This window comes from Orcinus orca, chromosome 13, assembly GCF_937001465.1.
Source record: "Orcinus orca chromosome 13, mOrcOrc1.1, whole genome shotgun sequence".
In the NCBI taxonomy this organism is placed as follows: domain Eukaryota; kingdom Metazoa; phylum Chordata; class Mammalia; order Artiodactyla; family Delphinidae; genus Orcinus; species Orcinus orca.
The window spans coordinates 4,132,996-4,277,174 of NC_064571.1; the positions used below are offsets into that span (position 1 = coordinate 4,132,996).

General features: G+C 40.9%; 1 long non-coding RNA gene across 1 annotated transcript; it reads right to left on the reverse strand.

Annotated features, from left to right (window-relative positions):
• Window positions 1-17,683: 17,683 nt before the first annotated feature.
• On the reverse strand, window positions 17,684-91,325 carry LOC117195807 (uncharacterized). Its single transcript, XR_007470902.1, has 3 exons — window positions 91,243-91,325; window positions 49,534-49,658; window positions 17,684-17,897 (listed from the first exon to the last, which is right to left on the reverse strand). It is a non-coding gene; the product is annotated as an uncharacterized LOC117195807 (long non-coding RNA).
• Between the last annotated feature and the right edge of the window lie 52,854 nt (window positions 91,326-144,179).

Genomic DNA, 144,179 nt, shown 5'->3' on the forward strand with positions numbered 1-144,179 from the left:
AGAGTTCTTCACCCCACTGGGGTCATCCAGTTTCATGTTGGAGGCATGTGACTCCTTGGTGGTGTCTTTGCTGTAGGATCACAATCCTCTCCCATTAACTTCCTCTCTGAATAATGTCAGCACAGAAGGAGCCCCAGGAGCTCACCTACGCTCCATCCCCAGGACTTGCTACCCCACGGCAGAGCAGCAGCCCCAGTTCCTCATTGATTGTCCAGGTCTCCATAGCTCCCGTCTGCACCATGATGGACAAGTGGGCAGACACTGCTGTGGAAGGAGGCTGTCTGACACCCACGGTTGGGCTAACACGTCCTCTGATACCGAGGAGAGTTTTTTTGCAGCGGGAGCCTTTTGATTAGCATTCACATCAGGCACAGATATTCTCACATCTGGAGTCTGTTCCTAGCCTTCTATCCGCATACCTGTTCATTGTCAATTCACAACTGTTGCTCATTTCGAATCCCCGACCATCCAGCCAAACAATTTGCCCCATTTTATAAATTATCATCAATCCATATTTCAGCTCTCTCCTTGCCGTGTAAGACAAACTATTGGAAGTTCTGCCCGTGGGGAGGATTTTCATTCTGCATTGTTTTTCTCACGTATAAACGGGGTTTTAACACCCTTAAACCCTCTTCCCAGTGTAGATAGCCACCTGTAACTCAGATTCTACTTTCTTCCTTCTCACTGTAGGGGACTCCTGATGAGTGTAGAGGTGCACATCGGAGGAGGGTGGCAAGGAGGTAAGAGCGGGCACGATCAGAGCTTGACCGATGGCTCATGCCTTCTTCATGTGCCTGGCTGTCTCCAGCCTGTCCCCTCATAGCACACCTCCTCCGCTTGATGATTCAGTGCTCCTGGACATGCCAGAGCTTATGTCAACAGGAATCAAGCTAACACCCAGTTCTTCAATGGGAAGCACGGTTGGCATGGCTACCTGGAGCCCCAGGGTCATCTTCCACCCGGGCAGAGTAACAAACCAAGAACTATTTCTAAGAAGGAGGCTGCTAACTCAACACCTTGGGATGTTCACTGTGAATCTACTTGGCAAAATCTCCACACAGCATGCAGAGAAGCAACATAAGCTTTATAATCTGATGAATTTGCAGACAGAAGAAATTATGCCTCATGCGTTCAACTTGAATAGACTTAGAGAGTTCAGACCTTATTCTTACGTGGCAACTTAAGGTAGGGGAGATTTCATTCAATTTGCTACTACAAAACCTTCCCAGCTGAGGTGTTGCTGCTGTTAGAACAAAATATTTAAACTGACATGATGCTAAAGGTCACTTCCTTATCAGAGACCACTCCCCAGTCTTCAAATACAGCTTCCCACTAAATTATAGCTTCCTCCTCAGTGAAAGTTACATGTGAGCAGAACAAAAATTAATTTTGGTTCATTTGCCTACTGTGGGCTAATTTCAGATTCTTTCAGAAAAGGCCAATAAATTGCTCAGGGAAGACAAGAGTAAAGATTATTTTAATATACTGAATGTGAAGGGAATCAATTTCCAGACATATAATCCTGTACAACAAAGTGTGTTGATTTCAGTTTGGGGATGAGTGTTTAATAAGATTGTTCAGGAACCCCATGCCCCTAAAATGTTAAGAATCATTGATCTGAAGAATATCTGTTAGTAGATTTTTCACACATTTTAAGCAACAGCATCTGCCACAGCTTCTCACCTCACAGTTTTTATTATTTTTAATTATATTTTCTGAATGTTTATATGTTGTTCTTATCTCACTTATAAATACAGTTAACTTGTCTTAAAAAAAAGGGAAAACTTCGAAAGTCAAATAGAACATTTTACTACATAAAATAAGGATTAAAGAGACAAATGATAACTTGATAAAGTGATAATTGCAAGTTCAGTTTTGATCAAAAGAACATATTTTGTTTGTCTTTTAGTTGGCATAAATTTAGCAATTTTTCATATGCCAGTTACATTGATATTTTTCTAGGAAATAGTCATTGTTAAGTGTGATCACAACAAAATACTTTAGAGCATTTAGTAACACTGATTTCATGATGTTAACTGTAACTCTTACTAATGCAGATGAAAATGGACTTTGTTTCACATCAATTCACTACATTCAAGCTAAAGTGGGTTTGGGTTTGGCCTCCAGTTAAAGTCCCAGCCAGCAGAGATGCTGATGTTTAATGCTTTGGGATGACTTCAAGGGGATGCATCTCCATTGACTGCTGCAGGGTCCAGGCAACACTGTTGCTGGTGAGGCTAGAAAAGTTCCTGGGCTTGAAAAGACAAAATAGGTTTTTTTATGCTGAGTGAAAGTTAGTTTGAGCGGGGCGGGGCGGGGTGGGGGTTTGCTTGTTTGTTTTTGTAATGGACTTTCTGCTGAAATTATACGTAATCCCTAAGCAGTATCCTCACTCAGAGACCTTATGAGGGTTAACTATTCCTGAGTGATTCATTAAAGAAACACAGAAAAGCAGACCTCTCCCACCCCACCACCACCTAGGCTGGGACACCCTTGAAATCTACAACCTCTGAATGCCTCTTTATTCTTGACCCATATCTTTCCATCATTACAGATACTGGATGGTAGTGACCAGATGCAAAGTGGTACTTTCTAACAAGAATTTGGGTAAAATCATATCTTTACTGTACCACAGTGATGTTCTGTATGCACTATAACAGGAGGACCCTTTCACAACTTCAAAAGTTCCTTTCTCTTAAACACACACACACACACACTTACACATCTTAATATATGATATGCAGCCTCGGCTGCAGTAGAATATTAAACCATGTTTTCTGTCAATGTGATATAAAGAAACAAGAGGCCTCATGTAATTTGGATTTTTCCAGGTATCTAATTTCAATCTAATGTACTGTTGTGAAACTAAGCCAGTAAATCTATATGGCTGGTCCATTTGGGGACTTGGTCTGCTATCTTCGGTCTGTGACAATTTCTGGTTTCCATTCCTTGTCCAGGGATGATAACAGTGTGATTTACAGGTATAACTAACAAATGAGATCAATTAAAATGTCTACAAGTGGCACCTGTCTGAGTATAGGGTTGCACTAAATGATTCCCACAGCTTCGTTTCCTGTCGCCCTACCATCTGCAAGCCCTCTCCACATGCAAAGTAACAATGAAGGGTTGTTTCCTAATGGGCATAGACTGAGAAAGCAGACCTTATTCTATGGTCTGGCTATATGATTATTATCACTAGCGGGAAACAACAGGTGTATTTTTCAACTCCATTTACACAAACGATCCCTGTGTTTCATAGCATTCATTAATATAGCTTCTTGAATTGCCCAATTTGTTACAAATTTGTACTGTCAGCTGCCTTTGTGATTGAATTGAATTTGTAATGAAATTGAAGCTACCTTTCATTTGTGTACATTATTGAATACTTTGATCATTACAAGACAAATTTGATACTTTTCAAAGTACTTAGGTCATGGAGAAGGGGAAAATGGTTACTTCTGGATAAAAGTAACAATTGGATAGGACATGCCGGAGCATTTTTACATTTATTCTACCAAAGCTTTGTAAAAAAATAAATAAGTAATGGACACTTGGGCAAAAGTTATGATCACAAAGCATTATTTTAAGTAGTATGTAGAAATTATGGTACAGGTATTTTTTGTTTTTAGGTTTGAATACAGTTAAAATGTTGAGTTGAACTTTGTAAACATGCCTTTCATTTTTGTTCTTATTTTGGGACAACATGAGCTAGGTTGTATAATCAAAGGTGAATATTTCAGTTCCATGATATATTTAAGTCACAAATTGTATTTATGAAATAAATTGATATTATTAGTATACTTGAAACTACAACTTAATGGAATTCTCAAAAGTTAGCCAGAGTCTCCATTTCTAAGTGACATAAATCTCAACATTAGAATATACCAGAGAGTGTGAGTAGAGAGATTTTTGCCTAGTGAATCATCTGCAATTCTCTACCTCAAATATCTAAGATGGCCACACGTACCAGTTTGCCTGGGAAGGTCCATGGTTAATGCCTACTCCCCATGTATATTTTAAAATAGGCCCCTTTTATCCTCACAAGTGGGTTTGAACAAGCAATCATCCAGACATCCAACTTGTAAGTCTAACAAAATAACACTATTCAAGTTAGTTACGTCTTATTTAAGAAAAATAAGATCGCAGTTATAAAAATCTAATTAAAGGCACTCATTCAAATAAGCCACAGTTAGATACAAGTGATTTCCTTTTTCTGTAAGACAGCCAGAGCCCCCTCAGTTGTGTAGACGGTGGCTTCAGAGATGCTAAGTGTGATATGATTCTTACGTGTTAATGTTCAACTGGTTTAGTCCTTTAAAAATAGTCACACAGAATTGCCATTTAATTATCATCAGTCCCCACATACAGTACTACACCATATCTTATTCAGCAACAAAGACTAAAATACACTGGGAGGAAATCTAATTATACCTTATCTCTCATACCATTTCTCTGCTGTAGGTTGCAGACAGTAGGATTCAAACTACAGAATCAAAGCTACTCTAATCATTTCTAGCATGAAGAGTGGAATCAACAAAGTTTATATCACAAAGAAAGAAAATGCTCACACATTTAAATTTTTAAAAACATAGGCCACTGAGAAGATGGTCATAAAACCTGTAGGAAATGGTGCTCATCTGGGGGCAGTACCATGCATTTAAAATTTATTGTATTTATATCTAGATAGATAGATAGATACAGAGATAGATATAGAGATATGTATCTACATATAAGAGAGAGATATATTTTAATTATTCTCATAAAAATAATATTGCTGAAATTGCTCGAAGCTTCCAGAAACTTCTTAGCTAATAGTGTGTTGGAATAGATAGAATTTGAAAAATAATATAGCTCAATCTCTTCCAGTAAGTCTTCCTGACACTTAGATTCAGGAAGACAGACTAATTTACTCAAGGCCATAGAGGAAGATAGTTTGAGAGTTAGGGTTCTAGCTGTCTCTCCCCTCCCTCCCTCCCTCCCTTCCTTCCTTCTTTATTTTTTAGTATCTTTCTTAGGCAGCCTGGCACCACAGCCCTCCCTGCTGCCCTCGGAGAATTCAAGGGGCACAGCTGTGCCTCATGTTCATGGACAGAGATGCTATTTGCTCATGTGACCTGATCTAGTTCACACCAAAGTTCTTCACTCCGTGTCTGGTGAATTTAGAAGTTTCGAGATACCTTCATAGCTGATAAGTGTCTGCTACAGCTGGAGGTCTTGACATCACACAGTGATTCATTCACATTTCTAACATCCACATTTCATAAGCCCTCAGGAAGCGTTCACAGGGTACTGCGAAGATCACTGTTCGGTAGAGTGAGCAGTGACCTAGTTAAGTAATTGCAATGAAATACCAGATACTAGGCTGGGATGACTCCATGTGCTATCATTGTTCTGAATACAAATTTTTGCCACTACACTTGTTGCAATGGGCTAAGATTTGTGTTTATTCTCCACCCTCTCCCCTCCAGCTAGACCTTGAGCACGTTGAGTATTGCGTCAATGTTTTGTGTTTTTTTTTTATGTCAATTCTCATCTGCAGTACCAAGCGTTCACCCTTTAATAAGTGATTATCTAATGGATGAAAAGATGGATGGATGGAAGGAAGGATGGATGGATGGTTGGATGGATGGATGGACAGGCATTCAATGGGCCTAAGACAGGCAATTTGATAAACAGTATTTTAGGAAGAATAAATTTAAGAAAGGTGGAAAAACTTAGAGATTAATTGAAAACTAGTATAAACTGGGGTGAGCTTTTGTAGGGCAAATGATGCTGAGAAGGACATATCACTGAGGACTTTGGATGGTCAACTAAGGAAATATTTCTTTTAACGTTTTGGCCATGCCACACAGCATGTGGGATCTTAGTTCCCTGACCAGGGATGGAACCCATGCTCCCTGCAGGGAAGCATGGAGTCTTAACCACTGGACCACCAGGGAATTCCCCTAAGGAAATATTTCTAATGAAAGAGTTTAAAGCTCTTAATAAGGGGAGGGAAGAGACTTGATTTGCATATTTTTGAGGTAGTTGATCCAGCAAGTGGGTACAGAATAATTATCTCTGTCTCCAGGTTTATTTAAATATGGGAAAAGTAAAGTATAAATGATATTCTCTGGAGGTGTTAATACTATAGAAGCAATCCTGTGAAAAATGAATCCAAGCCAACCAACCAGAAGATTCTTGTCTTGTGTCCATCAGTCATCTGCATGCCCATCAAGCCTAAACACCAGCTGTGGTAAGCGCGGGCCTGGATTCAGAGTTTAGAAAAATTCACAGTCTAGGCCTACTCATTCAGCTCAACAAGCACGGCAGCCCAGGATTCGGAAACCTTTCAGGCACCTTTTCATCCCCTGCGACCTATGATCTCAGGCCTCAGTCCTTATCACCTTCTACCAAGGAAAAGGAGAAGTCAAAGTCAGAGATAATAGTAAGAATAAGAATAGCTCATCATAGTCATGAACAAAACAAAATTCATCATTATTTTTTTTTGCAATAGACTAGCAATTAGGATTGGCCATATGATGATTATTAAGGAATAAGAAATAGTGTTCTAACAAGGGATCCCAGTGCGGGCCATCTGCAGGGGTTAGTTAGAGCTACAGCACATAGGGAAACCACTCTTTCCTCTTGTGTTTTTGAATCCAAGTGATTAATGCTGTGTGTTCTTCTATTCGGGCACTGTGTTTAAAAGCATTGGTTACCATCACCTTGTAATCAGAGTGCCTCAGCAACCTCCTATTACCCTTGAAAATAGTATGGCTGCAATTTAGACCTGAAAGAAATAGGTCTTGGAGGGGTCCTTTGAAGCTTAAAGCTACTCTGAAGTCCTGCTCTGAAGTCCTGCTATCTCCATTTGTAATTTGTTTTCAAGAACAGTGATTTACATTTCAGTTGGATTACACCTTTTAATGCATCACAGAGGTAAAGTGGCCACAGCGCAAACAGTTAGCTCTGCCACATTTCAAACGATGCATTTGAGCCACTGTAGAGAGGGTTACAGTTACAATTAAAACACCAAGTGGGACAGTTCTTTGCAGGATGTGGCACTAACCATTTGTGGGTGATAGAAAGAGACATTACTGCTGTCCACACTGCTATTTTAAAGTGGCATGAAAAAAACAACTCTGTGCCAGGAAGTTTCCATATCCCCAGCCACCACTGGACAAGTGAAAATGAGGGCTCCTGGGAATATTATCTCACAAAAATTAAGTGAAAATAAGGTTCTTGTGGGGCTGCTTCACATTTTCTATGAGTGTACAACTTCTGTTGGTAAATAGATTCTACTAAAAGACCAAATTAAGCCAAAATGAGATTGCAGAGCAAAAGTAATATCAATATTATGATGAATTATTATTTTCAACAAGTGCTTATTTATAAAGATATTTATTAAATGCATTCATATTCACTTCATTCTATAATTGAGATTATTTTTTAGTTTTCAGCTGTATTGAGGCATCAGCTACATGTAATAAATCCATCCACATTTGGTGAATTTGGGCAGTTGCTTGCAGTCACATAACCACCACTACAATGAAGACAAAAAGTTGTTCCATGGCCACTGAAGAGTTTCCTCGTGGCCTTTTTAATCCATTCTTTCCCCTGACCACACAGCCCAGGCCACCATTGATCTGCTTTATGTCACTATAATTTTGCCTTTCCTAGAATTTCACATAAATGGAATTATATAGTGTTGTTAGGACCCAACCAATCCTAACCCCCAGTGATGATAGTATTAGGAGTTGGGGCCTTTCAGATGTGCATGCATCATGAGGGTGGAGCCTTCACGAATGGGATTAGTGACCTTATATAAGAGATCCCACAGGGCTTCCTAGCCCCTTCTACCATATTAGGACCCAGCCAAAGGTGGGAAGTCTGCATCCCAGAAGAGGGCCTTCACTGTAACCCAACCAGGCTGGCACCTGATCTTGGACTTCCAGCCCCAAAACGGTAAGAAATACATTTCTGTTGTTTATAAGCCACCCAGTTGGTTGTATTTTGTTATAGCAGCTTAAACAGGCGAAGACAAGTATGTAGTCTTAGTTTTACATTTTTCACTTCGCACATTATTTTTGAGATCCAGCCTTGTTGTTGCATGTATTAATGCTTTGTTATTATTTTTATTGTTGAGTAGTAAAGCACTATTGATGAACATTTTGAGTTGTTAGTGGTTATTATGAATATTGTCATTACTGACATTGTATAGAAGTATTCAGTACTTATGTGGACGTGTGCTTTCATTTGTCTGGGGTAGATGTCTGGAAGTAGGATTGCCGGGGCACATGGTAGAACAACATTTAACTTTCTACAGTACTGCCAAACTGACTTCCAAAGCAGTAGTACCATTTTGCATTCCTCCTGACAATAGGAGAGTATTCCAGCTGCTTCACATCTTCATCAATACCTGGCCTTGTCAGTCTTTTGAACTTTGTTCATTCTTGTGGGTACATATCAGTATCAAATTCTGGTTTAATTTGCATTTCATTGATGACTAGAGATGGTGAGATGTACATTTATGTGCTTACTGGCTCCCTTTTCATCTTCTTTAGTAAACAGTTCAAATCTTTGGCTTTTATTGGGTTATTTTCCTTCTTATCATTGATGTACATGAGTTTCTTATGTAGTCTCAATATAAACCCTTTCACACATGTATGTTTTGCAGATATTTTCTTTCAAAAAATTGTCGGGTTGGTTTGGTTTGGTTTCGTACTTGGCCAGGCCAAAAAACAAACCAAAACCAAAACCAAAAAAACTTCATGGAATGTTTTTTGTTGTCTTTGTTTTAAAAATTTATCTTCTAATAGTTTAGAAAACAAAGATTTTGTATTAAATGATTCTACATGTATGTTAATGGTCTAAACTTTCTCCTGTGCCCCAGATACTCTGAAAAATATTTGTACTATAATTGAAAAATCAACTAATAAAGTGTTCTTGAATGTCCCTTGGAAATTCAGAAATAGTAGGTCCAAAACTGAACTCATCGTTTTCCCTTGTGAAATGTAAGGCTTCTTATATGCTCCTATTATTCGCCTCACAAGTCACAAATTTGGGAGCCATTGGGTACCTCATTTATTTGGCACATCTAATTGGTCACTAAGTCACAGGGATTCAGCCTCCTAAATTAAGTGTAAAATTCATGTCTCTCCTCCATCCATGCCACCCCCCTAAATAGAGCTAGAACTTAGTTTGACCTGTTTAATGATGTCCTGACTCTTCCACTGCTTCTCGCCTGTGTCCATGGTGTCCTCTTCTCTGTTCACAATGCTACCAGTTCACTTTTTTGGCAGAAAAAAATCTAGTCCAGAAAAATCTTTCCAGTGCCTTTAGGATCATATCCCAGCTCCTTAAGAGGGCATACCAGGGCTTCCCTGGTGGTGCAGTGGTTAAGAATCTGCCTGCCAAAGCAGGGGACACGGGTTCGAGCCCTGGTCTGGGAAGATCTCACAAGCCACGGAGCAACTAAGCCCATGCACCACAACTACTGAGCTCACGAGCCACAACTACTGAGCCTGCGTGCCACAACTACTGAATCCCGAGCACCTAGAGCGCATGCTTCGCAACAAGAGAAGCCACCGCAATGAGAAGCCTGTGCACCACAATGAAGAGTAGCCCCTTCTTGCCACATCTAGAGAAAGCCTGCGTGCAGCAACAAAGACCCAACGCAGCCAAAAATAAATAATAAATTAATAAATAAATTTATTTTTTAAAAAAGGAGGGCATACCAGCTCATCACACTATGGCTGCAAATGGATAACACATCCTGCTTCACAAGTCCTCCACCCATCACGAGTACTGAACTATATGTCATACTAAGTATTTCATACTGTTTTACAAATCTTTCCCATCTGTTTCCTCTTCCTGAGCCCACTGCCCACCTGTTTGTCCTACAAATGTCAGTAACTGTGGCATATGCTCCAGAAGTCTCCATGACATTTCACCCCCTGACCAAATCATGCCCTTTCCCTGAGGCTCCCATAGCACCTGGCATGCCTCTGTCACAGCACTTATCACACTTCACCACCACTGAAGGATTCTCCCATAGGTATAAATAACTTATGTGGTTTTTGCAAGATAGATACTATAGAGTTGAGAAAGTATAGAACTAGGAGTGATGGTCTGGCAAATGATGTACTAAAGAGATTCAAGAATCAGTTCATCCATGTAAGCACTATATCCATAAAATAAAGAAATTAGAAAAAGGAAATGAAATAGAAAAAGCTGAAACATACTGGAGCTTAAAAGTACAATCACTGAAATGGAAATTTTACTAGTGTTTCAACAGCAGATTGGAGCAGGCAGAAGAAGAATCAGTAAACTTAGAGATAAGACAATTGAAAGTATTGGGTCTGAGAAGCAGAAAGAACATGAATGAAGAGAAATAAAAAGAGTCTAAAGGACCTGTGAGACATCATAAAGTGTATCAACATTCACATTATAGAAGTTCCAGAAGAGGGGGAGAAAGAGAAAGGGATAGGCGGGACATTAAAAAAACAATGGCTGCATTTTGGTGAAAGACATAAATCTATACATTCAAATAGCTAAAAGAACTCCAAATAAGATAAACTCAAAATGATCCACACCGAATACATTTTATTCAAATCATTTAAAGACAAAGGCAAAGAGAGAATCTTGAAAGCAGTAAGTAAGAAGCAACTTGTCACTTAAAAGGGGTTCTCAATAAGGTCAACAGCCCAGCATCATCAGAAACTATGGGGGCCAGAAAGCAATGGGATGACATATTTGAAATGATGAAAGGAAGAAAAAACCTGTCAACCAAGAATTCAATATCCAGTAAAATGATGCTTTAAAAATGAGGGAGGGGCTTCCCTGGTGGCGCAGTGGTTGAGAGCCCGCCTGCCGATGCAGGGGACACAGGTTCGTGCCCTGGTCCGGGAAGATCCCACATGTTGCGGAGCGGCTGGGCCCATGAGCCATGGCCGCTGGGCCTGCGTGTCTGGAGCCTGTGCTCCGCAACGGGAGAGGCCACGACAGTGAGAGGCCCGCGTACCGCAAAAAAAAAACACAAAAAACAAAAAACAAAAATGAAGGAGAAACTAAGACATCCCTAGACAAATCTAGGAAGTTTGTTGGTAGCAGGCCTACTCTGCAAGAAATACAAAAAGGAGTCCTTCAGGATAAAAAGATCCTAGGTAGTAAGCCAAAGCCATACAAAGAAATAAAGAACACTAGTAAAGATAATTGCATTGGTAAAGATAAAAGCCAGAAGTATTAAAATTATTTGTTTAAATCTTTGTTTTCATATAATTTAAAACACAAATCATAAAAAAATATAAATCTATGTCAATGGCCACACAGTATATAAAGATATAATTTGTAACAACAACAGTATAAAGGGAGAGAGGGAAGAACTGTGTTGAAGAAGGGTTTATAAATACTATTGAAGCTAAGATGTTGTCAATTTAAGTTGGATTGTTATAAATTTAGAGTTTTAAATGTAATCCCCAGGTTAACCACAAAGAAGATATGTAAAAACATACAGAAAAAGAAATGAGGAGGGGAAAGCATACACACACAAACACAAACACACACACATAAAGAATCAAACACACAAAGAGGCAGGCAGTATTAGAGGAACTGAGTAATAAAAAAGATATGACATATAAAAAGCAAATAACAAAATGGCAGAAGTCCTTCCTTATCAATAATCATTTTAAATATAAATGGATTAAACACACCAATTAAATACAGCTATCTAACAATACACTGTCTACAAGAAACTCAGGTTAGATACAAATAAGTTGAAAGTGAAAGAATGGAAAAAGATATTTCATGCAAATAGTAACAAACGGCTAGAGTAGCTACATTAATATCATACAAAATATACTTTAAGTCAAATACAGTTAAAAGTGACCAATAAGAACATAACATATTGATACAAGACTCAATCTATCAAGAAGATATAACCATTATGTATATTAGATTCAACTACATATTATATTATATATAATATAGTACAATTATATATTATGTTATATATAGTACAGTTATATATTATGTTATATATATAAAACAGTTATATATTATATTATATATATACACATATATGCACCAAACTACAGGGTCACAAAATATATAAAGGAAACATTTACAGAATTGCAATAGTTCCACAATAATCGTGGGGAACTTCAATACCCTTCTTTCAATAATGAATAGAAGATCCAGACAGAAAATCACTAAGGAAATAGAAGACTGGAACAACCCAGTAAACCTACTAGATCTACAGACACTCCACACAACAGCAGCCGAATACACATTTTTCTTAAGTGCACATGGAACTTTCTCCAGGATAGGCCATAATGTTAAGCTTTAAAATAAGCCTCAATAAATTTTAAAAATTGAAATCATATGAAGTATCTTCTTTCACTACAATGGAACTAGTTAGAAATCAATAACATAAAGAAAATTGGAACATTCACAAATATGACAATTAAACAGCACACTTTTAATCGACCAACTGGTCAAAAAGGTAATCACAAAGAAAATTAGAAAATATTTTGAGATGAATGAAAATTAATAGGACGCAGCTATAGCAGCGTTCTGGGGGAAATTAATAGCTGTAAAGGCCTACATTAAAAAAGAAGAAAAATTTGAAATCAGTAACCTAACCTATTTCTATTACAAATAGAAATACAAAAGCAGACTTAACCCAAAGCTAGTGGAAGGAAGGAAATAATAAAGATTACAGTAGATATAAATGAAGTGGAGTTTAGAAATACAATATAGAGAACCAATAAAACCAAAAGTTGGTTTTTTAAAAGATTTACAAATGTTGGCAAGCCTTTAGCTACACTGACTAAGAAAAAATAGAGAAGATGCAAATAACTAAAATCAGAAGTTAAAAAGGTGATGTTGCTGCTAATCTTAGAGAAATAAAAAAAAAATTATAAGAGAAAACTAAGAACGATTGTACACCAAAAATAGATAACCTAGACAAAATGGAAAATTTTGTAGAAATTGCCAAAACTGACTCAAGAAGAAGTAGAAAATATAAACAGACTTATAAAAAGTAAAGAAATTGAATCAGTAATCATAAACCTCCAAACAAAGAAAAGTCTAGTACCAGACGGCTTTACTGGTGACATCTACCAAATATTTAAATAAGGATTATCACAAATCCTTCTCAAAATCTTCCAAAAAATATGAGGGGAGGAGGGAATATTTCCTAATTCACTTTAAAAGGCCAGCAAAGACACCATAAGAAAAGAAAAATAATCAACATTTCTTATTAACATAGATGCAAATTTCCTGAATAAAACACTAGTAAATGGAATACAACGACATGTAAGAAGGATTACAACCATGGCCAAGTGGTACTTATCCCCGTAATGCAAGGGTTGTTTAACATAAGAAAGTCAGTTGATGTCATATACCACAGTAATAAAATAAAGAAAAAACACAGATGATTATCTAAATTGATGTGGAAAAAGCACCTGACAAAATTCAACACATTTTCATGATTAAAAAAAAAAAACTCAGAAAATTAGGAGTAGAGGAAAACTTACTCTATATGATAAAGGACATTTTTTTTAAAGCCCACAGAGAACATCATACTCCACAGTAAAAGACTGAAAGTTCCCCTGTACCATCAGGGACAAGGCAAGGATGCCCACTTTCACACTGTTAATAGTCAACATTTTACTGAAAGTTCTACCCAGAGAAATTAGACAAGAAAAAGAAGTAAAAGGCACCCAAATTTGGAAAAGGAATTTTATTTCTATTTTTAGATGACATGGTTCTATATATTGAAAATCCCAAAGAATTTTTACAAAACTAACTAGAGCTAATAAATTTGGCAAAATTACAGTTTATAAAATCAAACAAAAACAAAATACTCCATTTTGTTTGTATACACTTGCAATCAACAATCCAAAAAAAGAAATTGTAAAAAAAGAAAATTCAATTTACATTAGTATCTGAAAGCATAAAATGGTCAAGGATAAATTTAACCAAGGAAGTAAAAGACTTGTATACAGATAACTAAAAAAAAAAAAAAAAATTGCTGAAAGAAATTAAGAAAGATTTAAATAAGTGGAAAGCATCCTGCATTCATGGCTTGGAAAATTTAATAGTTAAGATGATAATACTACCCAAAGAGATCTACAGATTAAATGCAATCCTTATCAAAATTTCAATGGCCATAGATTATTAGATATGACACCAAAACCATTCATGACAAAAAAAAGAAAAAAAGAATTGGAATTCATAAGAAAAACAAGGCTAGGTCTGGCAGACAAGATGGTGTTTCAGCCAGAAATACGATTCTGACAGAGTGTTGTTGTTTTTGTTGTTGAGATACCTCTAAAGAGCTACATGTGTAATGGAGGCTAAAGGAGGGTAGAGGACAGACATTCTAGTTTGAGAAAAATTTCAAAGAATCACAAGTTTGTAAGAGGGATGGGTTAGTTTTATAGACTGAGGGGGTATAGGAGTTCTCAGTGTGCATATGCATTCTGCAAACTTGAGGTTTGAAATGAATTCTTCATAGCTGTGGTAGGCAGAATAAGGCTTCCCCAATTTAAAAAGATGCCCATGCCCTAACTGTGGGAACCTGTGAATATGTTACCCTATATGGCAAAAGAGACTTTGTAGATATGATTAGGGTTAAGGACTTGGAGATGTGGAGATTATCCTGGATTATCCAAGATAATCTAATGACATGATGCCTTAGAAGAGAGAGACCAGCATAAGAAGACTTCATGCCGCCATTGCTGACTTTGAAGATGGAGGGAGGAGCCTTGCGCCGAGGAATGTAGGCGATTTCTAGAAGCTTCAGAGAGCACAGAATGGATTCTCCCCTAAACCCCCCAGAAAGACATGCAGTGCGCCCCACACCTTGGTTTTAGCCTTGCGAGACCCATGTGAACATAGCTGTAAGATCACAGATCTGTACTGTATTAAGTCGGTGGCAATTTGCTGTGGCAGCGATAAAAACGAACACAGTAGTTTTGGGTTACTAACATACATAGATACACATCTATATTGAAATTGTGTGTGCCTGTGTGTGTTTAGGTATGACTAGAACAGCTAATTGCCTGGTCATTCATACAGTAAGTAGGGAGCAAGTCATTGGTGACTAGCACAGAAAGGGAATCACCTCGCCTGCTCAATCTATCCTATGCATTATCTCATTTAATACTCCTGAAAACATGCAAGGAAGTTGCATTATTCCAATTTTAGTAATGAAGAAATAAAGAGATGTTATTTGCCCAGTGTTACAATCTAGTAAATAACAGATTTTTCTGTTTCCAAATTCTTTCTGATTCTCCTCTACCAGAACTGCCCTCTGAGGAAGGTCAGGGGGAGGTAACGGTGGCTAAACCTGATGTGATTGTGCCTTGTACTCGGCATATACTCACAGCAAGCAAGGAATCCTCATAAACTGAGGGACAGGGTTTCTCTAGTGCTTTAGAAATGCCCTCTTTTTCCACCCTCCAAACCATCAACTTCACAAATCCTCAGCACAACGCTAAGCTCTCAAAACAAGTAACTAAGGGAAAACCCAGGGATGGCCTCTTTCTTCAAGAGGCTCACACGTATCTGGAGAGACAAGAGAGAAAGAAACTTGAAGAATGTAATTAAGCACTAAGTTATGCAGAGCTAGAGGTTCCTAGAAGGCAGAACCAGTGGGATCTGGGGATATCAGTGTTGTCCACACAAACAGGGAAGGATTTGGCCAGACTCAACAGTGGAGCTGAACCTCCAGGTGCCTCAGCCCATCCTGCACCATGTCTGAGGGCCAGATGGACACCGGACGCTTGCTGGGTGCCAGGAGGCATCACTTTGCCCTCAAGCCTCTCACAACTGTGGTACGAGGTTGAGACCAATTTTGTGTTGGGATGTGATATGTGCACATCAAAGAATTTAAATAAAAATTGGGGAGGAGAGAGTAGGATCAATCCTGATGGTGTAGGGTAGGTTCATCAGACTCAATATCATGCCACGATTTGTTGTTTGTTTAATTTTATTTATTTATTTTATTTATTTTTGGCTGCGTTGGGTCTTTGTTCCTGCACGCAGGTCTCTCTAGTTGCGACGAGCAGGGGCTGCTCTTAGTTGCAGTACGTGGCCTTCTCATTGCTGTGGCTTCTCTTGTTGTGGAGCGCGGGCTCTAGGCAGGCGGGCTTCAGTAGTTGTGGCACACGGGTTTAGTTGCTCCGCGGCATGTGGGGTCTTCCCGGGTCAGGGTTTGAACCTGTGTGCCCTGCATTGGCAGGCGGATTCTTAACCACTGAGCCACCAGGGAAGCCCCTGTTGTTTGTTTTTTAATAGGTTTGTGTCTGCAGTAATTCAAACTTAGGTAGTTTCATGTGTTGTTTGAAAGACACCGTCTTGCTAATTTGTACGTAAGTTGAACCCCAGAGGCGGGCACCCCTGGAGTTCCAATGACTGGGAAGTGCCGAGTATTGGTAGAAATGAAGGGAATTGGCCAGCGTTTATGCCATTTGAGTTTCACTATAGTATATGGAGTATCATTCTTTGATGAAATGAAATACATTTTGAATGTATTCATTTATAAACTCCTTTGTACAAAAATTCAGACACACACACACTGCATGTTATTCACCTAACTTGTACTGGGTGTATTCTGCATTCTGATCTGAGAGTAGTTAATTTACAGTGAAATGCGTTTCAGAAAATACGTCTCTTCGTGCCTTGTGGCCCTTGTAGACTTTGATGACTATCTCTTGACTGATGCATACGCTGCTGTATTTTTCCCAGGGGACCTGACTTTGTTTCTCTGGCTGTTAACTCTTTATTTTTTACACAGCATCGACATCTACATCTCCGCCCTCTTTCCCTTGGAAGAGTTTCACCAAAATACAGCTCTAGCTCATCTTTGTTTCTCTTTCTTTTTTTTTTTTACCCTGCAAAACACCTGTTGCCCAGGAAGCTTTGCCTGCCTTCCTGAGCAGCCTTCCCCCCTCACTCTGAGAGCCACCAGACCCAGACTCCAGCCCTTCCATCAAGATGGAAGGTGCCCGTGCTGTGGGGTATTCCACATGGGCAGCTAGCCTATTTAAGCCCCTTATCTGGAAAGCCTAATTTGCAGAAGAATTCTCAGATCAGTCACCACTTAAACAGTTTATAGGCAGCCAGGGCCAGGAGGGGTTAAGAACAATCTTTGAAGTGGGCTTGGATACAGAAAAGGATTTAAAAAAAAAAAAAAACTGAAATATTTTGAAGGTGTTTAAGTTTGCTTATTACATGTCTTTTTCTTCAAGGTAACTGCTTGATATATGGTGGAAATTCTGAAATGATGCCAATTGAAATGTAAAAGAATCAGAACTTCCTGCCCCATTCTTATTTGAATAAACCTTATTACACACTGCTTTTACCCGTGACTGGGTTATTGCAGCATGGAGTCAGTATCATTCACATGATTTAGATTAAATTACAGCAGCACGGGTCTCTTTCCTTTCTTTTCTCTCTCCTGAATATAAACTCACTATGATTTTCCTTTGGCTGGCATTTGCTCCTTTGACTTTCCCCCATATTCATGAGATGGTGTATGCTCCAAACACATAACATTATCAACTTTAAGGGCTGCAACTGATTGAATATTTTGACACATATACCTCTCTAATTCCTGAAGCCATATGGACGTGCAGGATGCCATATGGAATAAAGTACTCTGCCTCATGAAATGATCCAAAAGCATTTTTTTTTTATTAGCGGTTATTTCCTTGAACTGAAAACTGATTAGATTTTGAATATTCCATCACTGGCAATAGTAATCTAGCCAACTATATATTCTTAGCAGCATCTTTAGTGATGGAAGTATATTGCTGAAGCAGAAGTCCTTGATGGGGGTCACCGCATTTAAAAAACTATCAGGGAACAGGCTACTTCTAGATTCTTCGTATGTCCCTTAGGACTCCCTGCAGAAAACAACAGAAAAGCCTCAATTAGCTGTCTTAACAATGTGGAAAATGGAATCTTCCTGTATAAGGAGAAGTCACTGGCATCCCAGTGAAAGGGCTGGTTAGTCAGAGGCTCAGTGACGTCACCAGGAACCAGCGTTCTTTCCGTCTCTGCACTGGATCCCCCTGGCATTTCAGCTCCACTCTCCAGCTGGCTGCCCTGATGGCTGTGAAATGGTTATATCAACCTGGACATGATATCTGCACACAACAGTGTCCGGTGGAAGCAGATAAAAAAATCTCTTCCTGACGATAACTTTTGTAAGAAGAAACCCTTTCGCAGGAATAATTCAGCAGACACTCCCTCACGACTCTTCTGAGTTGTCACATGCTGGCTTCAGAACGAAGCGTATGTAAGGAAAATGAGATTTCTGTGACTGGCCTAGTGAAGCTTGTGGCTGTAGGAAAAAGATAGAGACCCTGAATCAAACCAGTGCATTCTGAGAAGGGAAGACAGAGGCAGGGGCCACATGGAGAGCCTTGCTACACTCTTATATTTCTTTACATTAAGAAAATTAACATGGTCAGACCACCTCCACAAAAACCTGCTGGGTAAATTCTTTAACATGGAGTAAATGAATGGAATTACCCCCAAAGACCATTAGAAAAATAGTTAATTGAAATCTGAGACAGTACAGCCATGGGTATTCATTGAAATTGACTTTTCCAGGGCTACAATATCTATTTCTTAGGGAATATTTTACTGAAAATAAAGGATATGTAGAATTGGTTTTCTTCTTCTTTGCCAAATGGCTGTATGGGTGTTTTCAAATCACTAATCTCTAATCTGCAATTCCTTTTCTATTTATAGAATGTGGTGCTTTTTGAATATCTTCTATGAGGTACTAAAGATGGTAAAGTGAGATGAAGGGCATCCATCAGGCACTCAGAACTGGGGCTTCTTTTGGCAGGTCAGGCCCCAGACCTTCCACGTGGCTTGAGACAATAAATCCCTTGTCCACCTGAATACTGAGTCCACATGTGGCTCCCTGAACAGAATTCTGAACTGCGTTTTTGTTTTTTTTTTTAACATTTGCAGAAAATTTGAACTGGCCTATCTCACTGAGGAGCAATGATGGGCCTGAGGTTTGGAATCCCTAATCTATACAAGCTCATTCTCTGACTCACGGTGTGAACTACAACGGCTTACACAAAGAGGGACTCAGAGACCGTATCCCCAAGGCAGGGGTGAGTGAAAATGGTACTCGGTGATTTCTGAACTCAAATTCAGCTCTATGGTTCTGTGATTCTCATTTGGGTGAAAATAAAATGTCCCAAAATGTCAAATGAAAGCAAATCATGGTGCCCAGCCAAAGCTCAAAGCCACAGGTAATCACTGAGTAATGCTTTGACTATAGCTTCTGTGCAAATATGGGCATAGAAGTCAAAGTTTCTGTAAACTACATTTCACAATTAATAGATTCTAACCCAGAATGGATTTCTCAGACTCTATTTGCCTCAAATGTTAAAAAATTATTTTGTTTGTTTGTTATATACAAAATATGACTTTATTTTTGGCTACAAAGTATTCTCGGGTAAGAAATCTAGGTTTTAGAGGTGAATATACAAAAAAATTGGAAGATACTAAAGTTTAGCTTTCCTTGTCTAAGACTAACTTACACTTCCACCTCTAAAATCTAAGGTAACAAAGAGAAAATTTTGTGTCAATAGTATGTAGAAGAAAATAAGTTGTAATGTTTACAACTTGTTTATATGTCATCTACTCTCATTTTTTTTGTTCACGACTCATTTTCGTTCATCTTCATATTATGTATTGAAATTCTTTTATCCCATTAACACCCTTTCTTTCAGAAATCTGTAAATGAACATAATTAAGAAACATTTTTTTTAAGCACTAGCTTCTGAAATATTCATTATTAACCTGCTGGCTATACTTGTCCCTTTTTATATTTATATAATTAATTATCTCATTCTGATATATACATTTTCAAATAATTCATTAATACTATTCAGGTTTTGACTTGTCTACTTCTTTCTGCATTTAAAGGAAATGTTTTTGTTCAGCATTTCTCTCACCTTTTAATTTTCTAGTAGAGTTGAAACACTTGAAGACAGTGAAAGTTGGACCATTTTTCTATTTTGCTGAGAAAAGAACAGGACAATATATTTAAAGAACTCGAGGAAAGGAGTAGCACTAAATATAAATGCTTCATGGTGGAAACATAGAAGATGCACGGCCCAGATGTTAATTCTAGGGAATTCATGGGGTCAGGTTAGTGTCAGACCCAAACAATCTGAGACTGCTGCTTTTAAATAGCATTTGAATTCTAATTTTGGTTGATGAGTCCCATCCTGCAGTTTTTTACAGATGATTTAATATAAATACTCCTTGTACAGTTTCCAAGTTCTAATTTTCTATATTAGAAAAAAATTGGGCCCGGGCTAGTAATGAAGCCACGTCTAGCTCAGAGGATGAGCCAGCATCATTCAGTGAGCTGAGAAAATTTAGTAGCAGGATACTCAGCACCTATAAACCATCTTACATTGTCTAGAGTCACCAAGGAAGAACCCCAATTATATTATAATTGTTTTTAGTGACAAATTAGTGGCTTTCGGTACTTTCATCCAACTGAAAATAATGTTAACACAGGAAAAGAGGAAGCAGAGAACTTGGCACCACTTAAAGTGTTTCCAGACCTTGAGTCTTCCTTAAATGACTAAATTACTCTGGAAGATTCATTTCATGCTTGTTTACTCTGCGAAAGCCCTTCACTGGATGGCTAAGAAAAATTAAAATCGGGAATGGTCATGGTGCTGTTAAAAGCCACAGCTGATTTTCCTGGATAGGAATTTCCATCTATAGAAAAGTCAGTGAAGTTTTACACAGATTTGCTGATTCTAGCAAATTATGCTGCCAGATTGGGCCTGAGAGTAGTTGTCAGAGAACAATCTGAAGGTACCCATGGAAGTCAGCTAGACGCCTGTTCAAAACGTCAAAGAACTACATTGACACTGAGGAAGCAGCCTTGATACTGCGTATCTATGGTGCCTCAAAAATAATACTTTCAATTTTTTAAAATTGTATATGCCTAAAAATGCTTGGATGGAATTTACACTCTCCTCCCTTATTCCAGCCATTTATTTAACAAATAAGTCATACCCTGAATGCATACCCTGTACCAGACACTAATGTCCCAGTTGGGGAAGACAAATGAGCAAAAAATAAAGCAATGACGTCAGATATTATTTGTTTGCTTATTTGTTTTTCTCGTGTGGGTGTATCAGCCCCAATTGTGTGGCTGACCTTTGGACAAGGTGACAGAAGAGATGACATTTAAGCTGAATCTTGAATGACAAAAATGAATAAGCCAGTGGAATATCTAGACAAAGGGCTTTCCAAGAGAGGAAACGGCTGGTACAAAGTCCCAAAGACTGAAAAAAAAAAAAAAAAGTTAGTGTGTTCAAAGGCAGTAAGAAAACCGTGTGGAGTGAAGCTTGTACTTGGGTGAGGGTCAGGGAGGGAAATAGTGTAGGAGATAAAAGAAAAGAATGAGTCAGAATCCAGGTCAGTAGAACCTGTAAGCTTTGCAGAAGAGTTGGCTATAATTCTAAGTGTGATGGTGAGCTGCAGGAAGTGGCAGGTATGAGAATGGGTCATGAATTTTAAAATCCTTCTGCCTTTACAGGGAAAATGAATTACAGAGGAATCAAAAAAGGGGGTCAATTACAAGGCTATTGCCTATTACTCAGGCAAGAAATAATGGTGTCTAGGATGCAGGAGGTAGAAATAGATTGATAAGATATAGATTCAGGGTATATCCTGAAGATACTTTAGAAAGGACTGCTGAGGAGTTGAATATGGAGAAATGCGGGGAGGGGAGGGTCGTGCCTGATTGGGGGGCTTTGGCTGGAGAACTTGCTTGTGAGGTGGAGCAGGTAACTGCCCTGGGGCACACTGAGCTGTGGGAGGGTGTGGGGAGTGAGGACTCAGGATCTCTCCCTTGTATATACCAAGTCTGAGGTGTAAAATAGGCAACAGAATAGGTACTTAACAGTTGATACTCTGGAGACCTAAAGAAGTTAGGAATTGCGGAATTTTAAGTTCGGAGTTTGTCGATATTTAGAGAGAATGTACACTCATGGAACTGCTCGAAGGTACCTAGAACACCAAGTGTAAGTTCTCAACACATTGGTATCCATTGGGGAGGAAGAAAGCAGGAACAGAGGCTAATACAGACTGGCCTGGGTGGGATCCAGTGGGTAATTAGCCCTAGATCTATGCATTTAAAGCAAATGCACACTTTTCAAATTTTAGGACATATTGACTGTTACAGAACTTCCATCCAAAACAATGCCATCTAAATAGTTTTAGTGCATGTGTGTAGGGACGCGTGTGTGTGTGTGTGTCCCATAAAACAAAGTCCACACTTCAATATAATGAAATTTATTAATGAGAACAGGAACCATGTCTGTTTTACTTATTATTTTACCCTGGTATTTAGCAGAGTAAATGGCACATACTAGGTGCTCCATGTGAATGAATGAATGAATGAATGAAACCAGAAAATCTTGCTTTGTTGACAAAGTCACCTTGGAGCATTTATGTATCTTGTATGCAGTTCTGCACTTCCAAAAGCTTAGTGTCAAAGACCCTTCTCTTCCTCAACAACCCTCCGTGTGCTGAGTGTTTCTGTCATCTATGACGGTATCTCTGAAGGGCCATGCCACCTTGCAGCCTTCTCCCACAGCTGGGAGACTGATTCTGTACTGAAGACACGTCAGAGACACTCTCCGTATCCACCATAGAACCTCTTCCCTCTAGGTCACTAACAGTTTCACTTCCTCTCTTCGAAAGGAAGTTACTGGGTAAGATTTTCCAATTCGGTGCTTTATTAATATTTCCCACCAGCTTATAAACCCATCTACCACATATTTACCACAATTCTGGTCTTTAAAAGAGAAGACAAAACCTCTCCCTTGAATCCGGACTCTCTGCAGTACATAGGGTAGGTAACTGGATGAGTGGAACCAACCTGTCCAAGGCTCCACCTGGGAAAACTCCTTTCTGCCCCCTCAGCTCACCTTGGGCACCATCTGGGACTCACGCTGACTGGTACTCAGGTGGCCGGCAATAGTGCTGCCATACCAGTTTGTTAAAGTACAGAATTGGATCACTTTCATCCAGATGTAAAGAACCACTGCCCTGAGCCTCCCAAAATAGCCATCCCCCGGCCTTCATATCTCCCCAAGATACAGCAACTAAAGTGTTAAAATCTGCAGCTCTGTGGTCAATGTTCAGCCAGGTTGATCTGACTGGAAAATGTACCTTTTGGGGATACATCCCTGGACCTCTGACATTCAAACTGGGTGAGAGTGTGAGAGGTAGTTTATATTTGAAATATTACCTAAGCTCAAGTTCTTTTTTATTTGTTTAAGTAAGATAAATAGACAGGAATTAATGATCGTGTTCTCTCCCTGAAGCCCACTTTAAGAGCTCTGGACTTCACAGTATCTAAGGTTTCTTTGAGATTACAAAAAAGAAATCTTCTGTGATCTTATAATCCACAAAGGAAACTCTTCAAATTCACATTTACATTTATGTGTTTCATATATAAAATTCCATTTTACAGACAATTTTTAAAAAATATAGCTGTTCTAAGTATATCCACTGATACTCTTGTGTGCACAAATTTTGTTCATATCAACAGAAATAAGGGAACTAAAACATGATGCATAAATTCAAATCCAGTATTCATTGCTTAGTCTTGTCAACTTGATAAGAGGACACTTAAGGTCACATAATTAAGAGTAATTCTGAATATGTGAATTCTTCAGCTGTTGATCATATTTACACATGTGGACTTTCTATTTGGCTGCATACTCTGTGGGCAATTTTTCTACTTCTGTTGAATTAATTTAATAATGCCACTGCCTGAAATAGCCTAGGATGTAGAAAAATGTCAATGATTTTCAAAAATGTCACCTTTGCAATGTAGAGAATGGCATTTTGTTTTCTTTAAAAAAAAGTAACAAAAATAAAACATTTGTATTAAAATATTCTCTGTGAAGGCACCTAGGAATCTGTGTGTTACACATGGGTAGAAACTAATTGATCTTCAAGTGGGCTTGTTGGCCTTGCCCAAATGAGCAGAAATATGTTGGACCATCAAAACTCTGGGGTGGTTGTTTTTGATTTGATTACGGCAGCATGAATAAAACCCTCCCAGAAGGAACTCATTATATTTAGAACGTTCTCTTTTCAGGTATGGGACAAAAACGGGAGTTTACTGAAGGCCATCAAATCTTCCAGTTTCTAAAGGGACTGAGAAGATAAGCTGATTTTGAACTCAAAACAGAGACCATTCTGGTGCATCCCACTGAATTCTGTTGTTATGAGAGAGGATTAGTAAAGAGCATAAATGTTTCTTTCTGTGCAAACACATTTGAGATTCAGAAAAGGAAAAGCCCCAGATCAAATACAAACCCTTATCAAACTAGCCCTAAAAGCACTAAGGACATCAAAAGCAATGTCTGGCCCACACATCAAAACAAAACAAAAATCAAATAAAATCCTCCATACCTGGCGAGGTTCTGTTTTAATGAAAGAAATCATACACACCGCTGTGAATTACACAAATTCTGGGATAAATGCATTGAAAATTTGCATTTTAACTGCCATTTTGATATCCATAAGCTAATGGAGAAGAAGAAAGAATAGAGTGGTACCATGCACACACCTGCAAAAGGGAAGTTGGAGAAAAAAAGTCAAAACCCCAGAATAAAACAAAACAAAACCCACAGAGTAACAGAGAATGTATTTTCCAGGTAATTTTTTGCAGTATTACACTTGGTCCTTTCAACTATCTTAAGTGTCAGGTATTACTATGGGCCCCATTTTTTTAAGGTTTATAGAAACTAAATATATTGTCAGGGGTCAAACTGGCATGGACCAGGGACTGAAATCCAGATTCATCAATGCAGAGTTGATGCGTTGAATCAGGATTCCACAAAGAAAGAACGATGCTCCTGTGAGCACTTGTGCTGGTACTGTACATAGTGTCTCTTGTTTAATCTCCACATTAATCTTTCTCCACGTGGTTGGAAGTTAAGTATATGTTGAAAGAATAAATGTAGTCATGAAAAGTGACTGCATTTTATTCCTGGGCCAATGCTGGGGAGGAAACAGCAACAAAAGGCAGAAGCCAGAGATCAGACCCAAGGTTACTGGGATAAATGTGACATCACCACACACAGCCCTGGACGACATCATTTCTACCACATATGGGACACATGTTAGAACATTTTTAAAGGACAGGATTACCCCAGCAGGCATGAAGACTTGGGGAACATCCAGACATCTGGGTTTTAAAAAATGAGTTAAGAAAAGTTGAGGAACGTTTGACATAGGCCCTTCTGTCCCTCAAAGGTATTGTAATAATTGTGGTTCTGTTTTCTTTGACATATCAAGTATTTTCTACTAATAAGTTTAACTGGGATTAACTCAAGAAGTATTACCCTAGATTTAAGAATAACACATCTTTTAGTATAGCAGAGAAAATGTAGTCACTTTACTGGGAAAGCAATTATAATATCATTGCATAAGTTAATTTTGGACTTTGGGGCGCCATCTGGCCTCATTTATGTACATCATGATCTCCTACTAATTGTATCAGTGAGGCTGCACTGGGTTGCAAGTAACAAGAAACCCAAGTAGAATAAGCTAAACATCCAGGAGGTTATTTCTCTCCAGGAGAAGAGGTCAGTGGAAGGAAGAGAAGGCACAGGTCTCTGGGCTTCATGATGCCATTGGGACCCAAAAGCAAACGGGTGGCTGCACCTCCAGCATTCCATGCACGTCCAAGGTCAAAAGGAGGAGTGAAGAAGACAAGAGGATTTTGCCTCCAGCAACTTTGTCTTTTCATTCAGGAGAGAAAATTCCTCTCCTCCTACCTGTAAAGAAAATTCCTCTCCTCCTACCCGTCTCCTGTCTCACCCTCCACCCCCGACCCCCTAGTAGACTTTGCCTTTAGGTCTCATTGACTGCCCTGAGTATACATGGACATATGCTCCCTCTTTAACCAGTCGTTGGCCAGTGGGAGGGAGATTGGAGGAACTGATTGACATTCATCAGTGTTCGTCTCTGGGCTGGGCTGGAAGGTCTGCTCACCCTGACTTCAAGTGCTCTCAACCAGATGCCTGGCGATGAAAAGTTCCACTGTCAGGGAAGCCTGGGGGTGCGATGGGGTAGATGGCTGCTGAGTAACCACTAAGCTTCTGCATACCAACGGCAGAAATTTTATTTCACAAGGTGTAGAGGTTTGATTGAAATTAGTGCCTTTCTTTATCCAAAGAGAATCCAACAAAAATTCATTTTAAAACCTCTATATTTACCTTTACAAATAAAACATAGACTGGGACCACACATACTGAAGGTAATTGAGAGAAAAATGTGATTTAGGACTTGTGGTTCTATTTCCTTTAAAATTAAATGATGCATATTTCAGGCCAATACATTTTAATCTGCAATTTGGAAATGCGCAAAGTGGCCCTTATACTAAGCAAATGGAATGACTAACATAACTACTATACACGCTGCTTTCTATTTCTAGTGAAACATCAGTTTTCTTCAATGTTATCACTGCTGCACCATTATTTCAAAAGGCCATGAACTGTAACAACATATTTTTGAAAACAAAACCCTAGATGGCAATCCCAATGTGTAAATGTACTCATTATATATAATGAAATGTTAAATTCCTAAAAGGCAACTGTAATTAAATGGAGGAGGGAGAAACCACACTGTTAGATTGCATTTATTTGTTATATACTCAGTAAGAAACCATTATTTATTTACTGTTTTAAAGATCTGATGAATGTTTTCTTATCCTTATTATAAACAACAAAAATGGTAACATCAGAGGATAGATGTTAAGACAGGGGGAGAATATTTCAAATAGGCTGAGTTAAAAAAAAAAAAAAACCTGCAATTTACAACTTAATCATTTCAATTCTGTGACATTAATAATTTATCAGACCCTGCAGCCTGGGGGGCAGTTCAATATGTGTAATTTATCTTGTGGAATCACTGCTGATGGTCAGTTAACCTAATATGTGCTGAGTGACTCAGCTTGTTAGAAGATAATTTAGTAACCGTCCAGCAGTTGGCTCCCTTAGAAATTCCATCATCTGCCATCCTCCGCTTAAAGTGCCAAGACAGTCATGGGCAAAGAGGGGAGGGCTTAGATTAAGTACGAGACGGTACGCAGGTAGCTCTCACAGAAATACTCAGTGGCGGTGCCAGATGTTTCCCGATAGCAGCACACCAAGAAGGCACAGTTACAGAGCTCTGTTAGGGTAATATGTTTTTATTCTTAAACTATGCAAAAACATCTCATTCTCTGAAGACCAAAGCTGACTTGTTTTTATAATTTGAGAGCCCTCAGTTTCATAGAATTTCATGTGGTATTTATTGTGGGCATCAATCAGAAAGTGTCCCTTTTGATTTAGAATTTGCCTGTATATCAGGACCAGAATTTTCTCATAATATCAAATTAAAAGGCAGGGGAGGGGTGGTCTCCAAGTTTCACCAGTAGCCTTTGAGGCATGACAGCTATCAGGGAGAGACTTAAGAAGGAGGAAAAAACCAAATTCAAAACCAAAATCAACAATTTAGAGTTTGAGATCCTTTAAAAAGAAAAGAAAACAAACAAACACACAAAACGCCCCTTTGTAAAATAATGAGTTTTCGACCTTGGTGATGAGTTAGTCATTAAGCAATTTTACTACACAGGAAGCTGGTTACTTTCATTCCATAGCACGAGAAATTCGAGGAAGCCCTTAACTGAAAGGACATCTTTCCTAGACCAAGATAAGGATCCTGGTCTGCCTTAATCTGCCACCAGAAATCACAGCTCGTGATTATTGCTCACCCTTAACTGAATGTCAGCTGCAAATAACAGATGATGACACCATGCAGCAGGTTATCTGGTCTGGGTTTTACCTAATAGTCTGAAGAAAGCACTAATCTTTCCCTTCAGTCCTGAACGCCATGGCTGGGCAGGGTCCCTTCTCTCTGGCACGTCTGCAGGATAAGAGGCAATGCACCCTTTCACTCCAGTCTTTCCCACACGGCTGTAGCAAAGGGGATTGTGCACCCTGATGGCTTGATTGGTTGGAAGCGTTAACTAACTGGGGAAATCCTGAATGGATTTTTTCCCCCTTAATCCTTGAGCCAGCTCATTCAATGCACGTGTTTTTAATTTCAGAAAACTGCTACGCTTTGTTCTTAGAAGCGAGGGTGTCACAGAAGCCATGAATAGTTACTAAGTCATGAAACTTGTCATTCTCTCAAGTGCATCCATCGTTTCTCTTCCCACCACAGACCTGTCCTGCTTTTAAAGTAGAGACGCGGATCTGCAGATCTGTCGAGGCTTAAGAAAAAACGTGGACTCACATTATGTCTCTCTTGATTCAATTGCTCATGATTTGGAATCTAGGCATATAGCAACATTTTTATCGTCATGGAAAAAAAAAGTTTTAAATGCACTGCAGTACTTCTAACTGATAGTTTGTTGATGATTTGGAAAATCTCTTTGGAATCATTCCATACGTTTCAAAGAAAACCTCATGCCAGAGGAGGAGAAGAACGAGAATCTAGGCATGAAGGAGTTATTGAGGAGAAAGGATATGGTGGAACAGGGGAGAAATGTGTGAAATACAAACAAAAAAGACCAGAATTGATTCAGTGAAGAATGAATTGAATTAAAGCCTCAGCAAGAGCCCACAGCCGGGCAGCCCTCCACGTGTAAGAATCTTGCCAGTGAACTTTGCAAGTCTCTAAAGTAAGAACGGAGATATAAATGCCCACCAGGAACCAGACACAAGGAAAACACTTTTTTTTTTTTAATCCAGAAAAAGAAAGAAATGATATATTTAACACACACCGACCGTCTAGATGGTACCAGCTGCGTTCAAAAGCTCATCTCTCAAATCAAAACCATGCTTTGCTTGGACTCTGCAGATCAAACAAAGCTGTTGGAAGATAATTATGCTCTAATCCATCTGCGGTCTCCTTGTAGGTGTTTGGGAAAGCGAACTCAATATTCAACGGAGCATCTTCTCTAACACTTTGGGTCACTAGGATTGCCGGCTCGAGACCCCGATTTAAAAGCATTGGGCAATGAGTGAAGGTGCCTTTGCTAGCCTCTGGATTTTTAGGACCTTTGAATCTTTGCTTCATTTCTACCTTTTCCTCAAAGCTGAGATCACAAAGTGACTTTGTGTCTTAGTTGTAATTATACATCGGTTATGGACAATTTGCACTGAGTCTTATTTACAATCAACGAGGTTATGTTTTTTCTCTCTCTTTTCCTCTTTTCTTTTAGCCATATTTGGCGAGAGACGATTGGCAGGACGTTCTCCTTTTCAGTATACTTCCCTAGTCAAGGACTTGATTAGCACGTTTTTGCCAGTAAAACACGCCGTAATTAGTTTTTAATAATCAGTATATTTTTGCTCTATCAGCATGCAGTCTCCAAGCCTGCAATATTTAAAAACAGCACTCATGGCACAGGATGCCACATATTAACTTTGGGGCAAATATAGCTTTTAGAATAATGTTTTGAAAGCAGCCCCCTGTAAATATAAGGTGGTACGGCACCATATGGAGACTGGGTTTCTGACATATGGCTTGAATTAACAAGTTTAAAACTGTTAGGATCAGTTTTTCTTTCACTGAAGGCAAAACCACAAGATTCAGAAGTGAAATGTGCTCCAGTCACTGATACAAAGGCTCACCAAACGCTGGGCCTCTTGGGCTAGAATTTTTTGTTGGCAGCAAGTACAAATTATCAATAGTAAGACAAGTTGTAACATGACGAGGAATCACAAGGCTGCCGAGGCTTAGAATTTCACTTCAAATGGTGCTTGCGTGGGCCGACACCACGCTCGCTAGCAAAGGACATTGCCTCTTTGAAAGTGGCTTTTGAATTATGATTATTACATCCTCAAAATAAATTGTTTTCCTGGGTTGATATAAAAGATATTTGAAAAGACAAACTTGAGTGACAGATGGAAACGGCCCAGGGTGCCGTGTCTTCTGATCTCTCCTAATTGAACCTTTGTAGGATGAATTGAACAGGAACAGTTCAAAGATCCGGGGTCCGTATTACACAAATATTGTTTCATTTAATCAAAACTGTCTTTGAAGTATATGGCCCTTGTGGGTCACCTGTAGCTTTGAAATTTAAGGTCATATAAAAGCTTTAGTAATGCTGGAGAGGACAGTACACAGCTACAATAAGCGGCTGGACAAAAAAAAAAAAAAGATCAAGATGGGAATGAAGGTGGTTTTCATATTCATGTTTCCTTTTATTGCCCTTTTATTTTTTTCAGGGAGCAGAGCTCTCCAAATTTGTGAGGAAAAGCATTACTACGTTCAAACATCCACAGGGCTCATTGTCATCATTGGAAATGTGTTTGTTTGCAGTGCAGCATCTAAACCATAATTATTCCAAGCTTTGAAATATCTGTTCAGTGTTAAGTTGAGCCCAGCTCATCTGAGTTCACTCCCTCCGTCTGCAACTCCCTGTAGGAAGAACATTACAGATTGTCTCTCTTACTTTGTAGAGAGAGTAAGGTTTCCTTTTAGAACTTGATTGGAGTGGCATCAAATATATTTATTTGTAGCCAGAATGGAAAACCCCTACAAAGAAAGAATGTTCTCCTCGTTGGGGGAAATGCCATTGTAATGATACTTAATAACAATAACACAGTTTGCAAAGCACTAGTATGTACACTACCACCACTGAATCCATAGAGCAGTCTAGGAGACAGTGGGCCTTCTTGCCATTTTATAGACCAAAAAAAAGTTCAAGACTCCAAAAACTTAAGTGATTTGCCTAGTAGATCACAGCTAGTCCGCACCAGAAGGTGGACTTGAACTTGGCACTTAAAGTTCAGGCTCTGAGCTCTCTCCATCGTATCCCATGCACAGGCTGGTCTCTCCAGGGTGGGAGCAACTGCCTGCCCTTGCTGTGGAGCTCTCACCTGGAACAGGAGGGAGATGCATTTCAGGTCCCGTGCAAGCTGGTCCTGGGGATGGAGGACACGTTTCATCGTCTCAGTTGTCCCCTCCTCTGGCTGCCGGGCTGCCGTGGGAAGGCAGGTAGGGCAGCAGGGGCAGTGGGGCAGTTCAGCCACGTGGAAACTTTGGAGCATCCCGGGGTGTCACCTTATTCAGCAGCAGGGCACTAATCACGTTCAAAAAATGTTTTCAAGTGGATTCTTTTCTGGCTATAAACACACATAGAGGCCTCTCCTCCGTAAAAGCCTTTTAAGTCATACTTCCACAAGGTCTGTGCCCCTTTTTTCCCTACAATCTTCTGGGTCAGATCGCAACTGCACATGATTCCTCTTGATCCCAAGATCTTTCATAAATACCTTTAAATGTATGGAGGCCTATAGTGAATCTGGTAATGATTATTATATTTTTCCAAACATTTGTTTCTGCCCTTATACAAATTTTTGGCCTAGCTAGAGAAATTCCACTTAATCCTTTAGCTTACAAAAATCAGGAGAGAATCAGAGAGCAGAGAGCCATCTAGGGACCATCTGGTCCAACCCAGTTATGTCATAAATGAGAAAACTGAGGCTCAGAAAGGCTAAGTGACTTGCAAAAAAGAAAAACAAAAACCAATCACAGAACTGCAGGGGCGAGCACCAGGCCCCGACTCCCTGATTCCAGGACCTTCTGAGTCAAATGATACTGCCTGAGTGTTCTCTACTAAAACAGAAAACAGACAGAAAGTACAAGATTTCAGGCCTTTCAATCCATCGCTCGCCTGCCATGTTGTATTTATTCTTCTTAGCCTAACCAGCCCCTGACCTAGCACACATTAATTGTCCATTATTTGTCTCTCCTCCAGGAGAATATAATCAGTGGTGTGCTGTGTAGATGATTAACAAGCAGCTCTCTGAACAGAAGGAAACCAATGTGACTCATAGCATTCGCTGATCTCTGAGGTGTAAACCCGCCCACCGTGGCTGATTCCAGGCTCCCGGCAGAATGGACACAGACTTGGAAAGAGATGCGTGCAGCTGGCCCAGGTGACCCAGAGCGCTCCTGAGACCAGGAGTTACAAACCCTCTGGCTTCTCCCCCGTGTCTGCAACAGAGACTGACACATATTGGCAGCTCAGTCTGTACCCATGGGACTGCCTTACAGGGGTCACAGAGACTAGTTTTCTGGAAATTGTTGGAATTCTGCTGCCTCTCTGCTCCTCCTATACCATGCAAGGCAGCTGCACCTCTTTTCTGGGGAGAATGTTCACTTTCCCAACTTCTCTGTTTCTGGTTGATGGACATTGGCCACATTCTGTTTTAACTTAACCTTTAAATGGATGGAAGCATAAACGGTTGTTTCAGGTGAAATTGTAAATGCAGATGCGGAAAAGCTGCATTATCATAATGAGACTCTGGTGTTTGGGAACATTGCAATAATAATATGATTCTTCGGCTGTTTTTTGTTTTTTTTTAAACGCTTGGAATGACTTCATTCATTCCCTCCTTTGGGGATGCAGGTCAAGCCCCTGGCAGGCATTTTCACAGCATCTCCCTCTCTGCAGTCTTTTTCCAGGAGCTACGTGCAGAGGCTTGAAGCCATTGTGAGTCGGGGCCTTTGTAGCGGGATAATGTAGCCCATTATGATTGGAGTTGTATGCTTTAATAATGAGAAAAGGAAATCCCAATTCTGCTCCGGTAATTAGTGTAACTGGAACTTAAGTCAAAACCAAATACGGGGAGGTCTTTGCTCAACCATATATTTTTGACATTTTTATCTGCAAAATGCTTTGTAGGAAACATGGCCATAATGAAGTACATGTTCAAGAATTTTGATGAACCTAAAGTCAAAACATTCATGATGTGTGGGAGTAGAGAGAGGCATCTTCAAATACGGAGTTTTTTTCTCAAAGGGTAGTATGTTTTTAAACATAAATTATGGTATGTTCCATAGAGAATTCCAACAAATGACCAACGGGATGCAACAGAAACATCAATCTATATTATCTCACACACAAATATATACATGTTTCATGCATGTTTTATAGGATTGATCAGAGTCTCGGCCTTTTCTCACTATGGCATGTAATGTAATTCCTATTCAATTTCACACGGATAGTGAAAATCAATGAGACATTTAGCTCAAGGAGTTTCTGGACTGGAAGAGTCAAATAGTCCACTGGACATTTATACCTTTAGGAATTTCAGGGAACTGAGCTCTTTTGGAAATTCATACATTCTAGAATGTCATTCCAGGTCATACATTTAATTTCAAGGGAGTGATTTAAGAGGAAACAACTTTAACCATGGAAAAGTCTTAAAAAAATAGAAAATCCAGCAAGGAGTGGCTCAGTGTCAGGGCGCCTTGAATACCTAAACTCTCATTGACACACTCCTTGGGGCAATGCTCAGACCCTTCCATTTTCTGTCTGCCTCTGCCTCTGCCTCCGCCCACCCCCTCCCTACCGCCCCGCTGCATACAGTGAGCACTCAATGTGTGCACACTGGCTCGGATGAGAGGGAATGATTTCAATGGACTCAAACAGCTAGTCGAAAGCTAACCCCTGTGATTCATAAAGGGTATTGATGACAGTAGACTTCATTTTGGATTGATTCTTTAGGGAAAACGTCCATCTTTCTCTACAAGCTCTCTGACTTCATCTGTGTTAGCAATGTTGACTTAGAACGGAACATTTTAGACAGTTTGGTTCTTCAAAGCCAGCCCAATCCGGTTGCCTATCTTGGTTCCAATGGAAAATGTAATATTCATATTTTCCTTATCCCTCGAATGAATATCTTGGGCAAAGTCTAGACCGTTAAATGAGGGAAGTGATGGAAATACTGCCATAGAAGAGCATTTTCTTTTCTATTTACATGAAACTGGCTAATAGCCAGACAGTCTGGTGTTTCACTTAAAACACAGTCATTTACTGCACAGAGCATAAGCCAGTTGCCTTACCTGAGAGAACCCGTCCCCTTCCAGAGCTGCGCTTTGAAGGAAGTTTATTTCAAGCTTATTCATAACCACCCTGGCAGGGTCATTAGGAGAGTTATGTAAGGCAAGGAGCAGCCCAGTGTTTAATTATCAATCCGTCAAAACACTATTAGTAATCCCCACCTAAAAAGAGCAATGGCTTGTTTAATGTGCTGAATGAAAAATGTTAAAGCAGTAAAAAATAGTTTACAGGCGAGTTTTAAAGCATAGATTATCACGTAACCAGAGTTTAATTCTACAGTTCAGATACTGATGCAAAACAAAACCAAAAAATAAAAGGATTAAAAAAGAAACACTCGAGGTTTTCTTATGAAAAACGAGAAGACTAAGTATCACATCAAGAACTGCACTCTCTTCTTTTCAAATGTATGGGTCTAGGGAGCTCCAAGAAATTTTATTTAAAAAGGATGACGCCATGAATGAGGGAAATAGTTGACATTTTAGGAATTTCTGCAGCCTCGGAAGCTCTTTTGTGAGGAACAAGTGTTGTCAGTAAACAAGGCAGCCCGGGGCCACCGTTTCCTACCTTGACTACTTCTGCTTGCCGGGCTGGTATATTTTTTTAATTTTTGGAAGCTGTAATTTGAGAACTTTCAAAGCAAACAAAGTAAAGGTTGGTCCTAAAGGGGACGTATTTAGCCTAAAAATAAATGAGCTTTCATAACTCAGGTGAAGTTTCTCTCTCACTCTCCCCCCACCCCCCTTCTGTCTGTCTCAGGCAAACAGCTATATTAATAGTCATCTCATAACCACAGCATTTTGCTAACAGTCACAGAGCTATATTTAAATTCAGGGCACTGCTGCCATGAATTCGACAGTATCTTTATAATCTTGTTTTTAAAATACTTGCTTTTGCCCAGCATCTTTGATCCCTTAGTGACCGCAGAGATCTTGCTGCCATCGCCTCCTCCTTTCCCCACCCTGCTGGAGCAGCTGCAGGTGGACGTGGCCAGAGCTGACCCCTGCCCCTGAGCGTACAGGAAGCATACCCAAGGGTCTGGGGCCCAAGCTTATCTGTTTTGCTCCCAGGTGACCTGCTTTGGAGGAGTTCTGCTTTTTTTTTAACCCAACACTTAAAATGCACAGGAGTTTTCAGGAAGGGGTGCGAGGTGTTGACCCAGGGCAGTTCAAGTCCTTCCTGGCTTTCAGTGTCCATGGCGACCTCCAACCTGCCACCAACCACACATCCATTCACTGCAAGATAATTATGCAAATATATACTAACTAGGTTTAGTTCCCTACTTAGACTTCCTTCCCACTCCTAGCTCCCTAGCATGGGTGCTGACAGTGTTTTGGAAGAGTTACTAAATAGCTGGAAGGCTTTCTGAATATATCTATCCCGGCCTGTCAAAGCTAGAACAGCGACGGTCCATCTGGGCCTGGAAGACAATTTCCATGGTGTAAAATACTCTTTCAATTCTTTCCTACCAGAGACGACCAGCTGGTGCTGCAATGAGACAGCCAAATCCACTGTGTGTAGACCTCCGCTCCAAGCTAAAGAGTGGCCTGGGATGACCCTGAAGTTGCATCTTTGGAGCAGTGAGCAAAAGCCATCGCAAGGGGAGAAAGCAGTTCCTGGGTTGGTGTCACCATCTCGGGCTGAGGCCACAGAAGGCGACTCCAGCAGGATAGCCAAAGCTCTTGAGCAATTGATAAAAATGTGTTTTTCTTTCAACTTTCTGGATATTAAGCATAGGAAGGGATTTGGGGGAGAAGAGCCTGAAGTTTTTCGAACAAATGCCTCACTTTTTGAGTGTCTATCTTAGCCAGAAGCCCTTTCTGGCACTTTCGTGTTGTGTGATTGTATATACCATTTTAAAATCATAAACAGCATTTGAATTTGGATATGTGGGAAGAGTGGAGGAAGTTGGTTCTTTCCCCGGAAGTCCTGAGATTCTGCTTACCCTCCAGTTCTTCCAAAAACATAGTTTGTGAGTGTGTTTCAGTGCCAATCTGGATCTATACAGAGTATTAAAAAACCTTGAGGACCTGACAGTGACAGCTCCTCAGTAAGGATCTCTGCCTTTGTCAACATTTTACCTTCTGGGGACGGTGAGAGGTGTGCTCCTTTCCTGAACCAACAGGGCAGGGCTCAATATTTGGTACATTGTCACAAAGAACAAACCAAATTACCCAGCAGTGGGAGTCACTGAGGCTCAACACCCCTCAGCTCCCACCTGGAATCAGAGGTGAGGGGCGGGGAAAGCAGGTGTGGCCATGTGGAAGCTGGGGATGTTGTCAGTCGGTCAAGTCAGTCAGAAAGGGCAAAAACTGACAGAAAAATAAGTCAGTCCGCTTAGGTGATGCAAGTAAGATTCAAACAGGAGGGAAATCTTCCATGCCACAGTCCAAGGGAAAGTCATCACAGCATCCCAGGGGCAAAGAATTCTCAGAGACCTTGAAGGGGCAGCTCTGAAGTCCACGGTCGGCACAACTTCTCTCTAAACTTAAAGTCTCTATTTTGATCAGGGCTAGTGCAGGAGATGGCATGCTGCAGGAAATGAGCTGATGAATGCCTGGCTGGGCCCTGTCTCCACAATTCTTGATGTCTGGGTACCTCTGGGTGGTGTTCCAGGGAGGAGCGGCCTTTAGAGACAGCAGCACTCCAACCTCCATGGCTTCTGGTTAGGCAGCCCCATCAGGATGTCACTAGTCGGGAGAAGAGTATCCAAACAATATATCCTGGTTTAATCATGTGCTTGGCCAGTTTGGATAGCACTTTGATCTCTCCCAGTGTGGCCAGTGACTTTCTTACCACTCTTGGGGAGGTAGAACAGGGTCCAGCGTGTGCACATGAGAACCTTGCTGTTGGGATGCCACAGGGGAAGAGTACCTTGGCTGGATTTGCTTCCGTGCTCTTGCCAAGATTATAGAGAGACACAGGAGAGATTGACAATGTCCAAAACGTTACAAAGTCCCTGATGATCGTGGTGGTGAGACCAGGATGGAGGACAGGGATTGGGCAGCTCAAGTTAGTGATGCTTCTGGACATGGGGACATCACCTGTTGCTGAGAGCCCACCTGCTTGTTCATATACAGTCAAGAGTCATCCTTGCTTCTAAAAGTGAGTTTAAGGGAAGTATGTTCCATCGTGCACAGTAACAGCACTGACATCCCCAAAGCAATGTATATTGGAGATCCGGCTGCCTAATAAAAGACTGGCCAGGTAACCACACCCCAGGTCTGCATGGATTCTCATAGAATCCTGGGACACACGGTTAAAATGGTGCCAGGATAAATTGAAACAATGAGATGTCACTACATAACAACCAGCACTGCTAAAACTAAAGGATGACAATACCAAGTGCTAGTGAGAATGATGAGCAAATGAAATCCTCATACACCCACATGGGAGTGGTGGTATGGAGACTTTCGAAAGCTGTTCGGTGTTAATCTACTGAGGTTGAAGGTACCCATATCCTGAGACCCAGCAACTCCACTCTTGTGTACATAACCCATAGAAATGCCTGAACCACCCCATTAAGAGAGAGGTACACAAATACCCACAGCTGTGTTATTCACAATAGCCAAAAATATGGTAAAACAAATGATCTCCATGATTACCAAAATGGATAACTAAATTATAAAATATTCAAAGAGCGACCAACTATCCCAGTTTGCCCAAGACTGAAGACTGTCTAGGAACATAGCACTTTCAGTACTAAAACAGGATGGTTCAGGTTTTGGGGTACAGCACGTAAGAAGCTTAGAAGTTGCCACTCCATCCTAACAAGTAAAAAGCAGAACAAACTGAAAAATCAACAACTCTTTTAAGAACAGTCATATAAGTGAGGTTACAGGGCACACCACTGTCCTAAAATTGGAAAGACATACAGGCAAATACAAAGAATTATAACTTACTAGAGCAGGAACCAATGAGTTGAAACCTTCACAGGAACCAGAGAACTGTACTTGACAAACTGCTGGAGGCCCAGTGTGGACAGATCTGAGAGTTAAAAACTCTAGGCGGACCCAGTCATACCAGGGCCCCATGTTTTTTGTGAGTTTTATCTCTAGGAACTCTATAAGATCCTCAAAGTGAATACTGGAGAAAAAAATCCCCTTATGCTTCCTACAGGGGGAGGGGAAAAGGAACCATTCTGAAATAAAACAGAGTATCTCTTCTTCCTAGCAAGGTCTGCCCTCAGGAGAAACTTTACCTGATGGGGTTTTCTCAGAGCCTAAATGACGTGGGGGAAGGGAAATACCCAACTCCAGCCTTCTTAAGCCATCGTGTTACACTTAACAGAGGTGGGGGCTTGGGGGGGGATGAAAAACTCTTGTGAAGATTAGGGTCCAGTGGTACAGACTCATTAAAAGACTGCGACCTAACCACAGGACTGTAAAACACTTCCCCACACCCCAAACCTTACCACTACATTAATAAGGTCTATTTATTACAGTTCCCTTTATGCAGTAGATCATAACCACCTTGCAATAAAAAATCATAAGGCATATCAAAAGGCAAAAAATACAGTTTGAAGAGACTGAATATGTATCAAAACTAAAGTCAGATATGGCAGGAATGTTGGAACTATCAGATGGGGGATTTTTAAAAACTATGATTAATATGCTAAGGGCAGAAAACATGCAAGAACAGATGGATAATGTAAGCAGAGAGATGGAAATTCTAAGAAAGAGTCAAAAAGAAATGGTAGTGATAAAAAAACACTGTAATAAAGACCATCTTTGACAGGCTCATAAGTAGATTGGACACAGCTGAGAAAAGAATCTCTGGGCTTGAGAATATGACAATAGATGATTCCAAAGCTCAAGAGAAACAGAAAAAATGACTGAAATTAAGAAAAAAACAGACTATCAAGGAATTCTGGGACAACTACAAAGAAATAACAGGGGCATCATGGGGACACCAAAAAAAAAAAAAAGAAAGAGAGATAGGAATAGAAGCAATATTTGAAGAAATAATGACTGAGAATTTTCCCCAAATTAATGTCAGACACCAAACCACAGATGCAGGAAGCTCTGAGAACACCAAGCAGGGTATATGCCAAAAAATCACATCTAGGCATATCAATTCACATTTCAGAGAATTAAAAATAAAGAAAAATTTGGGCAGAGACCAGAAGGTAAAAACAAACAAACAAAAATCAACTTTACCTATATAGGAGCAAAGATAAGAATTACACCTAATTTCTCCTCAGAAACCATTCAAATTAAAGGAGAGTGGAGTGAAATATTTAAAATGTTGTGGGAAGAAAACCACCAACCTAGAATTCTATACCCTGAGAAATTATTCTTCGAAGGGAATGAGAAATAAAGACTTTCACAGACAAAAATTGAGGGAATTTGTTGCCAGTAGACCTGTCTTGCAAAAAAATTAAATGATTAAGAAAAGGAACTTGTATTTACATGAAGAAAGAAAGAGCATCAGATAATGAATAAATGAAGATAAAGTATAAACTTTTATTTTTCTTATTCTTAATTGACATGAAGATAACAGTTTATTCCAAATAAAAATAGCAATAATGTTGTCAATTATCTTTACATATATGAATATATATGTGCATATATACACGTACATATATATGTACTTATATAAAAGTATACATATATGATTATCTATGATTATATATAAGTGAAATAAATGACAACAATGATACAAGGGAAAGGATAAAAGAAGTAGCAGTATTGTTTCTTTAAGGTACTTGCACTATCATGAGGCAGTATACTATTTTTTTTGAAAATGAACTTGGATTAGTCATAAATGTATATTGCAAACTCTAGGGCATTTAAAAAAGTTTTTAAAAAGTATAATTGATATGATAAGAAAGAAGAGAATATGGAATCATATACCATGCTCAATTAAAACTACCAAGGGCAAGAAAAGTGTGGAAGAGAAAAATAGAAATGATGAATGAGGGCAACAAAGAGAAAACAGTAACAAATACAGTAGATATTAATCCAATTTTATCAGTAATCACTTTAAGAAAATGTACCAACTGAAAGACAGAGATTGTCTAAGTGCATCAAAAAATAAGATCCAACTATATGTCTTCAAGAAACCTACTTTAAATATAAAGAAGCATGTAGATTAAAAGTAAAGAAAAAAGAAAGATATAACATGTTAACACTAATCAACAGAAAGCAGGAGTAGCTATATTAATTTCAGACATAGCAGATTTCAGAGCAAGGAAAGTTATCAGGGATAAATAGGACCGTATCATAACGATAAATGGTCAATATTCCAAGAAGATATAACAATCCTTAATGTGTATTCAACTAACAACAGAACATTGAAATGCATGAGGCAAAAACTGAAAAGTTGAGAGAACTTCAAAGAGAAATAGGTAAATCATATAGTATATGTGGAGACTTTAACATCCCCCTGTCAGAAATTGACAGACCCAGCAGGCAGAAAAATCAGTAAGGATGTATTGAACTCAACAGCACCATCAAACAACTGGATATAATTGACACCTAGATACATCATATGTCATCCAACAACAGTAGAATATACATTCTTCCTAAGTTTACATGGAACACTCACCAAGATAAACCACATTCTGGGCCATAAAACACATCTTAAAAGATTAGAAATCATACAATGTCAAATTTCACACCACAGTGGAATTAAACTAGACATCAATAGCAGAAAGATGCCTAGAAAATTCCTGAATACTTGGAGATTAAATAATACACTTCTAAATAACTCATGAGTCAAAGAAGAAATCTCCAGAGAAATTTAAAATTATTTTGGACTAGATGAAAACAAAAATACAACTTACCAAAATGTGTGGGATGCAACAAATGCAGTGTTTAGAGGAAAATTTATAGCATTGAATGCATATATTAGAAAAGAAGAAAGATCTAAAATCAATAATTGAAATTTCCACCTTAGAAAACTAGAAAAAAATACAAATTAAATTCAAATTAGCAGAAGAAAAGAAATAATAAAAATTAGGGCAGAAATCAATGAAATTAAAAACAGGAAATCAATAGAGAAAGTCAACAAAACCAAAAGCTGGTTTTTCAAAAAGATCAATAAAATCAACATCTCTAGCCAAGTTAATTAGGAAAAAAGAAAGAAGACAAGTTACTAATACTAGAAATGAAAGAGCGGACTACATTTCCTATGGACTTAGAGAAGATAATCAAGAAATATTATGAACAACTCTATGCCCACAAATGGATAATCTAATGAATGGACCAATTTCTTGAAAGGCACAATATGTCAGAACTCACACAAGAAGAAATTGACAAACTGAATAGGCCTATATCTATTAAATAAATTGAATCAACAATAACTTTCCAAAAGAGAAAGCACCAGGCCCAGACATGTTCACTGGTGAATTCTATCAAACATTAACAAAGAAATTATACCAATTCTCTACAATCTCTTGCAGAAGATAGAAGCAGAGAGAATACTTCCTAACACACTCTATGAGACCAGCATTGCCCTAATATCAAAACCTAATATCAAAATAGAAAAATAATACAAGAAAACTAAAGCTCAATTTCTCTCATGAGCATAGATATAAAAAGTTCTCAAATCAAATTCAACAATGAATAAAAAGAATTATACAGCATGACCAAATGGGATTTTTCCCTGTTATGCTGCTTCAACATCCAAAAATCAATTCATGTAGTCCAACACATCAATATGCTAAAGAAGAAAAATCACATGATCATATCCAAAGATGCAGAAAAAGCATTTGACAAAATTCAACACCCATTCATGATAAAAACTGTCAGCAGGAAACTAGAAGTTTTTCTGCTAAGATCAGGAACAACTGAAAGATGTCCTTTCTTACCACTGATTTTCAACATTGTACTTGAAGACCTAGCTAATACAATAAAACATGAAAATGAAATATAAGGTCTATATATTGGGGAGGAAGAAATAGAACTGTCTTTGATCAGAGACAACATGATCATCTATGTAGAAAATCTGAAGGAATCAAGAAAAAATTCTGGAAATAATAAGTAATTATAGCAATGTTGTAGGGTACAAGGTTAATGTAAAAATCCAACTGCTTTCCTATATACTAGCAATGAACAAATGCAAATGCAAATACACATAAGGCATACACTGGGGATATTGAGGGGTCAGTTCCAGACTACCACAATAAAGCAAATACTGCAGTAAAGCAAGTCACAAAATTTGTTGGCTTCCCAGTGCATATAAAAGTTATGTTTACACTATACTGTAGTCTACTAAGTGTGCAAGAGCATTATGTCTAAAAAGACAATGTATTCAGTACAAAACATACCTTAATTAAAAAAATATTTTATTGCTAAAAAATGCTAACCATCATCTGAACCTTCACCAAGTCACAGCAGCAACATCAAAGATCACTGATCATAGGTCACCATAACAAATATAATAATAATAAAAAAATTAAAATACTGTGAGAATTACCAAAATGTGACACAGAGACATGAAGTGAGAAAATGCTGTTGGAAAAATGGTGCCTATAGACTTGCTTGATGGAGGGTTGCCACAAACCTTCAATTTGTAAAAAATGCAGTATCTATGAAGCACAATAAAGCAAAGTGCAATAAAATGAGGTATGCCTCATTACATTAGCACCCCGAAAATGAAACATTTAGGTATAAATCTAACAAAATATGTGTAAGATCCACATGAAGGAAACTACAAAACTGATGAAAGACATCAAAGAAAAACTAAAGTGGAATGATATTCCACGTTCCCAGATAGGAAGACTCAATATTTATTGTCAAGATCTTGGTTCTTCCTAACTTGACCTATAGATTCAATGCAAACCCAATCAAAATCCCAGCAGTTTATATTGTGGATCTTGTCAAACTGATTCAAAAGTTTATATGGAAAGGCAGAAGACCCAGAATAGCCAAAATGATACTGAAGAACAAAGTTGGAGGACTAAGGCTAACTGACATCAAGACTTACTATAAAGCTACAGTAATCAAGAGTGTAGTATTAGAGAAATAATGGACAGTAGATAAAGAGAACAGAACGTAGAGTGCCGAAACTGACCCATATAAACACAATGAATTAATCTTACACAAAGTAGCAAAGGCAATACAATGGCACAAACATGGCATTTTCAAAAAAAAATACTGGAACCACTGGAAATCCACATGTAAAAAATGAATCTAGACACTGACTTTGTATCTTTCACAAAAACTAACTAAAAATGGATCATAAGCCTTCGTGTAAAATGAGAAACTATAAAATTCCTAGAAGATAACATAGGACAAATCTTGGATATGATGATGATTTTAAATACAACATCAAAGTACAATCCATGAAAGAAAAAAATAAACTGGACTTCATTAAAATTAAAAGCTTCTGCAAATGTCAATGTCAAAAGAATATGAAGACAAACCACAGACTGGGAGAAAATATTTGCAAAGGACACATTGGATAAAGGACTCATCCAAAATATTCTTAGAACTCTTAAAACTCAACAGTAAGAAAATGAACAACTCAATTTAAAATGGGCAAAATACCCGAATGGACACTTCATCACAGAAAACTTACAGACAGCAAGTAAGCAAATGAGAAGACATTCAACATCTTATGCCACTACCAAATTGCAACTTAAGACGACGAGATACTGCTACACACCTATTAGGATGGCCAAAATCCAAAACTCTGACAATACTAAATGTTGATGAGGATCTGGAGCAACAGGAACGCTCATGGGTGAATCTCATAACCATATTGTTGACTGAAAGAAGTGAGACACAGAACAGTACACTCTGTATGATCCATTAATATAATCTTTTTAAAGCAGGGAGAATTAAATTACTGTGATTTGAGGAACTTCCCTGCCGGTCCAGTGGTTAGAACTCAGTGCTTTCACTGCTGTGGCCCTGGGTTCAATCCCCATCAGGGAACTAAGATCCGCAAGCCGCGTGATGCAGCCAAAAAATAATAATGATAATGTGGTTTGAGATACACACAAACTACAAAGAAGAGCAGGGAAGATTATCTAGAAGAGAGTGGTCACCCTTTCCTTGGGTGGCCCTGGGGTTTCTGAAGTTTGGAACTGAGATGGTTGTTTCACAGTCTTAGCTATATAATAATGCATTAAGATGTATTAGTGATTATTTCACTATTCTGTTTTTGTGTTATACAGTTGACCCTGAACAACACGGGGGTTAGGAGTGCTGACCCTCCCTTTAGTCTAAAATCCAACTATAATTTATAGTTGACCCTCCACATCCATGGTTCCACACTCATGGATTCAACAAATTGAGGATTGTGTAGTATTTACTATTAAAAAAAAAATCCATGCATAAATGGACGTGCTCAGTTCGAACTCATGTTGTTCAAGAGTCAACTGTATTTCCCACTTTTAAAAGGTCAAAACAAAGGAGTAGGAGGAAGAAAGTAGCATCACATCTCAGCAACAAAGCTCTTTTCCTTATTTATTCTACAAAGCAAGGATTGGAGCAGAAACTGCAGGGATTTATGAGTCAGAATACCTGGTTCAAACTCTGTTTTTGCCATTTTTTTACTCTGTGGTCTTGGAAAAGTTCTTAAATAGATCTCAGGCCTGTTTCTTCCTATTTGGGGACAAATAATAATAGAGGCTCCATCTTATGGAGGACATAACTACTCTATGTGTTTGGCACTTCACTTAAATCCTGGGTGTCATCTAACATGGGGACAATAATATCTACTTCACAAAGCTGTTATGAGGGTAGAAAGAGACAATGAAAGCAAAGTGCCCAGCAGAGTGACCACACATGTGAGAGGAGAAGCATCAAGTCCCTTCTCTGCTTCCCACCCTGATGGCTTTAGGACTGTTCTCTGAGAACGTAGTCCTCTCACACTGGCGGGAAAATGTACAGCCCACATTCGATCTCAGAACAATGTGTCCTGCGGGCATCAGAACACACGTGGATGCTTTGGGGCTGTAGAAAGGGAGGGTCCGACTCCTTCAGCAATGTCTGGTCTCACTTCAAGTTCCTACCCACCTGCCCGCATCCACTTTTACTTCTGAAGAAGGGCAGCAAATCTCAACTTCATCTTCATCAAGAGGGGACGACCCGAAATAGTTAAATAGAATGGGCCAGATATGAAGTAACAGAAAAGAATGAATGAAAACACCAAGTCCCTGCTATGAATCCCCCTGTTCGGAGCAGGACTGCCCCATCACACAGCTTCAAGAAGACCACGACAGCCCTGGATTAGGACATAGTGGTAAGGGAAGCACGGTCCCTGCCTCGAAGGAGCTGGAGGTGTGGTGGGCTCACGCATGAGGAGAGGCAGGTAAACGTAAGCAGGTAGGTAAACATGAGCAGGTCTGACCCCCTCCCAAGAAGGCGTGCTGGTGGGTCGGCCTTGCACCTGATCACATGGCATCAATTCAGCCACTATTATGAAAACCCTGGAGGGGGTAGAATTGGTGTAAGTACCAAGGGACGTTGACTCTACAGCAGATGCTTTGCTGGGCTGTAGCTGAATTAATTCACTTGGTCCTCATGTTGCCCTTATTTAAGAAGTGGAGAAATAGAGGCTCAGAAAGATTAAGTCCGTGCTATTAATGGAATGAAGGACTAGAACCAGTTTATAGAGTTAGGGTGAAGCACATTTTCTTTTTTTCCACCATAACCGGAGAGCTCTTTATTAAGCTATTTGTTTATTTATTAAGCCTTCTCCGTAGGATGTCATAGGTCAACATTTCCTAAGCGGTGTCCACAACATACCAGGTCCCACAAAATGTTAAGATGAAGGGTCTCATTTGGTATTAAAAAAGAAAAAACAAACAAAAAACGAAATAATTCTTCCTCATATAAGACTTCACACCACTTTAAACATTACTCATATCAATTGTGACCTTCCAGAGAATATGTGCTTCCAATTTATTTTACCACTTAAATCTCTTTCTCTCTCTCTCAAGTGAGTGTTCCATGGAGCAGAGTTTGGGAAACACTGCCTAGATCTCCACCTACATGATTCTCTGCATATTCCCCTGACACAGAAAATAACAAGAATGGCAATACCTCCCCACAGAGCCTGTAGAAGGAAGCGTCATAAACCCAGCTAGTATCTTCATTGTTGGAGCATAAGCCCAAGTGTGTGCTTCATGACCAGGCCCGGGGAAAACTACTGCCCTTCAGCAAACACCACCAGACTTGTTTTGCTTTGTCTGTTTGTTTCTTAGAGGAACTCAGAACCTTACCTAAGATTATACTCCAAGGACAATAGGCTGAGAAACAAACTGATGCTTAAATCTATAAATAGAAATGACATCTCAGTGGCCTCGTTAGTAAAAAGGTTCTTAGATCTGGATGCCCACCAGAATTACCCGCAGAACCTTTAAAACACACAACCCCCTCCTCTGGTGGTTCCAGTGCAGCTGGTCTGTTTTGTTTTGTTTTGATGTTCCATGGGTCTAGGTCACCGAGCTGTGACCCTCCAATACAGGAATTCTATTTCACTAACAGCAGAGACAGAAACGGAAATGTTTCCCAGTATTGCCTGGATGTTCTTCATTTAAAGCATAATTTCATAAAGAAGTTGGATATACCCGAATGCATAAGAATAGAGAATTTATTGAATAAAATGTGGTACATCCTCACCTTCCCAGTTCCCGGAAGAGCTCCCCTCCCCACTTCCTGTTCTAAGTCACCCCTCTCCTTCACTTATGGGAAAACTCAGAGATGAAATCCACCACTTCTCCATCTTTGTGTGGATTTCATCATTTAGAAACCCCTTCCTCTCCCCACAAAACTTGACTCTTGAAGTCACGGCTTTCCTGAGAAAGTTGAGTGTGAGCTCTGAAACTTTGAAGGAGCTGCGGTCTTTTCCTCTCAGCCCTTCCCCTGTGTCCTGAGCTTCAGGACTCAGCCTTGGCTTTAGAAGCTATAGGGAAACAGGATGTGAAGAGGGCAATGAAAGGACAATCTATTTGCAAAATATTGGATCAGTTACAATTTAAAAAAAAAAAAACAACTTGCTTTTTTCAAACTGTAACTTTACCATCTGCCCACCTGGCCATTTCCTCACATTGCTAGAAACCTCCAACTCTTCTTTTTCCCGTGTTGCGCCAGAACAAGGGGCCCAGGTGGGGTCCGTGGTTGAGGGGATTGGCTTGCCCAGCAGGGCTGAGCAGTTGGTCTCACTCTGCAATTCAGGCCACGAGGAGGGGAGCAGCAAAATCTGGGACAGAGACGTGCAGTCCCGTGACCACCCTGTGCACGGGGGACAGTGGGTCACCGGGCTCCTGAGGGCAGAAGCAGAGCTCTGGGCACGCAGAGCTCTGGGCACACAGAACAGACACCTGCAGGCGCCTTGAAACCTACCCTCAGTACAGGCATCTGAGTTCAAATGATCTACTTGTTTTGCCCCCAGACACTCATTTTCCTTTTCCTGACTGGGCTGTTTTCATTGTCTCCCTCTTCTTCCAGCTCCAAGATTATACATAGCTTTGTTATCAGAGGGTATGCTTGGAATGTCAGACACTCCAACCAATCAAATCATCCCGCGTTGTAGCTGGGATGTACCTCAAGGGCATAGCAAGACTAATGCCTTCTTTTTCCCGGTGACAGCCAGAGAGGTTATCTGACTCTTCCGGGGTTACACAGCAAGGGAGCAGCAGTCCAGAAACTAGAAATCAGGTCTCCTATTGTGCTCCTCCAGTCGCCCTAACGTGTATTCATAGAAGACAAATACACGATAACATCAAGCAACGCGCAGAATGCCAAATCTGCACACACACCCACACGTTGCTCTCTAGAACCACACATACATGCTTTTGATTATCTGCCTTAAAAAAATGTTCATTTCCTTGCTTATCCTCCACAACTGCATGAGCTCAGATAACTAAAAGTTGACTCCGTATCTACATTTTTAAAGCTCTCTTTCTTAGAAGCGTTGCCCATTTTGCAACAAGCCTAAACATATGTGAAAAATGTCATGCTTTATATCATGTGGTGCCTCTGGGAATTTTGTCAAATTATTTCCATTTTTCTACTCGGAGTCCTAATGATCCTCGACACTCACTATGCGAGGGAGAGAAATGTGTGCCCTGCCTCCCGCCCCTTGAAATATTCACACTGGCATGTAGGAAAGGGCTTTTGGGCTGCGTATGCTCTACTCAGACGCATCGCGATCGTCCACGTCTTCTCTTCATACCTGCGACTCTGTTCTTGCTATTATTGCATCTACATCAGTGCCCCTATCATCGGCAGCCTGTCTTTTCTCCTTTGGAACAATCTCTGTTCTCTATACCGAAGCTGCCAACTCTGTGCTTTCATTGTGCTGTTCCCACTGCTACTTTGCTGTCTGTGTATTTGTATCCATGAGTGGGAGCAACTAGCAGGAACTAGAGTACATCCGTTCAGCATCTCCCCCATGGAAACAACAGCAGGCCCCTCCGGTCTCATGTAAGACCTCCATTTACAAAGTGCTCCACTGCGTCCCAAAGGGAAATGAACGCCTACCAGGACCAATCCGGTGAGGAGAGTGAGAGGCACGTCCTTCCTGTAATGCTAGCATTCTCTTGCTAATGTGGGCATATTCCACAGATCTCTGAGCAGGGACAGAAATCAATTCAAACCCTTCCCGGGCTGCAGCAGGTCCCAGGAGGACTGGGGAGCCTGCAGACCTGGTTTACAAACCTTAATTCCCCAGGCATAGGCTCGGTGCTTCTGCTAATTGCCATGCCTGGGTCTGGGGCTGGCTCTGAGACCTGCTTTCAGTTAAATGTCCTGGCTGCCCCCTCACACTGAGGGGCTTTCTTTAGAATTGATTAGAGTGTTCACAAAATAGTTCCCTTAATGCAAAATGTTTCTGTTTTCTCAGGAGAATGAAAGCATCAAAAATCAGATGGAATATTTTAGCAATGGAACAGTCCAAAAACCTCTTATATTTCCCAAATCACAGAAAAGAACTTACTAGGAAAATCATAAATTACATCACTGTGCTGAAATTGGCGAATATTTTATCATTGGTAAAACAGGATAATGCAAAATTCCCGGGAAGAAATAAGGGGGAACTTGCTAACCTTGAGGTCTTAACACTCTAAGATGCTTGCTTATGCCTCCTCTTAGATTCTGCACAGGGATATGAAACAGCTGCCCACAAGGTAAGATTTCAGGGTCTTGGAAGGCCTTGCAGCTGGTAAAGGGGAAATGCAGGAATTCTCTTCCAGCCACTGATGGGAGCCTGAAACTTTACTCTTAGATAGAGATTCAATCTTTTTTTAATTTAAAGATCCACGCTCTGATCAGATGCAAATGAGTCCAAGAGACTGTAATATTCTCAGCTAGTATTGCTTATTTATACCTTAGAATGAAGGATTTGTCAAAACCTTTCTTTCGAGCAAACTTTGACCGGGGCAGGGGAGGTATTGAGAGAGGGTTTTCAGACCACGTTGGTTGAAGAAGGTGGGCAAAGGTGCTTACAGTCCTGGAGGCAAGAGGCAGAATGGGAAGATACACCAGCACATTGATTTTGAGTCAGCTCAGCCCTGTTTGCAATATCCAGAGTTGCGGAGCTCCCCGTCAGTGGAAGTGTTCTAGAACACGCTGGCAAGAACGCCACAGACAGGATTTAAATACCACGCGCAGGGCTGGACTCTATCCAGGCCATCATTACTTTAGCAAACATGGACTGCGTACCTTCTACCAGACGCTGCGACAGGATACATCCCACATCCTCGTGTCTTCGAACAGCTCATTGTCTATGTCGATAGGTAAATCCCACCAGCTCTGTTCACCAGCATAATTCCTCCTCTTCACGAAGTCTGCGGAGTGTAAGAACATTCTTACCTGAGCAGCGATGTTAACTAAAGGCTTTGACCAAAGTGTTTAAAAGAAGCCAGTTAGTGGCACAGGGTGCTTCTAACCCTGCCACAGCTGCCAAGAGAGCAGCTCATCGTCTCTTCCGAGAGCTGCCTGCGCAGAGAGCCTGCAGGACTCCATGGAAAGGGATCTGATTTGGGATGTGCAGCCACTGACTAATAAAGGAATTGTGTACCTTAGATGTTCAAAGCATCCTCCTAAACAGAATCCCAAACAGCTGTTTCTTAAGAACTATTTAAATAAATAATTTGCAGAACCGGAAAGACAAATAAATATTCACCAGAAGTAATTGGCTTTTAAGAAGTAAGTGATTCAAGGGAAAAATCAAAGTCAAATCCAGCCTCTTTCCTTATATTTACAGCACCATCGAGGGGCTTGTATATCACCAGTGTTGTCCTGTGCTTCCCACAGCCCACCCATGGGGAGGAGGGGGTGAGGCTGAGCTCAGGCACTGAAGAGGTGGAGGTCTGATCTGAGTAGAACCAATGGATTGTACTCGTCGTTTTTTTTTTTCTTAAGAATTTTTCCTTTTCCCATCCTAGTGCTTGAGGTCAGACATTTCCATGTTATCTTCTCTTCCTATGTGAGATCTGAATCTGGCCATATAAGTGAGACAGCCATGATCATCTTCTGAACGGACAGACCACCAGTGATCAACAGCATTGAGTCAGGTATATTCTTGACTCAGGTACACAAATGTCGGAAGCAAAGCCATTTGATCAAAACTAAATATTACCTGGTCATGATATAATGATATTGGTAATAGAATCATAATAAAGGTAAACCAGAAATTCATCTTGACACTATTTCTTATAAAATATAGGAGTCCCAGCAATAATAACATTGTGCTTTTCAAAGCATTTTCACATACATTATTGACTTTAATCTTCAAGAAAAAATACTAGGTAGATATATTATCTCTATTTAAAATATGAGCAAACAGAGTCAGAAGGTTTATATTTCTATAACAGGTGAGCAGGTAGAAGACCTAAGATCTGAACCAAGTCTTAGGACTCTGATGTCAGCATTCCTTCAGCTAATATATATATGTACAAATGTATATATATTAATGTGTGTGTGTATATATATATATATATATATATATATATATACAGTCTCTAAAATACTGACTTTTTGACAATATCCAAGACTTATTTATGGAACTATAGAAAGTTCTTTCTTTATTCTGTAATTTCATCAGTCTCTCCATTAACAGATATCGTACATAGGGCTGACAAGTGGAAGATTCAAAGAAAGCTCGGAGATGTCTTCTACCTTCAAATGAAACAAGTAACACACAAAGGAAAACATAATCTATAATAGAGTGAAATACTGAGAAGCAAAAGATCAATGAGTATGGCAACCGTTAGGGAAGGCTTAAGAAACAGATTGGATTTGATAAGGAATTTGCCGAAAATCTCCAAAGACAGGATAGCGTGGATATGTAGGGAAGGCAGTAGATAATACCTGAGGTCAATCAGACACTTAGAATTTTACATAGTTCTAGGACTCCAGTCCATAGTATGGTAGGAATTGTGTCCTAGATGGAGACTGGCAGGTAATTTAACCCCAGATAAACACAATCTGGGGTTTGAGACAAGACTATAATAACAGCAAGCTTCTCGAGGGCTAAAACAGGAAAAGCCAAGGTGGTGACCCACTGGGGTTAAAGGAAGACAGCGGTCTGTAGACACTTAGAATAATCTAAGCACAGACGCCCAACCTACTGCAGCCACGCTTGGTCCGTACCGCGCCAGTGGGCGCTGGCTCTGCACCTACTGAAATAGTGTACTTGCCCGAGCTTAGCTGAAAACAACAGGTTAGATGGGGTGCCACTGAGTGCCAACCGCTGAGCAGGGTGGGGAAAGCTGACCTTGGCTGACTGATGGATGACTGAGAAAATCAGAGACAATGACAAAAGTCAGTGATTGTGGAAAATACTGCATTTACATGTAACTCAGCTGAGAGGGACCTGGGGACCCTCAATATAGCACCACTAATTCAAAAAAGAGAATTTGTGGCCAAATTCTACATTGTCAGAAGATCTCTGTCTTGTAACATGGTTGAAGAAGCCATGAACAATCAGAACCAATGATTATCTTCATTATTTTTTTATTATTGCAATATCAATAGTATTATTCAAAATGCACAATAGATTGTATTTATGGAGTGCTGACTCTGTGCAAGCCCAGGGCTGAGCACAGCACACACGGCCTCTCAGTTAAATACAGTACAACTGAATGCACAGCATCTGTCTCCATCCTAGGCATCCAAAGACTCTTCACTAAGGAGGGTTAGAACCGGCGTTCTTACCCCACTGTGTCTGATACCGAGACCAGGGTCTTAACCATTATATAATAAAGGCATTTTTTCCTTAAAGATGAACTTCTCCTCAATCCTCCAAGGGACTGAGGAGAAGAATTCCACTCTGCATTTAGGAAAGAAGTGAACCACCATTTGCGGTCCGGGTTGGCAAACCCCAGAGAGTAAATGGGACTTTGGGAATTTGTTTAATGAGCTGTTGCTGGTGCTTGAGTTTCTCTAGGTGAAGGAGGAAGAACCCCTCCTTGAAACTCTGCCCTGATGTCACAAGTCTGCTCAGCCACCTCCTGGGATGTCGTGGACCTCACAGAGCAAGTTCTCATCTCCCTTGAGCTGCATAAGCTGAGCTGGAGGACACTGCCTACCCTCCGCTGGGGGAGAAGTGGACCCCCCGGCCCCAGACCTTAACTGCAACTACAAGTCCACGGGATTTTCATTAAGGACACGAAAGCCTAAACTCTTACGCAGAATTTTTTTTTTTTAATTTTTGTCTCAACCTGGCATTTGTGGTACAGAAATGAAACAATTCATTTTGACAAGTTGCACTAAACTGAGGCCTGAACCATACTGTGAGAGCCTCTCTGTGGAGCCCATAAAATACTCAGGAAATATGCACTTGACATCTGGTTTGCTGGACTCCTGCTGAGAAATGGAGGCTTTGGTGTGAGGCTGTCGATCTGGACTGGCAGATTGGCTGTGCGTACAAACGTGCGTGAATCTACACAAAGGGGTCATGTTCAGGCATTAATTGGGCATGTTCCAACAGAATCTTAAGGAGGCACATGAGCAGAGCCTGAACAGTTGGACTCTTGTACAGAAAGGTGGTGGAAACTTAGGGATGTGAATGTCAGGCACACACACCTCTCAGAAATACAGAATATGAGGTGCGTGTTGCAGAAAACGATTTAAATGCCAAGATACTTTTAAGTACATATACTTAGGAAAAGAAAGGGGAAAAATGATCAGGACTTGGGAATTACTAACAAAATTGCACAGTTGTATTTCTCAGTGCTTTCCTGGGTAGGACGAGCAGCTAGCTAGATCACCGTAAAATATTTTAAAATTTTAATGTGGGCCCCAATGGGTATCCATTCAATAGAAATGAAATATATGAAGACTAGCTTACCATAGATACACGTAAAAGGCCCAATAGCAAAGAGACTGTTAAATAACAAACCTAGCTGAGTGTTCACAGTTTCTTCTAATATATGTCAGTGTCTTATACGTCAGTGATAGAGACCACAGGCTTTAGAGTTAGACTCCAAGTTTCAAAGTTGATATCTACCACTTCCTAATAGTAGCCTTAGGCAAGTTACTCAAACTACCTGCTCTTCATTCTTCTCACCTCTAATGCGGGATGACAATATATTCTTCACAGTACTGGTGTGAGCTTTAAAGGAGGTAAAGAAGGGGTCTTGGAGCTTCTCTACACAGACCTCTCCATGGGCCATCTGGACTCCCCAACATCATGGTGGTAAGGTTCCAAAAGTCACTCTTCCCAGGGACAGGAAGAGGAAGCTGCCATTCTCTGTAGGCCTTAGACTGGGACCACTTTACTTAGGCGCTATTCAGTTCATCAAAGCAGTTACAGCGTCTGCTCAGATTCAAGGAAAAGGGACATCAACCCACTTCTCAATGGGAGGTCTGTCAAAGAATCTGTGGCCATCTCTAATTCACCACCATATGGAGTCATAGACTCCTTGGCAAATTTAGTGAAATTTATGAGCCCCCTTTCCAGAAATGGGCATGTACAAAGGTACCAGGCAGTATATTGACTAAATGTTTTATTAAATACTAAAAATAACAGTGACATAAACTAGATAGAAGGTTTAAATTTCTCTTACAGAAAAGTCTGGGATGACAGGGGTACAGCTTCAGACACATACATCATTCAGGGCCCCAGGTTCCTTCTGATTTAATGATCTGTCAACTCTGGGATAAAGCCCTTCTTGGCCAGAACTCATTCAACATCAATATATCTATGTTCCATCCTAAGGAAAGAGTAGAGAACAGCCACGGGGCGACAAAGAAGCTGCCCCTATCACTTTTGCTCACACTCTCTTAGTCCTTTGGTCACACAGAACCCAGTCACTTTGTCACAGCCAGTTGCAAGAAAGACTGGGAAGTGTACTCATCTAAGTGGTCATGTGACCAAATAAAACTTTGTATATTCTATTAATATCAATAATCTCTTCTGCAGCAGGTAACAACAACAACAAAAATTTGAATCCGATTTCACTTGGTTCCTAGAAACCATAGCAGGCATCCTGGGACCTCAACCAAGGATCCAAGGTTAAGAGCCACATTGTTTAGAGTTTTAGAAGACAGCATTCTAGCTTACAGTATTTAGGGTTGGAAGGATCTTTTCAAATCATCTAATTCTATTCTCTAATTCAAAGATAGAAAACCAGAAAGCTAGAGAGGCTATTTCTTGCCCAAGTTCACACACCTAATGACTAGGGCTAGCCTAGCTCTCCTCAAGGTCAATCAGCGTCCTTTTCACTATATATACGATGACTCACTGTTTAAATCAGTGGAACACCATGGTGGCAGATAGAGATGAGGGAAGGGTTAATCTCTTTGGAAATGTTAAGCTATTCTTTCTTGTTTTCATTCAAAGAACATGTATCTGGCTCTGTACTAGGTGCTGAGAATACTGGATAAATCATAAAGAACAACAAAACACAAAAGTCTTGCCTAGAGCTCAAAGTCTAGTCTTGGAGGAAGTAAATCAGTGTTTATTATATAAGATGGTCAAAATGCTCCACTGGAAGAGGGAGAAATATCACAGAAACACAGCGGGGGATGCCAACTTGAGGAAGTCAGGACAAGAAGGTAATGCTTGAGCAGCGGTGCAACGGGGGGAAAGAGGAGGAGGGTGGCTACGGACAGATGGGCAAAGGGGAAGGAGGACATGGCAAATGCATGGCTGGCATTGGTGTGTCCAGAGGCAGGGCATTTCCTCATTCCCACTAGGGGAGAAGCCATCATTTAAATGAAGGCAACGGCAGAAGCGGTGGAGAAGATGCATTCAAGAAAACCTAGGAGAAGTTGGAATCTAGGGTGTCTCCTCTGTGTCCTGATCAGACAACTGGGTGCGTGGCAGGACCACCCAGCAAGGAAGGGATAGAAGAGGGATTCTCTGTTTGTGGGGGAAGAAAATAAATTACGTTTTGATACATCGTGTTTGAGGTAGCCTTGCTTACGCTGGTGAAGATATAGAAAATAAGCAGGCAAAGTCATGGTCTTCCTATTAGAAGAGCAATCTGGCCTGGAAAAGCAGACACGGAAGACCACGGTGTTTAGAAGTGGCCAGTAGGTAAAAAAGCCTCCCAAGCGTGTGCTGGGTGAAAAGAAGTTTAAGGGGAATATTTGTGACCCCCTGTGTTTAGCGGTGGCATGAGGAATTGTAGCCAATAAAGGAAATGAGAAGGGGTTGCAAAGGAAAAAGAGGAAAACCGTGGAAGCAAAAAGAGCAGTGACATTCAAGAAGAGAACAAATGCCAAATGCTGCTAAGATATCAGGTAAGTGTGAGGACTGAAGAGTGTCCTCTGGCTTCTGCATCAGGAATTATTATCAGTGTTAGAAAGGGCAGTCCCGGAGGAACAAAGGGACACAAGGCAGATTTCAGTGGATTAAAGCAACGAGCTGGAGGTGGCTGCTACTGTAGGCTACTCAGGAGGTCTGGCCACCACGTGGAGGGCAGGGACAAGGTAATAATGGCTATAAAAGATACAAGATGAATACTATTCTAATAAGGGGAGACTCTTGAGCATGTTTGTATATTGGTGGAAATTAGATAGCAGAAAAGAGGAAATTTAAAAACCTTCAAAAGAGAGGAGCTAATTGATGGAGAAAGGTGTGAAAAAAGACACATACACAAAAGGCTGGCTCTGGAGAAGAGATGCAATTAGACTTGCAAGAGTATAGAAAAAAAATTTTCTGTTTGGAGAAAAAAGACGTATAGAGAGAAAGGAGGGACGGTGGGGAGGAAGGAAGGAGGAGGGATACAGGAGGGAGGGAGAGGTCAAGGGGGACAGGTACAAGGTCAGTGTTGCTGAGAATGGGAGGGGAGATGGTGGGAAAACGTCTAAGAGGAAACAGAAGGCTTGCGATGGGAAAGAAAGAGGCCAGGGACACAAGGACTGCAAGTGATGTTTTTGTTCAGGGTTGTTCATCAGCCCAAGAGTGACTTGGTCTTGGGGGTTGGGGGCTGCTGCATTCTGTTGGGAGGGGGAACAGCACGGACATTAAGAGCCTAGGGAGATGCAGGTGAAGTAGGTCATGGGGACCAAGCTGGACGGAGAAGTAGAAAAGCTTAAAGGAGTAATCTCAGGTGGCCTCGGCCTGCAGCGGCTTGAAGCAGGATTTCGGTTCCTCAGCCAGATATCGAAGTCAGCCCTGGCCCGTTGGCTTTGTAGAAATGAATTCCCACAAAGAGACTGTGCAAGTAAAGTGTTTATTAGGAGGAGAATGCATACATGTGAATAGACTCACAGGGGCGGGCTCAGAGAGAGAGTCGTGCCCTCATGGTTGTCAAATCACTTACATGGGGCATTTCTTCTGGTTTCCTTTGGCCGGTCATCTTGCTTTGCCTGGTTCTGAGTCCGTATTTGGTTTATCTCAGGGTCCTCCCATGTGCACCTGCACATCACTTAGCCGAGATGGATTCTAGCAAAGAGGCCTATGGGCAGGTTGGCATCACCTACTATGAGGTGGCGCACCCTCCCTTTTGACCTCCGAGGAGCTTTTCTGCGCATGTGTAGTCGGGAAGGTCTCCTTGACCTCAAGAAGGAGAAATATGTGGTCTCTTATCTGGGCAGGGCTCAGCTTCTCCTCTTCATCTTGGAGTATCCATCCACAGGGGACAAACCCCAGCTGCTCAGCCTGGGGCCCATCTATCTCCTGCCTCAGGAGAAGTCTGGCAGACTGGGATCAATATAGAACAGACAGGACCGAAGGTCCCTCTGAGAAAATAGAGCCTGGGGGAAGAAAGTAAGGGCCTGAGAGGGAAGTAAGTACAGATAATAAAAGGTTCAGGGCGAGAATGCGGAAATAGAATAGAAGCAAACCCTACTGGAAATGGCAAAATGCAAGAGGTTGAGAGGGGAGTGGGAGATGCATGGATCACAAACAGCAGTGGCCAGGGCTGGAGAGGAGAGGACGGGGACTTCAAGTCAGCAAAAGACAGGCTCCCTACCCCTTCCACAGTGTATACACCACATGGTTTTATGTGTTATTGTCTCCTGCGAGGACCTGCGACTTTCAGGATAGTTGTTTGCAATGTGATCATGTTCTATACTTTAGGAATTAATCATGCCACATCTGTAGCCCTGCTCTTCCGGATCTCAACAGCTGGTTCTGAGACGAAAATGCAGACGGGATGGAAATTTCACATAAGTAGCAGACGAATGACCACTGGGCAAAGTGCCAGTACCAATCTCTTCTCTGAGATTAGCAGCTCGCAAAGGGTATCGTTTTAATTTTTAATTTCCCCCACAGAAATCACTCTGCAACTGCAGGAAAGTATGTGCAAGACTGTATAATGTCCCGCCCTATTTACCAAGCCCCTGAAGTCCCATGCTCTGGGGTAACAGCATCCTCTCTACCTGACTGTGAAACCAATGGTGGTGCTTTAAGTTTGCACCAACTGATCATTCTGTGTGAGGGGATTACGACAAAGGGGCTGTGTCCTGTTTCTGATTCTGGTACAACCCCCAGGACTGTACAAATCTCCCTTCAGTCCTGTGGCCACAATGAGGAAGGATGTGGGGAGAGAAGGAGGAAGGATGGAGGGACATCAGAGGGAAACAGCAAAGCAAAACGTTAACAGAATTTATGAAGTAACAGAAATCATAAAATAAATTTGAAGATACATTGCAACAAAAATGGGCTATTTTGTTCTATTTCTTTGCTATTTTTTGAGCCAGAGAACCATAGCCAAGCCCACTTGCCTAACTCGTCTACCCCATCTTTTCCAGATTCTTCCGCACATGGCAAAATATGCCTGTGGATTATGCAGGTTAAATACATCCAAATCTCCAAACCTATTCATATGAGAAGAAAAAAAAAAAAGCATTCGCCATCAGCCCCTTTCACTCACCCAAGGCATTCCTGTGAAAGTCTTCTCAATGGTTCTCAGATTTTCAAACTGTCTCCCATTCAATTCCCTTGAGCAGGTGTTTACTGAAAACTTCCGAGGTGCTCAGCATTAAAGAATACGGACTCCAGAGCCGAGATACATGGGTTAAAATGTAGACGTTGCCTCTTTGACAAGTTAACTTAAAAAACCCCTTCTTCAGTTTCCTCACAAGAAAAACATGGAGAACAGTAACACTACATCCAAGATTGTTGTAAGTATACAATGACATGATATGTGGAGAGATCTTAGCACATGGCTTGGCTGACAGTAAGTGCTCAACCAATGCTTGGTATTATCATTAATCCTATCAAGTGTTTACAAAGTGTATTATGTGAACATGCACCCCAATGTTCATAGCAACACTATTTACAATAGCCAAAACATGGAAACAATCCAAGTATCCATCAACAGACAACTGATTTAATAAGAAGTGGTACATATATACAATGGAATATCACTCAGCCATAAAAAAGAATAGGAAAAAAATTTCACAATTTGTAAGGAAACACAAAAGACCCCGAATAGCCAAAGCAATCTTGAGAAAGAAAAACGGAGGTGGAGGAATCAGGCTCCTGGACTTCAGACTACACTACAAAGCTACAGTAATCAAGACAGTATGGTACTGGCACAAAAACAGAAATATAGATCGATGGAACAGGATACAAAGCCCAGAGATAAACCCACACACATATGGTCACCTTATCTTTGATAAAGGAGGCGAGAATATACAGTGGAGAAAAGACAGCCTCTTCAATAAGTAGTGCTGGGAACACTGGACAGCTACATGTAAAAGAATGAAATTAGAACACTCCCTAACACCATATACAAAAATAAACTCAAAATAGATTAAAGACCTAAATGTAAGGCCAGACACTATCAAACTCTTAGAGGAAAACATAGGCAGAACATTCTATGACATAAATCACAGCAAGATCCTTTTGACCCACCTCCTAGAGAAATGGAAATAAAACCAAAAATAAACAAATGGGACCTAATGAAACTTCAAATTTTTTGCACAGCAAAGGAAACCATAAACAAGACCAAAAGACAACCATCAGAATGGGAGAAAATATTTGCTAATGAAGCAACTGACAAAGGATTAATCTCCAAAATTCACAAGCAGCTCATGCAGCTCAATATCAAAACAACAAACAACCCAATCCAAAAATGGGCAGAAGACCTAAATAGACATTTCCCCAAAGAAGATATACAGATTGCCAACAAACACATGAAAGAATGCTCAACATCATTAATGATTAGAAAAATGCAAATCAAAACTACAATGAGATATCACCTCACACCGGTCAGAATGGCCATCATCAAAAAATCAACAAACAATAAATGCTGGAGAGGGTGTGGAGAAAAGGGAACACTCTTGCACTGTTGGTGGGAATGTAAATTGATAGAGCACTATGGAGAACAGTATGGACGTTCCTTAAAAAACTAAAAATAGAACTGCCATACGACCCAGCAATCCCACTACTGGGCATATACCCTGAGAAAACCATAATTCAAAAAGAGTCATGTACCAAAATGTTCATTGCAGCACTATTTACAATAGCCAGGACATGGAAGTGTCCTTTGACAGATGAATGGATAAAGAAGATGTGGCACATATATACAATGGAATATTATTCAGCCATAAAAAGAAACGAAATTGAGTTATTTGTAGTGAGGTGGATGGACCTAGAGACAGTCATACAGAGTGAAGTAAGTCAGAAGGAGAAAAATAAATACCGTATGCTAACACATATATATGGAATCTAACAAAAATGGTCATGAAGAACCTAGGGGTAAGACGGGAATAAAGACACAGACCTACTAGAGAATGGACTTGAGGATACGGGGAGGGGGAAGGGTAAGCTGGGACAAAGTGAGAGAGTGGCATGGACATATATACACTACCAAACGTAAAATAGGTAGCTAGTGGGAAGCAGCCGCATAGCACAGGGAGATCAGCTTATTGCTCTGTGACCACCTAGAGGGGTGGGATAGGGAGGGTGGGAGGGAGGGAGATGCAAGAGGAAAGAGATAAGGGGACATATGTATATGTATAGCTGATTCACTTTGTTATAAAGCAGAAACTAACACACCATTGTAAAGCAATTATACTCCAATAAAGATGTTAAAAAAACAATAATTAACAAATTAAAATTAAAAAAAAAGAATGGAAATTGCCATTTGCAGCAAACATGGATGGACCTAGGGCTTTTCATATTGAATGACGTAAGTCAGACAGAGAAAGACAAATATTATATGATACCACTTATAAATGGAATTAAAAATAATACAAATGAATCTATATACAAAACAGAAAGAGACTCAGAGACACAGATAACAAACTTACAGTTACCAAAGGGGAAAGGGAGGGGGGTTAACTTAGGAGTACGGGATTAACAGACACAGACTATTATACATAAAACAATGAGCAATAAGGATTTACTGTATAGCACAGGGAACTATATTCAATATCTTGCAATAACCTATAATGGGAAATAATCTGAAAAAGTATTTATATATATATATATATACACACATATATATATAAAATTGAATCACTTTGCTGTACACCTGAAACTAACACAATATTGTAAATCAACTATACAGTAAAAAAAAAAAGTGTATTATATGATACAATTCTTGCTTGCAGTCTTGCTTGGAGTGACAAGAGAATGACACAAGATAAGTGATAAAAACAGGCATAACGTACACTGAAATGTGTAAATAATCTGAATGAGAAACAACTGGTGTTAGCAGAGGTTTCATATGTGATTTGAACTCACAAGAAGTGGAAGGGTTTAGCTAAGTAAGAAGGAAAAAAAAGAACATGGCAGAAAGAGGATTTAAAAAAAATAAAGCATAAGACAGGAATGATTGTCTAAGACAGAGGGAAAAAAGGAGAACCAGATGGGCTCCGAGCATCATGCTGGAATTCAGGGAAATTGGATGGAAGGATTGGCATTCCAAAGCAATACTGCACGAACATTGAAATGTGACAACTCTGTCTTGGTGAGCGCAAGACACACCCTCTGACACATCAGAGAGGAAGTTTGGTGCTGTGCTTCCTTCTGTGAACTTTCTCCAGCCTCCCACCATGCCGTGAACTCCTGAGAAGACCATACCTTATTCCTCCTCAAAACCACAGCTCCTCGCTGTGATTGGCATGAAGGAAACATTCAATCATTTGTACAATTCAAAGAAATGGAGGGAAGAGGGGAGATAAAAAGAAGAAATAGAGGGAAGGAAAGAAGGGAGGAGAAAGACAATTTTCATTCTGGGTGTAGGTCAAGGTAACAACCAGCTCCAGGAATGGAGGGTATAATCCGGACGGGACAGCCCACACTTTTCTATGGATATCCATGAGTTTTCCCTCTTTCAACTCACTATTTTCTCTGCTGATTGAGCTCGGGTTGCAAATTAAACTACCTGCTCTTGCTTCATTTTTGGTGACTGTCCCAAGGTATTCCGTTGAGATCAGCCCCAGTCCTAAGGAGGCAGGTCTGTGCACCAGCAGAATATTGTCTGCTACTTTTAATGTCATCAAGGAGTTATGTGCTAAAAGACAAGCTAAAATAAGAGTGCAACTGAGCAATGAGATGAAAGCTGAGTGACTTCATGATGGGAAACAAATGTAGCAGAACAGACTTCCCCCTCTTTTCCTTTTTCTGTAAATATGAAATTTACTAACACTCCGACTTGCCGCAGATAGCTGCATAAGGCTTGAAATATATAAATAGTGGCTGTGAGCTCATCAAAGCTGAAGAGACGGGGTGAAAAATCGCAGGGGTTAATCACAGTTCCATCAGTAAGGATCACCGGCCAGAGATTGTGACTGGCTTCGGTGAAGAGGAATGGGTGCTTCTTTGGAAGAGACAGATTTCACCAGGTCATTCCAAGAGCAAAGTGGAGAGTGAGGAAACAGAAAAAATCACTCCCCCGTGGAAGCCTTTCTGCCTCTTGTTTAGCAATGATGGAGTGGCCCCTTTAGGTTTGTGAAAAGGAAGGAGACAGACACATTTATTCAACTTGTGATTACCTGTGCTTTGCATCTTTCCTATTTCAGAAGAGTTTCAGTTCTTTTCAAAACTCCACACACAAACCACCAGGGCTCCAAACCACAGAGCAGAGAGATTGTCAAGAGTCCTACCAAGGCGGCGGCGGGTGGGGTGGGGGTGGGGAACCAAACCTTCACCCTCACGTGTTTCTTTTTTGCTGTTGTTTTTTAAATAAAGCTGCAGTTGGCCTGGCACGATCTGATAAGTGTCTTATTATAAACTTGAACATCAACGGATGGTAGAAAAAAAAAGATGAAACTTGCAACTAAAAAAAAAAAAAAGAACGAAAAGACATAAAGAGAAGGATCTGAATGACTGGCAGTTCCCATTTCTTTACAAGTGTTAAATTTCAGTCCCCTGACACTACCACATGTTTCCTGTTCACAGATAATTTGTACAACATATTTTATCATTCAGTTTTAGACACAGTTGAAAGGCTTTTGCCTAAGGCTTGGAACACTTTGAAAACTGTATACCATTTGCAAGGTTTTCTTCTGCTTCACTGTGCAATTAGGTGACTGTCTTTCTACAGACATCGAATTTATCATTTATGGGATTGTGGGTGCATGTGTGTGTGTGTGTGCTTAAAACCAAGGTGAATTAGAAAATGAATGGGAATAACCTCCAGAGGAGGGATGGAGAAGCAAAACGGGGATTTCAGCTCGTGGAAAGACTAGAGCTCTCAAAAAGCAAGTGGGTTTTCTCTCTTAAAGAAGTTAGGTTCTAGAAGGTTTTAGTTCGAAACGTTGTTTACATATTTACTAGGCTCTGCTGTCTCCAGGAGTAGTTAAATCCTGGTGTAACAATCCTAAAGAAATCCAGCCTCATTAATCTCTGTGAAAGCAATTGCAGGACCTTTGGTAGCATCCCGCATCTTCTTTGCCCTGTCTTGCCTGCATCTCGCAGTTTGCCTGCGAAGCACTTATGTGCTCAGAGCTTCCCCTGGTGGAAGTTGCCCGCAAAAGGTGTTCCAGCCAAGGAGGGTGAATCTGGGACTGGCTCCCAGGAGCGGGCTCCATGGAGTATTCTGTCGCCCAAGAACAGAGAGTACATAATGTGACTGGGGGTTCTGATTGAATTTCCTATGCATTTCTGCGTTTTACATAACCCGAATTTTAAAGTCAGATTTGATAAAAGATAACTTATTCCCATCATTATGCCACTTTGTATTTTTCCACTGAATAATGCAAACGAAAAGAGGGAGCGAGGGAGCCTGATCCAACCCTCCCAGGAAGAGCTTGACTTTCCTGGAGGTTGAATTCCGCACCCATCATTATGCGGCAAGGCGGTTCTTCTCCAGTGTTTAAAAACACAGCAATAAAACGGTTGTGGAAGAGTCTGAGCAGTATTGACTCTCTTGCTGGGAGAGGATCTTTAGGCCTCCATACGCACTTTTAAATGTTTTTTCTCTTCTCTTCTTCAGACAGAGGCAAAGTTTCCATGTTAATTTCACTTGTAACGTGTTTCTATAATATTTGTTAGCCTATACATCTTAGATATATGTGTATGCTTTAGGTGATAAAGATTTTCAAGGCAGGTTTTTAATTTTTTTAGAAGGGTTTACAGAATTGAAAAGAGTCCATTAATAAATGTGGCCACTGTCAATAATGATGACGACGATGACAGAATTGAAATTCATGTCAGCAGTGGGAAAGAACAACAGAGTTTGAAATCTAGTTAGAAAATCTTCACAAACTTAAAGCAAAACTTAGCAGTAAACAGCAGGGGCTGGGGGAGGGCAGAGAAACCGATTTGCTCCATCTGGTACTGTTACTGGTTTCAGGAGACACTATCGGTCAAATAACACTGACTTTTTGAAACAACTAATCATTAGATTTAAATAATTTTATAGTCCATATCACTCTGAAGGCTAAGCAGGCTAGACACGCCAGAAACGTGTTCTGATGTAAATCTACTGAAATAATTGTAACACGCTTTCTGCGATTATACGCTTATTACAGATACAAAAACAAAAAAACCCCACACAATTATATTCAAAGATCAAGTCCACCTAACCGTTCAGTGACCCTGTCGACTCAGAAGTAGAAGCTGGACCACAGAGAGCTCACAGGTCCCGCGTTCACAGGGGCTGTGTGACTCCCTTGCTTCTTTGACAAAACATTAAGGATAATGTAAAATGAAGCCACTTAGAGACGCTATTCTCTGTAACAGGAAAGGCCGATGAACCCTGCACAGACATTTGTTAGACTTATACATGTGCCCAGAGCCAAGACTGAGGGCTTTGGGTCAGTCAGAGTGTCACTGTAATCATAATTTACGGAAGGTCAGCAGCTGGCCCGAGCAGCAAAGACACCAGCGCTTGAAAGAGCCATCTGACTAACGTGTCACTTTCCTTTTGAAACCCATCCAGGATATTTTGCAATGGCATAGACTTTTGGACCCAAGAAATCAGGACAGTTTAAGTCATCATTTTATCAAAACCCTGCCGTCCCTAGAGAGGACCTGCCTGCTGCCTGCTGGGCGCTGTGATCTCCCAGCAGGACCACTCACAGCGCTTTCCAGTTTCCAGAGGACAGGACACAATTCCTGCGCACGTGCACGAACCCTATTACCTTTCTAATCAGCTCAGCTCCTGAAGAGGCCCTGATAAGTGATTCCACTGTTCTTTACTAGCCAAGTGGGGATGAGGAAACACGTGGGGGGGGGGGTGTCTCTTTTTAAACTGTCACTTCCTTAACATATGGCCCAAGTAAGAGCAAATCCTGAGAGATGGGAAAACAACATCTCTTAAAGATCTGATCATCTAATCATATGGAGTTTGGAGAAAACCTTTAACCATGGCGGTTCAAAGATACCTACACCTAATAGGCAGCCTCCCCTATGCTGAGCTCAGGGGTGTACAGGAAGTGAGGACGAGCCTTCCCAGGCACGTGAGCAGCTGAATTCACTGTAAGAATTGCCCGGGAAATTGAGCCACCGTGGGCTGCGTTTAAAGTAGGACTTTCAGGATTCTGAGTTGAACTTCCTCTTGCCACTGCCTTCTGTAGGACCTTGGGCAAATCATTGAACCTGCAAGTGCCTCAGCTACCAGAGCAGCGCGATTCTTGGTCTAAGATGCAATTTCAGAACAGGAGCTCCATGTTAATTTTTCTTCCCTTCCCCTCACTCGATCTCATCTTGGCAGTGCTCTCATGGTGCTTTTCGACTGACCTGCCTGCCCGTAGTATTAGGAGGCCTCGTTGCTCACGCTGGAGGAATGTGCAATGTGCACCTGGCTGGTTGGTGGCTCTCCTGACGCCGGGACAGGCCTGGTTCACCACCCACGTACAGGTGTGCAGGCCTGAGCTCCTCGGCGGACTAGGCCCTGCTGCCCTCCCTGGATCACCAGGCAACTGACTGAAGGTCCTGGCGTCCACGATCATCTTACCCCGCACTGTGTGTCAGCCCTCGCGCTCTCCTGGCACACACAGAAACCAGTACCACCATACCTCCCACGTGCGGGGCAGCAGTAAAGCATCCTCCTTAAAAGCTCCACTTTGGTGGGAACAGCTCCGGGTTCAGAGCTTGCTGTTGCCCTTTACCAGGTACGGGACCTTCAGGTACCCTTTGAAAACCCTCATTGTCTCTGCTAGAGTCGGGGAGAGGAACAGCCCCAACCCTGAGAGTCCTGAGAATTAAATGATGTAACATACGTAAAGTGTCTGGCACATACGTGATACTCAGTTATCTCTGGCTGTTATATTTTTACATATGTCAATCATCCCTGTTTCTACAGGACTTGTGCCCTCAGATCTCAACCCTGTAGGGTCCTTGAGCGCAGGATTCTCCATCCTCCCCTGTATAGCTATGAAAATGCAGCAGTAATGCTGGAGAGGTAGCATGAGCGCTGGTCTCACAGTCTCCATTCGGTGCTCTTTCCCCCAAACCATAGGCCGCCCCTGCCCTACTGAGGCTCAGCACATGGCGGTGAGCGCATTCTCCACTCTTCTGCCCACCCCCATGGTCACATGGCTACTTGGGAGCTCAGGGTTCCATTTTATTCTTACGTTCAATGTCTACTAGTCAAAAAGCTTTTCTGTTTGGCTTGCTGCATTTGAGTTCAGTTGAACAAACTTCTACTGGGCTCAGAAATCTTGGCACCTGTGCCTTCCTAGGGGGTAAGGGACAAGAAAACGGCACGGCGACTACAAACAGCTGACTTAGGATCTCAGAGTGAGTGGATAGCAATACGGGGATTCAGACCCAGGCCTGTCTGAATGCAGCCTGGTCACTACCTTGGAGTCAGTGGGAAGACAGGCAACATGCCTAGATGATTCTTGTAGGATATCGACTGCTAAGTACTGCAGGTGACACTGAAGCACAGAGAAGGGCCCTCAGCCCTGCCTGGTTTTACAGGGATGGCTTATGAGCTAAGACTTTGGTGGGTGCATGAGAGCGAGCTAGGTGAATAAGGAAGGGCGAGGCAGGAGAGGGGGTTCTGAGCAAGGTGAGGGAGGCACAGAACAGCATGGGGGATGGGGGGCAGTGGACAGAATTATCCACAGGCAGTATTGCTCGGTCAGAGGTTCTCAGACTTGGGCATGCATCAGAATCACTGGGAGGGCTTGTTAGAACACAGACTGCAGCCGGCTCTTGAGTTTCCTATTGAATGGGTCTTGACTGGGCCCAAGAATTTACATTTCTAACAAGAGACCACACTTTGAGAGCCCCTGGCCTGGGGCACAGAGGTGGTAAAGTCAGGCTGTAGAGGAGATAGGAGTGCCTTACGTCCTCCCAAGTGGAGAAAAGTAGAAGGTCCCTGCTTCTCTCTTCGCATCCCCTCTTCTGGCAAGAGCTGGATGCCTCAGGCTTCCTTCTCTGGCCTGAGAGTGAGGATGGAAATTCCTCACAGAACTGATGCTCTGGGTTGAAGTCTTGGCATGACCTCCCCAGGTGTGCCATGCAGATCCAGCAGGTATGTGTCAGACTCATACTCATAAATCTTGATAAAGAATCTAAGGACTAACAGCACACAGCTGCCTTATAATTGAGCAAGTGGAGAAGGTCCCTGAGCTATTCCAGGAAGTGGTGGCCTAGTGCCAGTTTGGTGCCATGGGGTGGTAACTGCACCCGCCAGAGACACAACCTAACCACCAAGTCTCAAGCACTCAGTGACGTGAACTCAAAGATGTCGAAAACATTTCAAGATCCTTCTAAGAATGCTAAGTAGAGGGACTTCCCTGGTGGTCCAATGGGTGAGACTCCATGCTCCCAATGCAGGGGGCCTGGGTTTGATCCCTGGTCGGGGAACTAGATCCCACATGCATGCTGCAGCTAAGAGTCTGAATGCCGCAACTAAAGATCCTGTGTGCCACAACTAGGACCCGGTGGAAACAAAATAAATATTTAAAAAAAAAAAGAATGCTCTGTAGAAACCGGGTCTATTAATCCTAGCATCTTCCATTTCAGGTGCTGCTTTCAACCAGTTCACAGATTTTCCCTACATATTCTGCAACTATATTGGTTTAATAGTACTCAATTTGTGTATCATTTTGGGAAAGGATTTTATACACTGAATACTTGTTTATATTAAACTGTACTATTTTTTTCCCCAAATCTGAATTTTTCCAGCTAACAGAACTTAGTGGAGCTATGAAAACTAATAGTTTTTTCAATGAAAGTCTTCATCCAGTATCACACTATTTGTCAATTCTCATTGGCTGTCTGACAAAAATAATCCAACTTTTCCTTTCTTTGGAGTATTTCTTTGATTACCATTCTTGGACTTTATAAGAAAATGATTAATATGGTGACTTTTTTCCCATGGGAAATGCAATAACTCACACTGCATTGCACAGGAAGAAAAATAGAGAAATGGAGACACAGACTACTGAATGCTTTAATAAAAGTAGAACCCATGGGCTTCCCTGGTGGCGCAGTGGTTGAGAGTCCGCCTGCCGATGCAGGGGACACGGGTTCGTGCCCCGGTCCGGGAAGATCCCACATGCCGCGGAGCGGCTGGGCCTGTGAGCCATGGCTGCTGAGCCTGCGCATCTGGAGCTTGTGCTCTGCAACAGGAGAGGCCGCAACAGTGAGAGGCCCGCGCACCGCGATGAAGAGTGGCCCGTGCTCGCCGCAACTAGAGAAAGCCCTCACGCAGAAACGAAGACCCAACACAGCCAAAATTAAATAAATAAATAAATAAATAAAAATTTTAAAAAAACAAAGAAATGCAACACATAGACTAATAGATACTGTTTTTGTTGTTGGACCAGAAAGGAAATTCTAAGTATGAATCCCCAGCTTTCTTTAGTCCCTTCCCTCCCTATTGCTAAATGGAGACCATCTCATCTTTGTGTGTCAAATGCAGCATATGTGAAAATACCTCACGATCATCTTTCACAGGAATTCTTTCCAAGTGAGAAAGCAAGTAATGGGGTCACGGGCTTTCTGGAGTAATACAACCCAGGTTTCCAGTGTGATTTTGATTAGCAAATTCTGTTCCCAGTCTTATGGTGTGTGGGTAAGCTGCAGTCTGTGATTTCATGCACATTCTAGAGGGAAAAGAAGGAAACTTAGAGATAGGTATTTTATAACTGTTCATAAGAAAGGATCCTGAAGTTCTCAAGGAGCCACTTAAGATAGCCCCCTGCTAGTCCACACTAGGGAACCAGTCGTAACGCAAATGACAAGTCGCGAATTAACAGACAGCGCGGTGCACGTTGGCGTCACTCACATCCCCCTCGTCCTTCTCTTCATTACCTATATGGTGAAAGGAGTAAAACGCAGGGGCACTGGTCTCTCCTGTTTCGGTTCTTAAAAAAATCCAATTCACACAATTTTCAGCCCAAGCCAAGCTTTCTTGTAGAAGATTTCAGTATATATTGAGAAACGCTTCTATTGTCCCCTCTCTCCTTTTCTGTGGTTTTCAAGTCCTGCACTAAAGTATTAATGAGCCTGAGAACATATACAAAGTATATATATTCCTACTATTAAATTTAGATGTTCTTGAGCCCAGATTACCTACTTTATCCCCAATGTCACCTGTTTACTAGAGGGCCTCTGTAATTCATATTGGCATTAACAAAAATAAGAAGTATGGGAATAAAAAGAAAAAAAATTTTTTTCAAGTAACTTTGATTTAATCCGAAGGCTTAAGTAAACTCCAATAACTAACAACTTCAGCTACTCCAAAATTAGATCTCATCTGTAAATCATTAGGGTAGTTTTTGGAGGAAAACCAGAAATTTTTATAATACCTTCTGATTTGGCAGACATCACTCTGCCTATAAGTTAATTTGAGTGGTATTGCCATGGAGTTATTTGTGGCTGGACTGCATATAGCAGCAGAGGGAACAATTTATATTATCTTGGTGAATAAGAAAGAAATTTTCCATAGCAATGCTAGAACAACAAATTGGCTGATAATTAAGCTGGTCTGAATTCAGAGTGTCCACAAAGGTCTGGGATTCAGCACAGCCCAGTCTTTGTCTCATTTCTCTATAACGTCTAAGAGTTTTCTCCTAGGAGACTAATTTGGGAGCAGAATTTGGTGGATCTGGTTACAAAAAAGTACATCTCTGGCATATAAAATATTTTCAAGTGCTAATTCCAAAATGAATATATGAGACACGTAAAGAGAAGCTGAATAGAGGAAATGATGCCATGAATCTGTCTACAGTAAGAGGCTCTTTGAATAAAATCTCACATCCACACACAGACATGCACACACACGTGCACACTCACATTCGCACAGGTTAAAACCATGCACTCCAACCTCTGTGGGTGATTTATGAATTGCTAACACCCCAATAACGGGCAGAAGGAATTGCTTTCTCAATGTAGCAACTATTTGGAACAGCAAAGACCTAAGCTTTTTGGCCCGATAGGCCTGGCTTAAACATTAATTAACTGTAAAAGGCCAGCCAAGTCACCCAACCTCTGATCCTCAATTTTTTCCTCTGTAAACTGGGGGTAAAACACATACGTGATACACAATACCTCATGAAGACTTCATGAGGTAATGTCCAAAGAGCACCCCTAACCTCGTGGGTGGCACATGGTGGGATTCAGAAACTGGCGCATATCATTAGCAATGCCTGCAAACTTGACACATGTAATAGTGCAGCCAATTTCCCAGGGAAGAAAGAAGTTGAGAGAAGGGATAGAAGAATTCAGTTCTAACTCATGTAGAACAACTCAATCCAGAAGACAAGCCCAGAGTCTTTACCTTATTTCAAAATAACTGCCTACTTCTGTTTACCAGAGAGTAAATTTGATATTCTACCAAACTGTGAGTTACGTGCTATAGAAATTAAAATAATTCACTTTTACTCCACAGACTTCTGCAGTAAACTGGGTGGATACGGCAACTCAGCATCTTTAAGCTAAATATGGAAGTGTCCATCTCCAGGACCCCAAGCTAACAGAGAACTCTCACCTTTGTCTCTCTCTCCTTCACCTCTGGTGCCCCAGTGTGCAGACAAAATTTCAGATCTACCAAAGCCTTGGTGGCTGGCGTTGATCAGACATCCACCATGGTGAGCCTTCAACTGCACTGCTGCACTCCTGTACCCATCTCCGCATCCTGATGACTACTGCATTTTAGCTTATAATAGAAGTTCCTCGGCCCCATCTTAGAATTTCAGCCCTTTTCAATACTTTGTGCTGTGACTTTTTCTCTTCGCACCCTTTCTGTTCTTTTTATCAGTTTTAAAAATCTTTAGAGGAGATAGCACTTCTGTATACTCTTCCTTGTGGTCCACCATAAAGAACCAGCATGCGAGTGCAGGGATATTGCACGCTCTGACCCACTTCAGGACACTGTTGAGAACTCATTATAACAGTAGGACACTGTACAATTTAATCACACTCAGGAAATTTCATTTCGTAGATGGAATGTTTGTTTCTATTTGGCTTCTCCATAATCTGTCATTTCACTGTATCTCACACAAAACAAACAAAAAAAAATTGTAGGGAGGATAAAAGAGAAAACCGGGGGGTGGGGGGAAATGGAGACAGTTTTGCTACCTAGATTCCAACTCACTGAATTTGGAGAAAGATTTGCTCCCCTAAATTAACCAAGACTAATGAGGACCACATATGTTAAAGTGCAAATTTCGTTCCTAATCCTTCCCTCTTTAAACATTTGAAATGCACTGGGTGGAAAAAGTGGCTCCGAGTTTGATGTATCATCTGCTATAGAGCAGAGTTCATGTTGCTTCGATGTTGCAGCCTGGTGTGTTTTATCTGGTCTACATCTGCCCATGGTTTTAATAATTCCGTTCGTTCTGAGTTTGGGGCATATGTGTTCATCAAGGTTCTCTTTTGTTCAAAGGGATTTTCTGTGACCCAAATCACAAGTTCTTCCTTTAACTGTGTCCTTCCAGTTCTGCAAAGGGGAAATCATATTTTTATCTATAAGGACCTCCCACCAATTTTTTTTCTTCCCGTGGGTAGAAATAGAGGTAAATTATTTTATCTTCAAAATGTTTTCCTAATGTTTTAACATTATTGTGTCTGACGTCCTTAGGAGCATTTCTTAAAAGTGCATATTTCGCTTAAAATCATCTAAAATACAATTGCAATGGGCTATTACTCCTAGTTAGTTTAAAGCCATATTTAAACATCCATTCACTTTATTTCTCATCAAGGGACTCCAGGACCCTGATTTATTTTGCAGAACCACAATCCCAGGTTACTACTCTGCTTATACTATTTAGAAGAATCTCATGAGATTCTAGAACCTCCCAACAAGAAAATATAATATATTTGGGAAATTATGCTGATTGGCTAAACCTCCATGAAGGAGAATAAGAGTGTTGATAAGCATGAAAGTAAATGCTTCCTCCTTTCTGGTAGTTTCCATGAGGGTGTGTTGCCCCTAAACACCCTGGCCTTCTGCTTCACCCACAGCCCCTCCTCCTGGAGATGAAGTGAGTTACCTGACTCAAGACCGGAGACGAGCAAGCGGGTGCAGCCAGCTCGCCCTCCTTCCTTCCTGGAGCCAGGTCCCCACAGGAAGCATTATTCATTCTGCTGGGCTCTCCCCTGCCATCTGTTTACAGGAGCAGACCCCCAGTAGGGACCCACGCTGCCTGTGACCGCTGGACCTCAGGAGTGGCAAGCACACTTTGCTGCACACCCAAGCCCTGTACCCCCAAATCAGCTTTAGCAATGAGAAAGGAAATCGAATCACAGACCCCTGAGAGCCCTCTCACTCAGAAAATGCCTCCCAAATCCAAAACATGCACACACAGTTAGTGATGCGCTGGCTCTTTCTCATCTCACTTCCTTACTGCCCAGCAGACCAGCAAACCCCAGGTTTGGACCCAAAGGATGTCACCTGAGGTTATAGATGGTCCCAGCTTTTACAGTACTTCCCAGCACCTAACCTATATCCCTCCCTTTCTTGCTCCAGTAGTGAATGAAGTTAAGGTAAATAAAAAGCACAGTGCTCTCGGCATAGAATAACATTTGGCAAATTCACAATAATGAAACAATATGATAATGGGCATTAACACTTGAGTTCCCTAGGACTGTCAATGGGTGAGCTCATCCACATGGCTAAATATTCTGGAATTCAATGGGAAACCTGACAGCAGAAAGCCAGAGTTCAGATCCTGGCTCATCCTCTTCACTTGAGGGATCAGATAAAAGTTACTCCCTTCTTTAAGACATTTAATTAGAATTAAAATGGAGGAATAGGCTACAGTCTAGCCTACTGTAGAGATCAGATGAGCTAATAAAGCTGAAAGGATTTGTTACTATCAGTAATAGTCTAAATACTCAAGAACTAACACTTCAAGTTAATCAAACTTTATTTAGTTCATTATTATTTAAATTTGAATAAAAATAATTGGGCAACTTTTCAAATTTTTCTAATTATAAAACAAGAACATACTTATGGTAAGAAATTTAGAAAACAGAGAACAGCATAAGAAAGAAAATTAAAATCACTCCTAATTCTGCAATTCAGAAATATACTCTTAACATGGCAGGATCATTTTATCGAATTGTTTTCTGAGTATGGGACATCATATCAGTTCTTATCTGGCTTTATGTTTAAGGTGGCCCCATGGTTCTCAGCTGGAAGTGATTTTTGCCCCTTTCCCTTCCAGGGGCGTTTGGCAACGTCTAAAACTATTCTCTTTGTCATGTGTGTATTAATGAATAAAAGCAAGGAATTCTGCCTAAATATCCTACAATGTGTAGGACAGCCCACAATGAAGAATTTCTAGCCCCAAATGTCCACAGTGACCTAACCTCATATCACAAAGCGTCAGGGCAGCTTTCCCTACGCAAAACAGCCACTGTTATTTGATGCTGCACACAAACACCATGGGAGAAGTAATATTTAGAACAGCATTTAGAAAACTGAATGAAGAGGATACTTGTGAGTCTCCAACCGCAATCTGCACTCCATTGTTCCACTCCAAATCCGTGACGTCAATACAACATAATACAAGCGTAATTAGGAAACAACATTCCCAAACTGTTAGCCACTTTCGATTAGCTATTGATATAAGTCATTCTCCATTATATATCCCCAAATTATCTGATTGTATTAAAGATATTTATCCTGACATTTTCCTCCTATTATATGAAATGTCTAAGAGTAGACCAGAAATGATTTTCCTTCCCGGTTTACTCAGACTAAACAATAACCACTTCCACTTCCATCTCTTGTGTCCTCCTGTCCCCCACTCCCCACCTCCAGTCCTAAGCTGCAATCCACTTGGGCACTTTGGTTTCACATTCTTTTTCCAATTAGGTTGGAAATACCTGACAAAAGGGAATCAACCTAGGAATCAGAAAACCTGAATTCAGTTCTGTTTCTTATTGGTTACCATTAAATAGGTTCATTAATCTCACTTAGTGTCTTTTGTTTGGATATAAATTGACCGAATAGCTCCAAGAACCACCCTGATGACCTCAAACAGTTGCTGGGAAGAAACTCTTCAAAGAAGAAAGTGTATCTTGAAATAGGTAACCAACAAGGACCTACTGGAGAGCACAGGCAGCTATACTCAATAGCTTGTACTAGCCTATACTGGAAGAGAATGTAAAAAAGGAATATATATTTATACATGTATAACTGAATCACTTTGCTGTACACCTGAAACTAACACAACGTTGTAAATCAACTATATTTCAATAAAAGTTTTTAAAAAAGGAAAATGGGTCTTGAAGTCTCTGAAAATGCTGAGCCACCAAAGTACACTAAAGTGCAAACAGTGTGCTTACAGCAGGCGGCGTATAACGGGGCCCTGATGATCTGCATTTCCCAGGACTAGTGTCCTTGTAGTCCCCTCCCCTTGAGTGTGGGCTGGACATATTAATTCATGTCTAAGCATTAGAATATGTCAGGAGAGATGGAACATTAACAGTTGGTTATAAAAAGACGGTGGCTTCTGTCTTGGGTGCTCTCTCGGGTCACTTGCTCTGGGGGAAACCAGTTGTCCTGAGAAGTGGCCTTGTGCAGACATCCACAGGAGCCTTCCAGCTGCCACATGAGTGAGCTCTGAAGCAGAGGCTCCACCATCTGAGCCTTGAGACCCTTGCAGTCCCAGGTAACACCTTTGATTGCAATTAAATCTTCAGAGTAATTCAGTTGAATTTTGTTTTTAACAGTAAAATGAAGACAGATCCAAGGACTCAGGAGAAGAGATACAGAGGGGAGATTTTTTTTAAGTTCTATACTGAATTTTCTGGCTTAAGTCCCTGGAGATCTGATCACTGATCAATACCAAATACTGAACAGACAAGGTAAGGCATTTGGTACCCTTGAACAGAAGGCAACTCATTTCCTACTGGCATGGAACTTCTGAAATTTTCAAAAATGATGTAGGTTTGATGAAAGAGACGGCTTTTCGGCCTTTCTGCTACTCTGCATTAACATAGCACACTTGGTACAGTGCCTGTATACTTCAGTGATAAATGGCATTCGTGCAGCTTTCCCAAACGCAGAAGGAAAGATAATTAAAACCAAACATCTCATCCCAGAGATGTGCGAAGATTAATAAAATGATCCCTGTAAAGGTCCCTGAGCTTTTGGAAAGAAGAATACACCATACAACATATTACTATGTAGTTTAATTTGTAGTGATGTGAGGCAGTTTATAAGCACTTTACATCAAATGAAAAACATAATTAGTACTCCATTAATGCTTCAAAGGTCATTTTATATACAAGGCAATAAATGTAAAATTTGAGGATTTAATCATAAATTAATTTATTGCACAGCATATGTTATGTATATTAAGAGATATTTTAGAATTAACTAATTATAAAAGTGATAAAATAAGAACAATGCAGGTAAGCTACTTGATTTTCTTCAATTTAAAACTTGATAAAAAGGCTTTGAAGAATCCTTTACTGCTCTCTTTCTGTGTGAATTCCAAATTAAGGATAGGCTTCTGCAGATAAATACAGTTAAATGTGGAAAAGAACTTTCTTCAACTATGTTTTTGAACTTTCAATCTAGATGCAGTGGATAGGCTAGATTGGAGTAGAGAGAAGGTGTAGGTGAATAGATCAGTTAGGACTGATGCAAAAGTTCACAGAACAGGTCATAGGGTCTAGACTTTGATGGTGATGGTGAAAGTGGAAAGAATGGAGGCGAAAAAGAAATATTATTTAAGAATTGTCGGGCTTCCCTGGTGGCGCAGTCGTTAAGAGTCCGCCTGTCAATGCAAGGGACACGGGTTCAAGCCCTGGCCTGGGAAGATCCCACATGCCACGGAGCAACTAAGCCCGTGTGCCACAACTGCTAAGCCTGAGCTCTAGAGCCCACAAGCCACAACTACTGAGCCCACATGCCACAACTACTGAATCCCGCGTGCCTAGAGCCCGTGCTCCATGACAAGAGAGGTCACCACAATGAGAAGCCCACACACAGCAACGAAGACCCAACACAGCCAAAAGTAATTAAATTAATTAATTAATTAATTAAAAAAAAAAAAAGAATTGTCAGGTCTTGTAACTAACAGTACAAAACAGAAAGCGGTCCTTTTGCTCTAAAGAGACTGCCAGTATGAAGACATGGAACAGTACTGAGTCCATTCCAGCTGCTGTGACAGAACTCTACAGACTGGTGTCTTATTTCTCCCAGTCTGGAGACTAAATCCAGGATTATGGCACCAGCAGACTGGGTATTTAGTGAGGGCTTCTTGGTTCATAAATGGGGCCTTCTTGCTGTGTCCTCACAAGGCGGAAGGGGCTAGATAGCTCTGTAGCACCTTTCTGTAATGGCACTAATACCACACAATAGGGCCATGGAAGAGAAAACTACAGGCCCAAAATGGCATCACTTGTGCTAAATCCCATGATACCAAACCCAGAGGTCATATTCAATTTAACTGCGGTTTTGACCTTCCTAAGAAATGTAATCTTAATCAAGCAGTCTGGAATTTTCTGGTCAGCAAGGGTCACGTAGGCCCTCTCCACACTCCTTCCTTGAAAAACCATCCATTCTGGACAACCCCTCACAACACTCTTGTATTATACTTGCTAAACGGGGTGATGCCCGATTCACGAGCTGCCTAATAAAGTCAATTAGACCTTCAAATTTACTCGGTTCAATTTTGTTTTTTAACAGACTGATGGCAGCAACAAGATCTGAAGTGAACTTCCGACGGCCTTCAGGGAAAAAACAGGAAACACAGCCGCGGCTCCCACAAACCCCATTTTGAGTTCATTGTCTTTCTCGCTGTTTCCAAGGGTCTTTGGTGACCCTTTGGTTCTGTTGGTTGAGCTCTGCTCTCTTTGCATCCAAGCTCCCGCTCTAATTGTCTTTTCAGACCACAATTCTCAGGTTTCTGAGTGGGAAACTCCAGCCCTCAGCTCTGTGCCTGGATTCCATGTTGGAAACTGCTGACAGTTTAGTCTACACCTCTCCATTTGTTTGAAATCAGTTTGCAGTCCATATTCTGTGAGGTCTGCTGGTTCAACCCTTTCTTCCAGTTCAAAGTACCATGGGAATTATTGGCGGTTACCAGCCAGGGTTGGATTTGGTTCTGATGTAAAAGCCTGACTGGGTCTGGGATCAGACTGGGTGTAATTTGAGCTGGACTGGGTCAGTGGGAGGCCTCAGGTGAATATTAAATAAAGGCTAGTTACTAATGGGAAGAAAAAAAAAAAAAGAGCCACAAACATTGGTGGGTACTGACCGAGCATTGAAAGGCTGTTAGAGCACTCACCACCTCCCAATTCTGCAGCAAGTCCCTCTTAGGTATTATTTTGGCTCCCAAAACCCCAAAGGCCTAGATAAAAGAAATGGGTTATTTATATCCAAAGAGTTGAGCGTGTCACCTACCAGCACACTTGCTTATTTTATGTTTAAGAATTATAGTCCCCGAAGCTGCAGATATTTAGCAAAATGGCAAAGATTTACTAAAAACAACCTAGAATTGCAAAGACCATTATGAGGAATGTTCCAAATAGATAAGACAATATATAAAGTATGCTTAAAAACGAGGGCTCCCATATTAAACAGAGTGAACACCTATTGCAATTAGTATGCAGAAGACTCCAAACGTTTTCAAAATTCCAAGATAACTTCATTGAAAGATTTGTTGCGAAGGCTAATGAAAAATTAAAAGCACAAAAGTATCTAAAACAACACCTGATCCTCCCACATCTAACCCTCCTAGGGGTTCATTATCAAAACAGTGGCCCAGAAATTGATGTCTCCAATCGTAATTACCTAGGACACTGGAAAAACTATTGTCCTCAAAGCCCCTATGCAAACTCGTCAACATTAACTTAAATGCCCACACATGGGCCCCTCCTGGAGCAGATGAAATTCTTAAGGATTTTCTAGTAAACTGATATATTATTCCCTTAAACAGCCAAGAGGAAACTAAAATTAAATTTTATGGGGTTATTCAATACTGCCCAAAATATTTATTGTTTGCCCTGGCTGAAACCTGACAAAATATTTGAAAGGATTTAATAACTCTATGATCAGAAAGTTGGCCAAATTGGAAACTGATATTCAGGGCCTGATAGGAATCTGTTAGGCCTTCTGAAATGTACCCAGAGGAAAAGAAACTTTCCAAAAATAGGTGGATGGGTGTGTCAGTCCTTTTTGTCAATTCCAAAACCTCCCCTATTTATCTCAAAATACTTGTAGGTATTGGGATATTAAAGATAGAATTGTCCTCCAAATATACCCCCAAATTTTCTTGTGGAGATACCTTTTCTGGCCCTCTGTGATGTAGATTTACTACCCCCTTTTGCTCTAGAACCTAAAAGCCATTCTTTCATGCAAATATTTTCATCAGGAAAATAAAGAAAGAGAGAGAGGAAGTATCTGGAAACTGGGCTAATGAGAAATCTTACAAATCTTCTACAGAAACATCTGTCTGCATCTGTCTATATGTTGTGTGTGTGTCCACATAGGTATGTCGTAATGGGAGATATTTTTCTACCAACGGATGGTATTGCCAAAGTTAATTTGTAAAAGAGCTCTATTTAGTTGGTTTGAAGACAAGCTTTTAAGGATTAGGCATTCTAAAGTAATCAATAATATAACAGAAACTAACCCAATGCTTTTCAAGTTCACGTAAATAAAAGCTAGTTGACGTTTACTAGTTTAATTAAAACAGGCTTGTCCTTAAAGTTATCAACATTGAATATAACGCAGATAAACAACTTTCATTCTACCTCAGTTTATTAGTCTAATAAGTTATGTTACCTCTGTTACAAAATTTGTCAGCCAAAATAACTTAGAATGATGGCTGATTTTGTCTAATGTTTCAAGCAGTTTTCCTGGGTAATCTAAATATAACCGTTAAGGGCAAGTAAGTAAAATCAATGAAAGTAGGATAAAAAGATTTTTCCAGTGAACTTTCCAAATAAGTTTCCTAAATCTTTTCGGCAACCTGAAACCTTAAAGTTTTGCTAAGATTAAGTTAAATGATGAAAATTTATTAAATATCCAGATCATTTCCAAATACTATAAAATAGTGAAGCATTAATTACTGAACACAGGTTGACCTACTTTTATTGCAGAGAAACTAAAGATAAAATTGGTTCTACTAGTAAACATGTTTTAGGCCACAGTGAAAACCATATTTCTAAAAATTCAGAGTCAAGTAAGTCAGAAAAAGAAAAACAAATATAGTATAATATCGCATATATAGAGACTCTAGAAAAATGGTACAGATGACCTTATTTGCAAAGCAAAAATAGAGACACAGACGTAGAGAACAAATGTATGGATGCCAAAGGGGGAACAGGGGGTTGGATTGGGAGATTGGGATTAACATGCCTACACTACTATGTATAAAATAGATAACTAATGAGAACCTACTGTAGAGCACAGGGAACTCTACTCAGTGCTCTGTGGTGACCTAAATGGGAAGGAAATCCAAAAGAAGGGGATACATGTATGCATACCGTTGATTCACTTTGCTGTACAGCAGAAACTAACACAGAACTGTGGAGCAACTACACTCCAATAAAAATTAATTTTAAAAAAGTATTTGTAAATTTGCCAAACCACAGAATGCTAATGTAAAAGACAGTACATAACTGCTTACCTCTTCATTTTCACTAGAAATTAAAGGTTTCTAAGGGATGAAAATTCTAGCATAGGTAACTGAAGTTACTAGAAATAATAAGGGAAACAAGATACGTAGGATGTGTTTTGGGGTAAGAAAAGGTATGAAGAATGAGATGCATTTTTGCTAGGGGAAATGAGAATATTTTTGTCTAAACTGGAAATTCTAGTTATTAAGGACAGATTTCCCTTGTGTAGTCAAGTTGATTAAAATTTGGATTACTAGTGTAAGTGTTTTAAAAATTAAGCTCTAGTATCAAGAGTTTACTTATGTAAAACTAGAATTTAATTTTCTTTCATCTGCTAAATAGACAAGTAGTCTATTTCGTATTGATCTGTGATCTTATTTAGTCAAGTGTCTAAACCTTTTGATACCTTTGACAAACTTCCCTGGAAATCAAATTCTAAAAGTGAAGTCTTTTGACCTCAACCAGCTTTGGAGTTTTCCAGATGGTCCCTGAAATATTTCAAAAGATTTCTTCTCTCTCCTTAGAAAAGGAGAGATATTAAGCTAATTAGTTTCATTTGGTTTTTATCCATAAATTGCATGGGAAGCATTGTCAAATAAGTGATGCTAAACCTTTTTGATTAAATTTGTCTAAATCTATGTTAATAATACAAATACTCTAGAAATTGTGTGAGATTCCAAGAAATCTGATATGTCCTGGTACAATTTTACCACTTGTAATTCTAGTTTTTATCTTAAAATATTGTATGACATGCTCTGGGACCCCAATAAGAAATGGGCAACAAGTAAACAAACTTCTTACTGTTGTTCTCTCACCTTCTGAAATTGGTGTCATCAAAACTGAGAGCTACACTAAAAGCTTTGAACCTGACTATCATGGGTACCCTGGCTGACTTTCAGGCAACAGCAGCAGCAACTGAATCTGTAAAGATTGAGGCACATGTGGATGACATCCATTCTGCTTCTGCAAACAATGGTCCCTCAATGCCAGATTTCTGCCATCCTGACGTCTTTGTAATGTGGCAACAAATCTGCTCTTGAATCAGAGAAGTTAAGATGGGTAAACAATGGCTGTAAGTTAAAGGAACAGTCAGGGTTATGGGAAACCCAAGATGGCCACTTGGTTCTTCCTGGCTTCCTGGCAGACCTGATTTTTGTTTTCTGCAATCCTTCACCCATGGCAGTGCATTTAAGAAAAACTAACTTTGTCCCTAGAGCCCTCAGACCTCGCCCCTCTGGACCCTTTGAACACCTGCAGCTTCAGATGTTCATTCCACTGCCACTTAGTATGGGTTATCAATATGCTCTTGTTAACGTGTGTATGCATGTTTTCCAGATGGGTCGAAGCCTTCCCCTGTTGCAAGACTGATGCCCTCACAGTGGCAAGGACACTGTTAGAAAATGTGTTTCTCATTGGGCGTATATCTTCCACTATCTCCAGTGATCAAGGCACCCACTTCACTGGGCCAATCATATGAGCCTTAACAAAAACCTTGCAAACTTCTTGGAGTTATATCCCTCTCACCCTCAATCATCAAACAAGGTTGAGAGAACTAATGGAAAAACTGGACTCAAGGGCTCCCCTGGTGGCGCAGTGGTTGGGAGTCCGCCTGCTGATGCAGGGGACGCGGGTTCGTGCCCCGGTCCAGGAAGATCCCACATGCCGCGGAGCTGCTGGGCCCATGAGCCATGGCCGCTGGGCCTGCGCATCCGGAGCCTGTGCTCCGCAATGGGAGGGGCCACAACAGTGAGAGGCCCGCATATCGCAAAAAAAAAAAAAACAAAAACAAAAAACAAACTGGACTCAAGCAGAATGAGAATTAATAACAAGGGACTGAATGAACTGACGAGGATGACTATAATGTTACAACTCTGTGTTTGAAATATTGCTGGTTCTTTAATATTTTTTTTCAGATTTAAAGAAATCTTTTCTCTTAAGCTATCAACAATTTGGTAAGATATACCCTTGAGAATAAAGATAAAACATTTACTTATTCTTCCTACCTGATCCTCCAGAATGCAGAAATTCTCAGTGAGTATTCTTATTTCCATGACAGTATATTTGTTGCGTAAGTTCAATGAGAATCTGTTCTCCTTGTAGCAGGACACAGTTAGAAACATCGGCTATATTACTAAGGATTTGACTGAAATGTCATGTTTGAGAGAAATATGCAGACTCAGATATGACCAGTCAAGGAAGTGCCTGGAAAAATCAACCTGGCACCTTGTTTACAAAGTTCCAGCAAAGCAGTCTTAGAAAAAGAACTTATACGGTCAGTCATTATCCAATTGTCTTTGAGGTTTTGTTATACACCTGTAAATTGAACTGGATCATACATTCTTCTATAGTTTCCTCAAATATCTGGCTAGGACTCACCAAACTAACGTTTCCAATTTTCTCCCACCCTTCCTGTTTGGAATCACTAGGAATGAAGGTAGCCCTTAAGCCCCCGTGGAAGGGACCTCACAAAGTGCCCCTGACAACTGACACTGCTGAAAAGCCAGAGGGCATTCAGACTTGGGTACATACCTCACAGCAAGGAGGACCCCACCTGGTATCTGATACTGTACAAATGCTGGAGATCTCGGAATCAAACGCATGACTTCATACTCAAACCTGAAAACCCTTCTTCTTGTCTTTCCTTTATTCTGACATGTAACACCCTCTCTTCACCCCACTTTCCAATGGTTAACTAGATCAGATAAGTCCCCACTCACTAAGAAATCTCACCAGCAACACCCATCTTTGTGAGGCATTTAGGATAACTCTTTATTTTAGGCTATGAAATTCTCGTCCCACATGTGCTAAGAACCTGACTGATCCCTGGCTTAAATGAGTAAATGCAGCAATCCCTGTGAATAAATCTATTCCCTGGCTAGGAACAGACACAAACGGGAATATGATCAGAAACCTCTCTTTAACTCTTGGAGACACTGCAGATTCCATTGCGAAAACACTAACTACCCAACAGAAATCATTAGACTTTCTGGCCAAGATTGTTCTTGTTAATAAGATAGCCCTGTATTATCTTTTAGCTGAGTTAGGAGGTATGTGTCCTACGGCCAACACCATCTGCTCTACCTGGATTGACATTTCTGAGGAAAACTGCAAGTGACATCAGATCACTGAGCAAACCACTTGGTTTAAAGGGGTGACTCCTTCAACGGGGTCTCCCTTTGATTGGTTTGGGTCTTGGGGACCATGGCTCTGAAGACCACTCCAAACATTGAGAATTTTTCTGCTAATTATAATCATAATAACCTCCCAGTGCACTGTATTCTCTCAAAAGTATGTTCACAGCCCACTAACCACCAGACAAATTGTCTCCCTAAGATGGGAACATTGGAAAAGGAACGAAGTGAATGACTTAAAATTTGTGAACCCGGAACTGTGGATAGTACGGAGACTAAACAAAAAGCTCATGCCACAGTTCACACCATGGATCAACTAAACCGTAAAGCAGTAGCTGAGAGTGACACTAATGCCTTAATTTTTTATCACATCTCTCTATTAAGCTAAGAGTCTAATCAAAAGGGGGGAATTGTTAAAGAGAAAGGGAAATCACGGGACCAAAATGGTGTCACTTGTGCTAAAGCCTATCAGTCCAAACGTAGACTTAACACCTGACTTAACTGCAGTTTCCACCTGCCCCAGAAATGTAAACTTAACCAACAAAGCTGGAATTTTCTGGTCAGCACCAGTGAGGCCCACCATGTGGGCCCTCTCCATCCCTAGAGGAAGAATAAGAAATCTGCATGATAACAACCTCTGACCTCCCCTTCCCCACAAAAAAGAAGATGTTCTGGCCTCAAAATAATTTTTTTTTTTTTGCTAGTAGCTCCCTTGTCTTCCTTCCTTCCCATAAAAACTTGCCATTTTGTACAATCCCTCGGAGCACCCTTCCACTTGCTACACGGGATGCTGCTTGATGCATGCACTGCCTACTAAAGAAAATTAGATCTTCAAACTCACGCAGTTAAATTCTGTTCTTTAACAGGGCTCTACCCTTATGACCTAATCACCTGCCAAAGGCTCCACCTCTACCTCACACGAGGCATCGGGTTTCAACATAGGAATTTTGGAGGGACAAATAGAATTGGACCATAGCATCCCACCCCTGCCCCTCCCCCCAGTTCATGTTCTTCTCATATGTCATCAACTCAAGAGTCCAAATCCAAGGTCTCATAAATATCATCTACATAAGATGTGGGTGAGACTCCAGCTATGAACCTATAAAATCAAATAAGTCACGTGCTTCCAAAATACAGTGATGGGACAGACATGGGAGAGACATCCCCATTCCAAAGGGGAGAAAGAGAAAAGAAAAATGAGTAATAGGTCTAAGGTAACTCCAAAATCTAATGGAGCGAACACTAAACCTAAGTCTTGAGAACAATCCTCCTCGACTTCCAGACCCAGTAGGGCAGGAGCTGGGCCCCCAAGGCTCAGGGCAGTCCTGCCCTCGTAATTTTGCTGGGTGCACACTACACAGCCGCAGTCCTGCAGGTGAGTGCCCGCATCACTCCCAGACTAGAATCGCATGCCACGGCCTCTACAGGCTGGGCGGGGGTTGGCCCTGCCCCCATGGCCCTGCTGGGCATTGCCCCAGTGGAGGTTCTCTGCAGTGGTCGTACCACAGCAGCCCTCTGCCTGGGGTGCATACCAGGCAGCAACCCTGCCAGCTGCGTCAACCCTGGGTGGCTCCAGGCTGCTCCATCCTTTAAAATCTAGGTGGGGGAGCCAAGCCCCCGGTGCCTTGCTGGACTCGGTGCATGCCCACGGGGGGCTGCTGGAGCCATACCTGGGGCAGCCTTCAAAGTGAAGAGATGTCCACAGCAGCAGCTTCTCCTTTGAAATTGCTCTGACTCCCAGACCCATGCACTCAGGGCCTGAGATGAGAGGCGCATGATCTCCAAACTGTCTGGGACAACTGGTCCCGGTTTTCATTTAGACGGATGACTAATCTTCCCACCATCTTGATGAAGAGCTCCTGGTTTCTGTTGAGATGGCCAAACCATGCCAGTATCCTTATCAAATTCGGCCAAACCCTTTCTATTCTCTCCCAAAGGAGCTTCTCCATTCCCTTCCATATGAATAGGTTGATAATCTTCCAAACTCAAATTCTGCTTCCTTTCTGATGAACAATTGCATCTTTTTTCTCTCTTCTCATATTTTACTATAAGGATTCACGAGAGGCCAACATTTTGCTTAAATATTTCCTCAGCCGAATAGCCAACCTCATTGCTCACAAGTTCTTCTTTCCACAAAACACTAAGACATGAGCAAAATTCAGCCTTTCTACTTTATAAAAAGGATCACCTTTCCTTCAGTTTCTAATGACATATTTCTCGTTTCTGTCTAAGACCTCGTCAAAATGGCCTTTACCACCAAATTTCTACCAACATGCTGTTCATGACCACTTAGATATTCTCTAAGAAGATGGTGGCTGTTTCTAGCTCCAAACTCTTCCAGCCTCTACCCAGTACCTGATTCCAAAGCTGCTTCTACATTTTCAGGTGTGCAGCACTTCTACTTCTTGATACCAATTTTCTGTACTAATCAGGGTTCTCCAGAGAAGCAGAACCAATAGGAGATCTATCTATCTATCTATCTATCTATCTATCTAGATATATATCTTGACTTAAAAAAAAAATGCACAACGTAAGAGCTGTGAGTTGAGTTTATTCAGTGTCTTACTGAGGACTAGAGCCCGGGAGATAGCATTTCAGATGGCTCTGAGAAAGTGATCCAAAGAGGTAAGGAGGGAGGTCAGTATATATATGATTTTTGTGACGAGGGTACAGGCAATCATACACACATCTCAGTATAAGGTTGCCGCTAGCCATGAGGAACAGATATCCTGGTTCATGGGTTTAGTGCTTTTCTAAGTATGGGAAGATGCAAGAATCCAGGTTTACAAAAAATTTCTCCTGTGGGCTTCCCTGGTGGCGGAGTGGTTGAGAGTCCTCCTGCTGATACAGGGGACACGGGTTCGTGCCCTGGTCCGGGAAGATCCCACATGCCGCGGAGCGGCTGGGCCCGTGAGTCATGGCCGCTGAGCCTGCGCGTCTGGAGCCTGTGCTCCACAGCGGGAGAGGCCACGACAGTGAGAGGCCCAGGTACTGCAAAAAAAAAAAAAAATTTCTCCTGAAAATATCTAACTATCCAGAGGCCTGTTCTGACAATCCTCCTAGAGCACAGAGTGCCTCATTCCTGATCTCTGTCCTGAATTCCTTTCAGGATGTGTTGACTGTCAGCAACTGCAGTAGCTAATGACTTAATTCTTATAGAACTGAGTTTCTGGCAATATATAAGAGGAGACTAATTACAGAAATTGGCTTAGGTGGTTCCAGAGGCAGAGAAGTCCTATGAGCTACATCTGCAAGCTAGAGAACCAGGAAAGCCGGGAATTCAGTATGAGCCCGCAGCCCTGAGCACTGAGGGGCTGGTAGTATAAGTCAGGATCTGAGTCTGAAAGCCTGAGAACTGGGAGTGCTGATGTCCAAGGGCAGGAGAAGATGGATGGTTCAACTCCAGGAGACACAGAGAGAATTAGCCCTTCTTCTGCCTTTTGGTTCTATTCAGGCCATCAGTGGACTGACCCGCCCATACTGGGGAGGACAATCTTGTTTACTCACTTCACCAATTCAAATGCTAATCTCTTCAGAAAATACCCTCAAATACACACCTAGACATAATGTTTTACCAACTATCTGGGCGTCTCTTACCCACTCAAGTTGACCCATATAATTAGGCATCACAAATGCCATCCAAAGAGCTTTCTGTGATGATGGAAGTGTCGTACACCTGCACTGTCCAATGTGGTAGCTACTAGACACAAGTGACTACTGAGCCCTTGAAATGTGGCTACTGCACCTGAGGGGGCTGAACTTTCCATTACATTTTATTTCAATTAATTGTAATTAAAATTAAAAAGTCCCTTGTGGCTAATGGCTACCATACTGGTCAGTGCAAATCAAGAAGAATTAATAGCATCAAAAGGGCCATTCGTAGGAAAAGGGAAGGCAGAGACAAGAGTTTGCTTGGGAAAAAGTAGGGGGCACCGATCATGCATTAGTGTATCCCATAAGAAAAGAGTACATCATAACATCATGTGGTGAAAAAGTAGGATAAGAACTACAAGCCATCCTTTAAAAAATGTAAAATCCCTGTTATTCTTAGTGCCCTTCAGGGTTCACTCTTTGCAGTCTCTTTTTCTCTGTAAGTACCATTCTCCTCCTACACATTCCATTCACACCACGTATTGACAGCCTAACACACTACCCAGGAGGTCATGTGAGCGAGGAAAAATTCAGCCCTTGTAAAAGCAAGCAGATACTAAAATATCAGGGGCAGAATTTCATGGAGTAAATCTATCCCACTTCCTTGAGGTCATCATACTGATGCTTATTAAAGGCACGTGATTTCATTATGTGAGCACTGAACAGTCCACGATACAGTCAGAGTTGATGTATGGAATAAAATTCAGAGAACAGTAATAAAGGCTTTTCACAATTGCAATAATAACTCATAAAGGAACAGATATCTGGTGCAAGAAATGTTTCAGGTTACAGCTGCTAACTTAACAGAATATGAGTATATCATGCTTCTCTTCCCCGTTTTCAGATTTCCAAAACTTCCCTGAGGTTATGTATAATTAAACAGCTTACTATCTACTGGAAGTTCGCATTTTTTGTTTTACTTTAGCTACTTTCCAAGGGATAAATAAAATGTGGTTCTGTATTATATTTGAAACTGAAAATACTATGCATAATAAAAATTAACGTGAATAATGGGAACTTTTCAGGTTTTTTTTTTTTAATCTCAATGGATTTTTTAAAAGGTACAAAGTATTAGATCTGTGTACTCGGTAACAATTTATTTATACTATAGGTATGTTTGTACACAAGTTGATTACTTCTGTGTTTATTGCTTTTGATCAGCAAACAGCTTTCAGAAACAGGTATACTTTAGCAGTGTGCTGTTATACGTAAGCATAATAATGAAACAGTTTACCAAGTTCACCCCAAAAGGTATGAGCTTTCATCTTATATATGATTAGGGCTTTATCATGACATGATGTTACAGTATAAGGCCCTTCCCAGCTTTAATATTCTATGAGCCTATAGTGTTCAAAATGTGAGAACGCCACACTTTGCACATTAGACTGTTTTTCAGGTCACAGTTTCAAAAACAAAAAAGTCTGTTAGATGGGTTTCTACGCTCTTCATGGTGGTGATGTAGAGGCAGGATGGGTTCAATTCATCCTGTGCTCCCATGAGGATATATCCCAGTAACACAGTTGTTTTCATACTATGTTATTATCCAGGCTGCAGGGAGATAGGGGAACACACTGCAGGTAGGTCTCCAAGCTTCTCAGCTTTTGCCTCAACCTAAACAGCTTGGTTTTTAATGTTTTAGCTATTGACATTCCTGGTAAGGTTTTGTTTTAAAAGTGGTTCTGTTATTAAAACCAAAGAACAAAAAGGAACACAATATTGCAAACACACACACTCACTATACACATACAGACGTGTATGCTCACTCAGCATGCATCTGTGATGACTTTTTCCCCATCTGTCCCTCCAGATCCACTAGTCTGCCCATCTGACGCTGCCCTGTGCTCCAGGAGGCTGACCTGTAGGGACAAGTCATGAGTTGCCCTGTGCACTGTCCCCTGGCTCCCGTGGAGGTTTAGGCAACAGGAGGCCCATTAAGGAGCCTCCGGAGCAGGAGAGGTGGAAATTAGATGTTTCTTTCTCCTCTCTCACCAAGGAGTCCAGGGGGATGGCTGTGTCCCTCGAGTAGTCTACTCCCCAGAATTGCCCTCTCCGAGGCCACTGGCCACTCACGTCAGGACTGTGCACTACCCTTTCTAATCCCCTAAACCCTGTCCAGAACTCTGTGAAGAGTATTTCATTAGACTCTCCTCAAGTGACCCAGGCCGAGAGTGCCATTTGTTTCTCGCTGGGACCCCAAGTAATACACACTTACTTCTGCACACACATCTTCATGTGCACACATGAGTGTACACACACGCATACACACGCACACACAGAGAAAACTCCCACCTCCATGCAAACTACCACAACATCAACATCACCGTAAACAAAGGAAAGAGAAGATGCTCATCTTTCCCATTTGTAATTTCTCTAAATGGGTATTTTTCCTGGAATTACATAGAAAATTCACTTTTAAAGAGATGCAGTACTTTTTAATATTAGAATAAAAGTTTATTCAATTCTTCAGTTTTTGAAAAGTCCTCTTTATTGTAATTTGAACTGGGCAAACCCTTCAAATCCACAACTACACTTCTAGTAAAATATCCTTTGAAAATGTGCGAGCGCACATCAATGTATGCTTAAGGGTGTATATAACAGGGGAAGAGCAGCATTATATAAAATTTTTTAAATTGGGAAAATCCTTAATGGCAATCCTTAGGGAACCAAATTTTGGTATGTTTACACTATGTAATACTATGGAGAGAATATAAAGAATAAGAATAGGATGTGAAATGGAAAGAGGTTGCAACAAGTTGAATTACTGACAATACATATAGTATTATTCCTATTTATAAAATGATTACACACCTCCGGGTATATTTATACATGCTAAGTCATGTGGGTGGTTCTGGAAGGTGTTTTGCGTGGTTGTCTCTGGAGAGAAAAGTTGGACAGTGGAGGCGGGGTGGCAGGTGGCAGATGGGGACTGTATTCAACTGTAAATCAGTGAGAAGAGCTGTAATTATTTGACAGAAAATACCCCCAACATATGAATCAAAACTATGTATTCCCAAACACTACTTTTTCACCTCTTAATCATTTAGTGTAAAAGTATCAATATGGAAAAGCAAGGTCACCTGTACTTAACCGTGTCTGTTTATATTGAATAGAATTGCATAAGTGGGCAGTTTTATTTGTTGGTTTTCTTTTACTTTTTTGCAGTCTCACATGTTGCTAACTCATGCTGCCAAAAGCTCCTGTTGGTGTTTTAACCATTTTCTGGAGGGGGAGGTAAATGCCCTAAGTTATTTGACTCTTTTTACATACTTTAAAATTCATATTTTATCAATTATAACTATTTTCTCCTTATCAATAATTATTAGCCAAACAAAGACTATCACTCTATTGTGTGTTTATGGAGAAAAATAAAAATTCAGAGAGGTCACAATGTAAAATCATAGTGAGAGATGTTTCTCTCTTCTTTAATTGCTCAAATCCTACAAAGAAAGTTGTAAAAAAAACAAACTTAGTATAACAGTAGTTATCAACATGCGAACTAGTGTAAAATATTTACTTTAGGCTTATTTAGTTTCAGATATTTTACTTAGAGAAAACACTTAAAATAGGGTTAAATGCCCCCCCCAAAATCTGAGCTGGCATGATTGTTTTAATATGAGCCAAAGAAATAGCTGCAAAAGCATAAAAACAAATAAATAAAAAACTGACCTGGGGCACATTCATAGAAAACATTCAAAAACGTGGATAAGAAGCTTGACAGGTAAAAACTTCAAAATGCTTAAATTTTTGGAAAACTTTCTAGCAATTCTTGGAAATGGTCCATACGTAAAATTTAAAAGTTGATTGCAAAATAGTCTTTTACATTTATTTAACAGTAATTTTCTGGTAAGTCATCTACTTTGAATCTCTGAGTGATTGTAGGGGATTCAGGAGAAGAAAGAAGAGAAAATTAGGCAGGAGTCCCATGATGATAGACCTTGTATACCATCCTAAGCCATTTGCTATGGGGAGGGTTATTGTGGAATTTTGTAAGTGAGTGATTGAGGTTATTTGATATGCATTTTTTTTTCTTTTTTTTGCAGTACGCAGGCCTCTCACTGTTGTGGCCTCTGCGTCAGCCTCTCCCTACAGAGATGGGGGTCCAGTTGTGGCTGGAGACCAAGAATTTATAGTGATGCCCATGTAGGGGAGCAAACTTTGCCACCCCAACATGTCTCTTTGGCATGTGGATTATTTTGATCTGAAAGCAATCAAAGCCCCAAAGACCCAGGAAGTCTTTCTTTTACCTCCCCCTTAGCTGCCTAAAGAATTTAGATAGAGGGCTTGTTCCTGGAACAGACTATCATCAGAGATACTTGCAAAAAAACAAGGGCTAGGTAAGGTGGGGTAAACTCTTTGAGATCAGAGTTCTCTCTGTGTCCCACTGTCTCTGCCTGGCCCAGAAAGCATTTATTTACCAAACACTTGCTGTTCCATCTCCACGTCAAGTCAATTACCTCCCTCCCCTCTGAAGTGCCAAACCACTACCCCCAACATCCTCCTTTGCCTTTAGCTAAAGACGGTATTTAAGGTGAGGGTTTCAGTCACTTTGGAGAATTACTCAGTTTTCCTGAGTCTCTCCCGTGTATACATGTTGTTAATTTTTTGTGTGATTTTCTCCTGTTAATCTGCTTCATGTCAATTTAATTCTTAGACCAGCCAGAAGAACACAGGGGGATAGAGGAAATCTCTTCCTCCCCGATAGCTGGCGACGAGGATGGGATGTAACTTTATTGTCTGGACACCACTCACCCCAAAGATGCTGCACTTAAGAGATGCTGGAACACCTGACAAAAGCCATCAGAAGGTGAGAAGTCTGACCATGTCCATCAGCCCCTGGACTTCTGCCTGTAGGGTCTGCTGGAAACAAGATGGGTATGAGTTTTTCTCTTTTCTAAAATTAGATTAGCAGGAGAAAATATTTGTAGGGCTAGGTCCTTGGAAACTTTTGTTGGATTTTCTCCTGCTAATAGATCTCATGTCAATTTCAATTCTTAGACCAGCCAGAAGAACCTAGAAGGGTAGAGGAGAATTTCTTCCTCCCCGACTCAAGTTATCAAGGTTAAGGACCCTAATATAGTCAGGCTTTGCCTCCTGGTCCTTTCTCAGGAGGACAGAGTACTGGTTTTCTTTCTCTCCCTGACCCTGACTTGTCTAGGTCCTTTCAGAGACTGTGACCCCCCAGGGAATAACTGCCAAGCAGGGAGGCATCATGTCACTGGCGGGGTAGATGTGTGGCCCACGTTTTAGGAAATATAGTTCCTGAAAGTCGAGCAAGGTGGGCAGATGCAGAAAGCACAGAATCTTTAGAAGTGGTTGATGCTGTCTTCATCTCTGACAACACAGATCTATTAGGAAATCAAGCAGCAGGTGGGAGGAGGCACCCCACATCAGGGCAGAGCTGCCGTTGGAGGAACGCCAACTGTAAAAGGGAACTGGAATGGGAGTGTCTTAATATGAACCAGGCTTCCACTGCGGGCCTGCGGAGCTCCGGTCATCCCCCAGTGGGTGGAGAGGGCAGCCAAGAAAAACCAACCTTGTGAACAAACCATATAGGTGGATTACTCCACCTTTCAGCATGGTTAAATAAGAAAACAGAAATAGTATTAGTGAGACAGAAAAATTCCCAACCTGAAGAACAAGGGAAACAGAAGAGTATCTAGAGGAAGGACATTCAGGAAAAATGCCACATGGCAGCAACTAGAAGAAAACTTCAAGCCAAATCCTCAAGAGCAGCGAGAAGACAGGCCTCTATAAACCAGGAGTTCTGAACAGTGAGGAGGGACAGGTCACGTTAATAAGCAACAACAACTGATAAAATCAAGCAAAATGAAAAGGGAAGGGGCTTTTATGAAGAGGACTAACAAGGAAGCTAAAAATGCAAACTAAAATAAAATCCAGATTCAATACAATAAAGAACAGAACGGTTAAGGTAGGGATCTAATCAGTGATAGGACAAATTTGAGAAGCTCTTCTAAAGCACAAGAAAAGCTTAAAGAAAGGAAGTGTGATTAGTACAGACATCATTTCTGTTCTTGAAGAAGAGATGAAAGCAAATAGACGAGAAACTATAATCAAAGAGATGGAAGAGTCCTAGCTAGACTGATTTACAGTTGCTCACCTTACTGAGGCAAAATTAATTAAAAATATTTCCACAGGTGGTATTCCTGAACAGAGAGAATTAAAAATATGCCATTTTGCTTTCACTCTGAAAATGAGAGCAATAAAACAGTAAGGATAATATTTATAATCTAAAGTATTACATTTATTGATATCTTATGTTGTGCTAGTAATGCTTCTAGGAACTTTATGTGTATTCATTCATTTAATTATCTATTATTATTTCTGCTTTGCAGATAAGGAAACTGAGTCAGAGAAAGGGCAAGCAACTCAACAAAATCACACAGCTAGCAAACATCAGAAGTGGAATACAAAGCCAAGTGCTCTAACTATGGCTTTATGTCTTGAAGAATATTAAAAACAAAACAAAACAGAAAACAGAACATATACCTTCAGAATAGTGAAGAAGATGAAAATAAAAGAACCAATATGTGTATTCCAAAATAAATAAACAGATATAACAAGCAAGCATATGGACACACACACAGAACAAAAAGCACAAAGATGACACAAGTAAAACTGAATGCAACATTACAATAAAAAACATCAATCAATTAACTTTCTATTATGGATAAAAAGGCTTTATTAAGCAAAACCCAAATGCCAGCAATGTACGGTGATCCCTTGGTATCCCTGGGGTATTGGTTCCAGAACCCCTACTGATACCAAAATTTGGGATGCTCAAGTCCCTTATATAAAATAGCACAGTACATGCAAATAACCTATGCACACCTCCTGTGTACTTTAAATTATCTCTATGTTACTTATTACACCTAACACCATGTAAATGCTACGTAAATAGTTGTAAATACAGTGTAAATGCTAGTAAATAACTATTTTGCCTGCATGCTTGCAAATTCAAGGTTTGCTTTTTGGAAATTTCTGAAATTTTTTTTCAAATATTTTTTATCCACAGTGGGTTGAATCTGTGGATATGGAACCAACTGATACAGAGGACTGACTGTATTTCTTGGGAAAAATACACCAAATACAGAGAGATGTAAAAAATGGAAGAAAGTGACAGGATAGGAAAAGATAGATCTGACAAGTGCAATAAAGGGAAATCAGAAATTGCAGTATCAACATCAAAGAAAACTGAATTCAAAATAAAAAATTTGAACTTCCCCAGTGGTCCAGTGGTTAAGGCTCCACACTTCCACTACAGGGGGCATGGGTTCGATCCCTGGTCAGAGAAGTTCCGCATGCCGTGCAGTGCGGCCAAAAAACAATAAAATAAGATAAAATAAAATAAAAAATTTAAAAGAGGCAAGGGATAATTTTTCTAAAAAGTACACTTCTCAAAGGAGATACAATCCCAGGGACAATTCACTTCCTAAAAGCTTACAGGCATCACATACATTTTTACTAAAACATATTAATTATAAACTACCATTTATATAACACTAAGAGAAACGAACAAATAAAGGTGACAGTAATATACTATCATTGAATGATCTAATAAATGAAAAATAATCTGGAAGAGATAATTAATAACATTAATCAACGAGAGGAGGAGTCAGTAGAGAGAGAAGTTGACAGATCACACAGTTGCAACTGAGCTCTCAGTTGAACCTATAAAGCTCTGGAGCTGGGACAGCCCTCCAGAACTGTCCCAAATTAATTCAAGGAGCCTGGGTTTGTGAATCCCTGCATTAGCCATGCATTAGCCACAGGCAATGCCCAGTTAGAGAACCAGTTGCAAGCCTCCAGTAGCTGATATTCCCAGCAGCCTGAGGAGGAGTACAACCACATCCTAGACAAAGTGTAGAGATGTTGCTGGAAGAGGGTGGCCTTTACAAAACAACCTCCAGAAAGGCCTAGGGATGACTTCTCACCCATAAAATGTGTGTGGAAGTGATGTTTGCGCTTTGGGGCCCGGTGGTTAAGAAACAAGCATGCCTTCCTACATTGCAGGTTATGGCTGTCACAGAAAACAACTCCAAGATCCCAGTGGTAAACACAATACAAGTTTATCTCTTGTTAATGCAATGTCCACTGTGCATCCAGACATTTCTCCAGGGCAGCTGTTCTCCATCTGCTGATTCAGGGATCCAGTCTGCTTCAATGGTGAGGCATCCACATTCACCGTGCAGAAGAGAGACGGGAGAAGTGAATTGTGCCTGGGATTTCATCGTCTCTGTCTGGAAGTGACGCGCATTATTCCCACTAACATTTCAGGGGCCAGAACTGATCTAATTAACACCACATAATGGTAAAGCGCAGAGAAGTATCGTCTTCCAGGAGCAAGGAATAAGAAATGGAATCTGGGGAATCTACCTCTCCACTCCTTTTTCACTGTCTGCTAGCTGGGTGAAAATGACTACTACAGAGATCCAATAATTGATCCAGGATGTACTTTTATATCCACAGCAACTAGATCACGGTCTGGCAGCTAGTGGGTGCTCCGGGTTTGTTGTTAAATATGTAGCTGACTGACTACCTGAGTAGATGGATAAACTAGCAAAAACAAGAGCAGCCAAAAGATCCATCCATGCTCGCAGCTTCAGTGAAAGCTCAGCTGGTCACTGCTGCTCTTAGGAAGACTATACTTTCAGCTTGACTTTCAAGACCTTCCACGATGTGACATAACCCTTCCCCTAGGGTCATATCTGACCACTTGTGCACATGTAGTTTGCAATATAGTCATCCAAAACTATGCATCATTCCTTCAACAATTATTGTGTCCTTTCTCACACTTCTGAGCTTGTGTCCAGGCTGCAACCTCTGCCTGGAATGCCATTTCTCTCCTTGTGCTCCTAGCAGCTCATTTTTTTTTTTCTTTGAACATCTTTATTGGAGTACAACTGCTTTACAGTGGTGTGTTAGTTTCTGCTGTACAACAAAGTGAATAAGCTATAACTATACATACATCCCCATATCTCCTCCCTCTTGCATCTCCCTCCCACCCTCCCTGTCCCACCCCTCTAGGGGGTCACAAAGCACCGAGCTGATCTACCTGTGCTATGCAGCTGCTTACCACTACCTATCTATTTTACATTTTAGTATATATATGTCCATGCCACTCTCTCACTTCATCCCAGCTTACCCTTCCCCCTCCCCATGTCCTCAAGTCCATTCTCTACATCTGCATCTTTATTTCTGTCCTGCCCCTAGGTTCTTCAGAACTAATTTTTTTTAGATTACAAATACATGTGTTAGCATAAGGTATTTGTTTTTCTCATTCTGACTTACGTCACTCTGTATGACAGACTCTAGGTCCATCCACCTCACTACAAATAACTCAATTTCTTTTCTTTTTATGGCTGAGTAATATTCCATTGTATATATGTGCCACATCTTCTTTATCCATTCATCTGTCAAAACACTTAGGTTGTTTCCATGTCCTGGTTATTGTAAATAGTTCTGCAATGAACATTGTGGTACATGACTGTTCTTGAATTAAGGATTTCTCTGGGTATATGCCCAGTAGTGGGATTGCTAGATTGTATGGTAGTTCTATTTTTAGGTTTTTAAGGAACCTCCATACTGTTCTTCATAGTGGCTGTATCAATTTACATTCCCACCAACAGTGCAAGAGGGTTCCCTTTTCTCCACACCCTCTCCAGCATTTACTGTTTGTAGATTTCTTGATGATGGCCATTCTAAGCAGTATGAGGTGATATGTCATTATAGTTTTGATTTGCATTTCTCTAATTATTAGTGATGTTGAGCATCCTTTCATGTGTTTGTTGGCAATCTGTATATCTTCTTTGGAGAAATGTCTATTTAGGCCTTCTGCCCATTTTTGGATTGGGTTGTTTGTTTTTGATACTGAGCTGCATGAGCTGCTTGTATATTTTGGAGATTAATCCTTTGTCAGTTGCTTCGTTTGCAAATATTTTCTCCCATTGTAAGGGTTGTCTTTTTCTCTTGCTTATGGTTTCCTTTGTTGCGCAAAAGCTTTTAAGTTTCTTTAGATTGCATTTGTTTATTTTTGTTTTTATTTCCATTTCTCTAGGAGGTGAGTCAAAAAGGATCTCGCTGTGATTTATTTCATAGAGTGTTCTGCCTATGTTTTCCTCTAAGAGTTTGATAGTGTCTGGACTTACATTTAGGTCTTTAATCGATTTTGAGTTTATTTTTGTGTATGGTGTTGGGGAATGTTCTAATTTCATTCTTTTACATGTAGCTGTCCAGTTTTCCCAGCACTTATTGAAGAGGCTGTCTTTTCTCCACTGCATATTCTTGCCTCCTTTATCAAAAATAAGGTGACCATATGTGTGTGGGTTTATCTTAGGGCTTTCTATCCTGTTCCATTGATCTATATTTCTGGTTTTGTGCCAGTACCATACTGTCTTGATTACTGTAGCTTTGTAGTATAGTCTGAAGTCCAGGAGCCTGATTCCTCCAGCTCTGTTCTTTCTCAAGATTGCTTTGGTATTCGGGATCTTTTGTGTTTCCATACAAATTGTGAAATTTTTTGTTCTAGTTCTGTAAAAAATGCCATTGGTAGTTTGATAGGGATTGCATTGAATCTGTAGATTGCTTTGGGTAGCATAGTCATTTTCACAATGTTGATTCTTCCAGTCCAAGAACATGGTATATCTTTCCATCTGTTTGTATCGTCTTTAATTTCTTTCATCAGTGTCTTATAGTTTCTGCATACAGGTCTTTTGTCTCCTTAGGTAGGTTTATTCCTAGGTATTTTATTCTTTTTGTTGCAATGGTAAATGGGAGTGTTTCCTTAATTTCTCTTTCACATTTTTCGTCATTAGTGTATAGGAATGCAAAAGATTTCTGTGCATTAATTTTGTATCCTGCTACTTTACCAAATTCATTGATTAGCTCTAGTAGTTTTCTGGTAGCATCTTTAGGCCTCTCTATGTGTAGTATCATGTCATCTGCAAACAGTGACAGTTATACTTCTTTTCCGATTTGGATTCCTATTATTTCTTTTTCTTCTCTGATTGCTGTGGCTAAAACTTCCAAAACTGTGTTGAATAGTGGTGGTGTAACTGGGCAACTTTGTCTTGTTCCTGATCTTAGAGGAAATGGGTTCATTTTTTCACCATTGAGAATGATGTTGCCTGTGGGTTTGTCATATATGGCCTTTATTATGCTGAGGTAGTTTCCCTCTATGCCTACTTTCTGGAGAGTTTTTATCATAAGTGGTGTTGAATTCTGTCGAAAGCTTTTTCCGCATCTGTTGAGATGATCATATGGTTTTTATCCTTCAATTTGTTAATATGGTATATCACGATTGATTTGCATATATTGAAGAATCCTTGCATTGCTAGGATATAAACCCCACTTGATCATGACGTATGATCCTTTTAATGTGCTGTTGGATTCTGTGTGCTAGTATTTTGTTGAGGATTTTTGCATCAATGTTCATCAGTGATATTGGCCTGTAGTTTTCTTTTTTTGTGACATCTTTGTCTCGTTTTTGTATCAGGGTGATGGTGGCCTCGTAGAATGAGTTTGAGAGTGTTCCTCCCTCTGCAATATTTTGGAAGAGTGTGAGAAGGATAGGTGTTAGCTCTTCTCTAAATGTTTGGTAGAATTTGCCTGTGAAGCCATCTGTTCCTGAGCTTTTGTTTGTTGGAAGATTTTTAATTACAGTTTCAATTTCAGTGCTTGTGATTGGTCTCTTTATATTTTCTATTTCTTCCTGGTTCAGTCTTGGAAGGTTGTGCTTCTCTAAGAATTTGTCCATTTCTTGCAGGTTGTCCATTTTATTGACATATAGTTGTTTGTAGTAATCTCTCATGATCCTTCGTATTTTTGCAGTGTCAGTTGTTACTTGTCATTTTTCATTTCTAATTCTGTTGATTTGAGTCTTTTCCCTTTTTTTCTTGATGAGTTGGGGTAATGGTTTATCAATTTTGTTTATCTAAAAGAACCAGCTTTTAGTTTTATTGATCTTTGCTATTGTGTCCTTCATTTCTTTTTCATTTATTTCTGATTTGATTTTTATGATTTCCTTCCTTCTGCTAACTTTGGGTTTTTTTTTTTTCTTCTTTCTCTAATTGCTTTAGTTGTAAGGTTAGTTTGTTTATTTGAGATGTTTCTTGTTTCTTGAGGTAGGATTTTATTGCTATAAACTTCCCTCTTAGAACTGCTCTTCCTGCATCCCATAGGTTTTGGGTCGTCGTGTTTTCATTGTCATTTGTTTCTATGTACTTTTTGATTTCCTCTTTGATTTCTTCTGTGATCTCTTGGTTATTTAGTAGTGTATTCTTTAGCCTCCATGTGATTGTATTTTTTACAGTTCTTTTCCTGTAATTGACATCTAGTCTCATAGCATTGTGATCAGAAAAGATACTTGATATGATTTCAATTTTCTTAAATTTACCAAGGCTTGATTTGTGACCCAAGATATGATCTATCCTGGAGAATGTTCCATGAGCACTTGAGAAGAAAGTTTATTCTGTTGTTTTTGGATGAAATGTCCTATAAATATCAATTAAGTCCATCTTGTTTAATGTGTCATTTAAAGCTTGTGTTTCCTTATTCATTTTCATTTTGGATGATCTGTCCATTGGTGCAAGTAGGGTGTGAAATCCCCTACTATGATTGTGTTACTGTCAATTTCCCGATTTATGGCTGTTAGCATTTGCCTTATGTAGTGAGGTGCTTCTATGTTGGGTGCATAAATATTTACATTGTCATATCTTCTTGGATTGAGCCCTTGATCATTATGTAGTGTCCTTCTTTGTCTGTTGTGATAGTCTTTATTTTAAAGTCTATTTTGTCTGATATGAGAATTGCTACTGCAGGTTTCTTTTGATTTCCATTTGCATGGAATATCTTTTTCCATCCCCTCACTTTCAGTCTGTATGTGTCCCTAGGTCTGAAGTAGGTCTCTTGTAGACAGCATATATATGGGTCTTGTTTTTGTATACATTCAGCCAGTCTCTGTCTTTTGGTGGGAGCATTTCATCCATTTACATTTAAGGTAATTATTGATATATATGTTCCTATTACCATTTTCTTAATTGTTATGGGTTTGTTTTTGTAGGTCTTTTCCTTTTCTTGTGTTTCCCCCCTGGAGAAGTTCCTTTAGCATTTGTTGTAAAGCTGGTTTGGTGGTGCTGAATTCTGTTAGCTTTTCCTTGTCTGTAAAGGTTTTAACTTCTCCATCGAATCTGAATGAGATCCTTGCTGGGTAGAGTAATCTTGGTTGTAGGTTTTTCCCTTTCATCACTTTATATATGTCCTGCCACACCCTTCTGGCTTGCAGAGTTTCTAATGAAAGATCAGCTGTTAACCTTATGGGGATTCCCTTGTATGCTATCTGTTGTTTTTCCCTTTTGCTTTTAATACTTTGTATTTAACTTTTGACAGTTTGATTAATATATGTCTTAGAGCATTTCTCCTTGGATTTATCCTGTATTGGACTCTCTGCACTTCCTGGACTTGATTAACTATTTCCTTTCCCATATTAGGGATGTTTTCAACTATAAACTCTGCAAATATTTTCTCAGTCTTTTTTTTTTTTTTCTCTTCTTCTTCTGGGAGCCCTATAATTCGAATGGTGGTGCATTTAATGTTGTCCCAGAGGTCTCTGAGACTGTCCTCAATTCTTTTCATTCTTTTTTCTTTATTCTGCTCTGCAGTAGTTATTTCAACTATTTTATCTTCCAGGTCTCTTATCTGTTCTTCTGCCTCAGTTATTCTGCTATTGATTCCTTCTGAAGAATTTTTCATTTCATTTATTCTGTTGTTCATCATTGTTTGTTTGCTTTTTAGTCCTTCTAGGTCCTTGTTAAATGTTTCTTGTATTTTCTCCATTCTATTTCCAAGATTTTGGATCGTCTTTACTATCATTACTCCGAATTCTTTTTTAGGTAGACTGCCTATTTCCTCTTCATTTGTTTGGTCTGGTGGGTTTTTACCTTGCTCCTTCATCTGCTGTGTATTTCTCTGTCTTCTCATTTTGCTTAACTTACTGTGTTTGGGGTTTCCCTTTCGCAGGCTGCAGCTTCATAGTTCCTGCTGTTTTGGGTGTCTGTCCCCAGTGGGTAAGGTTGGTTCAGTGGGTTGTGTAGGCTTCCTGGTGGAGGGACTGGTGCCTGTGTTCTGGTGGATGAGGCTGGATCTGGTCTTTGTGGTGGGCAGGACCACATCCGGTGGTGTGTTTTGGGGTGTCTGTGAACTTATGATTTTAGGCAGCCTCTCTGCTAATGGATGGGGTTGTGTTCCTGTCTTGCTAGTTGTTTGGCATAGGGTGTCCAGCACTGGAGCTTGCTGGTCGTTGAGTGGAGCTGGGTCTTAGGGTTGAAACGGAGATCTCTGGGAGAACCCTTGCCAATTGATATTACATGGGGCCGGGAGATCTCTGGTGCTCCAATGTCCTGAACTAGGCTCTCCCACCTCAGAGACTCAGGCCCAGCACCTGGCCAGAGCACCAAGACCCTGTCAGCCACACAGCTTGCTCAGAAGAAAATGGCGGGAGGAAGGGGCAGAGCTGGGGCTGTGCATTCCTCTGTCAAATCACTAAGCTGAATTCAGAGCACCACCCTAGCAGCTCATTTTTCAAGATGTGGAATAAATGTCTTCTCCTCTAGAATTTCCAGCAAATAACCTCACTGTGCATATCAGTGCCTCTGTTATGGTGTCACGTTACAGTGTTGACTGAATCTCTGGGTGTGGTTCTTGTGTGCACACCTGTCTTCCCCGCCAGACTAGAACCCACAGAGAGCAGCTCCCTCTTTCCTCTGGGACCACACTTCATTGTCTCATAATCAGGAGTCTTTCCCATCATCTACCCCACTGCCTGACACTGAACAGACATTTCATTCCATGTTTATTAAATAATTACCTAGGCTCAAGGGGAGAGACTTTATTCTTTGCCTTCTCAGGCTTTAACTTTTGAGGTCCTTGTGCATCTGCTTACCTGGGATTAGGACACATAATATTCGACCCCTCTGGAGGACACAGTGAATTAGAGTCTACTAAGGGCTTTACCTCAAGCTGAGGTTTGGATCCTTGTGCTGAATCCGGGAAGTCTTGCTAACTTGGTACCTGCAGGATAAGTGTTCTTGCTTTTTGCTTATGATTTGGGAGGAAAGATGCACACAGTATAACGTTTAGATTGCTGTCCAGTTAAATGTCTTAACGTTATCTGAAAATGTAATTTGAATCCTTTGTCTTGCCACCATCATGCCATTAAAAAAAAAAAAATTAAACAGAAACCATGACAAAATTTTGTTGCTATGTTCAGGGTTCTGTCATTACAACCCAGTCATCGGTGTACTTTTAAAGATACTTTACAGGCCATGGTAAATTGAAAGTTTAAATTTCTTTGTGCAATTTGTTTTTTAAAATAGGAAGGAATTTAATGGGCTCAGTAAAAGCAATTCTAACCCATCACATTTATCTCAGTGTGAAATGTCTTTCCATGAGAATATTGCCATATAATGGTAATTATGGAGAATATATTTTTCAAATATTAAGAATAAGCAAAAATTTTAATGTCAGAAAATTTAAAGTAACTTCTAATTAAGAATCTTAAATTAGACTCTTAAATTAAAATTTTAAAATTAATTTTTAATTTATATTAAAACAATTAAATTTGTATTAAAATTAAATTGTTTTATTTTATTAAATTAAAATTTTATTTTCTATTAAAATAATTAAAATTTTAAAATTAAAATTTTAAATTAAATGAATATTTTAAAATATTCATTTCTAAACCAATTGGTAGAAAGAAATACATTGAATAGATATTGCCTTTCTAACCCACTTTTTAAAAATCTAAGATATGATAGAGAACTTTATATTCAGCATATTTACTCATCTTTGGATATAAACAGGAAGAAATCTATCAATTAAAAATATTTATTATATAATTTCATCCAGTCATGGTAGGAGATTCTTATGCATGCATATGGAAAGGAAATAAATAGTCAAAAAAAAAAAACAGTTCTGTAGTTACTTCTATTCTCTGGGTTTGAATAATATTTTATGTTTACATAAAGGGCAATGCTTACATCTACTTGTAACTTATTCACTGTTATTCTTAAATTCCAAATTTTACAATTGCCTAGTAGTCAGGCAGGGAATATTAAGTTGGAATGTATTTAAAACTGCAAAATATTGTAACATAAAATTCTTAACATTGAGGTGTTATATGAATATTTGTAATATATTTAGACATCTCTTATAACAATAATCACAGTGAATCTGGCATCATTGAATTTAAAATATTTCTAGATTAGAATACATTGTATAATATTTGTCCAGAGATTCAGTAAATAACCTTTAATCCAGATATTAAATATCTGTCTTTATTTTACATTTACAAAAATTTGTGTTTGCATCTATGGGCTGAATTTCTGTTTTATCTAAGTCTATGAGCAAATTCTGACTTTTCCTTTTTTTTTTTCCCCCCCACTTTGTGAGGAGAAAAAAATGACATCAATGTCAAAATCCTCTGAAACAGAAATATCCAGAGAGCTGGCAAACTCGACAGTCATGGGACCAAGTTCAATCAATTATCTGAGGAGAATTGCTAACTATGTGTAATTATTTTAATACGTATCATTAGGCCATATTTTTGTAGTGTGCAATTCCTCTTTTACATTGTTTCCTTGTTTCCAGCCCAAGGACATATTTCAGTGTTATAATTTGTTCCTCTTAATGTGACGATTATTTGTGTTTTAGGAGTGATTTGTAGATTTTTTTGACAAGGGACAGGGGGCTCGTCATATTATAAATAAATTACAGAAAATTGGAACCAAACTACTGTTACTCATTGTTATGCTGACAGTTTAGAGATTCACAGCTCATGAGCTTTGCTAACAAATTTTCAGTACCTTCTCTCTCTTTTAAAATTTTCTGTTTCTTCATCATTGTTGACGGCGTTTTCTCTTCTAAATGGCTTGCCTTGTGTATCCATTACCACTGACCTGACCTGCCTGCACCTAAAGAATAGTAAAACTTTGAGGGGCTCCATCTTCTGGCCTAAAACCATCCTCCAAGGTCTGAGCAAACCAGAACAAAGAGGTTCTACAGCTGTTGGGCAGGCTAACTTATTTGATCCATATAGAGGTCTCTTGCTGTCAACATTTTTCAGGTGGGGAAATGGGGACTGGAACCAATAATAACCTGTCCAAGGAGTCCCAGCTAGGGACCTGCCAGGGGGCCAGCCAGGATCTGAATCCTGGTTTCTCATCCCCACATCTTTACACCTTGCCTCTACCATGTTGGGAGAGACACTGCATTAGTAGTGAGTAGAGAGATGTTAGCCTGAAGTTACGATTTTGTTTTGATCAGATGGTAAGAATGGGAAGTTCAGGATCCATGACACCCCACAGTGGCCCCAAGACGTTACACACCAAAGTGGGCCATCTTCGTGGGTTAGATGTTGGAGGTACCTCTTGGCATCTGGGGAAGACGATACTTCTTCCATGTGTGTCTAATATAATGCAGAGACCTTTCCCCCCACACTTTATGTTTTATTTCCTGTCTCTCATATGAATCATGGAACACAGTTCTGATCTTTGGGAACAGTGTCAGCTTAAGCCTGTCGCCCCAACAGAAGGCTCATCGTAAAGGATGAGTATTATGTCTCTTTCATAAGAATTAAAGATCTAATCTGTCCAGGGTTCCATCAATGCTGATCAGGGGGAGGGGTTTCTTCAAAAATGGAAGACACATGATCACCTTTTATGGTCGAGATATCCTAATTACACAGTGGGGATTCATTTCGGTTACAGGATTTTTATTGGAAACGATTTAATTTCCAGTACCTGTCATTTGAAGTGTACAAGGAAGAGGCACATATAAGAATTACTGAAGCACAAAGCCAGGGCCTCTGTCATTTGCATACAACGATATAATATAATTTTTATCTTCGTTTCACATAGGAAGGCAGTGAAATTGCAGATATCATCCACAGACTGCTACCTAGCATATTCGTCATAGCAAAACTGTTAATAAGAAGAGGAATGCGGGAAATACAATTTTAGGAACTAGCTATATTTATCCACACAAGGAGAACTTTCTCAGATGCTAACCAGAGCAAAGGAAGGAGAGACTGTGTGTTTCCCTCCTGCTCTCCCCACGTTCAAAATTAAACCGAGTGCATAATTTCCCGAAGCAACTTGGTCATTTTCATTACGAAGATTAAACAAAAAGCAGACCAGTGAGAAAGAAGAAAAGAAACCATAAGCAAAAAAGCAGGAGTTGAGATCTCTAAGTTGTGTTACTAATGCATGCTGCTGGCTGATCTTCGGTCTATTAAAGCAACTTGTGAAGCTATTATGTTTGGTCTGTGCAGCGGAGGCGTATCACCAAGCCAAACAGCGATGCTCCCACGCTAAGCACTTACTCTCGCACCCGCTCACATCCTGAGAGATGCTGTTTGTCACCATTCAAATGAGACTTCCAGAAGACACCTTGTCTTCAGAAAATATCACCTTGTCAATAAATCTGCATTTCATCTGAGGCAGAATTATTCTAGGAAGTGCCTTTCATAATGGCATACTTACGGCACTGCCTTTACAACTGTTTGATTCACAGAGCTTTGCCTTCAAGGCGTCTTCTCCATCCCTCCACACGTCCCACAGGCTCACAGTAGCCTCCCAAAGCCACCGCCAGCAGGGCCAGGAGAAGACGGGTGAGATCCCCATGATCTTACAAAAGCGAGTGATGAGGCGATTTTCCCTCCTGGAGAGGACCCAGGGTCCTGCCCACGGAGGAGGCCCTCGATAATCGCTAAATGAAGGAGTGCAGGACTGAAAGGGAGGGAGGATGGCAGGACAGCAAAACACCAGGCTGGTGATGAGAGGGCTCCGGGCTTCACAGAGTAGGAGGGAGACAGGTAAAGACAGGATAGCGAGCATGTGATGGGGCTTCTGCCTGAGCTCCTGCCGGCAGTTTTTACTGTCCTGGCCCTCAATTCAAGAAGTACCGATTAGGGGCTTCCCTGGCAGTCCAGTGGGTAAGACTCCCAGCTTCCACTGCAGGGTACATGGGTTCGATTCCTGGTCAGGGAACTAAGATCCCACATGCCGTGTGGCCAACAAATTTTAAAAGACAGACAGACAGACAGACAGACAGAAAGAAAGAAAGAAAAGAAAGGAAGGAAGACAGAAAGAAAGGAAGGAAGGAAGGAAGGAAGGAAGGAAGGAAGGAAAGAAAAAAGAAAGAAAGAAAGAAAGGGAAAGAAAGAAAGAAAGAGAAAGAAAAAGGAAGGAAAGAAGGAAGAAGGAAAGAAAAAGAAAGAAAGAAAGAAAGAAAAAGGAAGGAAGGAAAGAAGAAGGAAAGAAGGAAAGAAAGAAAGAAAGAAAGAAAAAGAAAGAAAGAAAGAAAGAAAGAAAGAAAGAAAGAAAGAAAAGAAAGAAAGAAAGAAAGAAAGAAAGAAAGAAAGAAAAAGAAAGGAAGGAAGGAAGGATGGAAGGAAGGAAGGAAGGAAGACTGATTAAACAGGTGGTCATTAGAACTAATTATTTCTTCAATGGACTCTGATACAAGCTTCAACAAATCCTATAAATGAGGGCTTTCAGGGACATATAAGGATTAGGAGCATGACCACGAGAAGGAGGCAATACATTATTGCTATAGGTCAAGGGGATCTGGTGCCTTTCTAATGAATTCATTTTTACCCACTGAAGGCCTCAAAGCTCTCCTGAAGTTACTACGTTGCCTGCGATAAGGTCACCTCTGATATAAACACGTTGAACCGGTGGCATCTAGGTATCCATAAAGCTCTATCACACAGGACCGCCCCCTATCATCACATCCTCTGTACCAGCAGGCGCAGTAATCCCCACCCAGCCTCCCCACGCCAAAGGCTTCAATGGACATCCCCTGTGAACAGGGATTTGGGGAAAGTGATCTGGGGAGTGCCCGGTGTCAAAAAATTCATATCGCCGCTTTGATCACAAGCAGCGTGGGACCGAAAGTTTTTGAACAACCAACCATTTGAGGGTGTGTAACATGGTTGTGAAAATATTCAAGGCATAATTAGATAAATAACAGATCCAGTGTCTATTTTTACTTTGCCTTGATGAGAAGCTTTGCAGGAGAGACTGCTGGTAGTTAATTCTCCTTAACAACAATCTGTGTAATCACAAACCCCAATTAGCCGTGCCTGTTCTATGCTATACAAACTATTTCCTTAGCGCTTCACATCACTACTTTGTAATTAGCTTTCATCTACCCGAGCTTTGACTAAAAAAATATAAAAGAGTGTAAGTGATTGTACTGCCACTCAGTATTCTGAGAAATAATCACCCGCGATTTCAATCAGATTAATTTTATCACCCGTATTAAGGAAAATTACCTCGCTCTTCACTCTCTACAGCTGAGGGCTATTTCATTTCCTGAGATGTTCATAAAAGCATAATATAAAGCAATCTGTAATTGTAAATATCCTTCCCTAATAACTTTGAGATATTTCCTTAATACATCTTTACATTTGGAGTTTCCGTTCCATAAAATACAGTAACAAGTGCTCTATTATGTTTTAAGTGTGTGCTGTTAAGCTGGACAACTCGGCGCTGTCCTTCCTGTTTTTACATTGGGTTATATTTAACTTGCAGATAATGGGAACAAGGTTTAGAAGTGATGGAGCGGAATAATGGCGTTACAGCAATAATATATCTTGCCTTTGTGAGGAATAGAACTTTACAGCCCTATTTCAGGTCAGCCAACACCGATGCCATTTTTCACAGCCTGACAGCTTTCACCTTCACCCAAACTCCTAATGCGTTTGCAACACCCTTTCCAGCCAGGACACAGGCCTCTTGCTACTGGTACCCTTCCTTGTAGACCCCTTCGGAAAGTAACAAAAAAAAGGATGAGAAAAGAAAAGGAAGGGAAAAAAAAGGACTGTCCTAGCTGGTGGCGGATTCTTGGGGTATCCAGAGATCCCACACATGGCAATGCAAAGGGTTGAGACCTTCCACTGAGAGTGAGTGATCACAGGGAAGGTTTCAATCCCAGATGTGTGGAGAGCTGGAACTTTCCCACTGGACTGAGTGCATTACGGTGCTTACCTTCATCAGCTGCAGGGCAGGACTGTTGTTCTGATTAGGCGGCGGGTGGCTGTCTAAGCCGCGCTGAACACTACACTGCAGCTCTCCGACTCCCTGACAAGACGATTTATTAGGTGAGTCATTCCATCAGAGTTGTACCTGGAAGATGGATTTTAGAAGTATTCAGGATTCTGAGCTCAAAAACAAGTCAAATCCCCAAAGCTGGGAACCTTGGGGGGTCTACCTGAAACCTTGCTGATCATATTAAAATATAATTTGTATCCTGAGCCACCAATCCATAGTTTCATGCATAAGAAGTCTACCAGCATCTAAGATGCGGCATACCTAGCCAACACGCACAACTGTATACATCTGTCCTGGTGGGCACAGGTCATTTAAATTTGATAAAGACCACGGGGGGCAGGCTGGTGTGGAAGGGACGTTCCATCGCTCTGTGCAGTGGACCTTGAATTGCTCTCGTATAGGCAGGCCCCATAGGGAAATGAAGTGTGCAGATCGCTTTCATCTGCTCCCCTCCAGCAAACACAGTGGCTTTTGCCAGCTCAACTCAAAGGTGTTCTTCCTTGCTTAATATTCTTCCTGCCTCTCTGTCTCCTGGCAGGTTTGCAAAGGTTTTTTTGTTGTTGTTTTGTTTTCCTGCAAAATAAGGTAATGTGGACCAAAACGTTGGGATTCGAAATGCGAAGGGGAAGAAAAGAAAGTGAAACCATTTGTTGTTTTCTTGGTTTTCTGATGCAAGTCAGGACATGGCAGAGACACGCACTTGGGTGTGGAAGCATGTCCCATGAGAAAGGTTCACAGCACCCATTTCCCATATTGACATTTTTTTGTAAACACTGTTCTGAGCCCGATGGCTGACAAAGGCAATGCTTTGACCCTGACTGCTGATGTAGGCAATGCTGTGACCTGGGGCAACCTGTGACATCTCCATACCTCTGAGGACAGGCCTTCCAGGATGTGAGCAGTGAAACAAAACTGAGACCCTATAAACTAATCAGCTTCCCTCATTTTACTTCCCTCACTGTCAAAAGAAAGGGTTTAACACATGTTCTTGCCTTGTATATTCTAATCCTTCCATCAAGACAGAAGACCTTTTAAAACATGAAGATGTCATCTGCTATTACAAAGAAGACTCAGGCTTGTGCATTTCACATGAAATCCAACCAGCGCCCTCCCAGACGCTGCTGTAGGGCTGCCCCTATGCAGCGTTCATTTGAAAACATCAATGGGTTACATCACGTTAGGGTATAGAATAAACATTTAACCCTGACACGGGAAGCTTTGCTTTATGATATCCAAAGAGGTAGCTTCTATTCTAACTTATTACCTATACCTCCCAACATTGAAAAGTTAATGGATTATTGCAGGTGGAGTAAGGGCCAACAAGTTAGGGACAAAGAAAGTGTGTGTGTACGTGGGGGAATAATACACATTGTACAAGTGGATGGTTCAAAAGAAAATGTCTGTTTTGAATACCTCTCGTCAGGCATTAGTAACGAAAGTCATCTCCTGAAGGACATTGGATCTCTTGCTATTTTCCCTGAAGTTCTATGGTATAAGGAAAAGCCAGCAGGCACACAAACAGTGGTGACTGGGACCCATGTTCACACGAGTGAGCCTGACGAGTGAGGGTCAGCGATGAACCAAGGAAACGTGCGCTGGATCCCATGCATCCACCCACATAGTCCCGTTAGGTGGACTCGCTTAGGAAAAGCTCAACTGCTCTTTGTTTTTATGGAGGTCAAATTACTCAATTAATTAAAGATTTTTCTTTCACCATGTAGGAAAACTACCTTGGGGAAAAGTTTTAATTTAAATATCGAAATATTTCTTAACCTGTGAATTTCAAAAGCTTATAAAGGACAGTATGATTTGGAATCATCCCTTTTTTTGGCGGTGGCGGGGGGGCCTCGTGCCACACAGCTTGCGGGAACTTAGCTCCCCGATCAGAGATCGAACCCGAGCCCCCTGCTGTGGAAGTGTGGCGCCTTAACCACTGGACCCCCACGGAATTCCCTAGAATCATCGCTTTCGAATTGAGCTTCAGACAGTTCATTTCAGACTGTATTCATTCCCTACACACTGATTTTTATTGAACATTTACTGTATGAACACTTACTATATATTGAATGTTATGCTAAGAACTGGCTGTCAGAGGGAGGGTCTTTTTTTTAACACAGTCAATGGAAAGAATATTCAAAAACCTTTTCTTTGGTTTTTTTGTTTGTTTGTTTCTACTTGGTCACTGTTTGCAAAAGTACCTAGCTTGAGGAAGAGAGGCCAAGACTGAAAACTATGAAATCCTTTTATAAGTGTCTCTTCATATTACCAGGAAATACTCCCTAGAGATAAGGGTGGGGAAACTCAAATAACCTAGCACACGTAAAATCTGCACTTCAGTTTACAGGCAAGAAACACCAACACAACTCGCTTCTGATTGGAGCATGTTGACAGGCAGGGAAAGCAGAACGACAGTGCGGAAACAATACGTGCTTAAGATGCAAAGGTAAAAAGTAATTAAAAGGAAGAGAAGGCAAGGAGGCCCCTGGGACCGCATCTTCTCCAGGTTCAGTGGGCTGGTGCCCAGTAGTCCCATGGCCCAGGCTGACTCTGAGAGAAGGTGACTGAAGGCCCAGCCCGGATGGAGGGGAACGCGATTCTGACCCCAGGAGCGATGGGAAAAGCACCACTCCTTCCCCAAACTTCAGTTGGCGAGGTCACACATGACAGGAGGCTCATGGCTTTAAAATGCCCTGCTTAGATTGTTCAGGGATATGTTAGTATCCTCAGGCGGCTATAACTACTATCACAGACTGGGGAGCTTAAGGGACAGAAATGGATTTCCTCACAGTTCTGGAGGCTAGAAGTTCATGATCAAGTTGCCCGCGGGGCTGACGTCTGGTGAGAGCTCTCATCTTGGGTGGCAGGCAGCTACCTTTTTGTTGTCATTCACATGGCCTTTCCTCAGTGTACACACACACACACACACACACACACACACATCTCATGTGTCTCTCATAGCGACACTCATCGCATTGGATCGGGGCCACCCTTGCCCTCTCATTTAACCCAAATTACTTCCTTACAGGTCTCGTTTCCAAAAACAGTCCCACTGGGGGTTAGCACTGCAACATATGAATTTTCTGGGGACACAGACATTCAGTCCACAATAAGGGAATTTTACTAAAATAAACGGCTCGAGTAAGATCACCACACAACGACTGTCCTAATTACCTTAGACGTCATCACACAATAGAGATGGAGGGGTGGAAAAGGGCCTTGGTGAAGAAGCTTAACTGCATCACGTGATTGAAGGGCCGTAGCTCTTCCTTGGACATCTGTGCCAAACGTCAGACAAGGAGGGGCACGCAGGGTCCACAGGCTCCCAGAGTTCCCACCCTGCTCCATCCCCTGCGGGAGTGAATGCTCAGAGGAGACCACTCCTGTCCCTCCTGCAACCAGAAGTAAATACAATGGTGCTATTTGTTCACTTTGCTTTGTTTTTTCAGAAGACTCCCTCTTTCCACAGGCTTCATTTAAACAAAACCACATGAAGTTTTGACTCTTTTTCAGGAAAGCCCTTGTGAGCTGCCCAAGCTCCGTGGGTATTCTGCCCTTTCTAGTCCTTTGCCTGCTACAGCAACGAGCAGACATGTAGTAGCACTTGTACATTTTTGTGGAATGAGTTTAAAAATAAAGATAACTTTACTCTGTGAACAAACACTTCAAATAAATCCATCTACAGATATACCCAGCAAAACGTCTCTCTGCTGAATATTTTCCTGGTAGGATAACTCTTGGTAGTGTTTTGTTTGGTTTGGTTTTGCTCGTCTGTTTGTTTTGTTTTTAGCTATCTCTCTTTGTTTTGCCCCTTAGTGATTGCTCTAGCGTCTAAAATATGCATCCTTATCTTAGAGTTTATTTACCTTAAAATAATACTATATCATGACATATAGCACAAGAATCTTACAAGGGTACACTTCTCTTTCCCACTTCCCAACTTCTGTACTATTTTTGTCACATATTTTTGTATATGTTAGAAACCCCACAATATGTTGTTATTAGTTTACTAGCTTTAGACAGTCAATTATCTTTTAAATAACTGTAAAAATGAAAAAATACTGTTGAACATTTACCCATATATTTAACATCTTTGACATTCTTCACTCTTTTGTGTAGATCCAAGTTTCCATCTGGTATTACTTATATTTGGCCCAGAGAACTTCCCTTCATGTTTCTTGTAGTGCAGGTCTGCTGATGACAAATTCTCTCAGCATTTGTTTTTCTTAAAGTGTCTTTATTTTACCTTTATTTTCAAGGGCTTTTTTTTTTCCCACAGGATGTAGAATTCTACATTGACATTTTTTGTTCTTTCAGCTTTAAAAAATGTTTCATTGACTCTGGGCTTGCACAGTTTCTTAACAGAATTGGCACTAACTCTTTTCTTCACTCTCCTTAATATAATATGCATTTTTTTTCTATCAGATTTCAAAATTTTTGACTTTGTCACTGGTTTTCATGAATTTCATTACCATGTACCTTACTGTTTATCCTACTTGAGATTTTTGAGTTTCTTGGATCAATGGGTTTATAAGTTTTATTATACTTGAAAATTTTAGGCCGTTATTCTTGAATTATTTTGTAGCACCCTTCTCTCTTTTTCCTGCTAGGATTCAAAATACACATATGATAGGCCAGTTAGTATTGTCTTTCAGGTCGGTCCACTTTTTAGCCTTTTTACGCCTGTACTTTGTTTCACTGTTTCCTATTGTCTTGCCTTCAAATTTACTGATCTTTTCTTCTGCAATGTCTAATCTGCTGTTAATCCTATACAGTGAATTTCTCATTTCAGATACTGTGTTTTTCAGTTCTATGGTTTCAATTTCTTCCTTTTTATTGTTTCCATTTCTATCTCCATTATGCTCATGATTTTCCTTTAAATTCTTGGATATATTTATAATAACATTTTATATTTCTCATCTGCTAATTGTATCATCTCTGTTATTTCTGTGTCTGTTTCTATTGACTGATTTTTCTCCAGGTATGGGCCACATTCTCCTTCTTCAAATGTCTAGTAATTTTTATTAGATGCTGCACATTGTGGTTGTTACATTGTTGAGTGCTTGATTTTGTGGCCTTTATGTAAAGTGTTGAGCTTTGTTCTGGCAGACAGTTATTAGCAGGTTATTTTTTTCCTTTGGAAGCTTGTTTTTAAGCTATATCAGGGTGGGCCTACAGTAGTCTTTATTGAGGACAGTTTAGCCATACTAACAAGACCTCACTCTGCTGAGGTCTCTACTGAAGGCCCTGCAAAGGCAACAGAATTTCTTCACTCAGACCAGCTGGAATGTGATTGCCTCCCAGCTCTGTGTGAGCTCTGGAAGTATTCAGCTTACAACTCACTAGTCATTATTTTTTTGCCCTGATCATGGAGTTTTACTCTATGCATGTACAGTTTAGTACATAGAAAGTCTTGAGGAAACTCCTGTAAGGGTTCTCCCTTCTCTCTTCTTTCCTCTCTCTCTCCTTCCCTCTCCCTCTCTCTCCCTCTTCCCTCTCTCTCTCCTCAGTGGTACTCTGCTTTGAAAATTCCAGCCACATGAAACTACCTGTACTACAATCTCTGTCTTGTCAGCTCAGTAAGGCCACTCTTCTCTGCCTAAGTTCTTCCTCCTTACACTCCAGTTTTAAAGAACTCCAAGCAGCAAACTGGGGCATCCATAGCACTCACTTTGTTTGTTTCCCTCTTCTTCAGTATCCTAGTCCTGCAGTGCCTGGTGTTCAATGTCTTTAAAAAAATCATTTCATGGATTTTGTCTAGTTTTCTAGGTATCTATGGCATGAGTGCAGGTTGGTTACTTCAGCATGGCCAGAAGCAATCCTTCTTTTGCTTTTTAATTTTAAAACTACATAACTTATCTTCGTCTTCCAATATATTGTTTTTTGACAAAAGTTCATATAGAAGTATTATTTTCATATTCCCCAAACTCAATACAACATACCAAGCAATTGCGTAACCAAGCAATACGCAGAAAAGCCTTGAATTACTGTCCATGTGCAACTCACAGAATCATGGGTAGTTATGCTAAAATTCACACCAAGTGTCATCAGAAAGAATATGTGCTTTAAATGTTGGAGCTAAGAGTGGCCATGGAGCAGCAGTAAAAGCAACTGTTGGCTAACAGCCTAGGTAATATATTAGTGCTCTGGAAGTAGAGCTTACATTGTGCATCTTAACACAGTGGCTTGTTACAGCTATGTGGGACACTTAGAGTACTTGCATTGTATTCAGGACATTAGCTAGGGATTTTGTGTTCACATGGAAGGCCATAATTTTTCCCATTTATGGTAATGGAAAATGACCATCCACTGAGTGTTTTCAGGCAGATATCTGTTTTTCTGTATAGGATCCCTGACGTTGAGCATGAAATGACTGCATTTCCTAATGGAAAGGCTTCTCCCAAAAATATTCCAAAGCTTCCAGGTGAGCACATTCTCATCCTCAGCAAGGCTCAATTCCTGTCTAAACACCTAAAGAATAGTTTTTGAGGGTTCATTTGAATAAAATCATAAGGAGATTATTTGAGACATGTCTGAATCCCGACATTTGAGTCCTGCTGAAAGATGAGTAAACCATTCAAGCAGGCTCATGCCGAGCTGACTCCAGTAAATAAAAGAAAAAAATTCAAGAGAGAACCTAAAACATTTTGACCTAAAGAACTGTTAATAGCATGAGAAGCTCTTATGATGAGTGCACGTGAAAAGTCCTTATCACAAAGGAGATGCCTAGTTATTAGACAGTTTAACGAAATTTCTGATGTACAGTATTAAAACAATAGAAAAATCCAGTACTGAGGATTGATGTCTCAAAATTCACAGAATGATTATTTTTGACCAAAACCCATTGATTTGAAAGGATTAAATAAGACTGAAATCTCTTCAAACAGAAGCACCCAATTTACTAATGATTTGTACCTATAGGCAAATCAAATTAATTGCACTATTTCTGGAAATGTTACAAGTAGAGAGGGAAATTTCGCATTCATCAAACCCATTTAAATCCATTTGGAACCCTTTTTGAGAGGCATTAAAAAGATTTAGCTGTTTAAGGAGTGAGCAAGGCTATTTAGACACAATTATTTAAAAGTATTAAAACATGCTTCTGGTTTCCCCTTAATTTAGTAGCACGATGTCCAGGACCTCTCTGATGCACTGAATCCATCGTAGGTTTGACATTGGCCTCGGTTGTTTTCTTTTAGCAAAGATTCTGGCATCATAAGAGCCCAGGCCACTTTCTCCTTCAAGAAATATATATTATTAAGTCTCTAATTAGAAAGGAATCAAGAAATAAGCTGTCAGCTGAAATTTATGATTCCTTATAAAATGCTAAGGGCCACAATGGTTCATTTTAAAACGCTGGCTGCCACACATTTCCTTTCCTTTGGCTGCAATCACTTAACAAAGAAAAAGCATTTCTGAGCCACAAATATTACATCTAAGAACTCACAGGAGTGATGTTCAAATGAAGTACTTTGTAGGACAGAATCTAATCATTCTGATGGGATTGGGTTTTAGTCTCGCTTACCTAGTCTCTGATTTATAGCCCTCCCTATACTCTTTTGGGGGAAAATGCAGCCATTTCCCCCCATTTTAGTGGCATTAATAGACATAAATGGGTAAGGCTAGGAGGGGCAAAGCGGCTGGGGAGAGAGGCCAGAGATGCCTTGTGTACAGAGCAGGTGAGTTTAGCAGCATCCCTGCCATTCCTGGTCATAGAAATCACGCGGTTATAGCCCCCGTCTCCCAGTGGACAAGTACAGTACCCCAGCTTCTCATTAGAGAACAACTGCATCCCTCCCTTTTCCACATTAAACATGGGCTACACTTTGTGAAGGAAACACCCAAGGTCTTGGACCAGTGATTTGGCTCCAGCTTCAACTCTGTTTGCCACTTGGTAGAGCAGCCCCTGCTCCGTGGTGAGGGGACATGTGCCAGCTGTGGGCAGCGAGTCTGGACATGCTTGGTCACCACTCTTTCAGAAAGTCAGGCTCAAGATTTCGGGCGGAATTAGCTTTGCCAACTGCCTTATTCCCTCTGCTCCCAGAGACCCATACACTACAGTCTTCAACAGAAAGATTTCCTGTGAAGTTAAAATAAAGGAGACCAGCAACTTTTTTTAGACATGTTTTGAAATGGACATAAATCTGAACTAGCCGTACAAACATGCCTAACGCCAGATTCAGAGCTGACCGTTTACAACTTTCTACTTTTTTAAACCTATCGTCCCATTTTCAATAATATTTTAAATTTACTTTTTTTTTTTTTTTTTTTGCGGTACGCGGGCCTCTCACTGTTGTGGCCTCTCCCGTTGTGGGCACAGGCTCCGGACGCGCAGGCTCAGCGGCCATGGCTCACAGGCCCAGCCGCTCCGCGGCATGGGGGATCTTCGCAGACCGGGGCACGAACCCGTGTCCCCTGCATCGGCAGGCGGACTCTCAACCACTGCGCCACCAGGGAAGCCCTAACTTTACTTTTTAAAACACCTTTATGCTTAGCACGACACGGCCCCATGTAGACTGCGGAATTTTTCAGGATGTTGGAATGTTAGGCAGAGTTCTCAAGCCTGACAGATCCTTTTCTCTCTCCATCATCCTAATTTTTAAAGTGCTAAAAGGTCACCGCTGATCCCCTGGACTGCATTCTGACCCAGCTTCCTCTGTGCTTGTTGTTCTGGCAACCAAGCTGTCTTCTAGTAATAACTCCAACACCTCTGCAGGGCTTCAGGCTCTTACTAAGGTTTCCTTGTACCCAAGGTGCCTCATCTCCTTGAATTTGTTGATCTTCGAAAGCAGGGGATGCTTTCCCACTCTGGATAGGGTCAACATCATCTTGCTGGCAGAGTCAGCCAAGGGTTAGCAAGCTGCCCTTGTTTCCAGCACCTTCTTAGCCATGAACAGCCCACATCATGCGCGACGAAGCATTTTCCCTCAATCCTACTTTAGGATCTTATACTTTTATTCTACTTCGAAGTTTCTTGTGCCCGGAGTCCCACTGCCTTCCCAACTCTATTCTTTCTCCACCAAAGCTTAATGGTCCAATATCACTTAGAAAGAATCCTGGACTTCCAGAGCAGGTAAATAAATGAGAAGTAATCTCACCTTGTTTCCCATTTTACAAATGAGAAAACTGAAGAGCGTGTTGACGAAGTGAGTTGTCCAAAGTCACAGCTGATCCCGGGAATTCTCACCTAGGGTGGTGCTTTCCCAGTGTCAAGGCTGGGTCTTGCCCAGTGATTGGTTCTTCATGCCTGTATGATAACCCAAGTGTTTAAGACGAAGAGCGTCAGGCTTCCATGTGCTCTAACTGAAGGAGGGATGAGTGGAGGAGTTACAGGCACCATGTCAGGCAGGGTCTCTCAGCTGCGCCCCCTTCTGGCTGCCAGCCACTTCCACTGGGACTTTTGCCGACTGCACAGAAAAGAAGAAACCCACCACCAACTCTGCTGTCACAGGGCTACCTCCTTTCGAAACAATTCTGTCCTGGATTATCTGTCTTCTACCCTCCAAAATTTTTCTTCCCCTCCCTTGACAAAGGGGACAACAATTGCAACAAGTATCTTATGAGGAGTTTGGAAGAGCTGGAAGACCAAGCCATCCAAGGATGCCTGGAAGAAAGGACTCACCAGGGGGACATGCTCGATCCCGATGTGGCCGCAGCTGCTGGAGCAGAGACTGTGGGGGCGGCGGCTGCAGCCCTGGAAGGCATCTGAGCGATGGACCAAAATGATGGCCAGGCAAAGCATTTCCAATCATCCTCAGGTGGTTACCGTGCTGCAGCCCTGACACACACAGGACTACCCTACATGCCACAGGCAAGGACCTCTCCATCACTGCGAGTGTTCAAGTGGGGATGTGAGAGAGGAAATCCTGTCTCCATACCTGCTAGGGCTCTGGGGCTTCGTTGTGCATTTTTCACAGTCGTGATTTTGACTGTTGCTGTTGACTGTGAAGCGCCCACATTAGCAGCCAGCCCTCGACCACACAGCTGTGCCCACTTCAGATGTGTGTATTTTCTCACACCAGCCAAAGGGCTGTTGTTTTCCTGACCTTCTAGTTTGGCTTCCAATTTTAGCTTTTATTCTTTTTGCTTCGGACGTCAATGGCTGTCCTCTTTCGTAATGATCAAATGAGCACTTTGTACGCAAAAACCTATCAGAATATACTATGTTATAATTTTTTTTTTTAATTTTGAGGGGAAGGGGGGTATAAAACAATGCACACATTGCAAGGAAAAATGATCCCTCTGAAAAGTAAATTTGCTTTTAAAATATAGATAATAAAATCACCAAGTTCCCATGCCAAACACCACCATCAACGAATTAAAAACCTTCCACCTTCACACCACAAATGGTAAAAGCCTTGATATCTAGGTGCAGGAAAAGCCATTGAAGACACAGACACCTCGATATGTAGGTGCGGGAAAAGCCACTGAAGACACAGACACCTGATTTGTAAATACAAATAGACATTTTCGTATCCACAGAAACTTATATGTGAGAAAGAAAATCACACGTGCAAACACATTGGCTGCTTCCGAAAACTTGGCCCCGAAAGTCGACTATATTTTGCCATTGGCAGATGTTGTTGTTGTTTTTATCATTGGAGACGTCGGTATTTTTACACACTTCAGAAAGGATCTCTGAAATCACGAATGCTTTTTAAAACAAACTTAAAGTAAGCATTTACATTCAGGGTCCAAAACAAGGTACCGGTAGGAGCCGGCCCTCTAACGAGATTTTTTTTTTTCCTCCCCCCTAAACAAATGCAGAATGATGTGTGATGCACTTTCCATGCCAGGTCACCTTTAAGAACCCAGGGATGGCCATCGCCACTGAATTACCCGCCAGCCCTCACCAGAGATGTCTGCCGTGCAAAACCTGTGACAAAGGACTGAAATGACAGCACTCTGACTCACTCTTACATTGTGTTTGTTTAGGAAGGTCCTAGAAATTGTATTTCACCAACCACATTCGCTATCAACACACAATTATCTGGCTTAATCATGTGGAACAGTGGCAAATTCACCTGGGGCTTAAGAACTAATGACATTCTCGTCTGAGCTGCTTTAGTGAAATGGCCTAGCACCTGAAGCAGGAACAGCAAGATTGCTCAAGAAAATTTGGTTTTCTGTTTTCATTTCACAGCATAGGGCCTCTGCTCAAATCAACAAACACTCCTGATTAAAGAGCCGTGGTAGCTGGCTCCTCGGCACTCCCGCGTGTGGCTCGGAATGTACATCGAGCGCCCCGGCCTTTACAGGGAAAGGACTGTCTGCGACTTGTTGGTGAGGCATTGTCTTTCTGACGGGGAAAATAAGTAAATCAATCGGCAGTGCATAATTTGGGTCTGATTATAGTTATTAGCGTGGGCAACCCTTGTGTGGCTGGAAGCACCGCCAGCCCTGCAGCCCCAAAGTCACGCAAATACACTCAGGTGTATATTTTCATTTCCTCTTGCCATCTGGGGCGAGGGCATTAAGATTCTGCTTACTCCTGAAAAATCCAGCCCCTACCCTCGGCCTTAACCCCCAGTGTGCAAGGGGCTTTGTGGAGTCACTGCTGACTCTGCTGCTAAATCCCAAGGAGGGGAGAGGCCAATTTTCAAAAGCTGGCAGGGGTGAGAAATGGAGTGTTCAGACTTCCAAATGCTTCAGGAAAAGGGGGGCAGGCTCAGCGTTTCTTCTGGAGGGCTGCAGGAGGAACGGCCTTCACGCAACAGAGAGATGGCTGATTTGCCTTAGCAGGCAAAGGCAGACCAGGAGAGCCTACCGAATTCCTGTTTTCCCTCTTGGTGTGTGCTCCACATCAAATGGCCTTTTATTTCTAATTTTCTTTTATCCCTCTCATTAGCATGGGCTGCGGGGCTATCGGTGATGAGCAGAACGCTTTAACTTCAGCTAAAGTTTTTGGTGTTACTGCTAGCTCTGGTGCTGGGCTGCCTGCAGCTGAGCCCCAAAGCCTGCTGCTTAGAGAAATTCCGGAAGTCCTTAGGTTTGCCAGCTGTAAGCATAGCTTCACGGGCTCTCCCTCTGATTCTGTGTCCTCATCCTGTCTGCATCTCATCTCACGACTTCTAACTACCACTGACACCACGACTGCCCCTACCCATCGGATATGCAGAAATGCATAAACTGGGAAAAACAGTACTCAGAGCAGAAGCAAAAATAATAATGATAAAACGCAAAGCAGTAAAGGATAAAAAAAGAGAGAGAGAGAAAGCAGTAAAGGCTAAAAATTCACACAAGTCTGAAGATTTGTTGTCATACTGACTTTCAATACTACATTTTTTAAAAAATCAGGTGGCATTTTATAGGAAAGTCTTTTGATACTTGACAAACTAAAGGTCTTTTTGATTGCGCTCCAAAAGTAAACTGCCTCATAATAAAACGGCTAATGGCACAAATACCAGCTCCCCCAGGATCCTGAGGGGGTGAATTCATCACACTCTTTTTCACCAGCCAAGTTCAGGACATGTGGTTTCTCGGTGGACACGCCTGCCAATGTGACTGCTTTGATCACTGTGAGACAAAGTGTAATCAACCTTCATTGTACAGTTCAAATAAAGTTCCTACACACTCATCACCAACAGTACACGGCTGCCGATCATTGGCCAGAAGCAGCAGTTCCCGGCATCCTCAGAAAGAGACACAATACAGCCCAAGATGACATGAGGTATGGGATATTTCTCATAAAAAGGAGGCACTTATTGATACATAGGAGGCAGTTTACATATGAGGAATCGGGGCTCAGACAGGAAATAGCACTAGTTCAAAATCAACTAGCTCTGAGAAGTATGGCTACAACCTGCATCAATTGCTTCTATGAAGCCTCGGAAATGGAAATGACTTAGAAAACTCTAAAACCACCTTCTTACAACATAGTACATACCCAGAAGTCCCTTGCCTTGGTAAAGGGCTCAATGTGTTGCTGCTTTTGCATCCACTGCAGCCTTAGTCTCCCCCAGAACCTCTCCCTCCCTCATTCTTCTACCTACCATCCACAATGCTGATGCGTCCTCCATCCACTATGTGAAAGGGACCTGAAGCTGAACAAGACACAATTATGCCATGAAGGGGTCTACAGTGTGGGTGTTATAGGGCTAGAGAAAAATAAAACTAACAAGCTTTCAGCATCCACTATAATTATAGAAACATATGCAAGAGCTTAAGGAACATAAACGGAAATGACCATTCTATTAGCAGAAGAAAGTACAGCAACTTTTCACAACAAAAAATGATATTTACACAATAGCGCTGAGTTTTGTTTTAGTATCTCAGAGAGAAAAGTTGGGGACGTGGCCTTCCAGGTGGAGGAAACAGTATCCATGCCCTGGTCCACTCTTCTGTTCCCTCGGTAATAATTAGTATTGCTCTAGGCACCGAAAACAGAGGACTGGGGAAATGATACCGTCTCTGCTCTTGTGAACTGGAGGCTACTGGGGGAGACATAAAATCACCAAATGCTCACATAGCCACAAACAGTGCCAAGTAGCATGAAGAAAATTAGGGACAGGAGCTTAGAGCAGTGCCAGGCCTCTCTGAGGAGGTGATGTGTAAGCCTAGACCTCAGGAATGAAACTGAGAGACAGTCATGTGCGCGAGGCAGGGGGGAAAGCCCTGCTAAGGAAGGAAGACCCCTGCTGAGAGCTGTCACATTTTTGTCTAGACGAGTTAAATCCTGACTATTGCCAAAGGGTCTAGACCTCCTACCCCAAATGGACGAACCGTGTACATAACCCGCTTGGTGGAATTCTGGTTTTACTTTTCTCTCACCACCACGTGCTGCCTGTGACTTTGTGTGAATCACTTCTCTTCCACGCATCCACTTCTAGACAGATGAGCACAACAAGAAAAAGCTCAAACCTGACAATAAGTTAATAACAGAAAATCAGTGATGAAGAAAGTTTATCTCCTGAAAGCAGTAGTTTTCTCTTGACATGACCGAACTATTCCGTTCCCTCCCCTGTAGTCCTGGGACAGAAACGATCTTCCTACTGTCTCAGAGTGAAACGCGTTCACCATCTCCCTCAGCAAGCTGGATTATAAATCCTATCTGACCATTCAAATCTACATGAAGTACTTGTCTAAAAAAAAAAGTTTTCGTTGTTCCATAATCCACATGTTTGCAAAATTATCTCACAATTTTTAATTAAGGGGGGATGAAGTAAAAATACCCAGACTAATTCATTACTAAAAAGAACTCTATTTGGCTTCCCTGGTGGCGCAGTGGATGAGAGGCCGCCTGCCGATGCAGGGGACACGGGTTCGTGCCCCGGTCTGGGAGGATCCCACACGCCGCGGAGCAGCTGGGCCCATGAGCCATGGCCTCTGAGCCTGCGCGTCCAGAGCCTGTGCTCCGCAACGGGAGAGGCCACAACAGTGAGAGGCCCGCATATCGGAAAAAAAAAAAAAAAAAAGAATTCTATTATTCTGTAACCTTAGAAGCATATTTTAAGTTGCAGAAGGAAAATAGCACTCAAGCTACAGGCTAAGGACAGTCAGGCAAATGGTCAGGATAATTTAGAAATGAAAACAAGGGGAATAGTCCATGTTTGCCAAGGTGGAAAAACTCAAGAGTAAGAATACATAGAAACATAGAGAACTGGACACTGCTCAGCTGCTGACCAACAGTACTATCAGGTAAAGTCCTCTTAAATTCCCTACTTTTTTGGCCTCAGATTCTCCATCAGCTGTAACTGAGATCTTTAAACAATTTTTTTTTTTTTTTTGCAGCACGTGGGCCTCTCACTGTTGTGGCCTCTCCCGTTGAGGAGCACAGGCTCCGGACGCGCAGGCTCAGCAGCCATGGCTCACGGGCCCAGCCGCTCCGCGGCATGTGGGATCTTCCCGGAACCGGGGCACGAACCCGTGTCCCCTGCATAGGCAGGCGGACTCTCAACCACTGTGCCACCAGGGAAGCCCTAAATAAATATTTTTAAAAAATAAAAAATAAAAATTGAGATCTTCTTTAAATATCACCTAACTAAATACATGTAAGCTTATTATACTTTCATTACAAATGTGCCTCCTAGGTCATTAAAGATGGTAACAAATTCTCCACCACTCTATGTGAGAACAAAGATAAAGGAAACTTTCATAAAACAATAGAGAACACCGAAAATGCACAGTACCAGGAACAATCCCACCATCAACTTAAAAACCCTTCCCCTCATGAATTACCTCTAAACAACCCAATATGTATTCCAAAACCATCCCTGACCCTTTACCAAAAACTCCCTTTGCTGCTGGTTGTAAAGTGTTAACACGGGACTATCATAATGTTTCTCCCCAGGAAATTATAAGAGCACTTTGCTCATTAGAAAGAGCCAGGACACTTCACCAGTCCTGTTCCTGGAGATTCTGATGCACTAGATCAGGAGAGGATACCAAGAATCTGGAGGTTTAACACACACCACGAGTGATTCTTGCAGTTGCCATCCGGAAGTTTTGAGCAGCACCACTGTGGCCTGAGCGGGCAACTGAGGAGCCTTAAGCAGGAGCCTGGCACCCTCCGATCTATGCTGAGACCAATCTACAAACGCCTCACCTGGGAGCTTTATACTTTGAGCTAGAGATTGGCTTCTGGAAATCGGCTAGGGCGCTGTTAAAAATCCCAGTACTCAGGCCAGAGCTCCTCAGACTAATTACAAAAGAAGCTCTTGGGGGTGGGATCCAGACATGGCATCGTTAAAGCTCTCCAGGTGATTCCAGTGCGCAGCCAGTGCTGAGCAGACAGAATTCTGAGCAGTACTGTCCTGGCTCCTTACACAAACAAGATGACCACCTCTCTCTCTGACAGGCTTTGGGATCTAGTAATGAAAAGTTAAGGCTCATTAGATTAGCTTTCAGTGTCACTTGCTTTATTTTTCTTTGTAGAACTTATCACTAACATTTTAATATACTTTAGTAGTATTTAAAACACACACACACACACACACACACACACAGAGTCTATCTCCCTTTCTAAAGTATATGTTTCATTAGATTGAAGAATTTTTCTGGAATAGTGTGCCTAGTATATGGTTGAAAACATTTCTGTGTTGTTATTGAATTGATACTACATATATACTATCAGTTGGCAGAGGATGGGGGGGATAAATATTATTATTAGCCGATGCAACCTTAACTAAGTAGATAGATATTCTGGATGAAAAGAAAGAAAAAATAACTGTGAATTAAGATGTTATTGGCAATGATAATGAAGAGAGATCTTAGATGCAGCAAGAGAAGTGGTCCAAAACATCAGTGCACTCCTAATAACATGGGCAGATTAGTAATGAATCCGCCCCCATGCCTTAAAGGGAAAAATTCTCGTAAATAGCCAACCATCATTAAATGTTTGCCTCACAAAGTCATTTAAATAATAATATTTAAGTGGCTCTAAACTCTTTATGTTCATAACCTCTTATAACTCTCTCTGTAAAGCTCAAATCAAACACAAACAAGATCACAAACCAATAGAAGTTCATTTAACAAAATTAATTTAATGTGATACATGATGCTATCTTGCAAAAACAAAAATGCTAATTCTACATTTAATAGGAAAGAATTCTATTTTTTTTTTTACTTTTAACTTGTCCATTTGTCTCCTTTTATTCTGAGCATAATGAAACATCATCTGATCAACTTTGTTGAAATGTTGTTATTTTCTTTTGAACAATAAATTTGTATTTTAAAGGTAATCCTTAACTTTAATAAGCATGTATGTTTGATGGTGCACTTCAAAATACAATACTGGCAAAATATAAAATGCCAATTTAATGAAGTTCATCAATGTGTGACAACCATGATACTGACAATAAATACAAGTTATCTGAAGAGACTAGCTCCCCCCCAGGCACACACACACTGTAAATATGGTGCTAAGAGCAGGTTTGGGTGCAATAACAGGATTTGGGTTACCAAATGATAATAGGTAACATGTTTATATGTGTGTATTTTCAGATAAATAAATATGAAGAAAAAAAGATTGAAGTATTGTAAAAGGCCAATAGCAGTTACATCAGAGTAGTGAAATTACAGATCATTTTTTAATTTTTTGTTTGTTTTTGTTTTCAAATATATATGCATTTGTTGAATAATGAGAAGCTCTCCCTTTTACTAAATACCCATTAAGTGAAGGGTTTCAAAAAGTTACACGTAGTATGAGCTGATTTTATAAGGAAAATGATAGAAATGTATCCCAAAGTATTGAAAAATGTCTGTATGTATATGTACCTAAAACTGAAAGATAACTATCTCTGGGTGATGAGATTACAGATGATTTTTAAGGATTTGTCTCCTCTGTGCTTTTGTGTATGTGTCAGGCACCTCCCAACACAGCTGCCAATAATTCCCAGCACCCACCAGTGAGGCCTTTGTGCCACCTGCTTCCTTTAGGGTGAGTGAGACTGACTGACTTGCTCCTAACAAAGAGAAACTGAGCAGATGTTCACTTCCAAGACTAGGTTTAGAAAGACTGCTGCTTCCATCCTGAGCTCTCTGTTGCTCTTTCTCTGGCTGCTGGTCCCGAGGAAGCTGGAGCCATATTGTGAGGCCGCCGTGTGATAGGTCACTAAGCGCCCCTGGGTGAGCTTAGAGACAGATCCACACCTGCACCCTTCCCACTCCTGGTGGAACCTTCAGATAAGACCACAGCCCCGGCTTGACTGCAACCTCACAGGAGACCTTGAGGCAGACACTCTCCACTCAGCCACCAATTCCTGACCCACAGAAACAGTCAGATAATAAGTGTTACTGTTTAAGCCACTAAATGTTGGGGTAATTTATTATGCAGCCAATAGATAACCAATGAAATGTAGGGTTTTTTTCCCATTAAAAAAATAAACATGTTTACTTTGTAATCAGAAGGAGAATTTTGGCCAATTGATTTTCTCCCTCGTGTTTTTCCTTTTTTTCTCCCTTTCTCTTTCCCAGAATTCTATACCTAAGTAGGATTACTCAAAACACTGGGAACCTAATCTCAGTGGCCTTTGCTAACACTATACACAAACTCCCTGTCCTGTTGTTCTGATTTTGATCGCACCCACGTTTTTCATTTCCCAGTGTACACTTATTAAAACTGCACAAAGTACACTTTTTAACTAGACAGACTATGTAATGAAGTGACCCTAACCTACCTCCTGGAAACCCTGTTCTTGGACTGGCATTGCTCTAACAATAAGCCTAATCCACCTCTTGAAGCCATCTTTGGATGAATAAGTAGAAGAATCTGGCTCTGTGCTTTTTGCATTGGGATTTCTCATCATAAAGATAAAGCAGACACTTCTCAACAAGCAACGCAATTAATGGACTAAACACCAAATAAATACATCTGTTCCCTGATCTAGTCAGAGACACAAAAATTGGAGGCTTAAAATGAAGAGGAGATGCTGGAAAGCAAGAGGGGACCCATGTGATTTGACATCTAAATGGAGGTATGCAAGCACGTCCCATCATGAACAGCACCTAGCACCGCTTCCCGCACAGAAGCTACTGATCCCAGGTTCTAGATGACATGTCTGAATCAGGAATAATTTGGTAACTTTCACAGCTACAGAGCGGAACATATTTATGTTGTAGCAGCTGAATGTGTCTTCATGTCACATTCCAAGAATCACATCACAGGATGGAAGAGAAAACATTTGAATGAGATGTGGACAAGCCCCAGACATCCTGCTTCAGAAGCCAGATCGCTTGTTGATAGAAAACACTCTCCCTGTTCCTCAGGGCTGAGAACCGATGGTGAGCTAAATTAAAATCAATGGAGAAAAAAACTGAATACTGAGGAGCACTATTTGGGGCTCATGAAATGTAAATGGGTCAAAATATGAAATATCCAAATAACCTTGGGTCCTGGGCTTTGTTGAGCGACCACCTTGCTGATCCCTGAGAGCCACGTCTCTTCTTTTCCTGCCTCTGCCATGGCTGATGGAGAGCAGCTAGAGCCTCTGGTTTTGGAGCAGAAGTCTCTGCACTGCTTCTTTTTGCCTACATTGTCCCCACCTTCCTTTCACCTTTTGTTCTGTTTCTCTGCGAGCAGTCTTGTCACTGTCTCTGTTGCTCTTTTATTGACACCTACAGAGCAGATAGAATGCCAGCAGGCTGCAGAAAAAGCTTGTGTTTTCAAGTGGCCCAGAACTAAACATTGATTCCAAATAAGAGGAAGATGCATATTTCTTCCTTTTACCTCATTTGGGCAGAAGAGTTCCATTTTCTGCACCTGTGATTAGAAGTTACAAATAGGTCAGCTGAAGGAAGGACAAGGCACTTGATTCACTGTAACTGATATCCTTTGTTTTTAAGGGATTCATTTAATAGCAAATGTGCAATTTGAAAAAATGGCCAAACTCCTCAGCCCTCCCACTAAAAATGCCCTTTGTCACGTGGCTTGGAGTTCTCATGAAGGCAGAGTGTATTCCTCCAACCCTCCTATTTGAGTTGGGCCAATAAAAGAGAGTGGGCGTGTCAGTCCCTAGTCAAGGCCTCAGGAGCCTTCTGGCTTGGGCTTTCTTACTCTGACAATGCTGCCATCAACAGGAGACACACCCAGGCTGGCCAGCTGGGGGATGAGGGATACTTGGAGCAGAGCCAAACTCTCCCGTCTGTCCACGTGGAGGCCATCTCAGCTCACACAGCAGCCAATTCCCAGACACGTGATCAGGCCCAGCCCCAATCAGCAGAGCCCCCAGCTGAGCCCACACATATAAGCAATAAATGCTCTTTGCTGTGTGCACTGAAGGTTTTGTGGTTCTGTTACACAGCATCATAATGACAATAGATAACTGATACAGGAGAGTCTCAGTACCTACTCTCACTAGAAGGCCCACTGTAGAGACTGATTTGGAAAGTAAACTGGCATGTAAGCCTTGCTAGGATGTGTGTGTGTGTGTATGAAACAGAGAGAAAGGACACAGTTGACGTTTCTCTACACGAATAACTATAAGCTGTGTTTAGTTCTTTAATCTCAAGATAACACACAGTAATGCGCCCACAGAACACTTATTCATTCATTCATTCACTAACTTAATAATTATCTATCAAATAGCTACCGCATACAAGACATCAGGGATGTAAAGGCAATAGGCTGTGGTCACTGCTCCTGAAGAGCTTTCTGTCTACCTGATGACATATTGGAAAATACAATATAATGAAATGAGTGCTTTGCCTTCTCTTTTTTGTAAATTATAAACATGAACGAATGTTGCACTTTAGCTCACAGTTATTCGCTTTCATAAATACTATCTTCTAATTTTCTATGAAAAACAAAATAGTCCAAATGAAAGAAAAGTCAATTTGTTTATTCCTCAGTTTGTAATGTCACACCTCAAGGTAAGACTCCCTTTAAAATATGAAACTCTTGACATTGGCAGTATGGAAAAATAAAGTACATGTCGCTCAGTGGGGGCCAGGGACCTATATTATGTCCTACTGTTGGTTACAGAATTTTCAATATTTCCTTATCCTTTTTCACTCATATGAACTGCAGCTTATAGCAGTGGTAATCATTTCCTGTGTTTGAAAAAGAGATGAAAGCATTCATGGATGAAAGTAAGTTGGATTTAATCTCCTTCTCTCCCATCCAGTGCACTGTACTGATCATTTTCCAAAAAAACAAGACTTAAGCTCATTTTTGTCATGACAAAACTAGTTTCATAATAATCAGATGGCAATTCCTAGTGTACACAATTCTAATATAATTACCAGGAGGAAATGTAGAGGGAGTTGCAGGTCTGAGATAAAGAAAAGCCTGTGAATTTTGTATTAATGTCTCAGACTCTCTTATTTGTGCAAGTAATCAATCTTTCGGGGAGTAGAATAGTAATTCTTTGTGAAAAAAATGACAAGAGTCAGAGGAAGAAAGAAGATAATCTGAGTTCTATTCGGTACACAGCGGGTCAGCTGTGATTGACAAAGCTCATCACAAAACTATAGCTCACGGAGTAATCCCAGTAGCAGAGTCTCATTTGCAGCCCAAGCCGTGTTAATGACATGTTTAACAGCTGCTTGTTGAAGTCTGGAATCTGCATTAACCCGCAGAGCAGTGAACAGAGAAATGAGGGAAAGTACTGAAGTCAAGCCTTCATTATTCTGACAGCCCAGGTGAAAGGGTGTCCAGAGGTTATGGAGAGGCAGGGAGGCAGGTCTGGGAGGTGGAGGGCTCAATTGCATGTGAGGACCACCTCGGACGCGACAGGGGCTGATCAATAAATGGAGAGCCTACAAAAGCACGCAGACCTGCTCCAGTCCGAGGGATTGAAGCAGGAGAGGCTGGCCATCGGAATGAAGCCCTGGCTTGGGACACCAGCTACTACGCTGGCATGACAGTCGCTGTGAACCAACTCGGCGCTAGATTCCGCTGGAGGCTGTCACACTGGGGAGACCAAGTAATGCCAAGTCTCCATGCTCCTTTATCCCCAGCAATGTTATTTATTCAGCCCAGCTCCAAAAGCAAAGGCATATATGTGCCACAGCGTGTTTCCTAGACTTCCTAGAAGAGTATTTGTTGGATTAGCTTAAATAAATGACTAAGCGTGTTTTCCTTAAATATAACTCTTTATAATGGCACATTGTTCTGTGGAAGTGTTTCTCTGGCCTCGCCCTCATAAGAGGGCGTCCGTTACTGAGGACAAAGAATGAGGACACAGAGGAAGAGTCAGGGGCTTTGGGGCAAATCCCAACTTCTCTACACTTTTTTAAAGTAGCCTTTGGCAGCTTGTTCAAAAGCCCTGAGCTTCAGTGTTCTTACGTATAAAATGGAATAATAACATCTACCTTCCAGGGTTATTGTAAGGATGAGAGTAAAACTTGGAAAGCCCCCAACACAAGTAGACACTTCATCGATAGACAACGTGAGTTTTACTGGAGATGAGCACCGTCAACAGCACAGGTGTGGCCAGTCTGCACAATGGCCCTCATTGGCATAAATGGTACACACACACACACACACACACACACACACACACACACAAAGCTGCCCTCTGAGCAGCTGTCAACTCCATGAGACCAGTGCAATTTTTCTACGTTGTTGACTGATTTATCCCAAAACGCTAAAACACTGGCAAGCACATACTAGTCCCTCAAAAAATACGTGTGGGTGACTAAGCCTGCTGTCCCAATCTGAGGTGACTTTCACTATGCTGCATATTGCTTCTATATAAGGCTTTCTTCATTAAAAAAAAAAAAACACTGGAAGTATTGAATTACAACATCTTAGAGCTCATTTCGTCAACCCTTTCATTTTGCAAATGAGGAACCAACCGAGGCCCAGAGAGAGATTGACACGTCAAGGCAAAGCAGGCTAAAGAATGAAGATTTTACAACCTCGTGGAGTTTCACATGGGATGGTGTATTCCTTTATACCATGTCTGGATGCTTTCCCTTTAACCAAAGCACCGGGCAGTGAATTTTCATGGTCATTCAGTCATCAAAGCAGGCTTGCCCGCAGGCATTCTTTCTTGGGCCTAAGTCATTTCACCTCTCAGGTCTTCTGTGTCCTCTTATATAAAATGAGGAGATTGGAGAAGAAGGCTTTGTTTTCACACTATGCACTGGGGAACATGGTTGTTTTGGGAAGTGCAGTGAAGGGGGATATAAACCCACTTCCATCCTTATATTCCTACTCAAGACACAGCACCTTTTTTTGATTTTAAAATGGACATCTTTATTTTTCTCTCAACAATTACTCTTCTTTTTTAAACATCTTTATTGAGCACCTCTTTCTTAAAATCTATTGTATATACACGCTTCTACTTAAGATTTGTTTAGGGTTAAAAGAGTTCCTCCAGCTAAGTAACACTTGACCAGATGATCTGTAAGCTACCTTCCCTCCTGTCCTTCTTGAGAATAGAAAGAACAAAGTCAATCCAGTGAGAAGACACTGGCTCCTGACTGCAACCCTCCCCAACTTCTCCTTCCAGAGGGATGAGGGTCCCAACAGAGAAGAAGAGGAAGAGGGAGATGGGAGCAAGGGGACCAGAAAGAACAAGAAAGCAAGCAATTCTATAGTATAGCCAACATTTTTCGGTCCATGTGTATCTGTATCTACCATCTTACTTAATCGTCACAAAAATCCAGTGGTCTAAGTACCAACGGTATTAAACTGAAACAGTCGAGGAGATAACGCCACCTAACTCAGGTGGCTTCCTTAACGGCAGTTTGTCTTAACATTTAGAAAACAAGAATGGTCCAATGGCTCACGTCTTTGAGGTCTCCAAACACAGTCAGCATTCCTTTCCCACAGATCACGGCTTACGTCTGGAATAGCCAAACGTCTTCAGAGAACTCTCATTACTCACAACACGATGTGCATTTTTCCGCTTTGCATCTAGGTAGGGGATGCTCTGTTGCAGATACCCTAGCTAGTCATCAGGCCAATAAACAGTTAATTAGCAGGCGGCATCAACCTCAACTCCTTTTGTGGCATGCAAATGAAGATAATTAGATATTCTGAAATCATGCCAAGTTTTAGAGCACGGAGGTTCCTATTTCTGGTTTTGTGATATTCTGGGATTCCCCCCTCCCCCAAACCACTACTCCCCACCCTCTCCTAGGACCTGAGGGCTTTCTTAAATTTTCTTAAAATGTCTTCAAATGCAAATGCTTTAAATTCACTTTTCACATATATCTACATATATGTTGGTGTAACTGTAAATAGTCATTTTCACATGTAGCTACATATGTATAGTTTAAAATGTTCCTTTGGAGGTCCTATACGAAAACCAAATTCAGTCCTTTATGAAAACCAAATTCAAGAGCCACCAGGGAAAGTTTGGGGTCTCCCTTTCTTCCTACTGCCCTAGTACAGAAGCTTCCCCATTCATCGCGGCTCATCCCAGCATCCCCGACTCTCAGCCCTAGAGAGAGATGCCCTCCCCTTTCTCCCCCAACCGGGTAGTAACAGTAATAGTACCTACAGGCTACAAAGCACCTGCTATGTGTCAGTACCGTACTGGATGTTTTATGGATACGATAATTCCCCCCAAAACAAGAGAGTTACTAGCATTATCTGCCTTTTATATGGAAAAACTGAAACTTAGAGGTTAAACAAATGTCTAAGGGCACATAAACACTAAGGGAAAGGACTGGTATTCCAACCTAGGTCTGTTTTCCCTAAAGCGCATAATATTAGCAATTAAACTGTGTCGCACTTCCTGAGGATCTTCCTGTGGATGAACGGGATCTTAATGCAATGAACACGTGTATTAAATGCCTCCTCTCTGGCAGACACCCTTCTAGGTGCGTCAGGTCTGGCCGTAGATGAAACTGACAAAAATCCCTGCATTTGTGGCGCTCACACTCTAGTGGGGAAGACCAACTACGAAGAAGACTAGTAAATCTGCCGCATTAATTCTTGTTTCCTAGATAAATAGAGTTGAATCTATTACAAAATGGGAGATTATTTGCCTTTCTACGTAGCCTTCTGGGAAGCCCCAGGCCTGATTAAAGAGAATGGCTTTTAAAGGGAGGGGGCATGCAGGCACATTGGCAGGCATGCTGGCGGCCTCCAGCAGAGCCTGGCAAATCTCACCTCCAGCAAACAGCTTCTGGCACGATCCCTGCCAAAAATGATGCTCCTACTTCAGGAGTTTGGAAATCACTCTTTTTAAGTACTTTAAGTCCATGGAGTCCTAAGGATTCAATGTCAAATGAGAACATGGAAGCATTTTGGACTGTACAGACTAGTTTAGGTTAAAGATGCTATGAATGGGGCATTTGCTGGACACTGTCAAGACTTTCCTGAAGAAAGTGAGTCTATACTGACAACACCAAACAGGAGTTTACCATTGAGACCTGGGCACCTCTCAGGCTCCTCCCAAGGTTACACAGGACGTCTGGTGATGCAGCTGCTTAAGGAAATACATGGTACTTTGGCCTTTGAGACACATTAAGACAAGAGACACAACCCAAGCTTTTTTACCAAAAAAAAATAAAATTCAAGATGCAATTTACCTTACCCCATCTCTTTCATTACTAATAGACTCTTCTAAAAAAATTAATTTGTTGAAGGTTTGATGCTCTGATACTTACTTTAACAAAATGAAGTTGACTGAAAAAGAGTGCCATTCAAGTTCACCTGGGGAGTTATATTCCAAATTCAGTTATTAGAGTTCCTGCCAAATTATTATATTAGAGTGAGTCCATCGGAATATACTGGACCAAATATTCAGGGATATGCACAGGGCATGTATATTTTGCATCACTGATGGAGAACTGCTGGCATTCTCATATATGTAACATTTAATATTTCTTTATAAGGTTCAACATAGAAAAATATTTAATTTCTTATCACAATAATATTTTCTCATAAAATGGGACAAAAAGCAAACTTCACATCTTGACCATAGTCTCATTAAATTCATATTCTTGATACTCTCTTCACAGTGACAAATTAAAATTCACCATGAGATATTAGTATGAAAAAGAAAGAGGAAGAAGAAAGAAAGAAAGAAAGAAAGAAAAAGTTGAAGGACATCTTATATGCCTGAAAATAAGTCAATTCTTTTACTCCAAACCCACCCCTCGTCCCATGTGGAGTTTTAGGATCTTCCTAGGCTACCCTGGTAGCAATTAATGCTATCAACCAAATAATGTCCAGCCCTCTGTCTTCCATGAACACAGTAGGACTGTACTTCACTGCCATGTTGGAAGTAAGCCATGGTCATGTGACTGGCTTGGGCCAATGAAAGGTAAGCAGAAAGGTACTTCAAGGTGGAAGCTTTAAGAACCTGTGCATAATTCACCATCTTCCCAGCCCCCTGATGTGGTGATCCTGGAAGTAAGTGTAGAAGAGGCACCTGAGTCCCTGACAGACCACAAGGGGCACAGTCTCATTTCTGGTCCATAGTGGGCATGCAACATAAGTGAGGTAGAGTTTTCTGTTGGGTTAAGTCATGAAAACGTGGGGACTATTTGTTCCATAGCACACCCTAGTCCATCCTTACTGGTGCAGCTCAGAAGTGTCACATGCCCTCAAAGTCTAAAAGCCAACACATAAGAACCTCTGACTTCTGATTATTTCAGTGCTGGCCTTATTCCTCATCTGTAGTGGTTGTTTAGGGTGGGAGATGGACAGCTGGTGCACAGACTCGGTAGCCCTCAAAGTACTAATTCAGAAAGCTCACCTTATGCCTTGCTTTTTTATTTATTTATTTATTTTTGGCTGCTTTGGGTCTTTGTTGCTGCGCGTGGGCTTTCTCTAGTTGCGGCGAGTGGGGTTACTCTGTTGCGGTGCGCGGGCTTCTCATTGTGGTGGCTCCTCTTGTCACAGAGCTCGGGCTCTGGGCGGGCAGGCTTCAGTAGTTGTGGCACGTGGGCTCAGCAGTTGTGGCTCGCAGGCTCTAGAGTGCAGGCTCAGTAGTTGTGGCGCACGGGCTTAGTTGCTCCACGGCATGTGGGATCTTCCCGGACCAGGGATTGAAACCCGTGTTCCCTGCATTGGCAGGCGGATTCTTAGCCACTGCGCCACCAGTGAAGTCCCATGCCTTGCTTTAATACGCCAGCTACATGCTCCTGAATTCCACCTCGTTCCCTCACCCACAAGACACTGCAGCAATTCACATGTGATCATGTCTTTCTACATAAGATAGCAACCAAATGATTACAATGAAGTTAATCTTGCATGCTACCTTCTCCCTTTCTAATATCTTGCAGAGAAATGGGAAGAGGCAAGCAGAAGAAAAATGTAGGCAGCTGAGACTTTGTGTGAAGTTGAGCAGTTTGGATTTAAAATCCATGGGTTTTAGGAACATAATTCCTGAACATAAGTGTAAGCCTTCATTTCCTCTTTATATATAGCTCAGTAAAATAGAGAGAAATTGTGTGTTAGGGTTAAGATTTAGCTCTCTTATAACAGAAATATACAAAACATTACTCTACTGCCTGCCCCTTTCCTGCTTCTGGCCCAGAATTTCCCCAGGTGTTGCTTGAGCTGAGCCTGCTGGCCGCTATCAGACTCTGGAGAAGCAGCAGGTGGTTGAGCATTGACTTGAGAAAAGGAGATATGCAATGTGATATTAAATGGGACTTTTCTTGTGGTCCTGGTTGAGACTCCAAAGGAGAGGACAGTATGGAGACAATTGCCTCCTTTATTCCCAAAACATCTATATTAGTTTTCCATTCCTGCCGTATAGATCACCACAAATTTAGCAGTTTAAAACATCACAAATTTATTATCTCATAGTCATTCATTCATAAGTCCAGGCAAACTTGATGGGTTCTCTGCTTAGGGTCTCACAAGGCTAAAATGAAGATGTCAATAGGCTGGGCTCTTGTTGGGATGCTCTAGGGGAGAACGTCCTTCCAGCAGGTTGGCAGAATTCAGTCCTTGCCCTTGTAGGATGGAAGTCCCCATTTCCTTGCTGGCTTCCCACTAGGGGTCATTCTCAGCTTCTAAAGACCACCTTCATTGCCTGGCTGGTGGTTCCCTTTGTCTTCAAGACCAGCAGAAATGAGGTGCATTCTTCTTACAGACTGAATCTCTGTCAACCTCATCTTCTCTACCTCATCTCTCCTACCTCTAGCTAGAAGTTTTCTCCTTTTAAGGGCTCATGTGATTAGGTTGGACACACTGGAAAAATCCAGGATTATGTCCCTATCTTAAGGTCCATAACCTTAATTACATCTGCAAAGTCCTTCTAGCTGTAGGCTGTAACATATTCACAGATCCCCAGAATTAGACCATGCACGTCTTTGCTGGGCCGTTCTGCCAGTAGAACACCATCTGTCTCAGTCAGCTTGGGCTGCTATTAACAAAGTACCATAAACTGAGTGGCTTGTAGACAAGATAAATTGATATCTCACCGTTCTGGAGGCTGAAACCAGGTGTCAACATGGTCAGGCTCTGGTGAAGAGCATCTTCCAGGTTGAAGATGACTGATTTCTTGTGTCCTCATATGGTGGCAAGAGATCTAGCTAGCTCTCTGCCCTCTTCTTATAAGAGCACTAACTCCATTCATGAGGAACCCACCCTTATAACTTAATTACCTCCTAACGCCATCACAATGGGGGTTAGATTTCATCATATGAATCTTGGGGGAACACAAGCATTCAGTCCATAACACCATGTATGACTTGCTAAGCTAAGGGATAGCCTAACTCCAATTCTGTGGCCTCTTTACCAATTGCCACCCACCAGCCTAAATATGGGAGGACTAGAATCTGATTGGAGAAGGGGGTGGGACGTGGAGTGAGACAGAGGTTTACTTGAAGAGACACAGGCTGAAGTATGTTTGTAGGGAAGAGGAGTGTTTTGCTGCCTTAAGGGAGGGTCCAGAGGGACGCTTACACTCCCTCCTGGTCAAGTGAATGGGCTTAGTAGCCTGGAGAATCTTTGGAGAAAACTGACCTGTGTCCCTAGACTTCAAGGGGCATAGAGACCATGCCCCTGGAAATGTCCGAAGGTAAGAGGCTGCCTATGGCCACAGCGCCGTGGAAAGAGGTTGCGATGAGAAATGTTTGCCTCCTAATGTTGGGCTGTCACGGAGGCCTGGTGGTTCAACAGAGCCTTCCAGGTGAGGGTCCTCACCAGAAAGAGGCTCTAAGCCAGGCGGAAAGATGGGGTGTCATTGGAAGGTGAGAAAGAAAACACAGCAGCCAAGTTGGTCAACAGCAGTGTCAACTTGACTGGATCACAGGTGCCCAGGTTAAACATTATTTCTGGGCGTGTCATGAGGGTGTTTCTGGAAGAGATCAGCATTTGAATTAGTAGACTGAATGGAGCACATTGCTCTCCCCAATGTGAGTGGGCACCATCCAACCTGCTGAGGGCCTGAATAGAACAAAACATGGAGGAAGGAAGGATCCATTCCCTTCTTGGCTGCCTGCTGAGCTGTGACTTTGGTCTTCCCTGGCCCTTGGACTGGAACTTACATCCTCTGCTCCCCTGGTTCTCAGGTCTTTGCATGTGGACTGGAATGACACCACTGGCTTTCCTGTGTCTCCAGATTGCAGACAACAAATTGTGAGACTTCTCAGCCTCCTAAATGGTGTGAGCCAATTCCTCGTAATAAATCTTTGGTCTGTTTCTCTGGAGATCTCTCACTAATACAGATTTGTAGGAACTGCCTATTTTAGGTCTTCAAAGAGCTCATAAATGTTGTCCATGAGAGAAAATACCAGCAATACTGGCATTTGCAATCTACCACTAAGATGACAACACAGTACAATTGCAACATCCCAAGCCAAGTATGAACTTGCTTCTTAACCTTGCACCTCTCTTCTCCATGCCAACTCTGGAAGAGTTATAAGAAGCAGTGTAAGTATAGAAACTTAGAAAAAAAGAAGGAGAAACAAAGCAAAACAAGGCACCTTCCTTCTTCACTGAGGTTTCAAGCTTGATTCAAGCTTGAGTTGGGGGCAGAGGAAGTGCTTTCCCCTGGACGACAAGTTCAAGTTTTGATTTGGATGAGATTTAGGTCTGAGGACTGGTTGATAATATGAGAAAGTGAGCAGAGGAGGTCTGAGCTCTGGCTGATTTGTTATCTTCAGCCAGGGAAGGGAAGGGATATGCTTCAGAACTTGTTTGAAATAGTGGTAAGAAACTGTAAAGTAGTTTCCCTCCAATCTATTTGGTAACCAGTTACATTTGACTTCCTTTGTGATAACTGAGAGATGAAAATGCATATAAATATATTCAGTCCTGTATTTGAGCTTTAATTGACATATAGTATGTTTATTTTACGGACATACCTCTGGAAAAAGAGGTACCAGAACACCTGCATAATTCTGAGAAAGAAATTTTGGCATATTTCCCCCAGTAAGGACCTTATATGCTTATATATCAGAGTCTTTGCTCAACTCCAGGAAAGAACTCTTGAAACTATTGGTTGGAATACATCTAGCATTCAGAAATGTTTGGATGTGTTCAAGGCAGGAGCTTTAACTTATGCCTACATGAGTTACTCAAATCTAGTTTATTTTTATTTTTGAAGATACTGAGAAAGACATCAATATTTGTGGAACTGTGAATTCTTTAAGTAGTACCTAATCTCTCGCATCCTCAACTTTTTAATCAATAAAATAGAGACATTAATGCTAAGCTTACAGGAAATGCTGTTAGGATTAAATGAAAGAAAATAATATCTATGAAGCACTGAGCACAGTTTATGGTGGGTACTCAAGAAATGACAGTTACTAACATATACAATTCTCTGCTTGGAGGTAGATGGAGATATTTTTAATACTATAGTTGCAATGTAGGCAAATTGAAAGCTAATTCATTCCACAAGCTTTTATTGCACATCTAGATGCTGGGAGTATAAGGTTGAAGAGACACGGAGTCTACCTCAGGACCTGGAGATATATAATTTATTCTGAAGAAATAGGCATAGAATATCTGTTTAGTTCATTAGGGAAGACATGTGTAAACTGGCAATCCATTGCAGTGTGACAGTTACCATGTACCAATGTACAAATTGCTCAGACTCACACGTGAATGACTAAGCTATGTGGGGCACTGGAAAGGTAGTAAAATGGTAAAAAGAAAAAAAAAGTATCCCAGAGGGAAAGCTTCCATGGAGTCTTAAAGAATACTGACAAGATGGACACATGGGGAACCAACCACCATCATCTGTGTTGTGACAGAGACGGTCACTGTCGGAAGGGCTGTATTAGCATTGTGGGAGGGGGAGAGGATCACATTTTTAAAGTCTGGACTCTTGACCAAGCTAGAGAAAAATCTGCCAATTAGGTTGTATTTGGATATCAAATCCCCACTTTAAATGGACTGGCCGCATCAAACCCAAAGAAATGTTATGAAGACACGCCAATGCAATTCTCTCTACAGATCAGGCAGTGAGCACATGGATCCTCCAAACTTCCCCAGTGAGTAGCCGCCTACGCTCTCTACAGTCTCCAGGAGCAAGGGCACTGTCCCCTCCATGTAGATGGCCTGGAGATGCTCCTTCTGGCACACGTCCCAGCAGGTTCTATAGCACTGCCCCATGACTTAATTTGTTCTGCTGAGGTCTGTGCACTTTACCTTGAGTCCAAATAGTATGTGGGTCCACAAGAGTTACTTCCAGGTTATCCCATAGACACTAATGATTGATAGGTATCCCATTAGTAATTAGTGTCTTGTGCAAAGTCCTTTACTTTCAGCTGCCAAATAGGAGTTTTACTTTTTGTTCTTTTTTTAAGTCTTTATTGAATTTGTTACAACATTGTTTCTGTTTTATGTTTTGGTGTTTTGGCCCCGAAGCATGTGGGATCTTAGCTCCCCTACCAGGGATTGAACCCGCACCCCCTGCCTTGGAAGGCAAAGTCTTAACCACTGGACTGACAGGGAAGTCCCAAGAGTTTTTCACTGGAGGCATTCCACCAGCAAAGAAGTCATGACCTTCCACCTTCCCCAGAATTAGATGGTGTGTCCCTTGCCCAAAGGGCTGTTTGCTAATTGTACAGAAACTGAAATTGAATTCTTTGTCCCCTTAGCTTACTTACCAGTTACTGGCTAAGATACTGGCTACGTTCTGGGAAAAGCTATATTAATAATTGCTTCTTAGGTAACTGGGGTGGATTGTACAACATTGCAAAATATGAACAGAGAAGATTAAGTAGATTTAACCCATTAACATCAGGTTTAGCCCTGTGAATTAGAAAGCCCTTCCTTACAAAGGGATTATACCTCCCTGCCCTATTGACACCAGTCCTGGCCATATGACTTCTTTTGGTCAGTGAAATGTGAGAGGAAGTAGCTTCTGACACTTCTGAGTAAAAACTTTAAAAACTCACATGTGGCTCTGTTATATTCTCCTTTCCCTCTGCCACGAAACTCACAGTTTCAAAAAGAATTGCTCCTTTATCCTGGATCCAAGAAATGTAATTGACCTGTAGTGAATGTGTAGCATGGCCCAAAAATTAATTTTGATTTTTATAAGCCCCTGACAGTTGGGGGATATTTGTTACTATCACATAATTTAGCCTATGCTGACTGATACAGACCCTGAGATCTGAGGTCACCAAAGATGTATGATACTTATTTGATCAATCTTTGTAACATGGCCTACAGAGAAGGAATTTCTAGGTATATTCCTTTAGAATTCGATATTGCTAGTTGATACTACCAATGAGCCTCAGCCTGTTCCAGAGGATCTGGGGGGAACAGAGTAGAGAAATTCAGTGTCCACAAGTCACAGCAAGCCAAGATGGACACTCATCAGTCAAAGTGTGTCATGTTTACATTCAGCCAAAAACTATTCAAAATTCAGATACTATAAGAGTCTTCCCACAATGCACTGGAGCCTTCCTGGAATGGGAATCGTGCAAAGGAAGGTGCACACCCTTCTTTAAATAGCATGTGTTTTGTCTACAATATTTCAAAGAACATCTTTGCATTATTTTAAAATTATTACCGAAAGAATAAAGATGCTTTGTTATGTTCACTTAAATATATGCAGTCTGCTTTTAAATATATGCAATCCACTTTTAGGGATAACTATCCCTATGGTAAAAGTACACTGTTCAGACAGTGGGACTGTTATTGTTTTAATCCTGTCTAACTCAACAGGTCCTAAGGGCACAATTTCGATAACTCTGAGCTATTCAAACATTCAATCATGAGCCAAAAAAGATTAAAAGCATCTCTGAATGGAATCAGGTTTTTAAGGAAATTTAGTCTGCTCAGGTATCCAGAATGTGTCTCTGGAATCACATCTGTATAAAATGAATTTATTTTATATCTGTATAAAATAAATTTTATCAAGTTTATGAAATTTAAATTATAACTGCGTATACTATATTCTATTAAAATTTGAAGAATTACAAATACCTAAGATATTCCTTTTGGTCTTTTTCCCCTTTAGAAATACTTCATTACTTATCCTTCAGGCTAGGGGCAGAAAATCTACGATTTTAGAAATATTGTTAGTGTGTCCACTAAAAAGAATGGAACTCACAGAGTTTGACCACAAGAAGATGTACAGACCATCTTTAGTCTATGTCCAAGTTGAACTGATGATTCACTTGAAAATTACCAATCAGTTGGCCAGAAGTTACAGGACATTCTTTTGATTTATTTAATTCTATAATTAGAATTTACTTTCTTTACATTTTCTTTCAGTTCTTTTTCAAGTTGAAATGGAAATTAACCATAATTTATTCCTTTATGTATCCAAAAGTCTTCATTAGTATCTATATGAGACATCATACGTAACAAATCCTGACTGCCATTGGTAGCACAAAGGTGTGATCTTGATCAGGTTTCTTAACTCATTTGGGTCTCTTTGTGGGGCTAAGAGCAGCTCTCTGGTGAAACAGTGATGACCAGGAAAGAAGGAATCCCACGTAAAGCACCTAGCCTGGTGCCAGGCATGTAGTAAATAAATGTTAGCTTTTATTATTGCGATGGTTTTATTATTATTGCTATTTTTTATTTGTATTTAATAATTATCCCTAAGGTGTTTTAAAGAGAAAGCAGGGGATGGAAGGTGTGGAGAAGAGATACACTTTGCCCTTAGCCAGCGTAGAGTCATTCTCGGGACCCTGGAAAAGTGCTGGTAGTATCTGGTGTGCACTTTCCAGACGTTCTGTTCATTTTTCCTTTTATAGATGAGGACACTAAGTCTGAGGGAGGTGAGGAATCTTGGCTAAGTCAACAAAAGTCTTGAATGGGGAGCAAGAATCTGAATCCCTGCCTCCAAAATCCCCACCTCTTTTCCATTACAAAGAGTTTCCAAACTTTTACTAAAGAAACACAAGAAAGCATTGTCCAATCTGTTTTGAGATTTTTTGAAAGTTTGCTTTGTTGTATAGGCAGCATGTTCATGGTTGTAAATTGAAAGGAAAGACAAAGAAAAGGAATAACATGAAATAGCAGGTTTTTATTGCCTATGTCCTATGATGGCACATAAAATTAGGGAACAATATGAAAAAAAGGTATATCGCCATAAAAATAATAAGTACACCACTGATGTTTATCATTGTGCCAAAAGATAAAAATTAAGGAATATTCCTTCAGAATTCTGAAACTAAACATTTTTAATAATCATTTTTAAATTCTCACTAACAGTCAGTCTGTTTATAGCTTTTCATTAGAAAATGGAACTCTGCGTTCCCTGCAATCCTCTTTTAGTATTGCCTGTTGCATGAAAATGGCTAATTTAAACTAACTATTCTTTTTCTAGCCTGTTCATCAATGTGCAATGTCCCAAAAGGGTAAAATAAAAATGACAAATTTATTTACACACAACAGCAGTGGCATCCAAAGTAAAAAGAACAATGCCCAAAGAATGAGAATAAAAATAAACAATGAATTTCAAATGAGCAACCGTAAATCCCAAACAAGAACTTCTGTGAGGAGTCATCAGTATCAGAGTGAAGCATTCTCCCTTCACTTCTCACTGCTGACCAGGGGTGTTTTGCTACAGAGTTTCACGGCTGCCCATGCATCTGCTGCTCCAATCATCTCTTTCCCCTGCTCTTAGCTAAATATCCTACAGGCACAAGGAACACCTGCAAAATATGAGAATTGTGATGGTCCCATCGCTTTGCACTAAATACCAAAGTGGTGAAATATTTTCAAGCCATCTCTTCTTTATCGGAAAAACAGAGAATGGCAATTGAATTTGGTCTTGGGTGGACTGATAGCAGAGGGAAAAATAACCCTTTATGACATATTCACTTCTTTGTAAGAATTCCCTGATAATTTGCACCTCTTTGTTACTACAATATAAAGACCTGTGGCAAGGGAAGGTTTTGGTTTTGGTTGCTGTTTGTTAAAGAGTTTCAAGGGATCAAAGTCCTCCAGTTGAGGGAAAGGAATTTCAGCAGTTGTTCACCTACACAACGTGCTTCTAGAAGCAGGGAGCCCGAGGGCAGAGCTGAAGACAGCTCTCTATGCCTGATTGTAAGTTTTTATTGCTGAGACCACTGAGACTGGACTAAGTTTACTCTAATAATGCTTTCACTTGCCCTTTCTGGTGACCTGAATTTTGTCACCTGAAAAATCATATACTGAGGTCCTTATCTCATAACCTCATAATAAATACAGAATGTGACAGTATTTGGAAACAGTGCCTTTAAACATGTAATTAAGTCTTTGGGGTTGAGCCCTAAATCATTATGACAGGTGTCCTTATAAGAAGAGATTAGGACACAGATGCTCACAGAGTAAGACCACGTGAAGACGCAGCAAGAAGAGGTCTATCCACAAGCCAAGGAGAGAGGTCTCAGAAGAAACCAACCCTGCTGACACCTTGATCTTGGACTTCTGACTTCCAGAACGATGAGAAAATAAATACATTTCGGTTGTTTAAGCCCCCCAGTCTGTGGTACTTTGTTACGGCAGCCCTAGCAATTAATATATCCATCTTTAACAATTCTAATGAAAGAATATTTTCTTAACCAAAATTCCTAAGGCTAACGTTTATCGAGTGCTTACTGTGTGATAAGAGCATCACACTGGTATCTCTATACCTGAGTGTTTGTATCTGTAAAACGGGATATTAATCATAACTGCCAAGCTGTAGTGAGGATTGAATTAAATAAGCTATTTTAACTGCTGGGTTATCATTACCATCCTTACCCCCTCACAGTAGTCCTGCAAGGTATTTGTATCCCCATTTTACAGATGACCACCAAGGGCCAGATCCTACTAATCCAACCAATGGGCAAACTGAAACTCATACTCTCCCAAGTATTTAAATAATTAAGCAACAACTTGGTTAAAGAGGAGGATACTGAGGCCCAGAGGCAGCCAGGGGATTGGGACATGAAGAGGTGAATGACCTGCTCAGGGTCACACATAGCCCAGTAGATGGCTGATGGGTGTTAGATGGAGGGTCTGACTCCAGACCTCACATGTTAACTATTGCAACTCACTGTTCCTTCCTTGCCTGTGCGTGGAATTGTCAACCATGGTGAACCTCAGCCATCAGGAATCAGTGGTGGAATGAAGGACACAACAGTTTACAACATGATGTTTAAAACTTGAACCTGGATTTCTACTCACCTTAATTTAAGCCATTCATATTTTTTAGTAGTGTGCTCATTCTCCACTTTGTACCTATTCACGTATTTATCTGTCGAATGAATAAATTCGGACTTCTCACTTTAGCTTTATGTATTTCAAAAGTTGTTATCACTGTCGCTAGCTACTCCCATTCAACAGGTGAGTTTTTACACAATGGAATTAGATCATGAGATACACCTTTGCCCCAGGAAAGCCCATCATATTTCCATCTGTGTGAAACTGGAGGAGACTCCTCCTTGATATGCACAGAAAATTTACTGTCTTGTCTCTAACATTCAGTCCCTGCCCCATTCAGAAGTGGAGCCCACCCAGAGAGCTGACCCAAAGAACCTCAAGCAGGGTGCAGGACCCCAGGCTCTGGGTGCTCTGCAAGGCTGTGTACATAGGACCACTCACTGCCACCTGTTCTCACCTCAGGTATCAGCTGAGCCTACAAGCTGCACCCCAGTTCCTGTACTTCCAGCCTATGTCCTGCTGGTTTCTGCCCTTCTGGGATGTGGGAGTATATCTAGAAATACCAGTCTCCTCACTGGTGTATATATATGTATATATTTCATTTTCCAGAACATGTTACTTTAAAATATTGTTCGATTTGGAAGCAGAACTAAAGAACATGC